Below are 138,169 nucleotides of genomic sequence, written 5' to 3'. Positions count from 1 at the left end.
TTACCGTCCTCCTAAATACAACAAACACTTTTTAAGCGACTTTTCAACCTTTCTAGCGGAAATCAGGCTGATATATGATCATATCCTCCTAATGGGGGATTTTAATATCCATGTGTGCTGTCCGGAAAAAACGCGAGCAAAAGACTTTTTAAGACTTATCGACTCTTTTAATTTTGTGCAGTATGTGACCAGCCCGACACATGAGCAAGGACATATTTTAGACCTTGTCCTTGCTCATGGTCTACCGGTGTCAAATCTGGAAGTCCTTGAAAATGGGATTTCTGATCACATGGCAGTTTTATTTGACGTAGTCTTATTGCATGCTGCTGTGAAATCTGGTGCTCCTAGTTGTAAAGGCCAAATTTTTAACCCTTGCACTCGTTTCTCTGATGCCTTTAATAGCCTTTGCGTACCCTCGTCTAACACGGAGGAACTCACCTCTTGGTTTGACTTGTCATGCCGTGCCATCCTGGATTTGGTGGCTCCTTAAAAAACTGTGCTCCCAAAACCTAAACTCGAGCCATGGTTTAACGACATTACCCGCTCAGCTAGGCAGGGGTGTCGCAAAGCTGAACGCAAGTGGAAAAAAGACAAATTGCATGTCTCTTATCAAATTTGGAAAGGATGCTGGCGTAACTACCAGCTCACAGTAAAAGAGGCCAAAAGAGAATATCTGTCGGACCTTATTCTAGCTAACCGTCACAACCCACGCGCACTATTTAAAACGATAGATTCTGTACTCAAACCCCCTCTGCCTACTTGCTCGGATTCTTCACCCAAGATGTGCAACAGATTCCTTCAGTTTTTCATTGATAAGGTCTCTACAGCTAGGACTCCGGTCTCATATACCGCATCTGACCCCTCTGTCCATGTTCCATGTTCAGCTGTACTAAATTCTTTTGAAACTGTGTCCTTGGCGCTTTTGGAGGATGTAGATCGCCAGACGAAGCCATCTGGCTCCCCTTGTGACTGTCTTCCCCCGCACTTCTTTCAGGAGGTTCTCCCGAGTGTTGGCGCATCGGTCTTGGATATCATCAACGGCAGCCTCTCTTCTGGTGTAGTTCCCCAACAGTTTAAACATGCTGTGGTCCAACCCTTGATCAAGAAACCTTGTCTTGATCCAGATGTGTTGTCAAGTTTCAGGCCCATTTCCAAACTGCCTTTTATTTCCAAAATTCTGGAAAAAGTGGAGCACATGCAGTTGAAAATTTTCTTGGATGAACATAACATCTTGGAGGTCTTCCAGTCAGGTTTCAAGATGATGCATAGCATGGAGTCAGCCCTGTTACGCGTTTCTAATGACATCCTCCTGGCAAATGACTCTGGAGACCACGTGTGTCTAGTTTTATTGGACTTAACTACAGCATTTGATATAGTCGATCACAGTATTCTGCTGACTCGTTTCAGCACTTGGTGGGCACCTGTCATGTGGTGTTCCACAGGGCTCAATTCTGGGGCCTCTGCTGTTCTCGCTGTATCTGCTCCCATTGGGTTACATCTTAAGGAAACATGGTATTCCCTTCCACTGCTATGCAGATGACTGCCAGATCTATGTCCCACTGAGCAAGTAAGACGCCTTCTCATTAAGGTCACTCCTATCCTGTCTGTAAGAAATCAAAACCTGGATGGCACAAAATGTATTGAAATTCAACGAAAAGAAGACAGAGGTGATATTGTTTGGTCCCAGTGGCCCTTGTACATTCCATCCCGTAGACTTGGGCCCCCTGTCTCCTTATCTTAAGTCAACAGTCTCAAACTTGGGCCTTAAACTGGACAGTGATTTCAAACTCGATCGGCAAATTGGTGCCGTTGTTAAATCCAGCTTCTTTCACCTTAGACAGCTGGCCAAAATAAAACCTCTCCTCTCACATGAACACTTTGAGACAGTAATTCATGCCTTTGTCACATCCCGGCTCGATTACTGCAATGCCCTTTACTTTGGAGTCAGCCAGTCCAGAATGCCTTCAGCTGGTCCAGAATGCCGCTGCTCGCATCTTGACTAGTACTCGTAAGAGGGAGCACATAACTCCTACTCTGGCATCCCTTCACTGGCTCCCCATTCATTTTAGAGTTATTTTCAAGATCCTCCTCTTTGTTTTCAAATCTCTGAATAATCTTGCGCCACCTTACCTCTCTGAGCTCATCCGCCCCTACACACCTGCCCGGCGCCTCAGGTCTGTGGACCAGACATTATTAGAAGTACCAAGAACTAAACTGAGGCTCAAAGTGGATCGAGCCTTTTCTGTTGCTGGTCCCTCTCTCTGGAATGACCTCCCACTGAACATTCGGCAAGCCTCCTCGCTGCCCATCTTCAAAGCCCTCCTCAAAACTCACTTGTATTCTTTGGCATTCGACTCAGCATGACTTAGATTTATTCTTGGTTTTACTGTTTGGTGCTTTCTACCACCTTTATTACCGATTTGTCTTACTGTTTATTGTGCATGTTAAATTACTCCATGTACAGCACTTTGTATTCAGCGATGGCTGTTTGAAAGTACTCTATAAATACTGTTGACTTGACTTGAGAAATCACATTTTGTCATATTTCAACTGAAGCCTTACACATAGTCGAAAGATCAGTGAAAATAAATCATCCGTTTCTGAACCCTATCTTGTACCTCTAATTTGATTTTTTTTAGAAACCAGTTGCCAGCGATTTCTATGGAGACTTTGTTAAGTTTCGTTTTTCTTTGAATACATATTTTTGGATTGCCATTTATCTGTCTGCATTTGTGGGATCGACTATTCACTTGGTTTTTGTTCAGACCTTGTCACTTCTATGTTGGAATATGGTTCTTTGAATGCAATGGTGTCACGTTCTGCCCGAAGCGATAACGGATCGCTCCGTGCAGAACAAGGAAGTAAAGGGTTGGATCCCCGGAAAGCAGACAACGAAAAAATCTTGTCAAACAAAAAGTGTCTTTAATGACAAAAAACAGAAAGAGCCCGACAGGGAAAAACGGTAACAAAAAACGCTGATCAAATAAGGACCAGGAGTAACAAAGAAGGAAAAAACAACTGAAAACGCTCGCGGAAAACAAAACACGAGGAGGGCCTGAATTGGCGAAAATACGATAAGTACAAATCTTAGAGTCTAAACGCGAAATCACAAGAGTATCGGCCGTAAGGCAAGAAGGCAACGAGTCAATAACGAATAGCGAAATAGAGCACGAGAGAATATGGCACGGCGTGGAATTCTCCGGCAGAGAATGAGCTGCCAGAGCCACTTGATAAAGGCCTGATAATCACCCTCGAATTAAGAACAGGTGTGCAGTAGGCAGAGGGAAAAACCCGCCACCTGCTGGCAGTCACGGAACGTGACAAATGGAAGATGATCATCAGATCCACGCTGAGCTGTTCTTTTGAAATTGAACCACAGAAGCTCACGTTCGTGAAACTATTAGACCATTCCAGTCGTCATCAACCTTGCTCTGATTTATTGAGTTATAATTATTCCAATAATCAGAGTCCAAATGAATTGGGTTAATTAATCACGAGCACATCTTCGACCTCACTAGTCCCTCAAATAAAATCACTTTATGTTCCCTCACCAAGGTCAGAGCAGTGTGTAATACACTGTCGTATCTCATTTGTACTTCATTGCTAAGGAAGAGCAAATGCATATGAGAGATGATATCTGGATTTTTGAAATCAGGCAACAAATGACTGATTTGCATGTATGCAGCTTGGACTGTGCAGCCAGGCAGAAGGCATCCTGGTTGAGCATGTTGCAGGCAAAATATGGAAAGCGTACAAGTGACTAAAACTATTTTTTGTTGTTGTAGTTGCACATTTTTGCAGCCAAGAGAAGCAGTGTCTGCCTCGACAAGACACGGCGCTCTATTGAATAAGAAAGCGCAATCTGCAAACAAACGTGTGTGTGTGTGTGTGTGTGCGCGTGTGTGGGGGCGGGGGGTGTTTTCTAGAACATGTCAGCTGAGGGTGAGATCAATTTCCACAGGATTAGGAGGCCCGTTGGAAATGATTGCTTTTTCCTCATACTTAGTAACCATTTTTCAATTTCCTGTGGTCTTTGTTACCTCAACATTTTTGCAAATGAGCAAAACAGAGGAAAGCAGTGTTGCTGTTCCAACAACTTCACCTTGGGACCGTGTGTCATTTGCATTTATATTGAGAGCATACGTTTTTGGTTTATAATAGTCACCACTCTGGGGTGGGGGCAGGGAACCGGGGGACGCTGGCAGGCATTCTGCCTCTTGTTATGTGTTATGAAGCTCGTCCGTGCCCCTGAGCATCCCGGGGAGAAAGCTGGTGAATAATTACCGTGCCATGCTGTGTTTTTAGACGTGAGCAGAAAGAGTCAAAAACAATGATGGCTGCGGCCCTCTGTTTGTTCCTGAGCTGGACGCGACTAAATTCACCGAAGAGGATTTGAATCAAAGTCCTGTGGTGATTACACTCAGAGCCCGACTCCACTAAATCAACACATTCCACTCTTTGCACTTGCTGAGTGTGTAAGGGCTAACTATATTCAGGCAGAATCCTTGCAGATGGTCACATGACGAATGGTTGCATTGCCCCGTTATGGAGATTTGAATCATAATTGAGTGTCTCTACAGTGATGTGTGCACTTGGTATGACTCATAGTGCGTTTCTTTCTAGAGGACAGATGAGCTATGTTGCTTCCACTTCAATCTGCTGCTTCCATTAGACTTAGACGCTCTCTTCATGTCACTTCAAACGAGCAAATCTGACACACGGCATATTTAGCTTCAATAACAGATATGTTCAAGCAACAGCAAATGCCATATCTGTACCAAAGCGATGATTTCCAGCTGTCTGACGTTGACTCACGTGAGCGAGAACATTTGCACACTGATGCATGTGCCGCATGCATGACTGCTTTTGTGTTGTGCTGGGCGATTTTCAAAGGGCGTGCTTTTGTGCCGGCGCAGATGATGCAGCTGGCATAAGCATGACAATTGCTGGAAGCATGTCCACATTGGCACACTTACAGAAAGCCTTGGCTGCCGGGTCACACTTTATATAGGGTAGATAAAGACTATGTGCCCGTCTGCCGTCTCGCCCATCTGCAACTCCTGCAATGTGTTGACTTCAAAATGCAGCTCGACAGAAGTACGGATGCTTGCGCCGCCAAGTCGTTTCCAATTGTTTATCTTTCCTTGAAGGAGTTTTATCAGATGGCCGGCTCAGTTCTGGCCTGCTATTTCTCCCCATGTGATCTGTACAAATCATGGATGGAAAATCTGCGGCAAATACATCTTTAAAATAAGAGAACCATCTCTTTTGGGAAGGTTTTAAAAACAATGCTGACCGCACCGGCCACACACGCATGCAATCTGAGTGGGCACTTGTGGGCAGTTGAGTTTAACGGCACGAAACGCACAACAATGCAGAGGAACGAGTCCAATGTTTTGTCTTCCTACTAAATGGTGTCCTAATGAAAGTTGTTGTTTTAACAAAAATAAACTGTGCATTATCGTTACACCGTACAAAACTCTGACCATTAAAAGCAAAGCTCTTAAATGTCTCCCTTGCATGCAGCATTGTTGCAAGAAGGTACTGATGGCATTCTTGCCACAGTCATTCCCAATTCTTTTCTCTTTCAGCATGCAGTCAATAGGCTGAGTGTCCCTTCTCACATGGTTTCACTTTGGATTTTTCTCTACATGTAAACAAACTTAACCACGCGGAAAATGAAAAATTCCCACCAGACAAAATGAAGTGGAGACACCACAGTCAGCAGGTCTATACTGTAAGCGCAACTAAAAAGGACACAGCTCACAAGGGTTCTTCTCCCAGTGATTTGAGAGCTTATGAATGAACCGATTAATATGTGCTTCTCATGCAAACCAACACTCAACAAGTCAGAAAATGCCATTGTTTTCCCCTGAATTGCATTTCTTTTATGATTACCTGACAAATTAAGTCGCAGTGACACCTGTCAAAACAGCGGATCACTTCTGTGAGTCCACTTCCCGGCAGGCTCATTTTGATGGGTTAAGTTGGTAATGACAACTCCCGAGTCTGTCCCCTCGGGCTGAAGGATAAGAGTGTCCTCGACATCTCTTTTCTCCATCCGTCCCTATTAGAATAATGCATCAAAAAGACATTTTAATTTGAAGTTCATTTCCTCCTCAAGGCTCCGTAAATGTCTGCGAGTGCTCACGCCGCAACAGATAACTTCTCTTTTTGCAGTGGTGGCTTGTGTGATTTTTATTTTATCCCAGTTTAGTTTTCTGCCCAAATGTTCTCACGTCATTTGAACTGCATGTTGCAAATTGCATGTGATGTGGCCACAAAAAAGAAGCCAATATAGACCCGCAATTGTTGCCTTTGTTTCGACAAAGATGACTCATTGATTTGCACACACAGTCCAAATGCTTGGAGGTGTCAGCGCTCCGTGTGAGTCAGAGTAAACCTAATCATTCAGCAGTTATACTGCCATGCACCCCGCGACCTCTTCTTCTGTCCCAGACACTGTGGCCATAATGTGCGTGAAATGAGCACTGGGACCTGCCAGAGGTGCCTGGAACATCGCCGGGCTCGGCACCTGCCTGCGCTCAGCTGTTCTTGCCACGCTTGGCCGCTTGTGGCTAATAAACAGACCTGTTCTTATCATGGAACTCCATTAAAGGAGTTTGCAGTCACCTGAATCCCTCGCTGGGGCGACAGCAAATTACAAGGCAAATGTAATGTGCTTTTGCTATGTTGCCACACACCGAGATATGGAATTACACCAAAGGTCCCATGTCATTACATGTCCGCGGGACGGTGGCAATGTTTTTATGATCACTACAGTGAAAACCAGGTCAATGCTCAGAGTGACACGCTCTTTGCCCCACTTCTATCTATCATGTTCACTTTCAGCGGGGAACAGCGGCGTGCGGCAGTTCACTCTCCTCGCATGGCAGCTAAATGTCTCATTGTGCATCTTCAGACAGCAAACAGCTCTTTGTGAGCGTCCCTAAAGTGACTGCAACTCACTTGACAGAACAATGAGCAAAACCATGAATTAAATGATGCTGAAAATCCACACAATCAAGGCCGGAGCCGGAATCGAACCCTTCACCTCTGCATTGTGAGGCGGACATGCTAACCAGTCGTCCACTGTGCCGCCTCTACAGTTTTGTTTATTTTTAAGTTTGCTCAAACTCCAATCCATCGATGCAATTGTCGAATCATGGGATTCTCTAAGTGCCAGGAGAAGCATGTTAAAATGCGAGCTACGGTAGTGATGATTCTGCACATAACCGTGGTTTCTATCTATCTAACATATATACTGTATGTGTGTGTGTGTGTATATATATATATATATATATATGTAATAAATATATATATAGCCCTGCGATTGGCTGGCAACTGATTCAGGGTGTCCCCCGCCTACTGCCCGAAGACGGCTGGGATAGGCTCCAGCACCCCCCGCTACCCTAGTGACGATTAAGCGGTTCAGAAAACGGACGGACAAATATATATATATATATATATATATACACATATATATATATACACACACACACACACAGCCTAGATTGATTACAATAAAGCCTATGACTTGATGCCACATACATGGATCACTGAATGCTTGGAGTTGTATAAGGTGAACAGGACCCTAAGAGCCTTCGTTGCGAACTCGATGAGGATGTGGAAAACCACACTTGAAACCAATGGCAAGCCACTTACCCAAGTGTCCATCAAATGTGGCATATACCAAGGTGATGCACTCTCCCCACTGCTGTTCTGCATAGGACTGAACCCCCTAAGCCAAGTAATCACCAAGACAGGCTATGGATACCGCCTCAGAAATGGAGCTACAATCAGTCACCTCCTCTACATGGATGACATAAAGCTGTATGCTAAGAGCGAAAGGGACATAGACTCCCTGATCCACACGACCAGGATCTACAGCAGCGACATCGGGATGTCATTCGGGCTTGAGAAATGTAGTCGGATGGTGACTAAGAGAGGAAAGAAGGAAAGGGCTCTCACTCCCTGAAGGAACAATAGCAGACATTGACGACAGTTACAAGTACCTCGGTACAATGGCAATGGCAACCTCGAACTGGCAACAAGGAGAAGTGGCTACGGCCAAATACCTCCAGCAAGTGAGGCAAGTCCTAAGAAGCCAGCTCAATGGCAAGAATAAGACCCGGGCAATAAACAGCTATGCCCTGCCAGTGATCAGATACCCTGCAGGAATAATAAGGTGGCCAAAGGAAGAGATTCAGACCACGGACGTTACGACCCGAAAGGTCCTAACCATGCATGGAGGGTTCCATCCCAAATCCAGCACCATGAGACTGTACCCAAGCCGAAAGGAAGGAGGCCGGGGACTAGTGAGTGTGAGAGCCACTGTCCAGGATGAAACATCCAAGCTCCATGAATACATCAAGGAGAATGCTCCAACGGATGACGTACTCAGAGAATGTCTCAGACAATGGGGAACAGTAGATGAGGTGCTGGAAGAGGGACCATCATGGGAGGACAAGCCCCAACACGGGATGTACCACCGGACCATAACTGAAGTGGCCGATCTCAAGAAGTCCTATCAGTGGCTAGAGAGGGATGGCCTGAAGGACAGCACAGAGGCACTCATCCTGGCTGCTCAGGAGCAGGCCCTGAGCACCAGAGCCATCGAGGCCCAGATATACCACACCAGACAAGACCCAAGGTGTAGGTTGTGCAAAGAGGCACCTGAGACGATCCAACACATAACTGCAGGGTGTAAGATGCTGGCAGGGAAAGCCTACATGGAACGCCATAACCAGGTGGCTGGCATAGTCTATCGAAACATCTGTGCGGAGTATGGACTGGAAACCCCAAGGTCAAAATGGGAAACACCTCCGAAGGTGGTGGAGAATGACAGAGCGAAGATCCTGTGGGACTTCCAGATCCAGACTGACAAGATGGTAATGGCGAACCAACCAGATATCGTGATCATAGATAAAGGGCAGAGGAAAGCCGTTGTAGTGGATGTAGCGGTCCCAAGTGATGGAAACATCAGAAAGAAGGAACACGAGAAACTTCAGAAATACCAAGGGCTCAGAGAGGAGCTGGAGAGAGCCTGGAAGGTAAAGGTCGTCCCTGTGGTCGTCGGAGCACTCGGGGCAGTGACCCCCAAACAAGATGAGTGGTTGCAACAGATCCCGGGAACATCAGACATCTCAGTCCAGAAATGTGCAGTGCTGGGAACAGCAAGGATACTGCGCAGAACCCTCAAGCTTCCTGGCCTCTGGTAGAGGACCCGAGCTGAATGAGGGACGGACACCACCCGAGGGGGGGTGAGACCAGAAATTATATATATATATATATAAAGCCGCTCCTCACTTAACTCGACGAAAATGAAGATGTGCCCATTTTACTTACTGTAACCAAATTGTCATGTGCACCGGAGTCTGTCAGCTGGAACACCAAGCGAGACGCAACGCAGTCCCAAACATGGTAAACTAGACTTGCCCCAGCACAAAAATAAATACAGATGTGACTGCTTTTCCGCTGCGCACACGGGCGCCTGTCGACCAAAACGGCGCCCTCACCATTTAATGACAAGTGACTTTTGATCTGTTGCAAGTGTAAAAAGAAGTTGACGACTATTCATGTGAAACTTCAACAAGCTTGCGTCATGCTTCATTCATATGCGTATTTATGAATACATCCTGTACATGTAATTACATTCGTAATCAACTGTAGGACAGGGGCCATGGAAACAACTACAGTGAATACAAAGTAGCTTGTCTTTTTGCGAGCCACACATCTTCCTTGCGGCTGTCTTTCCAGGCCTCCCGTGGGCCTGGAAGGGACAAGCAGCACCATGGGCCACAACTCTAGAGGAGGAGGGAGGGACAATGTTACCTTCAGGCTCATGAGATACCGCTGGGCTATCCTTGACAAATTGCTCTGTCGGGCTGTGTGAAAGAGCCAGGATTGCAGTAATTGCATATTTCCCTCTAATTGCTTTTGTCACCTGCGCTGCTACAAAGGCATGTCTGCATGTTTCCCAAACCAACAGCTGAACTCTCACCTGCACCGTGAGTGCACAGAGATGGTTCCAAAGAGAGGGCAACGTATTAGGCAGTGGCCCAAAGCATCCGCAGAGCAGAGCGGCCCCCTCGAGCACATCGTCCGCAGCTGGTCGGCGACATGCCGCATGTTGTGATGTGGTGGTGGTGGGGTGGGGTTACTCCCGGAAGTTGTTTTCTGACCAACCATTCAGGGCTTTTACTCAAAGGAGACTATGAGAGGAAGCCTTTAATGTAGCAGAGGGGCAGGTCTCCACACGGGTGTATTTGGGATTATTCCGTGTGTGCCAAACTCATAAGATGTGAAGGATGTGTCCGGAAGGGTTATTATAACGTGGATCTCTTGTATTAGCCTTGTTTATGGGTTGTGTGTGTGTGTGTGAGTGTGTGTGTGTGTGTGTGTGCATGTGTGTGTGTGTGTGTGTGTGTGTGTGTGTGTGTGTGTGTGTGTGTGTGTGTGTGTGTGTGTGTGTGTGTGTGTGTGTGTGTGTGTTTGTGTGTGTGTTGCAACAACAACACGAAGCTCTCTTCTTGGCTTCTGCTGCTTGGTGATATGCTGTCAGGCTGCTGCATTATACAGAGGGCTTGTACAACTACATTTTAATCCTCTCGTGTTTCTGGCCTGATAAAAGGATTCCCTCCATCTCTTTCTTTTTAATTCACACCATCATCAATCAAATGTGTCCCCCACCACCGCCACCTCCACTGCCCCCTGGGCTTTGGGGTCTGATGCATGGGGGCGGTGTGCCCTCCCCCCGGTGAGGGACACGACGGACTGGTCACAGATGCGATAGAAATTAAAATGCAGGCGAGTGTGCAAGATGTTACCTTTCTCAGACATGCTCATTTGCGGCAATATGTGAGCGCATAAGGAGGCTTATCTAGGATCCCGAATTCAACTCTCACAAGATTATGTGAATGTGATTAAAAATAAAAGACGCTCTCTGCATCGCGTGGCTGTAAAGTGTGCAAGATTCCTTGTGCTGCAGTTTTCTGTCTTCCTCTATTGTCTGCACATGACAGTCGCCACAGGCTACTTAGTAATGAATGTGTGCCTGTAGCATGTGTTGTGCGTGGAGTCTATGAATATAGTAAATAGGCACATCTCAGCACAACAGGTCAGCTTCTCAGCACAATGGAAAAGAATATGATCAGCCGCACAATGAGCAGCTGAAAGTATAAAGGAACTATGTATAAACAAGTGCTGGATCTGACTGAGGTGTCACGCAATAATGTCTGATAACCCAGCAAAGCTTTTTTTTCCCTTTCTAAATAAGGCTACAACTCTGTTCTTGGTTTTTGTTCTGCAGATCTCCATAAACTTCTGACTGCAGCTCTTTATGTGGCACATGAAAACACTCTCCTCCTGACAGGTCGTCCAAGTAAAAATAGCTAATTTGTCAAAGGCCTGTGCAGAAAGATTTAACCAAGTATTCTCAAAGGAACATGATCACTACTGAAATGTTGTCTATCTATCTATCTATCTATCTATCTATCTATCTATCTATCTATCTATCTATCTATCTATCTATCTATCTATCTATCTATCTATCTATCTATCTATCTATCTATCTATCTATCTATCTATCTATCTATCTATCTATCTATCTATCTATCTATCTATCTATCTATCTATCTATCTATCTATCTATCTATCTATCTATCTATCTATCTATCTATCTATCTATCTATCTATCTATCTATCTATCTATCTATCTATCTATCTCCATCCATCTATCTTGATATATAGATATAGATGTCATGTGATCATCAGTGATACTTTCCCCCTAAAATAGATATTTAACAAATGTTGCCAGAGTATGCAGTTATGAATGAAATTTTAATATTATATTACCGGTACTCTTTGGCATTACGTTGATAATCTGCAAAAGCAGCAAAGCAATGCAATGCCATTTGGTCAAATATTGCAAAGGCCACAGTAAGAGTGAAGAATAGCCTCATTGTCATCATAAGCAACTTGGACAGCCAAATTGCAACTTTCAACGAATAGCAGCAATATAACCATGCTGGGAGATACCTTACAATACAATACAATACAATACAATACAATACAATACATGCTGATTTATATAGCGCTTTCACAACAGCGGCAGCTGTAACAAAGCGCTTTACAAAACAGTTAACATAAAGTAAAATAATAAGCACAACACATAACATAAAACACGGACAGTCGTGCAGTCCTAACCACTTTTCTGTCACACGCTTTGTTGTTTGAAGCAGTTTGAGATGAAAGAGGAGAGAATCAAAGTGTCCTTTAACCAGTGGATCAGAGACGTCATGCTCAAAATGTGCACACGTCGGCTACAAGCTAAGTTTCAAAGTCAACAAGAAGCTGTAGCATCCATTGACGAAGAGAGATTGGTTCACTTCTCCTGTCCCATGGAAATCCATTTCAATTCCAAGCGGCGACTCACGGTTCCAAATACGCATCGGCGCTCTTCGCCAACGCTCCTCTCTCCTCATCCTCAACTTCAGCGGCCATCCATCCAGCCGCACCAACGCCAACTGTCCAACAGCGCTGACATAGCCACTGAACAAATCGGGGTTGTGAAAAATGCTGCCCATTACTGGCGCAAAAAATACAAGCGCCCCAGGTCTATCCAGCACCGACAGTCAATGGCGCCGACATTCCTCCCAATCAAAATCTGTGCTGGTACAGGCGTGCTGCCGAGAAGGCGCAACCACCAAGCACAGATACTGCTCCTTTGACGAATGTCGTGGCCAAACAGTCCATATCAGGTCCGCACAATGAAACAACAAACAACATGTGACAAAACAAAAGACAAAAACAGAAAAAAAGAACAAAAAGGCAAGGCTCTTGAAGAGCACTTGCCGAAGGCTGCCTACTCGGGCCACTCAGTAAAGTGCAAAGCTTCCCGAGCAGGCGGAATTCTCAATTTGTGCAGGCTGATTCTCAACATAGCAGTTTTGTAATAAGATAAATAAGATGGTATTTGGCAGGTGGAAGCAGAAAAGAGCGATCATCTTGTCCTCCCTTCTCTTTGAACAGGCCAATTTGAACAAAGGATTAAGTGTCCACCATTAATCATAGGCTAATCTTTATAGATTTAGGCAAGTGCTTCCCAAAAGTAAACTCAGCTGTAATTTAATCAGTGAGTGTCATCATGGTTGAAATGGAGAGTCTACAGATAACGCTTTGTAAAATTGCGCTGTGCAAAAATAGATTGGGGGTATTGTAAGCGGACCAAAAAAAGATTTGAGTGCTTACGTGCTTATTTCAAGCCTTTTATTCAGGCCCAAAATGGAGATGGTAAAAAAAATAAAAATTAACCGCTGTGAAGCAGCCATTTTAGGATCATTTGGCATTTATCAGCACTCAAATTTCATCATTGCATACGACTCTTCTTTCTTTCGGTGTTTTTAATTCTTCCATTTAAATTCATTATAATGAAAGTAAAGATGGTAATTTGATGTATTGTTAGTACAGTCCAGTTCACAGTACAGGTATTCACAAGCCACAAGCTCATGTTGACTTGGAATTCATTACTGTTTTAAGTCTCAAACAGCAGATTTACTCCTCTGTATGTTGTCTAGGAAGGTCATAATAACAATAATGAAACTTTAATCCACATGTGCAGTGTAAAGCAGTAGTCTTACTTCTCAAATGTATTTAGTAGTTTGTGGGACCGATGTATACATATTTTATTGAGATTAAATAATTTACCACTTGCCTCTGCAGCTGGCTAGCATCACTGATCCTGTCACGTTAAGACATCTTTTGTGGATGGAGAGCCCTTCAGCCTAAATGACACTTAGCCAAATAGCACTTAAGTACATACTCAATATTTTAACAGGTCCGTGCAAGGAAGCTGTGGTGGTTGTGCTGTTCTTGTAGAGCAGAATAGGTGGAATTTATTTGGGAGGCGGAATGGGGAGAAGCAGTCTACAGAGCTCTTACAATAGGTTACATCATGTCTTTGTTGAGGTTTAAAATACTGTAAATTGAATCAGATCTTTTGATTGTCCTCATACATAGAGCCTATTGCGATTGTAACTGTAGGTGTACTGATTAAGTTCCATAAATAGCGACCTTTGGCTGTAGTTTGCTATTGTGCCATTACAGCCCATTGGAAGAAAACCTGTTTCAAACACAGATCATTTGATAGTTTTTTGTTTGTTTGTTTGTTTTTAGATTGAAATACACAGTCTAATTTCTAATACTTACTTGGAAATGATCTCAGATCTCAAGCTCTTTGACTAACTAATTTTTCTGCAAACCTAATTTATCAATCTCTACTCTTAACTCTCACTTGGCAACGTGTTGAAATGCTGACTGTGGAAACACCAATTAATGCACTGTTGATGAGAAAATGAACTTACATACACTTCATTATAAAGCCGGCAGACCTCAAGGACCTAGACTTTTATGACGCTGGGACCAGATGTCATTCAGCCACAGCCCCAATTAATCTCCGAGCCTTGTAACACGCCCCCAGAAACAAAACCCCCCAAAAAAATGTTGATAGGGTGCACGGGCCGAGGCAGTGAGGGGAAAGCTAGGGTGAGAGATGCTATCTGGGAGCAGCCGGCCCTGGCGAGCCTGCAGAGGGTGAGATAAGAAGGGAGGGAGTCTCCGAGAGTAGGCTGAAGTCATTCATTGCTCTGCTATGAAAGCTCGAGAAGATTACCCAGAGCCTGCTGGCTGTGATACAAGGGGGGACAGGCAGAGCGGGGCCCCCTCTCACCCCTTTGTTCCCCCATCCATCTGCTTCGGTCTCACAATGGCTCATCAGGACCAAGTCTGGGTGGAGGGGCGCGGCTACTGAGTCTCGCAGAATGAGAGCAAGTGTGGACCATGCAACCTGTAAGACTGGGCGGGGCGGGAAGAGGAGAGCGCAAGTAAAAGTACAGAGTGATAGCGGCCGAGAGCTGGTTGACGAGTGCGGACGAGCCACTCCGGGAAAGGCTCGTGAGGCAGCTGTCTGCACCGTCATTATGTGGGAAAGCGCTCGCGAGGCGGCTGTTTACATTGTCATTTTGTGGGAGGCGCTGGGCTGGCGGAGCCTCTCATTTTGAATAAAACAGTACTTTTGTTGGACTCAGACGCTACTTGAAATTAACCGCTCCACTTCCTCGTAGGCAATAGGACAGCAGTTGTCTCTAAATGCCTTGGTCACCACACTTATCTTGTTGAGAAATGATCAAGTGATGACTGACTGCATTTATTTGGTGGTAGCACATCAGACAGCACAATAGAACTTCCCGTCCCTCGGTTGGGCATCACCGAGGGTAAAAACAAAATCAAGTTCAAGGGCTTATTTCTATTGTGGTCCTCAATACACAGCAACACAAAGAAGGGCAACCGGAAAATCGAATAGGTGATAGAAATGTATTCAAACCCTATTTCTCTGCACCGTGAAGCTAATACCCGAACCAGTTGCCCACTGGGCTGCCCAAGGGTTGCTATTTGCACCTTCACCTGGTGACTTTGCCAGCCTGATTTTACTTCCAAAAATAACAGCTTTTGTCTTGTCCAAATGGAGTGATAGCCTCGACGCGACGAGCCAATCATATACCTTCTGCAAGCCTGTGCTCAGAGTGACTTCAACTACCAATTTGTCTGAATGAGCAACCATCGAGACTGAGATACAAAAAGAGATAACCAGAAAGAGCTAAAATCAGCAACATATCAAAGAGCAAATAAAGGCCCAAGTATGCTTCCCAGGGGTTCTCCCCATCCCAGGGTTGTTGTCACTTGAAAGAGTGCCATTTACTTTGACGATTGGAGAATGATTTTCCCAGTCTGAGCAAACCCAGTTAAGTGACATCTCATTTTCATCGAGGCTTTTTTCTTCTATTCCACAGCTACTTCAGGCCCTCTTGAAGTGGCTTTGTGTTTTGCCTTATTATTTTCATCCTGCATAAACTGCTATTCACAAGACTTTACTTGCGCAACTCATCAAATGGCAGGTGTTATCATCCTGGTAAAAAGTTACATTTAGTATGGTAGACCCACCCCAAAAACAGAAATGAATAAAATGTTTTAGGAAACCATGCCCGGATAGACACAGGAAGCTGCCATTTTCTTTCAAAATGGGCCATTTTAGAGCAATTTGCAGGTATCCTGTAAAAAGCAACTTTATTTGGCAAATATTGTCAGATTGTTGCAAAATTTCAAACACTTATACTTCAGCTGTCTTTTCCAAACTTAAAGTGAGCCACAGACTTCATTTGACAGTAGAAAGATCTAATTGCACATCACCAAACTGCATACATTGAACTGAAATGATCATCTTCTCAGTTTCATTTTTTTATTACACATTCATACATTAAAACTCAATCCAAAGATAATATTCACCCCCCACCCCCTAAAAAAAAGGAGGCAAAAAAACCCTCAGAATTCTGACTATTGTCTATTGTCCTTGTACTCTCAAGTGCCCTGTCCAGCACATTTCCCAAACTTTATCTGCTCCTGGTAGGTGTCGGGACATGAGTCTCTGTTCTTCAGCTTTCATGATTAGGACATTTTTCTTGACACAGGAAACACATCTGGCATATTTTATTCATTCCAGGAGGGCTTTGTAGTATTCAGGTCATCATTGTAAATGAAAAATGGTTCTCAACTGACCTCCTGTGTAAATAAAGGTTCAATGATTCACACTTGGATGCGATAGTGAAACTATCTGGTTTATTTCCGTTTTAACTGTAAAAATGGATCATCTTTACATGATGCGTCTCGTCAGCATTGCACTCCCCACTTGTTGACACTTAAATGTATTTATTCGTTCCGGATGATGACTACTCAATGCTGCTCTATGTAACTGATGATTCACTGCATACGTTTGGGACTGCTGCAGGCCAGAAAAAGAAGACAGCTTATCTTATTCAGTATGAAGCAAGTTCTATTTGTGGCGCTTTCTCAGCCTGCTGACACACTCCATCGCAGATGTACGGCATCTTTGTGATACCTGGAGCAAGTATGAAGGGGTTTAGATATACTGTGTACACACACACACACAAACACACACACATACACACATTTATGCACACAAACAGAAAGCAGCTAGTGTGGTGTAGTCAATAGGCTTTTTCTACATTTACAACTTCTTTGTGCGCAAAAAAACTACATTTTATATCATTATATTTACACAAACATCGTCACAAAAAGATGGACTCATTACTTGGCAACCAAGAGTTCACTCATGTTGTTTTCTAATGGCATGCCTCGAGCCAGGTCAGGCCCACCACATCCTTTTTTGTAGCTCACTTAAGCAAATAAGGTGTAGCTATATCAGACCAGTGTAATCATGATGAAACACAGGGACGCGTAACAGTGGCCCTTTGTGTTATGAGCCGTGAGGCAAACAAAAAAGGCTGGGACCCAGGGATCAAAAGTAAAATGTATTTTGTAGCAACACAAAATTAATATACCTTCCTCAAAAAAATGCAACCGACAATCACTTTCAGGGGCATACGCAAGACAACAAGATAAACTAGATCACCAGGCTACTCTTGCAGCTGCAAGACGTGGCAGACGCGGAAGCAGCAACATGCAGGACAATCTGAACACTGAGGATCTTCCAGCACATACAATGGGAGAAGCTGGTTAAATAGGCTGCCATCTATTCAAGCTCATGTAGCAGGGGTGAGGAGGTGAATATCCGCCTCTGAGTTCGGCCTCGCCTCCCGCCACACTCCAACACTGCAGAGGGAGAGGAGAGCAGAGAAAGAGGTAGGGGGAAGAAAAACCCTGAAATAGCCATGAAGGTTCTTAAAGTATACAAGTGTTGATGAGAAGGGCATCAGGAATAATTGCATCCAAATGCATTTTTGGTTCCCGGTTGTATTAAAGCACGCTTATAATAGCTCACAGCACCTATTTGTTGAAATGCTATGACAGCTGATGACAGGCCTATGCTGCAGTGCATAATAAATAATCAACTGCCTCATGTGAAGGCTGAAGCATATCTCTGATGTGGGTCAGGTTACATCCTTTTAGTATGGATGGATGAATGGATGGAAGATAGATAGATAGATATCAGTGTTTGGATATCATTTTCATGGATTCTGAGAAGAAGGGAGAAAAAGCCGTTGCTGATGTGCTGCCTGCCTGGTAGAGGACTTTTGGTTTGGGCAGATCTGTTCTATAACAGCTTGTTAGGGTCAACTTGTGATTAAAAAATAAATAAAAAAGTAGAAAAGACAGATTTACATTGATAGTCAAGCAATCTGCCGTATCACTCATTACCAACTGGTGGATGCAAGGGATGGGGCCCAGGCAATAACTTGACTTCACATCCGTTCCGAACATCCATCCATTTACCGAACCACTTACCGGGTCGCGGGGGGTGCTGGAGCCTATCCGTTCCGAACATGGCGCCATGCATTCAACTCAACCACGGGGAAAATACAAGACTCGACATGGAAATGGGACTACATATCAAACTTTACTATATTGCTCAATTTCCTCATCAATACCTCAAAATGGGACTCTTTGGTACACTTTAAACTGCCGCTGAACTGCAGTCACTAAAGATGCTTGTTGTAGAATCATTCCATCACAAAAAACCTGCTCAAATAAATCACCAACATTGATTGACTACATTAATCACGTTTAAGTGCACATTTATCCATCCCTCCAGTTTCCGCTTATCTAGGGTCGGGGTTGCGAGGTAGAGGATTTAGCAGGAAGCCCAGGCTTCTCTCTCGCTTTTTCCAGTTCTTCTTCAGATATCCTAAGGCATCCGGGAGACACATCCAACAAGGAGACATCGTCTCGCCATCATGTCCTGGATTCTCCAGGAGGCATTTAAATCAGATGGTCGAGCCACCTCTTCTGGCTCCTCTCAATGCGAAGGACCAGTTCGTTCAAGTGATTTTTCTTATTTTCAATTGACTTGTGTGCATACCCTGTCAGTGAAGTGTTTCTTCCTAATGCTAGACTTTCGGTTGCAGAAGCGATGCAGCCCGCAGGATGCATTGTATAAGCTTTGTTGAGTGTCACCCATCAGCCAAAGAGTGCTGAGTAAGTTGCTGATGACAAGGTCTCCTCACACTGCTGAATTATTCATTAAAGCAGAAAAAAGCACAGAAGACCTTGTTAATTTCTCAATGGGATTTTTGGCTGTCCTCACGCTCGACCATTTGGTACAAAGACACAACTGAAAGTGACATGTGAATATTAGACACCGTACATGTATGAAACAGACATCAGCTGCTGTCTGCACAATTAAATATGCTCTGGACGACTCACTCGTGGCAGAACGGATAGAATTTGTGTTTCCTGCATTAGCCACACGTTCAAGGACATTGAGCGGTGTTGTGTGGGAGTCCAAGCACACCCTCACTGATTTATTGAGCACATTCGAATCATCTGATACATCCAGCAACTGTTCCAGTTCTTTTAAAGGTTGGAGACTTTGCCAACAGTCGTCATCATCAGGAGGGTGTCCGTGTCCTTTCATCATTGGCCAACAGCCAGTGATGCTGGCAGAGGTTAATTTAGCATATGACATTCTCGGCAGCACCGGATCTCCAAAGTGAAGTAAATTGTGCTAAAGTTGGAGTGAACAAGGAGAAAGAGCAGATTACTGTTTCATCTGCTGTTACTGCACCCTGAGAGGGCCAGTCAGTGATGAGATGGATCTACAGTCAGTGTGAGCTCATGCTATCAATCTCGTATCTGTAAATGTAAAAAAAATCTACAGTGGCACTACTTATCGAATGACTAGACATTCTCTGAACTTGTAAATGATTGCAGGTTTGCCACAAACAAACTGCAAATCTAAACTTTTTAAATGCAGAGAATAAAAGAGATGGAGAAAGGCACCAGAGGCTTTTACTCCTCGTCAATGAATTATTTAAGACTTATATATTATGTACAACAAATATGCCCAGTTGAACAAAACAAGCTCAGGTTAAGAAAGGTTCAATATTTACAAGGTCAAAAGTCCAGTGAGCTCCATCCAAAGTGAAACTACATCTCGGAAATATTCTTCCAAGGTGCACCATAGGCCACAACCCTCCGTTGCTTAGGTTGAAATCTTTAAACGATGTAAAGGAGATGGGATCAAGGGTGAGATAAAAAATGTTGACTTGTATTCAAATATTTTTAGTCGCATGGCTGATAAATGATTCATCTGTGTCCGGGTTACCCTCGAGTCTTCAGCTTTTACCTCCCATGGCCATTTGTCTAATTGAATGTATTTACAATGTGTTTATTGCATCATGTTAATTGTTGTAATTCAGCAACTACTAAACAAATTTGCTTCAGATACATTCAAATGAAGTATGGCTGGTGAGGATACATTTTTCATACTAAGTGAGGCTCTTTCGATGAGATTAAGTAACGTTTTCATCACGACTTTGTCGCCTTTCTCCAAGCATGTATTTTCAAATTGCATTTGGCAAAAAATGATGTGGTGCCATGCCATTTGGCATGCAAACATGGAGCCGTTCAACAACGCCATCAACAGCTCCCCAAGAAGAGAAGGCAGTGTGGTGCTGACTCAGCGTTGTTTTATCCCAAAATACTTGCAAGGCTGAAGCTTGTTGTCCTTTTTATCTACTATTTCTGCATATCTTTGCATCCACTTATCAATGGAGGAATAAGAATCTATAGTTCAAAGTCCCACCTACCAACAATGTTATCTGTGCTAATTATGCACTCGCAGACAAGAAAACCTTTGTCTCACAATGGAAAAATTCCCAATTTACAGCACCAAAACTACGAAAGGGAGCAGTAGAAGAACAAAAAGTATATAAATAAATATAAAATATTTAAATATAGGCATATTAAAAATGGGTGAGTGGAGGTGAGTCCAGGTTTTCAGGTCTATTCGATAGCTTGACAACAGTCGGCAGGAACGAGCGGCGGTACCTCTACTTCTTGCAGCGTGGGTGTATCAGTCTCTAGCTGAAAGAGCTGCCCAGTGCTGTCAGGGTGGCCTGGACGGGGTGGGAGGGTCTGTCCATCATAGCTTCTAGCTTGGCTAGCATTCTCCTGTTGACCACCTCCTCCGGAGTGTCCAGGGAGCAGCCCAAGTATTTTTATTTTTACATTTTATTTTTATATTGGTCTCTTCTTTGCAATAACTATATTGCAACTATAGTTATAACATATATATATATAACTAGCTGGTTCGCCGCCCTCCGGGCGGCTCATCAGCTAGTTCCTGCGGAAGGCTGGTAAGGTGGTGGTTCGCCGCCCTCCGGGCAGCTCATCAGCTAGTTCCTGCGGAAGGCTGGTAAGGTGGGCCTTCGGCCCACAAAAGTGTTGTTGCTTGGTTCAACTTTTTGTTCATCTTCATTGCTTATCGCGAAAATAAAGAGATGTTTAGCTCTACTAAATAACTAACAATTTCATTGCAATGCTTGTGGGTAGACAACATTTTTTCGCTAAGATGCCCGCGCGATCGTAGTGAGCCACTGCCTGAGCGGCGCAGTGGCGGCGCGCAGTGGCGGCGCGCAGTGGCGGCACGCAGCAGCGCGGTGAAGTAGGTAGGTTTTGAAAAGGGACAGACGGAAGGACAGACCGCGTGCGGGACGACGCGCAATATATATATAGTCTAACTATAATTCCATGATTGCACGGAAGGAATAGAGGTGTCAACAAGTTTCAAACCTCAAATTACATTTAAGTCTTCCCAAATTCAAATTCTTTCTTTTGAAACAGTAATCCGTGCCTATGTTACATCTTCGCTACATTACTGTAATGCACTTTATTTTGGAATCAGCCAGTCCTCCCTCAAGCATCTCCAGTAGGTCCACAATTCTGCTGCTCGCCTCTTAATTGTAGCTCGAAAGTGGGAGACACATAACTCCAAGTCTGTCTTCTCTTCACTTGCTCCCAGTACAAGTGGGAGGAAACCGGAAAACGCCCACACTGCCATGGGGAGAATGTGCAAACTCCACACAGGAAGGCCGGAGCCAGAATCAAACCCTACACCTTTGCAAGGTGAGGTCGACGTGCTAACCTGTCAACTACCAGGCTCCCCCGACAAATATCATGGTGTCCTATCAGAATCCGAATCAGAATCATCTTTATTGGTCAAGTATGTCGAACACACAACGAATTTGTCTCCGGTATAACACGCTTCATTAGTATCATCGTAAACAACAAAACCATTCAACCATTTTAGAGTAACCAGTAGTTTTGTAGTACCATTTTGTAGTACAAGAAGAGTGACTACGTCAGTGACTGTTTAAGGAGTTAATGGCTAGAGGGAAGAAGCTGTTTAAGTGTCTACTGGATTTGGTGCACATGGATCTGTAGCGTCTGCCTGAGGGGAGTAGCTGGAAAAGGTGGTGGGCAGGCTGCGGGGGATCCAGGAGGATTTTCCGTGCCCTTGCAAGTCCTCAAGAGTGGGTAGGGCGGTGCCAACGATTTTTTTCCGCCGTCCTAACTGTCCGTTGAAGTCGGATTTTGTCCTTTTTTGTGGCGGCCCCAAACCAAACTGTGATGGAAGAACACAGGATTGATTCGATGACTGCCGTGTAGAACTGTCGTAGCACCTCCTGTGGCAGACCATGTTTCCTCAGCAGCCTCAGGAAGTACATCCGCTGCCGGGCCCTTTTCAGGATGGAGATGGTGTTGACTTATGCCAATGTTGTCCTACTTGTGTGCCGATATGCCATATAGTAGTAGGAGAAGAACATCACTATCAAGACACTTCCTGCGATTGGCTGCAACCACTTTAGCCCGCCTCATGCCTGAAGACAGCTGGAATAGGCTCCAGCATGCCCCGTGACCCTTGTGACTATAAGTGGATCAGAAAATAGATGGATGGATATCAAGACACTCATCAAGGTATGGAATAAATGCTGGTATGGCTACATAACCAGTAGCATGTTCACGTCAAACTTGCTGGACACAATCTCAAATTACAGACGGACAAAAATGTAGGGAAACGATGCAGGGCAAAAATAACAACAGCAGTCAATGATTTCTGGTGTGATACAATTTGCATCGTCAAACCTGGAGAGGTTTTGGCAGCTGATCTTCAACTGAACAGCTCATGGATCGTCGATGCGCACGGACAATGTGACATCACTAGCCCTCCGCCACATGGTGACCATTTGATAAACACTGTCCATTTCTTTGGAATCGCATGTGACGGAAAGGTGTCATTTTCAGACAGACAGCAACACATCCAGGCTTACTGGTTGTTTTCTATCAGTGGTTACTGATGTTGATTTTTTTAGTGCCGATCACTTCAGCCCAGGAAGAGACATCGCAGAATATGCAAATGCTTCCTGCTTGCCATTGTTCTGAAAGGTTCAGCATGGGTCAGCATGAACCACCCCTCAGGGAACTCTTTGTTCGAGGGCCTGATCGTGCCACATGAGGGGACCAATTACAGAGCTTCACAGCAGGACGGGGTGCAAACATGTTACCCCGCTGCAGCGAGCTAATTATTACCCCCCTGCCCCCACCACCACCACCACCACCACCACGCTGCACCTAGCTGGTCTATCGCGGGCAGCTCCGCCAGCTCTCGCTTGATGCGCTAAATGAAATTGCTTGCATCCACGTTTCACTTCTTTTGCGTTCATATCCAGGGCACCATGCACAGTGTTTGGGAAAAAGGTCATTTTGCAGCCGTCAATAGACACTGATGAACTTCTTCAATGTCGGCGGGGTTGTTTTGTATTGTCAATACAGAGGCAATTTACAGACTGCCAACTTTTCTGATGTGGTGTCAAGTAATGATTTATGTCAATGCATCCTGAGGTAGACCTGAGTGTTGACACATTGGGGTTCATTGTTGCATGATCACGTACGTTGGGACACAACCAAAGGCTATTCTTGAGTCAATTATTCTAGTCTGGGAAGATTCAGGGATGACTGGGCCCAGCTGTGATGATGCCGTGTTTTGACTGTCAGGTTTTTGATGAAGTGGTCCCAATAATGAAATGCTGTGCTTACATTTCTGAACATCTGAGCATCATCAGACATCTTTTGAAGGGTATATCTCAGTACAAAGTGCCAGCACCTCTTGATCCAAATAGATGTCCTTTAATGGTTGCCATTAGTCCATTTCCGACACATCCAGTCCATTCATCTCCTTCTCCCCACACCCCGCGGCCGGTCGGGCCCAGCTGCTGGGGGATACCAGTTCCTCTTGTGTGTGGGACCAGTCAAGTGGAAAATGGCTGCTACCCAGATAGACCATTTTAGAGAGCCGCCATCCTTTGAAGGGCCATGATGGCCTTTGACAGCCATGACGTTAACATGGAGACCACATGAACACAGCATTACAATTGATGTGTTTACTAAAGCAGGCGCACAGGAGATGGGATCAAGGGTGAGAAAAGCCCTGTGATTGGAAGAATGGTGTTTCTGAGATTGTGTTTTAACATGCCACTGGGACTTTTAGCCAACAAATGCAATGTTGTGATTCGTGGTGGGACTCCAATGAAAAACAATGAATATTTTCACCCCTCCCACATGCTTTCAACCAGTGGTTATAAAACTAGACTACCACCTCAAAAATTACTTCGCTCTCCAAGCACCACCATAATACAGTATACAGTAACAGAGTAGGCCTACTTCTCCTTGTTGCAGATCATCAGCATGCTCTGTGGAAGCCTGGTATTGAACCCGTTCATTTGAATGCCAGTCGCTCACCGTGCCGCCCAGCGTCATTCTAATATTGATATGAAATTCACATTTTAAATGTCACGAATTGTATTTTATTCAGTGATTTTTTCACATACCAGTACAGGGAGTCCACATCCAAATAGTGGTGATCATGCCACACTTTGAGAGTCTCTGCTTTAAACAGATTTAAAATTATGAAAACATTGAAACACGTTGAAAATGTATGTTTTCAAAAACAAAAGAGCTATTGCAAGCACAAACAGCATAGAAAATACTATCTAGTGTCATTTAGTGGTGTGACTCGATTGGATTTCAGTGAACCCCCATTTTGTGCTCACGAGCAAGTTAGTGTCGCTCACGGCACGATACATTTGCCATCAAAAGCTCTCTCGGTTTTTTGTTTTGTTGTTTCATAGTCTGAGGTGTCACACATGCCCCACGCCAAAAAAGTGTCCAAATCATTATTTTACTTGTCATGCTTTTTATCCCCCCATCCGCCTCACACACATAAAAAGCATTTTTTGTGTGCTTTACCCTTCCATACATTGTTTTGATAGGTTTGATGCTAATATTGCTGCAGAACGCAATATTGTCTGAATAATGCTTTAAAATGAATGGCAATATGGAGGACTCTACCAGTGAATGAGCTAATTAATTAAAATTTGTTATCTTTCATTGATATTTATGTTGCAACCCGAGCTCACAGCTGACCTTCGGCACCATGCGGCCCAGTTGATGGCAACTAACTGGCTTGGCAGTAAATAAAAGCTGCAACTATGTCTCACCAACCCGGTTGACCGCTGATCCGCAGCTGTAGCTCCACCAAGTGCCGCACATGTTACTCAAGGACAAACTCCAATGAGCAACAGTGATTTTAACCGCAACAAATGGTCGAGGACCGTCATTAGACAGATTTTTGGAGAGGGGATCATTACCTGCCACAGATGCCACTGTTGTTTTGTGTATCCGATTATCCTGAGGCCACAATGACCCTGATACTTAAAAAGAGCAGCAGGGGCCTTTGTCGAGATGCACACCTGAATGCAGTGATCACACGACAACTCAACCGTCACAAAAGTCTCCCAGGCGCCGCCTCAAGGCCATCTGTTGCTCCTCTTATGTGGCAATGGGTCCATGTGTGTACCATGCCCTGCGTACAGGTCGGCAGTGCCTCAAATGGGAGGGTGCCAAAAACATGTACAGTGTAGCCTCAGTTGCGTGCTCTAATATTTGTTCATCTGTGAGTACATCCATCCATCCATTTTCTAATCTGTTTATCCTCACAAGTTTTGCGAGCGTGCAGGAACCTATCACAATTGTCATCAGCTTGTAGACGGGGTACGCCCTGAACTGTTTGCCAGCCAATCGCAGGGCACACATAGACAAACAACAACGATTCATACTCACACTCTTCATAAGAAAGGACAATTTTCAAGTAATCAATTGACCTACCATGCATGTTTTTGGAATGTGGAAGGAAATGGAAGAACCCAGAGAAAAAATGCATGCATGGACAGGGAGAAAATGCAAACTCCACACGAAAAGGCCTGAACCAGGAATTGAACCCCAGACATCAGACTCTCTGACCTAACCAGTCATACACCGTGCCCCCCTACATACTATATATTCCGCCTGTGTGTCACACAGTCTTGGGAACAACGTTACTTTTTAAAAATTAGTTATAGTTACGCACAACTTGCTCAAAAAAAGTAACCAGGTTAGTGCCTGAATTACTTGTTATGAAGGTAACTACTTACTTGGCTAATTGTTTTTACTACCGATACTCAGTTTTTCAAAGACATTTGAAATGAGTAGAATTGCCAGGTTATTGTAGATACATTTCAGTATTTGTTGCACTTAAACTGATAACGGGAGGTTTTTATTCATTCATTCATCTTCCGAACCGCTCAATCCTCACTAGGGTCGCGGGGGGTGCCCGAGCCTATCCCAGTTGTCTCCGGGCAGTAGGCGGGGGACACCCTGAATTGGTTGCCAGCCAATCGCAGGGCACACATAGACGAACAACCATCCACGCTCACACTCACACCTAGGGACAATTTAGAGTGTTCAATCAGCCTGCCATGCATGTTTTTGGAATGTGGGAGGGAACCGGAGCACCGGGAGAAAACCCACGCAGACCCGGGGAGAACATGCAAACTCCACACAGGGAGGCCGAAGCTGGAATCGAACCCGGTACCTCTGCACTGTGAAGCTGACGTGCTAACCACTGGACTACCGGGCCGCCCGGGGAGGTTTTTACTGCAATTCAAATATGAACTTTGAACAAAGCAAATATATCAACAACGGAAAAACATTGATTGTAAATAAATACTGTAATTTGTTTCTGACATCTCCGGTACATGTACATCTTTTGACATGATTTTTGATTTCTAAATCATGGATTTCACTTCTTGTGCGAGGTTTACTCCATTACTGCAGTAAACTGACGAGTAGATGCTCCTGTACCTTTCTGGAAAGCTGTAGAAACATTAATTAAATATCCTTGATATCCAGCCTAAGGTCCTTCTGGTGTTCCCAAAGTGGCACAAATGGGAAAACGTTAATAGTGAAACACATTGAATCTACTATGTGCATTAGTCATCCTACTAGCATGCCAAATGTTGTGATTAATAAAATTAAACAGCACACGAGTACATTGACCTTAATCTGGACATCAAGGATATGGCTCAAAAGGCTTTCCAAAGACGAGGCAAAGTGACACACATGTGATGCATCTGTCCATTCAACAATTTGAGATGCAGCAACGCTGGCAGCTTCAAGAATCATTGCTTTGAATTCACGCTTCTGTGAATTCGCTTATCCAGTTAAGGCTAAATACTCCTTTCTGTGCTATTCATTTAACTAAGAGGCGCACTGGGAGGAAGCCAGGGTGTGTGTACGCACGCTGCAGGGGTCTCAACTTTCAGGGAGGAGCCATCCTGACCAGATGGACCTCTCGGCGACGTAACATGCAGAGCGGTTGCACGACAGAGGAAAGCGCAGGATCTCGCGGGGCCGACACTCGGCATCCAGGTGGACCCCACCCCTCCTGACCAGCTGGAGGAGCGATGCGGCCATCTGACACTTGCAGGGAAGTGATACACTTTTATTAGCAGCCTTGTTTTGTCCCCACACAAAGGCCCTCGGCTAATCAAAGAATTTTACTCATGAAGCTTAAAGGTAAAAATCCTTTAAATTCAGTGCCAACCATTTTCAAACCCTTTGTTATCCCAACTCTTGAAAAATAAAGAGAGAAATACAAATAAGTACCTGGGATCGAATGTCTTTGGGAGTGAATGAGTTGAAACTGCATAAACAGCATAAACGTGTTCATGGTCATGTAATGAACAGGATAGCTGGTCTACTATTTATGTCTTTAATTACAGTACATACTGTTCATTTTCCATGCACACACAGGGTTTCATTTACAAAAGGTTTACACCTGCAAAAGCAGAATCAAACTTGACTGCGCACACAAACAAACGTGGAAGCAGAGCGGTGGAAGCTGCTCTATGCACCAGCTGCAACAAGTATTGTGTCTTCCATCTATGCCAACTTGCCATACACATATATATAGTAAGACACTAAGTCCAGCCTTGATAACCAACATTTATGAAACATAAAAACATAAGACAATGACTTACAAATCATGTTCAACCTATACTTAATTGAATGCACTACAAAGACAGATTTCATGTTCAAACTGGTCAACTTTATTGTTTTTCGCAAATAAGATAAGATAAGATATCCTTTATTCGTCCCACACTGGGGAAATTTACAGCCTCCAGCAGCAAGAATGTATGTAGAAAGAAGAAAGAAGAAAGAGAAAAAAAACAACAAACATCTTTCAATTAAATGCAATATGAACACAAAATGGATAAATCGCAGTACTATTTACAATTTTCCTTCACATCATTTATTCATTCATCTTCCGAGCCGCTTGATCCTCACTCGGGTCGCGGAGGGTGATGGAGCCTATCCCAGCAGTCTTCGGGCAGCAGGCGGGGGACACCCTGAATCGGTTGCCAGCCAATCGCAGGGCACACAGAAACGAACAACCATTCGCACTCTCACTCACACCTAGGGACAATTTAGAATGTTTAATCAGCCTGCCACGCATGTTTTTGGAATGTGGGAGGAAACCGGAGCACCCGGAGAAAACCCACGCAGACCTGGGGAGAACATGCAAACTCCACACAGGGAGGCCGGAGCCGGAATCGAACCCGGTACCTCTGCACTGTGAAGCTGACGTGCTAACCACTGGACTGCCGGGCTGCCCCTGTTTGGAACATGCCACGGTTAAACAGGCTAACTTGGACCAGGTGGATGCCATGATTCAACAGGAAACAAACTTTCTTGAAGTGCTGAGTCAAGGTTTACCTCTTTGTCAACAAGTGCGTGAGAAAATTGTTGAACGGTTTATGAGCAATATTCCTCAACATACAATTGCAAGGAATGTGGGGATTTCATCATCTACAGTACTTACTATAATCAATCGGGTCAGAAATTGAATATTTCTTCAAAGTTTGCTTTCATCCAATATATGTATAGTATGTAAGCAATCATTTCAGATTTTTTTGTCTTGTAATGTTTTGACATATTCAGAAAATTGAGGGTTGTTGCTGGGGGGAAAAAAGAATGAATTAAAAGATGTTAAGGACATATGTGATACTCATTCTGGCACATTATTTCCTTTTTGAATTAGGGTTAGAGTTGTGGTAGGGGTTAGGATTAGAGGTTAGGATTTAGGGTTACGGGTTAGGGTTTCAGGTTTGGCATTAGGCGCTAGGGTTCGGCTTGGGTTTACAGGCTAGGGTTAGGTTTATGGTTTTGGGTTCGGGTCAGAGGGTTAGGGGGATAGGGTTATAGGGGTTAGGGGTTAGGGGTTACTGTTAGGGTTTGGGCTAGGGCTTGGATTATGTTTTGGATTTGTTTGGATTTGGGCTAGATTCAGGGTTAGGGCTAGGGCAAAGGTTAGGTTTAATTTTTGGGTTAGGTTTAGAGGGTTAAGGGTTAGAGTTTAGGGTTAAAAATTAGGGTCAGGGGTTAAGTTTAGTGGTGCGGGGTTAGGGTTAGGGTCAGAGTTAGGTTGTAGGGCTAGGGGGTTAAGATTAGGGGTTAGGGGTCGGAGTTTGAGTCAGGGGTAGGGGTTGTTTAGTATTTGTGTTCAGGTTTGGGATAGGTTCGGGATTAGGACTAGGGCTAGGGATTGCACTAAGATTTGAGTTATGGGTTAGGGTTAGGGGTTAAGGTTAGGGCTAGGGGTTAGGGTTCAGGGTATGGTTAGGAGTTAGGGCTCCAGTTTAGGATTTGAGGTTTCAGAGTTAGGTTCTGGGTTAGGGTCAGAGTTAGGGGTTAGGATTCTGAGTTAGCGTGAGGGTAGGAGTTAGGTTTAGGGTTAGGGTTAGGTTTAGGGATTAGGGCTAGGGTTAGGGGTTAGGGTTAGGGTTAGGGTTAGGGTTAGGGCAGGGAAATTATCCGACATCTGGTGAAGTCTTGGCAGCTGACAAATAATGATATGACGAAGAACAGGCACTGGACAGGAGGGAGAGCCCTCCACTGCCACCTGCTGGAGACAAAAAAAAAACAACCATGACACTCCCTGGCAAGGAAAATAAACATAAGAGGAATAAATGGAAAGACTCGTTTCCTGCTGAATTTGAATTACATAAAGTAAATTGCATTTGTAATATTTAATTTGAATCATTGCATTAAAAAGATGAATTTGAAATGGTTAAAACGTTGTTTTTGTTTTGTCTTAACCTGTGTTTTAAAAGTATAGGCTATTTTTTAAAATGTGTTTGACTACATAAGGCAAATATAAACTTTGGTTGCTATAAACTACTATAAAAGGTTTATAGCAACCAAATATAAACTTTTTGCAATACAAAGTTGAAAATATCAGCCTAATGACTGCAACCATGAGGCTGGTTTGGTGTAACTATAAGGTAGACTAATCAAGTCATTCTGGTACAAAATACTGCCCCAAATCGAATAGCCACTCAGCAACATATGCATATTCAAACTAAAATAACCAAGGAAAGACAGAAACAGCATTTCGCTATGTGATGTGTCGAATTGAGCCCCTGCTTTCAAGACTGTATATGCTGTGCGCTGTTTCTACCGTTAGATGTCAGTAATGCCTAAGGCATGGAGTTCAATCGGGCATGACGTCAGGGTTCGGGGCGGGGGGACCTCATATACATACAATACAATACAATACAATACAATACAATACAATACAATACATGCTGATTTATGGAGATATACTCACTCTGGGCCTTCGTTGTGATATGTTGCTATCCATACACTGCCTTTTCCTATATTTGAAAAGAAGCGTCTTTTCATCCCTCCCTGACCCGATGACTTATTCCACTAGAGTTAAACAAAAGGAGTTATAAATTTTAAAAGCCGTTTGGGAGAAAAGGCACATTTCCCCGGCGAGCTTTGCCCCAATAACAAAGTTGCCGATTGGCCGAAAAGCAGATATGTGTTCCCCGATCGAACCCGGATGTTTGTTCCACAAATTGAATTTGTTTTTAGATATTTTGAATTTGTATTAGGAAGATTTGAACCAACAGCCCAGTGGTCGAGCGGTTAGTGTGTCGGCCTCACAGTGCAGAGGTGCAGGGGTTCGATTCCAGCTCTGGCCTCCCGGTGTGGAGTTTGCATGTTCTCCCCATGCCTCCCACATTCCAAAAACAAGGGTCGCGGGCATGCTGGAGCCTATCCCAGCTGTCTTCGGGCAGTAAGGGGGTACACCCTGAACCGGTTGCCAGCCAATCGCAGGTCACAGAGAGACAAACAACCATCCAGCGCTCACACTCACACCCAGGGACAATTTAGAGTGTTCAATCAGCCTGCCATGCATGTTTTTGGAATGTGGGGGGCACGGGGAGAACGTGCAAACTCCATACAGGAAGGCTGGAGCCGAAATCGAACCTTGCACCTCTGGACTGTGAGGCAGGTGTGCTAACCAGTTGACCATCGTGCCGCCTCAGATAATTTGAGTTTTTTTCAACCAGTTCAGGGTGTACGCCGCCTACTGCCCGACGATAGCTGGGATAGGCTCCAGCAGGCTTGCGACTTTCATGAGGATAAACAGATTAGAAAATGGATGGTTGAATGGATATTACCTGAAACCATGTTTGCATGTTTCAGCTACTGTGAGGCGTAACCACCTAAAGTCTGGGTCCACAGACCAGGAAATCAATGCCACTATCCAAAGATGGCTATACCTGGCTCCTGACAGGAATGGTGGCAGGATGAAGAGGATGAGAAAAAAAAGAGGGCATGGAGTGCCCAACAATTTGATGGATGAATGAATCCTGTTCAAGAGCATGCTGCGTCATGTTTGGACTCCATGCACAGTGTTTTTTAAAAAAAGTGTAGTTTTCCAGTTTATGTATTCTGAAAAGAAACATATGTATATTCTAACACTGTAGTTGTTGAGGCTTTTTCAAAAAATCTTGGTCAAATATGGATCACGAATTAAATGGCTTGTTTAAGGCTGAATTTGGGCTGATATCAAGAACCGGTTTTGGTCCATCATCGGGCCAGAGTAGGAGCAGTTATGGTTCTACAATTTGGCTCATATATACCGGTAGGCCTTATGTGGCCCATGTTGTGGATACCAAATGTGGCCCACTAAAGGACTGTAATTCATTGAGGTATGTGGACCAAATGCAAATGGATTCTGTGGCCCATCACTGGGCCAGACAAATTTTGCTATGTTGGTCACGACCCACGACGCTGGCACAAGCTCAACATGTTGCCCACAATACAGTAGACCCAGATGGGCAGGCCTGGTTGCTATGGTTGGATCTACGCACCATGATATACAAGATGACTAAGAAAGAAGAAAAAGGTCACGACCGAAGGTTGCTGATGGTGTAGTGCTACACTCGCCTGACTTGTGTGCAGGCAGCGTGGTATCGCTTCCCACTCATTGGCGGTGTGGATGTGGGTGTGAATGCTCATTTGTCCATTATATGCCCTGCAACTGGCTGACGACTAGTTCAGGGTGTAGTCTGCCTTCCGCCCGAAGTCAGCTGGGATAGGCTGCAGGAACTTCCTGCGGCCATCTTCAGCATAAGAGGCGTGAAAATTGATGAATGCAGAAAACGGGCGAGCCGCGACATTCGCAATGACATCAATTTCATTCGACAACAGAGGGCAGTATTGGCCAATTTGGCAGCCCGCTGAGCTTGATGAAAACGGATGGATTCATTTGCTTAATTCTTCTTCCACAAACACATTTTTAAACAGAACATCGTGTTTACCCTAGTAGGGGACACCGTATATTACTGCAAATAACATTTTTGTGTTGAGCTCCCTCTACTTTCAAAGTCTGAATGTTTACTTTCAGTTAAGGTTTTTAATTAGTACTGTGAACTATTAGCAGTCTTTTTAAGATAAGTATTTGTACTTCTATTTGAGTAGAGCGTGGTAGAGCATCTGCCAACTCTGAACAGCAGGCTCGGAAGCAAAAATACAATCAAAAACATGCTACAGTATGTGTCAGAATATTTTATTATTTTGAGAAGACAATTTTGGTGGGTTATTTATTTTTCTTTCGGCGCAAGCACGGGAACATAAACGATTCGAATATTGAATGAAAGTCGAACAAACGATTCTCGCCGAGCTTTTTGTCGCTCGTGTTACGTCACGAGGCCATGATAGTGTCTTTGAAGGCACACGCGCGTCCCACAGAGTGCCGGAAGTGATCGGCGGCGCTGACAAGAGCGCATAGTCACACACGAGCGAGCGACGCAGGTGAGCTCGCGCACGTTCGTCACCTGTCCGCAAAGAGAAAGCAACCCAAAAACACAAAACAAACAAAGCATGTACTCGACGAGCAGGATCTAGTCGCACAGCCACATAGGGGGGTTTCTTGTCCCCTGCTTACCGTGAGCGGCGACGCGAGAAGGAAGTAAGTGGACGCACTTTTCACGATGTTTCCGGACCCACATCTGGATGTGTCGCTGCCTTGTCGTGTGCTTGAGTGGTGTTTTTTGGTCCCATCAACGGTGTTTTGTGATCTAATTGTGAAATCGTTGTGGGGTGAGGTGAGGTTTACTCTCGTGTTCGCTCCAGTCCTCAAATGAATAGCTGGATGTTGAGTTGGAGTGTGTTAACTCGCATTTAATGACAATTAAAACTGGGGATATGGCCTCAAACTAGGGTGATGATTTGTTTTGTGTTCTGATGTTTTATTCTTATTTTATATTAAATGTTGTATAAAGCGCTTTGTAAAAAAGATATATTGTCTAAGAAGATGCCCGCGTTGATGTCTTTAATGGTTGCCTGTGAAGTATTTGTGTGAAACCCACAGCTTTTTTGTAGCCCAGTAGAACAAATACAAATTGAATATCTCCACTGAAATAGGGATTTGACTTTGTATAAATATTACAAACTTTCTCTCTCTTATCCTGCCCCTAAACACAATTTAAGAAGGCTCTCAAGTCAAAATAAAACCCCTCTTTGCTCAAGTAAAAAACAAAAAATACAATTTATTTTGTTTGTTTTAATCTACTTAAGTGAGTTGTTTGTGTAGTGTCACCACGAGAACAAAACGTTTATATCCATTGCGAGCCGCAAATATGACGCTCCTTTCAAACCACAAGCAACTGTGGATGTCTGTTGTCGTCAGATAACACAAAACGCTTCTTCAGTGGTCAACTTCACAATAATTTGCTGTTGGAGTTTGCGTGTTCCTAATGGCTCCAAATAAATATCCACTTTTCTTTTGCATTCCATTCAATGATGTTGCTTAATCAGTGGGGGCAACTGTGGTTAGTCCATTTGCTGCGCATTTCTACGTTTCTGGCTCGTGATCTTGGTGCTGGCCTTACCGCGTGGAGTTTGTTTGTTCTCCAGCTTCCTTTAAAGTTCTAAAATCATGCATGTTAGAGTCATTAGAGACTCTAAATCAGGGTTAATCAAACTTTTCTTGCAATTGGCTGCGACCAGTCCAGTGTGCATCCCACCTCTTGAATAAACAGTGTAGTCTCGCGCTGGTTTAAAAAGAAGAAAGGTAGCACAGGAGATTGAAGTGACATGTCTTTATGTCTCCCTTGTTAAGTCTCCTGCCAGGCTGTAGCCAGCAGACGGCATGACGAAGTGGGTCAAAGCCACAAGCTTTACGAATAACCACATGGCTTTTCTTCTCCAAAGTAGCACACAAGCAGTCAAATGCTCCGGCCATGACTGTCTTTTACATAGAAGTGTTTATTCATCATTCACAACTATATTTGGAAAGATCACATTGCGTGAGGATGTAATCTTTCTATTTTTAGCATTAATCTAAAAAGAGGATGTTTAGATATTCCTGAAGCCTTGGATTTAAGAAAAAGAAGCCTGTAGTGATCATTTAGAAGTATTTTTAGCTTTTGTCAGGTTTTTAAAAGACGGCCAACATCTTCAGTCAGCCATCCTTGGGGGTTGACCTTAATTACTGGAGGCAGGGCAAAGGTGGCTGGCACCTAGTTTAATGCTATGTCGAGGATGGGTACCGTCTCGGGCAGTAAAAAGTGCACACAATCAGGAAGCCACGTGCATGGTTATGGGCAATCGTATGTTGAATCACTGGTGGGGCGTGTTCGAATTGCGCCATCAAGGAAAACTGTGCCCTTGTGTGCATGATGCCAGGGTCGCAGACATTGTTTTCAAAGTCATGTATTAAAGGTACATGTGACACACATTTGGCAAACACATATTCAAATCGAGAATAAAAAACACTGAAATAAAATACAGATTCACAAAAGTCCTGTTCTCTGATCTTGTTTAATAAGGTGTGCCAGATCCAGTTTATGGATTTCATGTCAGTGTTATTATTATGTTTGAAAAAAAATCCACCCACAAGTTTTTTTTCTATAAGACTTGTCCTCTTTTTGTTACAAACCTATCTTGTTTGTTTGTTTGCTAGTTTTTTACTGAATTGAAGAAGAATTTAACTAACTTGGTTTCCTTGACCTCTGATTTGAGAACTTTGTTGTGCAGAAAAAAATTAATTGAAGTTGAATCTTCATAGTTAAAAGACATGTTGTTGGTCTCATTTCACATGTATTGTGGTGTTCCTTGGAGCCAAAAAAGATGACAATTGACATGTCTCAACATCTCTGGACCATCGGAAAGGACAATTGTACAGCTCTGCTTAAATGTATATACTGTATATAATGATTTTTTTTCATGTGGCTAAATGCGTTTGAGAAAATATTTGGACAAGAAGTGTTGTACATTGGTTGCCATCCAATAATTACAGGGTTCATTTCAAAACAAACTTGCACAATTCTGACTGAAATCCACAGTTAAAGCACACACAGCACCTGGCTGGATTATTTGACCGCTTGTTTTGTGGTAGTGATGTCACAAAACGTGGCAAAGGACTCTTGAATGCAGCAGCATAAACGTTCAGTCAGCCCTCACATCAACACGCACGTTTGTGTGCCGCGTAATTGTGACTCCGTGGTGCAGGTGGAGGACAGCAGAAGCAGCAGAGCGCAGGTTACGGTATCTCGCAGAGCCGTTGCCTTGATTACTTGGCGGAAATTTCATTTCCAAGAAATAACATGTACGGAAGGTTCAGCCTGGTGTTGATTAAGTCACACATACGTCTCATTGTTTGACTGTAATATTGACTCTAAAGATTAGTGTGTCTTGCAAAACAACCACCTTAAGTCAATAATGAGAGGACTTGTTCAGACTTTTTGCTTGTTAAATTTTGACTTGATTTTCAAGCCTTTTCTGGAAAATGCATGGGGGTTTTCTTTTCAGTACCACACTAATACCCATTTCGTAGCTTTTGTGTAAGACTTTGCTTCATTCTTGCATTTCCCGTTTGTCTTCCTGATTTGATGAGCTCTCTCAAACTTGATAAATGTAGTTCTTTTTTACGCATGTAGTATACATTTTTTAAATTCTACTTAGGAATTGGAAAGCTGGCCATCTGTCAATAACGATGTCTACACCAGGGCTGCAACTATACTTTTAATACTTTGTCATTTATTTATTTATTGTGTGGGATTCATCAATGAATTGGATAAATAACAAAAGTGAGTTCCATACGTTTAGTTAAAAACAGGACATTATTTCAAACTGACATTGCACAAAATGCGCAATCAAACTGAAAAGATTCAGTCACTGGTTTGGTCCGTAACATCTGCCAGAAAATTGGCAAAAATGTTGATTGCGGTTTTCCAAAGTAAAGGCAAATGTCTCATTTTGGTGGAGACACAGAAAATCAGTCTGCTTTCCTGGATGACTACAGAAATTCACGAATATTACTTGTTGAAAGGCTTTAATTCCAATGATTTGATCAATATCTCGGTCTCTAAATGATGAATGAAGTGGTTGTTGATGAGTTTGGAGTGATTAGTTGAATCAAGTGTCTCTCCACCACTGTAGAGGATTTCTACATCTACACTATCCTGCTGAGTTTCTGTCTTTGGAATGGTTTCCAATCTCGCTTTTGATTGTGCTATTAATTGGAGACAAAATGTAGAAAAGTCTGCGGTAGTGTTCAACGTGGAAAAAGTTGGTCACGTCAACACTGAAACCAACAGCGAGTTTGTCACCTCAGGCTGTACGCAAGCATGCCACAAAAACACGGACGTGAAGTTCCCTAAACAACAAGGAGGAGTTTGTTCATGAGTCAGCCAACGTGCGCACTGTTTAATCATCAGGCGTATCATAAGAAGCGATGAGTGAGTGGGGGACTTCCCATCACACAGGAGGTGCAAGACGAGATGGGGCCTATAAAAGTCCAGCAGCAACAGCAACAAAGTCTTTTGATCATGAAAGCCTGCAGGCAAGAAGTCCTCCAAACTAAACTGGAACCTCTCTTTGTGCAACGCAGCGCCGCAGCTCTCGCTCGCCATGGCGAGCCAGGACCCCGTCAACCCTTCGCACGCGGCCTTTGACCATTTCATCCAAGCGCAGGACTGCAACGACATCTGGCGACACTTCAATGAGCTCTGCCGGCAGTTAGACGTCAATCGGAAGGATTTCCGGAGCTTCTACAGCAAGCTGAAAGAGAGCCTCAACTACTGGCGAGCCAAAGCTTTGTGGACTAAGTTGGATAAGCGGGCATCTCACCCAGACTACCACCAAAGGAAAGCATGCACCAAAAACAAGGTATTGCTGAGCTGTAGCTCTTTGCCTTTCAAAAGCATGTGTTTTAAATTGTCAGACAGCACACTGAGGACTTTTACAGCAGGTACATTGATCCCCACCAATTCACCAATAGGGTTGGAAATTTCCAGTCGTGTTCAAAGTTGAAAACTTTGATTTATCCAGGTACGGCAATTAAGAACAGAATTAATTTTGCCATGCTGACCTGGCTGCGGGCAACAGTATAGAACGAGAAAATCCCCACGGAACTTTGGAATGGACCTGCTGACTCTGTTCAAAGGGTGGTATCACCATTTTTTTAAGACCAATACCAATACTCAAATCTTGAGTACTCAGTGACACAACACCACTATTTAATTATTTATGTATGTTGCGACAGCCATCACGAGTACTTGTTACCTCATTTCACTCATTTACTTATTTATGAAAGGAATAGAACCAGGAATTTACAAACTTTCATGTTGGCTCACAGATTATTTTACTGTTGATCATATTTTGGGGGTCTTGCAGAGGATGACACCGTTGTTGCCACCAGTTTTGGAAAGTTGAGGCTGCAGGTCAAGATCTGGTTGGTTTGTGAGCCTCCTGTGGTTGGCCTAACTGTCTGCGCGTGTACTGTATTTGTTCTTCCCTTGTAGTGTTTGGTTTTGGGTGCTGGGCCGTGTGGTCTGAGGACAGCCATCGAACTGTCGCTGCTGGGGGCTGAAGTGGTGGTGCTGGAGAAGCGAGAGACTTTCTCCAGAAACAACGTTCTTCATCTGTGGCCCTTCACCATTTACGACCTGCGCGGCCTCGGCGCCAAGAAGTTCTACGGAAAATTTTGCAGCGGCTCTTTGGATCATATCAGTGAGTGACTTTTGACATGTGATAGCAGGGTACACCGGTGGCACTTGTAACTTCGCAGTTTTAAAACTTGGCACTTGCTCCAATCAGGAAGGAATTAGAAATCACCATATTAACATTGCAAATGCTTAGTTTAGTCCTTCGTCCATATGTGAAAAGGGAGAGTCATAAAGCAGACATGGAAAAATTGTGAGGGAAAACATATTTGTGAGCTAAGAAAGTAATTGTTTTGCTCAAATTATGTTTGTGATGACATAAGATATCCTTTATTTGTCCCACACTGGGTAAATTTACAGCCTACACAGCAAGAATGTGGGTAGAACAAACACCGCTCAATTAAGTGCAATATAAATACAAAATGGATAAATCGCAGTGCTATTTACAATTGTTTTGCACATCATTTAATTCTTATTATTATTATTGTTGTTATTATTTTAGCCTGACAGCAGTCGGTAGGAACGAGCGTCGGTATCTCTCCTTCTTGCAGCGCGGGTGTAACAGTCTCTGGCTGAAGGAGCTACCTAGTGCCGTCAGGACGAGCTGGAGGAGGTGGGACGGGACTGTCCATCATAGCTTTTAGCTTAGTTAGCATCCTTCTGTTGCCCACCTCCTCCAGAGTGTCAAGGGAGCCTGCTTTGTAATCGTATATTGTTGATTATGAGTCTTTTTAGCTGTATTTCCTTGAAAATGCTTGCGGAAACGTTTTAACTGTTAGCTCTAACCCAAACTAGCTCGTTGCTAATGCACCAAGGGACAGTTGAAACAAACTTGCTAGCGTTCAGTGGTTGATTCATTTTCCAATCCGCTTAAACTCACAAGGGCCGCGGGGGTGTTGGAGCCTATCCCAGCCATCTTTGGGACAGTCTGAACCGGTTGCCAGCCAATCGCAGCGCACACAGAGACAAACAGACACACTCACACACACACCTCGGGACAATTTAGAGTGTTCAATCAGCCTGCCACGCATGTTTTTGGAATGTGGGAGGAGACCGGAGCACCCGGAGAAAACCCACACAGGCACGGGAGAACATGCAATGGAGCGGCAATCGAATCCTGCACCTCTGTACTGTGAGGTTGATGCGCTAAGCACTCGACCACCGGGCCGCCCACAGACACTCCCTTTATCAAAAAGGAAATGACACACATTTCAAGGTGTCACTGAAAGTAGAGCAGAAGATAAGTTCTGAGAAGGTGAAACAGAAAATAAGCATGACAACCTATGAGGGTGTGTTTTAAGTCATGTGCTCTGCAAAACCACAGCAACTTTGTTTAAATATATTTGCACAAGCGTTTAATGTCTTTAATCTTTATCATGGCCTTCATTTCATAATGTAACGTTTCACCCTGAGGTGAATGATGAAATGAACCCAGACTGTAAGGTCAATTGCAACATTTCACTACTTGTATTTGGGATTACGTCATGCATGTTGTGTTTGTTTTGCACAGGCATTTTACAAGCCAATTATTTGTGAACACTTGAATCTAGTTTGCATAGCAGCTTGAACACCCAAGGTCAAAAGAACTGAAAGTAAGACACACAAATGGCCACACATTTAAGGAACTGAATGACATTATAAGCAAGCATGAAGGAAGTGAACATCCAGCAAATGATTATCATCATTTGTGTCAAGGGTGTGCTGAAGCTCGCTTTGCACCTTGGACTGGTTGCCAGTCAATTGGAGGTAACAAACGAGCATTCCCAGGAAATTGGTGCGTCTCAAAATAATCTTACATTTTTCAGCTCTAAATCTTGTATTACATATATTGAACTACTCAAAATGTGTATCCACTCATTTCAGGTGATTTAATATTTTTGTGTCAGTGTTTGACGTACTGCAACTCCTCGTTTGAGGAATAGGAATGTTTATTATGGAATTAGTCAACACATAATATATAACCACATGTCATTGATACTAGCATGTTGGCAGTATAAAATAAATCAACAATAAAAAATATAATATCGGAACAGGACGGAGCCGAGATTTGAACATACAAAACAAATGTGTGAACTATGTCTTCCCATGGCACGCAGACGATCTGAATCATGCCGCTTCCAGCGGATTCAGGGACATGACTATAAATTTGAAGACTTGTCATTGTTAATAGACTTAAAGTATAGTTGGGATGAGGAGCTTTGCAAATACCGCATTTTTAAAAAAAGGATTATGACGTGTAAGATGAGAACAAATGATTTTTTTAGAATAGATCGTAAGTTGTATAACGCAGGCAAACACCTCAGACCGTGTCATTTTCAAATTTTATGACAGGCATATGCCAAAAAAATTGACAGTGAATCACTAATGTCCCCGGGGCCATTGTCTTGACGCGCCAAATCTAAGTTGAGATGTTAAGACCGTAATGATTGAATTGAATCTTTTGTGTTATAGGCATTCGTCAGCTGCAGTTAATTCTTCTAAAAGTGTCCCTTCTCCTTGGGGTAGAGGTTCACACCGGAGTGGAGTTCCAAGGTCTGCTTGAGCCCTCAGGCGAGAAAGGTACACACCCCCCCCCCCGCCCCACTCTTATTATTTTTGGGGATGCAATCAGTGCAGCATCTGCTGTGCTGAGGCACTGCTGTTTTATTGTATTTGACAGGCTGGACAGCCAAGGTACTGCCTGAGACTCACCCTGCTTCAACCTTCCAGTTCGATGTTTTCATTTCCGCCGGCGGAGGCAGGTTCGTCCCCGAGGGTGAGACAAACGACACACTGCTGTCTCAAGGGGGTCCGCGACCGGCTGCAATCTGACATTTTGGAAGGCCTTACGCCGTCACGCGAATACTTCCTCGTTGTCATCATCAGCACTGCCATTCTGCTTACTAGGCTTTAAGCACAAGGAGCTGAGAGGCAAATTGGCCATCGGCATCACGGCCAACTTCGTCAACAGGAACACGGCAGCAGAGGCCCAGGTGGCAGAGATTAGCGGCGTGGCCCGCATCTATAACCAGAAATTCTTCCAGGACCTGATGACTGAGACTGGTACGAGTCCACGTGTGAATAGATGACAATAAGGCTGGGCGATAACAATCACAATTATTTTGGATTATGCAATTGGTTGTTGTCAAGTTCAGGGTGTACCTTGCATACTGCTCTAAGACAGCTTCAGCACGCCCGCGACACTCATGAGACTAAACGGATCAGCTTATAAATGCAATTATTTTTGACTGAGGTTGAAATCACAATTTATAAATGCAATTATTCATTGATTTCAAAAGTTAGTATTTATTAAATTACCACAACTCAACTTTCATCCTTGAGGCACCTTAACATTTGATGAATGTTTAAGCTCTGAGGGACCCAAAATGATCCTTGGAATAAAAGTGCAAAAATAATTTGCATAATTATTACAATTCTTGTTTTCCTCACTCTCTCTGCCATCCTACCGTCCAGGTATTGATTTGGAGAACATCGTGTATTACAAAGATGACACCCACTACTTTGTCATGACTGCCAAAAAGATGAGTTTGCTGAAGAAAGGCGTCATCAAGCAGGTGCGAACAGCACGTCTGTCACCAAGAGTAACCGTGGTTGTTGTGGATATCAGCTGGCAGCACAAACGCAAGATCTGGCCAACATCCTCCAACTTGTCATCCTGTTGTCCAGGACTTCAACGAAGCGGAGGATTTGCTGGCACCCGCCAACATTGATCAGGAGGCGCTCCGTCGCTACGCCCACGACGCCGCTTACTTCTCCACGGGGGGGCGACTGCCTGAACTGCAATTTGCTCAGAACCACGCCTGCCAGCCTGACGTGGCCGTCTTTGACTTCACGTGCATGCAGCGGGCCGAGAACGCCTCGCTTGTCAGGGAGCGCAGAGGCAACAAACTGTTGATGGCTTTGGTTGGAGATTGCCTGGTTGAGGTTGGTGCACCTCAGCCCTTTCCCATTGTCACCGACAACCGTGTCCATGCTGACTCTTATTGTTCACACTTTACATAATACTCATTGAACGCACTCGCATAAGACCGCTGTTGTCCAAGACAGCATTTGTGGCATATACTAAAATTCTCAGTTGACACGGCCTGTATCATTTTGCTCGCAATGTACTATACCGGAGCATTGATTTACGAGGGACGCGACCTGCAGGTTCTTCAAGAGACAAGCCATCATGCAAACAAAATATTGAATTAATTTAATACTTATCTTTAAAGGGATTTTCTTTTACTTTAAAATGTCTTAAAATCTCACATTCCCCATGGAGTGTGGGCACCCCCATTTGAGAACCGCTGGCTTTCAAGATGATCATCAAAGTGCATTTGACTGCTGATTGGGACTGGCAAACAAGTTCGCCTTTCGATCATCAGAACCTCCTAAATTAAATCACGGAGTAGAGAATAAATATGTCACACACACTCTTCTTCGTTTTTGCATGTATTGTGCTAGCAAGCAAACCTTTCGTAAATCAGGCCCTTAATTGTCGCTCTTGTTCGTGCACATGAATGGCTGTCGGTGTCTGTCAGTCTTGTGATTGACAGGTAATCATTCCAAGGTTCATCTCGCCTCTCGGCCTCTATCAGATGCGATCAACTCACAAAAGCAGTATAAGCAGTGTCACAAGTAGTTACAGTTCATTGTCCTCGGCAGCCATTCTGGCCTCTCGGGACAGGCATCGCTCGGGGATTTCTGGCGGCCTTTGACACAGCATGGATGGTGAGGAGCTGGGGTATGGGAGTGCCTCTTCTCAAGGTCCTCGCCGAGCGGTGAGTGGAAACTAACACTGCGTGAACTAGTGGAGATGAAATTTGGGTGGAGTTGTGATTAAATAACATCCGGGACCTCCTTCGATCTTTCCAACGTGGCCTCGTTGCTGAACTTAGAATACCGGTAATTCATTCATTCATTCATTTATCTTCTGAGCCGCTTGATCCTCACTAGGCTCGCGGGGGGTGCTGGAGCCTATCCCAGCTGTCTTCGGGCAGTAGGCGGGGGACACCCTGAATTGGTTGCCAGCCAATCACAGGGCACACAGAGACGAACAACCATCCACGCTCACACTCACACCTAGGGACAATTTTTAGAGTGTTCAATCAGCCTGCCATGCATGTTTCTGGAATGTGGGAGGAAACGGGAGCACCCGGAGAAAACCCACGCAGGCCCGGGGAGAACATGCAAACTCCACACAGGGAGCTGGAATCGAACCCGATACCTCTGCACTGTGAAGCCGATGTGCTAACCACTGGACTACTGGGCCGCCTACTTAGAATAATCTAAATCAAAATTCTTTCATTTGGAACCATTTTTTAAAACCACATATAATTGATGTCTGCTATTGCATTGTAACTCAAGGCTTTATAGCAATGCTGATTGTTGACTACATATGCCTATTAGCATCAAATACAGGAACTGCATTTCATAATTTCAACTTTAATTTTTGTTTTTTTTATTTCACTGCAGGTTCAAAATATTTTGTTTTTCTAATGATTTAAAACTGATACTATTGACCTATTGTGACTTGTGATCTATTTGTAAGGTAAAATATTTTTGTGTACGTCATATATGTTTTCTTCTTTATATGAAATGTGGCGCAACATATCAACTAATCTGTATTTGTCACTCTGACATCTGCTTCCCTGAAATGTGTAGAGAAAGTATCTACCAGGCCCTGTCCCAGACCACCCCAGAAAACACCAGTAAAAACTACGCTGCCTACAGCATCGACCCCAAAACGCGTTACGTCAGAGTCAACCTCGCCTCCATCCAGACCAGCCAGGTGAGCCACATCATTCCATCTTTTTTTTTTTGGCCTCATTTCAAGAGTCATCACTTTCAATGTCGCCATTTACAAAAGACAGTCAAGCTTCTTGTGATTAATTTAATGTTTGAACAACTCTCTAGGAAAATGGAGACGCTAAAACTTTCAGTTGTACAGTGAAACTCCTCTACAACGAAATCATGTTTGCAGCAAGAAATTTTTCACAACAGGGGACTTTTCACTGTAGCAAATTTATCTCAGATGTGTGTCCTTGACACACAAAAAACGTATACGTGTACTTTTTATTTTTATTCCAATAGTGCATAAGTATGAGCATACACTTATTTGACACTTCATATAGCCAGCGTAGAAAGAAAAAAAGGGAAGGAAATTGTGAAATTTACGATCAGCATTTACTTTCACTTAAATCAATTTCTTGCATAATGTATTTTATTTTGCTTCCTCCATCTTTCATTTGTATTACCTTTATCCTGTCTTCAAGTGTTAAAGCTTTTCTTTTCTTCACTCCTTGGTATGCAAACGTCCATTTTGTTGCCATTTTAGCAATGTAATGTTCATGCTGCGTCTGAAACTAACAATAACAAATACTTCCTGTACTACGGCGCATGTGTAAGCCAGCGTGGTGGTTGCTGTTGCTGTTTCCGCACAAAGCAGTAGAGGTCGCTGTGGCATGCCGAGGTTGGATTAGACTTGCGGAAGGCTTGTTTTCGTTGTAGTGAATCTCGTTGCGAGGCAAGAGCAGAGAAAAAGATTATGTATAATGGAAGAGGGGGACTTTTCGCTGTAGGGGGGAGCAGACAAGTGGGAATGGCTTTCATACATGAAAACTTTTTTCACACTAGGGGGTATTTTCATCCATGTAGGTACTGTTGTCGAGGAGTTTCACCGTATTTAACCTTTTGATGTTTTTTCAAAAGCATTTATTTAGGGACACTTTTTATTGAACTTTTATATGAAATACACCTTAATTCATGGCGGTACTTGAAGAATTTTTTCATGTGATGCTTGATGGAAAAAGTTTGAGGACCACTGCCAAATCTGACAAGTCGAGTTCAGAATATGGCAGTGATATTGTCAGTACTATATACAATAAAATATGTACCTCAAACATGTACCTACCTCTAAATAGTAACATCAGAGAAACCTTTTCTAAAAAAAAAAAAAAAGTTGATCCTGTATAAATTGAAAAAACTGGAAACATTCTTTGGAGATTTTGGTTGGCTTAGCGACAGTGTATAACGAAATTGTTCCTTGATTAATTTTTTTAATTGAAATCATGACATGAATTAGCTTTCTTTGGTTATATGAAGCTTTGCTCGGTCTTGAAGGTTCTCTTCCAAAATGTTCTGTTTTCTTTTCCTAATATAAGGGTTATATCATATATTGGCGTGACGTTGGACGTGTTATGGATACATTTATATAACCGTATTATTCACGAATAACCTATTTTTGGATTTATACGGCATAAGTCAGAATTGATTGAGAATAAGGGGTAGAACGAAATGAGTTTTTGACTTCCTATGCCTTTTCAACATTTAATTAATGTTGAAAATTCAACATTAATTAAAAAATCAATTGATGTGTATACTTTTAATGGGCAGTTTGCACTAAAGCTGTATTTACTAATTACTTGTGTTTCTTTTTAGGTGCAGCACCTTTACATCGTTGATAAATCTAATACGTCAAGCAAGAAACAGAATAACAGACATTCTTACACACGTCAAGGTCGGCAAGCGTTGGCCGTGTTACTGCCTTGAAATTTAGTTGACGCATATAAAGGTGGCATCCCGATGGATTGTCTTTTGTGTCATTAAGATTCATTCAGTGGATTTGAGGAGTTGTTGAAATGGTGCCAGAAACACACCGCGGGTTACACCAATGTGGAGGTGAAAGATTTCACCAATTCATGGAAGTCTGGGCTGGCTCTGTGTGCTTTGATCCACCACTTCCGACCTCAGCTCATGTGAGTTGCTCACTGGAAGCGAGAATTCCCCAGGCAATGCTAATGGGGCGGCGTTGAAAGTGAGATTGACTATGCTTCTTCTTAACCACTTGCGCAGAGACATGAGCTCCTTGAAAGCGTCCACATGCTTGCACAACCACCAAGTGGCCTTCAACATCTTGGAGAAGGAGTTCGGCATCCCGCCAGTCATGTCGGCCGCTGACTTAGACAATGGCGGGCAGATGGATAGACTGTCATTGGTCCTCTACCTCACACAGATCAAAAACGCCTTCACTATGGTCCCACCAGGTAAATTATGGAGATGCATCTGCCCAAAAAGCCACAAAATGTCAAAATGGTTGTGAGCAACTTATTTTGTTGCCATGTGCGCAATTACACAGACAGACAACGTTATGACAGTGAAACCATAAAAAAATCTTTAATCATCTCTACTCATTATTTCTTGTACAGAACAAATTGTTTTCTAGTTTTGAAATTAGTCAACTATAATAGTTTAAGTTAATGTTCGAGTGTAAACAGGGTAACAAAATTATTGCAAAATCTCAACATTAACATGACGATTTGACATTTTGGAACAGATTTTAGCAAGGATCATGTAAGTTGACACACAATTTGCGTTTGCGGGCCCCAGATAATGACATGGAGGTTCCCAGGCCTCAAGTTTGACACTTGTGACATTGTTGCCAGTGCTGGACATTATGCTCACGCACAAATGAGTTATTTTTACAACAGTTCCACGGGCTACTTATGTGGTCCTCGGGGGCTACCTGGGACATGCAGAGTACTGCATTGGTGACCCTTGATGTAAGATTTGACAAATATTTATATAATGTAATTGTATCAGCTTTATTTGAGTCACCTACTATTATAGAAGTGCCTGTGTTTGACTGCTACCTAATGTGTAAAAAAAAAAAAAAAAAATTGGACTTTGGCTTATTAGGTGTATTTTGTATGGTGTTAGATCATTATTACATACACCAGCTTGGATGTTAATCAGAATTTCATTTGAAAAGAAACTGGATGTATAAAACATCACTTAGGCACATGTTTTTTTTATTGCGGTTGAGCCTCATTTTGTCTTGAACAAAAGAATCAAAAACGCAGAAAGCGAATGTTATCGTTGAATAAATCATGTGAACGCTGCTGTTTGTGCTCGCCAACATTTGTGACAGCAGCGTCTCTCTTACATAACTCGCTCGCTAACACACTCCAAAGGCTCGTTCGGGCGCGTCAGTCCTCCCACTGCAATGTGCACCGTCGGGACACTGTCTCTTTAAGAGCTGGTTACCCATAATTCATTGAGCTCACGTGGCGTGTTCAGCTGTTGGTGCTGCTGAGTCTGCTGCTCTCCTTAGCCCTTCTCTCGGGCTCTGATAGGATGAGAGTGTGCACTGAACCAGGATTTCGTTCCACACCCCCGAAGATGAATTCTCACAGGCAGAAGAGAGTGTGTGAATACTGTAGTTCCAGCTGTGACTGAGCCCAAATGGGTGCGCTGCGCGCCCTCCCTCTGTGATGCTCCGCTCGGGATCAATTGATCTGGCAGCGGACAGCTGTCATTTGCCGGTAAACTCGTCTGAGTGCGGCGGAAGAGTTTTGATGTGAAGTGGTCTCATCTATTTGGAGGCAGTACCGAGAGGCTGCTGTCAAGACGAGCCAGTTGTTTGTGACATTGCTAGAACATTCATTGCCAGCAGAACGATTCCTATTAGTGCTGTACTGATGACCTGATACACTGCAGTGCTTCAAGTAGGCGATCATCTGAATGTTAAGATTTACAAGAGGATTTGCTTTCCTCTGTAATTTGAATTTGCTATTAATGTAGACATTAACAAACATGTGCAATTTGTGGTGTTTATTTAAATAGAGTATTGGCTTGCTGTACTTTTTTACTAGTATTTCGAGCCATGATTTGGCCTTTTTCCCCCAAAGCTTAAGATGCAAGTGTAGCTCTGAACTGATTTTCCTTCCAAATTAGCAGCGATTTGTGAAACAGTGAACAATTCTTCAGAGACGAGGCTTCAAGCTTAATGCCCCTGCCAGTTGAAACTGAACATAAAGCAAATAATTAAGACTGTTGATTTCAAACAGCCAAATGACTGTCTAAAGAAAGGCCTTGCCCGCGTATCGCTAATTAGTATCTATGTTGTTTTGCTTTCACCCTTTAACTCATTCACTCCCAAAGACGTTTTTAAACGTCTTTTCAAACTTGGTCTATAATTGGCTGGTACTGAATGACTTAAGCAAAAGATTGAAAACTTATACAGCATTTAAAAAGAACAGTACTCAGTCATGTGTTCATTTTCCTCTGCATAGAACGACCGATCTTGTTGTCATATGGATGAGGTGCAAGAGTGCAGTGCTGCAAGATTTAAAGGTGTTGTGAAATCATGGTCAACGTTTGCCTAATGTGTTCCTCTTCTTCTTCCTGCCTTTCAGTTCCAGAACCCAAAGGCTTCCTGACTTCGTCCAAGCCTCTGACGCTCTCCCTGACGCACTCTGCCGTCTTTTTCCTCAGCCGACTGAAGCATAATTCTCTGCAAAGACGCAAGGTACACTCGCACACCCACTGCCATTATTAAGTTGAAAATGAACCGTGTCGGCATCTTGCCTCTCCGGAGTCCTGACCTCCAGACTGACTTCTTGAGCTGCATAGTGACTCATGTCTGCTCAGTAGCGAACGCTCGGACATTTCAGGAGAACGCATTTTTACGTAGTCATCAAAATAACAATGCTGAATGTGTGTGTGATCATGTGTAAAAGTCAATTTCATCCACAGGAGAAACTAGCAGCTGAGAAGGAGCAAACAAGAGAAAACAATAGAAGTATGGGAGAGGAGGACTGTGTAAGTTTTTATTCTATTCACTATGTTTTTGGGAACTTCCTTAACTAAAAGAGCAAATGCAAACAAAATTATATATTTACCTTTTACTGCCCAAATATTGGACATAACCTTACTTACAAAATGGCAGAGGTGGTGTTTTTTTTTTTTAAACATGCACAAGAATGTTTTAAAGCACATCCATGACTTTGACATACATAGTGATGCGAATGGGTCTGAAATTCAAAGCTTTCGGGCCACATCCGACACCTGATCATTTATTCTTGGCCCCTGCCGTCATTGTTCCTTGAGTTCTGTTCAAAGCTAGTCTTCCATCATAAAATTAAAATAATCAAAATGCAGGGGCAGTTATGTAAACCACTGGGCCGATTATTCGGGTTCCCAGATAGGAGGCAGGAAGTGTAACTGCCACGTGCTCTAGCCACACACCTCGTCCAAGAACAAACACAGTGCAACTCAGCCTCTGGCTAACAGACGTCAAAGTGATTTCTTTTATGTACCACTTATATTTTCATAGCATCTTCAATCTGACTGTTCAAACTCTTAAATCTTACTGTTGCACATGTCTGCATTGTCGTTATCCTGAAAGAAAAAAGACATGATGTTCCATTTTCATATGAGCTATTGGTCTCTATTGACATTTTCATTGAACTTTTTAAGACATGTTCTGAGCCTGGGGTCTCCCTGCACTTTTTGGTAGAATTTTAAAACAAAGACGTCTAACGTTTTAAAACCCAAAATGATTAAAGTGATGGAATTCTAAAAAAGTTGTTTAGTAAACACATGGTTTGCTAAACATATTGCTAAAGGCATTTAAATGAATCGTTGAAGAATTTGGGGTTCAAAATTATGACACCAATATTTTAATCAGTCTCTTTGTCTACTACCGGTAATCAGTATTGATAAAAAGCATCAGTCTGTCTGTCAGTCTGTGACCCAAATGTGATATTTTGGCATACCATTACTCCCCGAGAAATCTAAGTACAGTATTTACAGTACATTGTTTCACTGTGCAAACAGCACCCTTGAGATCAATCACAGTTTCACCCAAAAGTATTGGAATTGTAAAGTTAATTCCTTGTGTTTTTGTTGTGCACTGAAGAAATTCAGGTTTTGCATAAAAAATGAACATATGAGACATAAATGAATGGAGAATAAAGGGAGAAACCCCCCACAAACAAACATGAACTGAAAAAGGCTGCAGCAAAGGCCTGGAAAAGCATTTAAAATGAAGAAAGTAATAGTCTGGTGAAGTCAAAGGCTTGACGCGGTTACTGCAAGCAAGGATTGTGCCACCAAATATGAAATGTTATGGACTTTAAGTAAATTGAATCATGTCCATTGCAATATTTTTGCTCACTTGGAAACTGGGTGGCTTCAAACAAAGTTGCTCTCTCCTGAGTTGTTGAACACATCTAGAAGTAAATATTAAGAAATAAAAGATGGAATTATGGACATTTGTCTCATTCATCTTTTGATCTGAAACTTCTTCAGTATACAACAACAACAAAGCAACTGACCTAGCTGTTCCAATAGGAGTGTAACGATAATGATGATGATAATTTGTTTTATTTAAAGACATCTTTCAGGGCACTCAAGGTTACAAATGACACTATGTGCAACTTTGAAGTGAATAAGCAGTCTGAAAAAGGTGTGTTTTGAGTCTGGACTAACGGCATTAATGCGTCCTTATGTCTGAGTTTTTGCAATACTGGAATGATGCATTGATTAAATACACTCCTTGTGTGCTCAATTTTTGCCCAATCAAAATATCAATCCTAAGATTAATAGACTTCAATGTCAGTAAAATTCTTTTGCATGTTGATATATATACCGGTATGTAATTGTTTTAATTTTTTTTTTTTTTTTACCGTACATATGTCAGTGCATACAATTTAAAGTCTCTTGATAACAACTCCCATTTTGTCACTGCTTAGTTTCCATCTGCCTTCTGATCTCAACTTCTCAGGCACCACCACTGACCCCCCCTGATCTCAGTCCGCCTCCAGCAATCGTTGAGCCTGAGCCCGCTTGCGTGCCGCAGGCCAACAGTGAGGCATGCTACTTCTGCGGCGGCCGGGTCTACTTGCTGGAGCGCATCAGTGCCGAGGGCAAGTTTTTCCATCGCAGTTGCTTCACGTGCCACCGCTGCGGCGTCACACTGCGGCTCGGAGACTACACCTTCCATCAGGACACAGGTAACTTGTCAAAATACAGTACTTGATTGCAATTGGAGGAAACACTTTTGTGCCTGCTGGCAAAAGCCTGTTCTAAAATGAATGTGTTTGATTGCCCCAAAGACAAAAGATGCACATTTGCGAGGAGAAACAAAAATGGGCCGTGTAGTTGGAAGCTGGTGGAGGTGCATGTCACTGTCAGAAGGAAGAAAGATGTAACTGTTGTGAGATCAAGCATGGGCTGTGATGGTATTAAGCAGTCAGAGTAAATCCCCCATTTATTGCACAGGCACATTCCAGTCTCACCCATGATCGGTGGAAATTTGGTATCATCGGGACACTGTTGAAAAAAAACTGTTTTACTTCTCCATCACATTTTATACGCATTTTCATGAATTAAAACACATTTCAAACACATTATTAATATATTTAAGCACCCTAAAATTATATAATTATACATAATCTTAGGTTTGAGGCCTTCAGCGGTGATATCGTCCGACCAGTGGGTGACGGTGTACGGGAAGTTATACTAGCATCCTCTCCAATGATTGACCATGCTACAATATATGTGAAGTTCTTAGTTAAACAACATTAGCAAACAATTGTTCCAAAATTATATTGCATTATGTATTTCACTGTTGTTGATTGCTGGTGGACACTGGCAGTAAAGGATGCCTTCGAGCTGAAGGAGCCTTTATGGCCTGTGGGACTCTGATGGGTACCGGCCGGCCAAGCGAAAGACAGTTTGACTAGTCGCCGAGGCGAAAACTCGGCCATGGGAAAAGTTCAGTGAGGCTAAATTAGCCGACTTCCGTACAGGAAATTGTGGTTCACCATCCGACGTGTCAGGCACAGGAAGCAGTGCACCATTAACACTGTGTGCAGTCGAGAATGGGGCACTGCTGACCTCGACTCACCATGCGAGTCAGTGGGCAGAATACTTCGAGGACCTCCTCAACTCCTTCCTTTGAGGAAGCAGAGTCTGGGGACTCTGATGCGGGCCCTCCTATCTCTGGGGTTGGAAGTCACCGACGTGGTTAAAAAGCTCCTTGGTGGCAAAGCGGTGGATGAGATCCGCCCGGAGTTCCTCAATGCTCTGGATGTTGTGGGGCTGTGTAGTGTACACGCCTCTACAACATCGCAAGGTCATGGGGGAGAGTGCCTCTGGATTGACAGAGCAGGGTGGTGGTCACTCTTTTTCAGAAAGGGTACCGGAGGATGTCTTCAGTTCTTGTCAGTTGCTGCTTGTTATTTCTCGACTGCTCGAATGACTTAAAATGAAAATAAAAAATTTATGGAAACAGAATAACAGGACTGTCAACACTTGACCAAACCTTGTAGTGAGACATCAGTCAGTCCCCAGTCAGATTGCTTGAGTTACGCCGTGGAGCTCCTAAGGCGTTTGGGTGATGTTTAAAAAAAAAAAAAACATATCCTAATTCCCATTGAAACGAATAAGCCATTTGAGCAAATGACAAAGGGTGAGTGAGCACAGGAAAAAATAGTTTGTCAGCACTGTGGTGATAAATTAGTTTTAAAAAGGGGAAGTTATTTCAAGTCTGCTGCAGTATTTTTAGAGCAAAACTGCCAACTAAATCATGAATTTACAGATGTATAAAACTGTGTGCCAGATGCACAGTAGAAAGGAGACTTTCAATGTGTCTAATACAACAGAAAAGACACACTCAGCATCTGCATTACTGTGTGGAACTACGGAGGCCAGTCCAGGCTTGATTATTCAAAACGAGTAAAACGAGTGTTTGTACACTTCACTGGTATGTAGACTGCCACCTTCTAGCAGCTCATTGGAGGCAGGTCAGTCAATTCGCAATCATTGTGACAGTGGTGATTGCATGACAAAATCTTTCCCCCCCCCCCCCAGTGGTACTTTTTTCTTAGCATGAGAAATAAAATAAACCAAGAGTGTGGGATATGAGTGAGACTCAAGCTAAATGCATGAGTGGTGACAGCTCTGCAAGCTTTCTTCTTTTTTTTAGGCACAAGACTTGTGTGCCTCTTCCTACTTCATGTGTGCCATCTCTCTCAGGGAGATTTTATTGCGAGCTTCACGCCGAAGAGCTGGAAGACGTAGCTGGAATATCGTCTCATAAGGTGGGTCAAGCAACACAACAGATGCAAAGTGCTGCATTTTGCTTGCAATGCACACAATATGTGCATTGTCCTTCTCTTGTCTGCTAGTCCTCTGACCCAAACAGTCACTTGACAAGAGTCATTTTATTGTGCTCTTTCTTAAAGGGGAAACCCTCAAACTCCACAATAGGATCATTTTCACTCTTAATAGATAGACGACATTGGTCACCCCACTTAATTACTTGAGGAGGTCAAATGGCTGTAATGATGCACGCCACTTGTCCACCACGGCAAACGTATTATTTTTTTCTGTCTCTGACATGAGAATGGAGACTAGATACAAGCACTGCATGGTGCTGTAGTGATCTCAACACACCTCGCAGTAATCGGCAGTGCACAGTAATCGGCAGTTGGGCTGATACTGAGCAAACAAAAAGAGGCTTCAAGCTATTCAATGCCACTCACAGTTGAAGTCTGGTCAAAAACTCAACATAAAACCAAGTCAATTACACAATATGTATTTGAAACAGCCAAAAAATTAAGTAGCGTTGTGCAACTGAGACCAACACTGGCCCAAGGACAGAAGGGCCACGCCAGCTTCATGTTAATTAGCTTGTAGTGTATTTTGCAGTGCTCAAAATCGTTTTTTAAGCAAGTGATGGTTCAGCAACCTGTAAACAGACAATATAACGGCACTCAGTGTTGAGTTGCATCTCCTTTTCTTGTCTTCAGCGGTTTCCCACTAAACTGTCTTGATTGTAGTTTGTATTGTGTGCAGTGGAATAAATATTTTCAATGCCTTTTGTCCTTGTAGGACAGTAAAGGAAATGAAGAAAACGGTCTTTCCGGCGAGGGTTACACACCATCTCCGTCTGATGAAGAGGACGAGCACACAGTAGATTGCCTTCCTCCGGGATCGCGACCTCCGATAGCGGAGCCCAAAGACGAACCTCCCTCCAACACCGACCAGCATGAGCGCGTCGAGGAGACGTACAGACAGCCCCCTCTCCCCAAGCCCCGTATCTCTCAACAGAGCGTCCTCGACCCCCGCCCCTCTCCTCCAGCGGTGAAGCCTCGCACGGTGCATCTTGTAATCCCCTCAATTCCGAAAACCAATCAGCCGGCGGAAGCCGTGCAAGAGACACCTGAGGCCGCTCCCGACTCGCGGCCCAAGCAGTCCCTGCGCAAACTGAAGTTGACCGACGAGGAGAAGAATCAGTTGGTCAACCTCTTGACCTTCACCAACGATTCGGACTCAGAGACCCCGGGCGGCTCTTCATCCTGCTCCTCGTCGACGGCGCAAGGCGCGAGTCCACCCAAGATAGAGGAAAGACAAGAAGACGAGGACTACTGGAGCGGCAGTACGGCCGGACACATTCGCGAAAAGAGGAACAGACGCTGCTTCCGGAGGAAAGAGATGCCCGCTGGGCAGCCCAGAGTACGGTCCAAGTTCTCCCCCTGGAATCTTTCCTCACCTAGGATCGGCAGAGACGCGCGACTCAGCGTTCATCAGCCTGGGAAAGTGGGTGAGTACGGGTCCGGGGGTGATTCTCGTTTGGCTTGTAACCATGCAAAATCCGTGATCATCTTTCCATGTGGACCTTTGGTGCAGATTTTCATAGAAATAAGCTGATGCAATGGCGCCAAGCCAGGAGGAAAAGAGAGAATAAGACAGAATGTCCAAAGTTTGCGATCATTTCACACTTCCATAAATGATGAGCTAATTGGTTAGCATTAGATTTGATAGCCCTCACCCATCTTTAGGCTGTGTTTTGTTAACCTTTCGAGTCAGTTGTGATTCTTTAGTTTGCCATTTGTTTTTATTTGATAGATTTAAATGCTTTGATGTTGATTCAGTAAGAAGGCGAAAAACAATATTCCTTTTGTGGTTGGCTATTGCGGATTCACTCTTTGACCATTACTTCATTTAAAGCAGTTTTACTTGGCTGTTTTGCAGGTTTTTTTTCTTTTTTACGACGTTCTCACTTCCAAGTCTGATTTGTCAAAAATGTTATTTATTTGTGAGAAGGGGAAATTTCTGCAGATCATGCCCTGCTCACATTCATTTAGGAATGCGCACTGCAGCTTAGTACAAATTCTTCGTGTACCTTTTTAAAAGTTGCATTTATTAAGTCTAACAAGTTCCCCCACCAAAAAAAAAGTTTTTTTTAAAAAGTCAACCTCTACTTTGCAGAAATTCACCTATTGTGGGGCGCTTGCAAAGTGAGGGAACACTGTACATGAATAATTACAGTACATGTGGAAAATGTGATTTTTATGACCCTTTGAACATATGGCATGTGTCACCTCTCATCTTGAAGTAATAAAACATCAGAAAAATATTCATGCATTTGGCGTGCAAAAGTAAAACAGCATGATAATTCTGTACAACGCCGAAAAGTCGAGAAAAAAACGGGAAAGCCTAAAGCGCCCCCACTGGCCAGGAGCCAAATTGAAACGGAGGAGTTGCTGAATCAATATTGAATTGGGACTTGGAACATTGCGATGCATTGTTGAATCAATATTTTTAAACCCGAAATCTTACACTGACTTGGTGCCAATGTTGGTCCAACGCGTTACCGTTTGTGTACTTGAGCATTTTGTCAAACATTTCACTTTTACATCTGATGGGATGAGCGGTGGTTTGGCCCTCTTGCGGCATAAAGCCAAGCTGGAGTTGTTGGTTCAGGCCACCTTGTTTTTGCGTCTTACTCCCCGACAGAAACGGCCTTCGGACACGTTGACAGTGGCCCAGAAGAAGGCGGAGACGAGGACGATGAAGACGAAATGTTGGAGCAGGACGACATCGACTTAATGGATGAGAAGGCAAGGAGGACGTTTTGAATTGTCCCGATTGACGCAGCGACACGCGCTCAATGCGATGACGTTGCAGTTTCAGACGTTACCAGCCAGCCCGGTAGAGGCGGAGAAGTTGGAAGTGATGAAGATGAGGACGCTGGAGCGGCGAGCCAAGATGAGCGAGTTACAAAGACTCCGACAAGCACAGGTGAGTGTGACGCCCCTCCTGTCTGTCGTCATCTTGTTGATTCTCGCGCAGGAATTCTCAAATGTGAGCCACTGCTACACAGGTTACCTATAATGGAAGGTGACAGAATTACTGCCTAAATCCAGTTCAGTCGGACAAGTTCAGGCACTTCACATTTGAACGGAGTATGGATTGATTTTTGGGAGAATCCATAACGAAAAGAAAGGAACAAGTTAGAAAGGAAACTTTTTGTTTGAAAGAAGAGATTTGAGTTTTTTGGGTAGTTTAGATGCTTTTATGGTCCTGAACACAGTATTCTGTGCGTCGCACCAGTCAAAATGCCCTGAATTGCCCTGCAACAAGGGGCACTTTGCTTTGAAAAGAGCCACTAGTCATGACTTTAAACATTTGTTTCGATATCATTTTTATCGAACTTTGAATGTGCAGTACATTTGAATTGGATCAATATTAAAGCCCTTTATGTGTTCTTGTTCAGACTGTGCATAATGTTACAATAAAATTACATTTACTTGAAAACGTCAGTATGGTGGAGTATTGCTTAGCACGTCTGCCTGGGTTTGAATCGGGGCTCCGGCCTTTGTGTGTGTGGAGTTTGCGTGTTCTCCCCATGCTGGGGTTCAATCGCAATCCTCGTGCGGGATAAGCTGCTTGGATAAAGGACGGATGGATGAAATGAAAACATTGTCTTGTTTTTGATAAAGGCTTTGGCCTAATACACTACTTTGTTGGTTGGTCATGCTGGGAGTAAAAAGTTGGGCAACCATTACTTTCCCGGTGTATTGACACGGATTTGTTTTGTCCTTTTTGTTTGTGGCAGTCAATCCAGAGAAGGCTGGAAGAAATCGAGGTGACCTTCCGGGATTTGGAGCAGAAGGGCGTCGCGCTGGAGCGAAGTCTACGAGGGGACGCGCGTAAGAACCCAGCACCGCCATTTTTATTTTATCAATTATTGTCATATATGTTCAGGCAGGCCACTTTCTGCTCGCTTTTTTGGAGGAGGGGGGGGGGGGTTCAGAGGCATTTAAAGCTTGTGGGAGGCTGTAGCTATTTTTCCAAGATGTTTTGATCTAATGTTTTGTCTAACGATGCAGGTTTTCGCCTAATGCTGGTGAACGTTAACTCCACACATCAAATAGTTACAGCGGCTCTTCAGTTTACGATAGTTGCAGTAGTTAGTATATGTCACTAACCTACGCCGCTGCATAAATGAGGGCTTCTGGGCCATAAATATCAAACCATCCAATGAAGAAGTGTCATATGTTCTTGCGCTCTCCACAGCAGACTAGTCAATGGCATGTTGTTGAGAAGCTCAAAATAATAACCCCCTTGTAGCTACCTGTCCACGACCCTCAAGGTGTAATGAGCATCTCATCTTTATTCGCTTCGACCAAATCTTCTTTCCCTCTTCCAGAAATGGATAGTTCCCACGACATGATCGAGCAGTGGATCCAGCTCGTCCACGAGAAGAACGCCTTGGTCTCAGAGGAGTCTGACCTCATGGTGGCGTAAGTGGGCATCTTGGTTCTCTTGGGCGCCCTCCTCTCTGTCCCTATGTCTCTCTCGCTCTCTATCTCTTTCTTTATTTCTCTCCGTCTCTTTCTTTCTAACCCAACCGGCCGAGACAGGCGCTCACCCCACAGCGCGTAGGTTCTGTTAGCTGTTTCTTACTGAAGCCTGGAACACACAAAAGGATTTTTTTTTTCAAGACATTGTTTGTTGTTGACAATCCTCTCATCAGGCATTTACTCTGTCTGTTGTTCTCCCATAATCAGTAAAGTTCGACATAGAATCGAGTAGTCTTCCAACACAGAAATGCTGTGTGATCAAATGCGGTTAAACAAAAAGGAAGAAGAGGAAACGTAGAAGCAACCAGGAAACACAAGCTGCAACTTGGCCCGCTCCTCTTAGTGGTTCTATGTTATGCATCATGGTTAATTGTGTACCACACCTCATCAGGGAATGCAGACTTATACCACAAGATAATCGTGTGGATCTTTTAAAACATTGAATAATCGTTTGTCGGAAGAGTGCAGAATTGGGACAAAAACAGGCCGATTATCTGTCAGTTTTCTTTCATAAGTGCTTGCTGGTGTGGGTTGTCTTCACTTGTTCAATGCCCAAAACTTTTATTCATGTTTTTTAAGAACCTAGGCATTGAACCGCAGGTACAGCTTTTTGTATTTAAAAAAAAAATCAAGTGGTAGGTTAGAGAAGGGTCTGAAAATAGCGGCCGCTGCATGAGTGTCTGAGGAGTGATTTTTCTCAATGCGTCAAGTGTCATCACGCAATTTATGTCATCTTAATTGGCGCTTCAGACAGTGAATGACATTGATGTGACTTGATTGAGCTGCATTCTGCCGGGTTTGTGGACCATGCTTCATGCACATCTGCTTTGGTGTGCTCAACGTGTGCATATTTAGATGTTGCCTCTGATTTAATGTTGCCTCTTGTCCCAGGTCGCGACAACTGGAGCTTGAAGACAAACAGAGCATGTTGGAATTGGAGCTGAGGAAATACATGGACTTGAGTGGTGCGTACCTTCATTATTTACGTGCGTCTGCAAGCCGTCATTGAAGAACAAAGGTGTCAAACCAGAGGCTTGCGGACCTGATATTTCAAATTGCTGGTATCTGGGATTATTTGGAAACTCCGCAGCCCTAGACAGGATATTGGGGTTAAAACATGGCCACAAAATACTAAATTGTGACAATATTAAAATTTGTGGCCACAAAATGCATGGAACGTCTGGGTTTTCGCAAATAGAGCACACCTTGGCTAGAAACTGCAATACCGACCATGTGCTCCTAACCGGCCTTTCTTTATTTTAAAGTCTTTCTAGACTTCGCTTAGCAAACACTTTTTCCCCCCCATATATAAAGTATAAAGCACTGAGCTTGACACAACTTAGTGCGACTATATGAGGGTTTTAATGTTTGTAACTCCAATTGTTCAGATTTTAACTCATGTATAAAAATAGATAACTTTGTCGAGAGCACAGAGTGTGAAACTTAATAGTATCGTCTTTTGCCGGCACAAAGTCAGGATAATGGCTGTATTTCCAGATTAAAAGCAGCAGTCGGTGAGGGTGTAACTTTTGTTTTGGCTTCCATGTGTTAGACAAGACAGCCGAGCAGCAGACGGAAGAGGATCGCGTCCTGCAGCAGATGATCGAGGTGGTGGACATGCGCGACTCGCTGGTGTCCTTCCTGGAGGAGAAGAGGCTTAAGGAGATCCAAGAGGAGCGGGACGTGCTCTCCGTCATGGGGGCCAATCGCCATTCCAAGGCGGGAGGTCAGGTTCACTGGCAGTAAAATAAAAAAAATAAAAAACTTCAGGCACTTTCATACTTAAAACCCAACGCAGCAAAGCCAAAGAAGTTTTGACACTGAGGGGCTGAATGAAACGGCTTCCGTCCGTGGTGGTGGTGATGATAATGATGATGATGCACAAACAGCGGATAATGATCGCCCAGCAAGGGACTTGGCCTGGATTTGTCTGGTAAACATGCCGTCTCAACAAAGCAGCGTGAGATGACAGCCTTGCAGATGATGATGAGCCGCGTGGAGGCTTTGAAAATGTTCCCATTGCGTTTGCTTCTTTTATTGTTCACTCATTTGAGAGAGAAGGAAGCCACACACTTTGTTTGGTTTTTCTTTGTATAGTCAATAAAAATTGTGGGAGGGTGGAACTAAAAGGCTTTCCAGTTACTGGATTCGATTTATTCTCTCGGCATTTCATCACATCGCAATGTCCAAAATCCAGCTAGGGATGCTGTTGGGTGGTCGGATTCATATAATCCAAAATGATTTCCCTTTTTTTTCATTGACTAAAAAAGCCTTTTACATTTTGTTATCACAATTCATTGTAATAATTTTATTTTTTTTTTAATCGCTGTAACAAGTGCTGTACACAAGATCGAAAAGAAAACACAATTGAAGTGACCCATTGAAGTGAATAATACAATATTGAGAAGAATATTTTCTTTTGAAAATATAAATGCCACATTGGCAGTTCACATGGAGGTCCAGTTTGATTCCCTCTTGTTTTTGTACCTTTTTCCCCACGTACTTTCGTACAGCTCAGAGTCTAACTTTTAATGTAAAGGTTGAGTTTGCAACAAAAGAAACCAACAACCCCAGCCCCTTAAACTGCAAGAGTTGTAATATTTTTTTCTTGTTAGACAATTGTATTTATTAAACCACCAGTTTTGTTGGTTTGTTTTTTCATCAAAAGATTCGATAAAGGTCAGGACAGCCATACTGCTCGTTTCCACAACTTTTGCAAATTTTACACTTTGCAAAAAACTTTGAGAAGACTGTATAGCATTCAAGAAAAATGTGCTCATCTTTTTCATTTGAACTTCCAAATTTGCTGCTCATTCAAAACATTTGGGGGACTTGGTTTCCACATTCCAAGAATCCCCACGTTCCAAAAATTGTGAATTTATTGTCATTGAATTCCCAGATTTAAGAGAGACTTCATATTTAACCTTACCAACCTCTACATGTCTCGACTGATTCCAACTTCAAAACAGTCCACTCATTCGGGACGTCAAGGAGTTTGGTTCCCGTTCCCGGAATTCCTAAAATGACACTTGTTTACATAATCGCCTTCACACATTTGTCTGAGGATTCAAACTATTTCAACCAGCGAGAAGACAAAGATAACTAAAGTAAACATGGAAAGGGTAGTTACCCACAGTGTTAAATCATAAACTTCCTGTGGCTGCTTATAGTTTGTAATCATACACAAGCCTCCACACCTATTCAGGCAAGAATTCACCCAAATAGAACCTGTGTGACTAAAGGATGTCAGCCAAAAGATGCTAAAAAGCTGCAACAAAATGTCGTGATCCAGAGAAATTCAATAACAGATGACACCCATTGACACGAATCAGTATGGAAAGGGTCAATCCTAAACCTTTCGAACTCCATATTGATAAAGAAAAATGGTGTGTTGTATTCATGGATCCAAACATGTTTTGGCAGTAGTGGTCTACTGATAAAATTCATCTGAATTCCAGATGACCTTAGTTCACGCAAACACTCGCAAAATAAAATCGAGTAAATTTTGACACATCTTTTTTTTCTCCGCGTTGAGAGCCATGATCCACAAATTGAGTAAGCGCAGAGCAGTACAACTTCCCAGGAGTGAACAGTCTACAGAAATTACCCCAAAAGTACAGCAACAACTCCTCTAAAAGGTAACAAAGGAACCTGGGACTTCATCGAAAGAACTGATGGCCTCCCTCGGTCAAGCTCAGGAACAGACTGAGCAACAATGACAAATAAAAACCAAAGGCTCCTCTTACCTTTTGCAAAATATTTCCTGTGGACTGCGGAGATGAAACTTCTTGGAAGGTATGCGTCTCGTTAAATCTGGCTTTATGGTAATTCGATGGTCTGGGGCTGATTTGCTTTTTCAGGATCTGGATGAAACACCTGAGCAATTCGACTTCTGACAGGGAGGGGGGGGGGGGGGGGAGAGCAAAATTAAGGTGTTTGAAGTGGCAGTTATCAAAAATGCTTGATTCTGTTGTTGCTACTGACGGTGGCCCAACCAAATCTGCTTAAGGGGCATGCACTTTTTCCACACGGGGTAGGTCCAGATTTTCTCCCTCCCTAACAACAAAACCCTTCCTATAAAACCGTTTTTTTGTATTTGTATTTTTGTTGTATTTGTTCGATGATGGCAAATATATTAAAAGTGACGCAATTAAACCGTAAGGAAGTCAACACTTTTTCACACTAATTATCTTTGCTGTTTCCCCTGTGTCACATAAGCTGATGTAGTTTGTTCTAATCAAAATACACATTTGAACAATTTTAATTTGGTGAAATATCTCTCTGGAATGCCATTCACTTCATTGACATCCTTTCAAAAGAAGCTTTTTTTTTTTGGTATGCTTTTTGGCTTTTTCTTTGTGTGATTTGTTGATGTTCAAGTAGTGCTGTCCTGCACTCATCATTGGAAGCGCGTTAATCTCCCATTATGTCAGCAACCAGTGGATTTAGCACCGACAATCAACTTACGTAACTGTGTGAGCACCAAAATAACTTCCTTTGTGTACGACTTGTTTCACGGCCTGATTGTTGCTTGGACGCTGGTCAGGATGCGGCACAGTTGCGTCATTCGTCCTGAGCCAAATTATAGGCAAACGGCGCTTGATCCATAGCAGTGTCCAAGGACACCCTCTTTGATGCCTTTCTTTCTGTGACTCTTGACAGTCTCCCACAGAGAAGAAAAAAAAGTTGACACCCCCCTCTTAGAACGCCAGATTTATGTGATATAAATGTAGCCGGGTCTTTGGAAATACTGGACTGGACACAAAATAATTTTTTGGTGGGCTTTATTCCCGACTGAACAATGAAAAATTGTTCAGCATTAAGATGAAAGACTGAGATGTTAACTGAATGTTAAAAGAGGTCGAAAAGGGATCCAAGAGATCAAAGAAAATCATTTAACAGATTACAGACAATTACGCCACAATAGACAACAGCAGTGGCTTGCTTAATAGGAAAACAGAAATAAAAATACATCATTTACAAGCCATAATACTTCTTAGTGCAGAACAAATAATCATTACAACCCAATGTTTTGAGATGCAGCCACACTTACTCGATATGTTCCGGTGTGTTGGGTGTGTACAAAGCACGTGGACAAACACAAATGATCTCCCCTCTAAAGAACAGATAACACAGTTCATATAATTTCACAGTCAAAAAAACATATTTACATCTTATAACATTGCGAACACTTACGCTGTACAGCTGTTCACACGACTCACTAGTGGTAGATTTCAAACTCCAACCCAAACCACTCCAGATATTGTGCTCTACAAATACCATTCAACTAATTAATCATCTGTCCAAAATTAACACCTAACATGCGTCATGGTAAACTAGTTACCAATTACCTGAATATCGCCAGGGTTACGAGGACGATCATGGGTGTATCAAGTTGGGACAAGCAGTGGGCACAGTTCAGCTACTACCCTCCTTTACGTACGTGCATGTCACCCTTTCTGGTCTGATTCTCACACGCTGCATATGTTCCCGCGTGTTTTGATCTAGTGTGGCTCTTAAAGTGACAGTGCTACATTTGTTAAACAAGGAAGCCTTCACTACAAGCATCTAAGTAAGGTTCACCTGGTTACATAAAAAGATCAGATAAATCATTTCTAAATTGATTCCTGTAGTGTGATTTATAACCTGAACAGCTGGGAAGTAGTGATGGGTCCATGAGGCCTCATGAGGCGTGTCGACACACTGACACACTGTGTTGATACTGTGCTGATACTGTGTCACTGACCACTGCCACCTGCTGGACCTTCAAGATCCCTGCATCCAACCCACTCAACAGACTGAACTGACTGATAATTTTTTTGTATATTGAACATATAATATAATATACAATTCGGTAATAAATTGGCAAAAAGTGAATGTAAGATATAAAAAAAGGAAAAGAAAATAGTCATCATCACAAATATATGTTCAAAGGAGTAGAAAGAAGTAAAAAAAACCCTAGAGTCCTACCCCTTCTTATATATGAATTGATCATTTTTCAAAATAGAAAAGAAAGTCTACATATCAACAAATGCTTTTACCCTTATGTATGCTGTACTTATACATTTTTACAACTTTAGGTTTGTATATACAGTACATACTCATTGGAGCACAAGTATATGTCGATTTTCTCATATTCATAATGGATGCTACATCTCATTAATATATTAAATAATCTCATCAATGTATTGCTATATTTCATGGGTGTATCGAATTTATTAGCTTAATTCTGATTTGTGTAGTTGTCTTGTACTACTCTCAAATTCATTTTTAATCTCAGCAAGAGAGTTCCTCATTTTACTGGTCCGTTTCAGAATCATTCCACAGATTTACACCTATTACAGATACACTCCTTTGCGTGATGTTTGTTCGTGTTTTGGATTCTTCTGTATAGGTTAGTACCCCTTAAATTATGACAACTTTCTTGAATTTTAAAAAGCTTCTGGATGTTTTGGCAAAGGAGGTTATTGTGTGCTTTGTACATTGATTGGGCGATTTTGAAGTCAACCAGGTCATGAGATTGTTTAATTTGATAAACAGTGGATTTGTGGGTTCCGTCTATTTGGAGCCAGTGATTGTTTTAAAACTACAATACAAAGCAATCAGAACAGTGTTTTACTGGCATTTCCCCATATTTCCACACAATAGGTCAAATATGGAAGTAATAAAAGTGTGTACAAGGATTTCTTATTCAGCACATCCTTAGTTTTGGGAGGTTCCCTATGGTTTGGGATATTTTTCTTTTATTATCTGTTATGTAGCTGCCAGCACGGTTTTGCATCTACAACTGTTCCAAGACATTTTCATAAGGTCATTCATCGATTTGATGAAGTGTATACAATATCATTCACATCCATGCATTCATTCATTTTGCAACATTCAATGTGTTCAAATAATGTGAAGATCATTTGAATGAGGATGCTTGTGGGCTTTGATTTCACATGTTTATTGAGAAAAATAAGATGCTCCAATGTTTTAAACTTCAGCCTGTTGAGTCTTTTACAAGCAATTTCTCCTGCTGTGAAGAACACACGCTCACAAGGGATGGATGTGGCTGGCGTACAAAGGAACTCCTTTGCGAGGTGGGAGAGGTTTGGGAAAGAAGTGTGTTGGTCCTTCCAGTACAGCTGCTTCCTGGCACCTTGATTGTCAAACATGGAGTGGAGAGTCAACCAATAATTACTGATTGTCAATTAATCATCAACATAGCAACCGTGAAAAGATGAGTGAACGTTTGTATACCTGGCGTAATACCGGGTGTATCGCGAACTTCATTCTCATGCTTGGCCCGATAATGCCTCAGCATGGTGGAGGTGCTTCTGTTGGCGAATTGACTTGGCAAATTCGACATTTCACCTGTAATGAAATGTGAATAAGAAGTAACTAAGAGTTACCTTGAAGTGTATTCGGATTAGAATGGTACAACACGTCAATAATCTGAGAGGCACTCGGCGAGTGCCTCTCGCCGAGAGGCTCTCGGCGACAGAAGGCGATTTGAATAAATAAATAAATAATACCTTATTCTCCGGGACATCAAAATGGTCCCACACGGCGGATGATTTGTGTCTCTGCTCCATAATCGGCAAGGAAGGCAAGGCACGAACACGAAGTCTGCACTGACACGAGCTTCGACAAGCGAGCGTGAGTGAGGTCTGGCTTGTTTCGCGCAGGTGTTCCTTATGTTCCTCAGAGCCAATATCGGTACTCATGACTGTTCAAGGACGCCGATAATCAGCAGGCAGTATTCATTTGATGTAAAAGGGAAAATGTTGGTGACATTTTGAATGGAAACTCCAACACTTAATTATCCCTCCATCCATTTTCTGATCTGCTTACACTCACGAGGATCACGGGCAGGCTGGAACCCATCCCAGCTGTCTTCGGGCAGTTGGCGGGGGACACCCTGAACCGGTTGCCAGCCAATTGCAGTGCACACAGAGACGAACAACAATCCACGCTCACACTCGCACCATGCATGTTTTTGCAATGTGGGAGGAAACCCACGCAGGCACATAGAAAACATGTAAACTGCACACAGGAAGGCATGAGGAGAATGCCCAAGTCGACACAGGCGGACCCGGGCCCAGATTCGAACCTTCGTCCCCTGCACAGTTGGGAAAGACGTGCTCACCACTAATGAACCGTGCTGTCTTGTATTCTTTTGGTCTTGTTTACATTTGTCACACAGTGTTTAAAATTCTACATTTTTCAATGTCCGTTTGGTCTGATTTTAGTGTGACTGCTTATCTCTGTTGTGTTCAAGCAAGGCCCCGCCTCTTCCTCCTCCTTCGTCCCCCTCCTCCTCCAGGTACGTATATGCACCATCCCTGTCATGCTTGTGTGTGCACACGGCGGGAAAGTCACAGCAGACCTACAGCAGCAACGCTCTTGGTGAGTGCTGTTACACACACACACGGATAGATAGATAGATCATAATGGTTCTATTTTGCATTGAAATTTGAATAAATTACAGACATTAAAATAATTAATTAAAATGTGCTGATCATGTCAAATTTTGCAATTACGTTTTAACAACGGGTGAACATAGAGAGGTTGGAAAACGGATAATTGCGCCTTTTATGCTTTAATGAAGTGCTGTTCTTGTCCCGGATGTTGCTGTCATTTTATGTTCTTGTTTATTGATTGTTTCCTCTGCTCTTGGACAAAAAAAAATGCTGATTGTTGCATTGATGAGCTATTTTGAGATGACTTGCAAGTAAAAGCAATCCACGTAATGTTTCATTTCAGTCTAATGCAAAATCATGCACTGCTTTTCTTATGAGCTGCAGAGTTGAACATCCACGGAAAACATTTGTGCATACATACTGTACATATATATATTTTACGTATATACAGTATATATATACAGTATACACATGATATACACACTGTACATATATATACAGATATAGTTTAGAGGAAACAGCTTACATAAGTTTTGTGTGAAGGTTTTGAGCACATCAAGACTCTCTAATCCGTTATATAAGAGAATAAAGGCAGGAGAGCAAATTGGGTAACCTTCTCATTTCAAGCGCTCTTAATCCTCCTCTAATTTGTTTCCATGTCACATCCATGATGTTTGTCGAAAGATCCATTCATACATCAAGTACAGTAATCCTTCGTTTATCGCGGATAATGTGGACCAAAACCACCCGCGATAAACGAAAATCCGCAAAGTAGCGACCAAAAAACATATACAGGTAAAAAAAATAAAAATAAATTAAGTCCGCAAACAGTCCGCGAGAAGCTGCAAAACAGCAGTGAGTCACATTAAGCATCATATACAGTACTGTACTCCATGTACCTGTATATGATTTTTTATGACTGTTTGAAAAAAAATCACTTTATATTAAATGTGAACAGTTTTTTAAAATTCTAATTCTTTTTTTACTCAACATACACCGTCAGTGGTTTTTGTAAACGGGAAGCTTGAATTGAAATGGGTTTTTTTAAATGATTTATTTTGGCTTTTCTGTAATTCACACCGAATAAAATTCAACCCAATATTTTAGTGGTCCTCAGGGGGATGCAGAGGGTGAGGCCAAAGGGGTCTCTGTAAAGGGGTCCGTTTATTTCCAAAGTTTGAGAACCCCTCGACAAGAGCATCCAAATTACTGGATGTGGCGTCAAATGCTAGGAAATTTCCTGGCCAAGAAATGAATATGTGAAATGGTTATGTTTATTAAGAACGCTCTGCTTTCGTGGCGTAAATGAAATAGAAATATTGACAAAAATAAAAGGTAAACTGACTGTTTTAATAGTGATGTCGGGTAAGCCCAAATGTTAGAGAAGATCTGCGCTAACATGATGAACAAACTTGTGTGTTGATGCTTCCGCAGACCGTCTTAGAGGCGACCTTCACGTGGGTGCGCTTTCTCATACAATAATCCCAAAAGACTTTCCGTTTAGCGTCGTCTGCACATGAAGCTCGGAATTAACGCTGCAATCGCGCTCGCTTCAACAGCCATCCTCCATTGCCCTGCGGCGCTCTTGCTTTGGCGCAACTGTTGTCTCAAGTGAGTCGAGTGACATTGTCTCTCTCTTTTGTATCGCTAAAGACATCCCACCCGAGGCCCGCTGCAGACATGGGGCGTCAGGAAGCCGACAACTTGTGGAAAAAAGACACGCAAGACATTCAGGAGATTTTTGACTTCATGGAGGAGTTGGGATCGTAAGTGCATGTGTTCGTACTTACCAATGTTTGCTTTTTATTTCTTTTCATTTCAAATTTCTTGTGCCATGGCAAATATTTAACCACACTACCAAACAAAAATAGACACATTGACAAACAATCATCTGTGCTCACATTCACACCTCGGGACAATTTAGAGTGTTGAATCAGCCTGCCATGCATGTTTTTGGAATGTGGGAGGAAACTGGAGTACCAGGAGAAAACCCAGGCTGGCACAGGGAGAACATGCTAACTCCACACAGGAAGGCCGGAGCCGGTATCGAACCCTACACCTCTGCGGTGTGAGGCCGACATGCCGCCCCTATTTTTACTCAATCTTTAAAAAATTAAGTCATTGACATTTTGTCACATAAATTATTCATTTAAAATTTGAGGGTTTTTTTAATTAGCAAAAATTATACCATACTAATCCTCTTCACTCTACAGCGTACTGAATTGATTTTAGTATATTCGTTTCATTGACACAGAGTGAAGTGTTCTCATTTGTTTCCAATCTTTCTGTTTGAGGCCCTCAGCGGACAAAGTTTGTACATCTCTGCTACAGATGTAGAATTGTAAGCACTTGCATTCTGCTCCATAACTCTAAGACCCGAAAGTAGCAAAGCAACATAAAGCGCAATGGACTTTTCTTCGACAGCACAGCAGTGAATTATTGTCAGGCTCTTTTTCCTTGTTCTTTTTTTTTTTTTTTCAGTGGGGGAGAACTTCAGTTCTCCCCCACTGATCGCACGTCATGTCCCCATTTGAAGCCGTACGCCGTCTGTCTTAGTCTTCAATGTGATTGAGTGTTTGAATGTTTTGTCGGCTGGAGGCCATACAACTCATTTGATGGGATTACAGCGCCGAGGCCTACTTTACAGGCGATTTAGACAGTGGGTGTCGCAGGGCTTGTCTGACCTGGCTGGTGGCATTGGGTTCGTCTGGCAGCCGAGGTGTCCATTAACAAAGACAACATATGGATCAGCCGTACTCGAGGTGTGTGTGTGATCTGCAGACGCTTACCAGGACCCAAAGTTTTTTTTTTTTGGGGGGGGGGGATACAATACTACTCAAGCAAAATCATGCTGCTGGAAATTGATCCAATTTCACTTCTTTGGTTAAAAAAAAAAGAAGAATATAGTAATTACTGCAAATGGGACAAATGATTAATCATAAAACAAATTTTCACTTTTGCAGTCCTTTTCCCCTAGCTCCCTCTCCAAGCAGGAGACGGTGGGAGAAAGAAAAAATGGCAGTAAAACAGGCCAAAATCCAGACACTCGTGGGCAAGACAGGACAAGAGGAAACTTGCACACTTCTTGTAGGGGTAGTTTAATTAACTATTAGCATGTAAAAAGAAATCTCAAGCTTTAAACATTTCTACTAGGGTCATCGCTCTAATTTCCCTGTGCATGGCATTTCTGGATATTGGGACCTGATTAAAGAATGCTCTAAAACCTGCAGACCTCTTGTTAGCTCTGGGAGTTATGAAAAGACCTGCAGATGTCAACATAGGAAGGTGCAAGCTATGTAAGATTCTTTGAGAAAGGAGCGAAAACCTGCCATCTCGTGTGGTTCGTGATCCAGTGTAAACTGGCCACTGTTGGACGAATATGAAATTAGCATTTTCTTTGTCACATTGCCACACAATTTTTTCACCTTTAATTTCAAATTCGGGCCTCCACGATTGTTGTGTTGCTCATATTAAAACCATCCATTGCATGTTGTTCAAAAATGTAATGCATCCATGTGTTGGTAAGGCTCACGTTGTCATCGAGCCATAACCCAAAGCAACACGCGCTGTGCCGCATGCAAACGTGCTGAGGAGGCAACATGCTTGTTCACATGAGCTTTGCATCTCCCGTTACGGTGGCGGAAAGTCAATCCAAAAGGGAGCGGATGGACTTCTCCTTTCCCATCGGGCCTCATCACAGGCTTCACAAACATCCACGGCCGCATCCGTTTGCATCCTTGGATGCAGAATGTCTCCAAGCCCGTCAAAGGCATCCTTTTACACTCGAAGCATCGCGCCCTCGTTGCGGACGAGGCGATTTGCTTTGTGTACAACATTGTATTTAAGATTTCCTTGGGATTGATTTCTCCCGAGGCCCGTTGGAAACTTCCAACGTTGAAGGGAAATGAGCTGCGGTTACCGTGGAAACCGCATTTGACTGATGTGAATGTTGCTGTCGTGTGTTTGGCTCATAGCTCATTAAGCCGATCGGTGCAATACATTGAAATAATATCCGTTCACTAGTTGTGTGCTAGCTCTTACTCTAGCTTGAGTCGTTTGAATTTGGCATTCAGATGCAACTTTCAGCCCAAAGTGCAGTTCAACTGTACAGCCGTTGTTCTACCTTCTGTAATATAAGTGGAAACGAAATGCAAGAGTCATGATCAACTACACAGTGAAAATTACAAGTGGAGTGAACTACATGTCCTCCAGTTTTTCAATTGCAAAAATATGTATTTTTTAAATACATGACATTAATATTATCAATCTTTTTATTTTTGCAATATATTGTATTTTCGTAAGAAAGAGTAAATTGGTCAGGCAAAAAATACGGCAGGACAAAAGTTGGGTGTAAAAGTACCCGCAACATCGGCAGTTATAATGTACATTTGGGATTCTGATCTTTCTATTTAAATGTGCAATGCACTAAATGTTAACAGTAGTCTTGTCATATTGGTATTTACATTAGAATTTACCAGTGTTCTTTTGGAGAGTGTGTATCATTTCCAATGACTGATTTCGATATTGTTAATCAACTCCACTTTGAGTGCAAGCGTTGCTCGTTTTCTTTTGTACCTGATTTACTTGTCAAAATGTTATTCAGTTTCATATAAACCTCATCCCATGAATGGATCCTTTAGAGATTTTACATAATGCTGACATGAGCTGATTTTGAAGGACCTTTTCATTCGTTTGAAGCAGTATGCAAAACGAAAATACTGTCCGTAACATGACCAAATAAACATATGAACCAGTTCCACCCTTGCTAGTGCACTTCTCCGACACATAATCGAGTCGGTAATGATGCGACAAACGAAGCATAAACTGTTTAAACGAGAAAAAAAAAAGAATGAAAATGCCTTAAAATGTAACCTTATTTCAAAATATTACAGCAGCCCAGTCCGGTGTCAAAGAAAATGCAGTGCCATCCATCAATAAGGATTTTGAAAAGATGCTTTGTCATTCTTCTGATTGAAATCTTTTTTACTGCACTGCGCGCTCTTTTCGTAATTTTAGTAAGCTGTCTTTAAAAGTAGAGAGAATGACTCGGAGGAGTGCACACCTTCATGGAAGTGACTCAGTGTCATGGGGTGTTCCATCACGCCGGGTGTCAGCAAGTCAGCTAGTAGGCGAACCTCATGAAGGTGCAGAGGAGCTTGTCGCGTCTTAAGTGGTCCAGTGTGTGACCTGCGGGGGACGGACGTTTCCGTTACGTCAAGGACGGAGGCCCTAATCCGCCCGTTGGGACAGCTATTCCCAGACGCGGCTCAACATCGCCGGGACACGTCGCCACTCATGTCCCCGACATGTGAACACTTCACACTCAGTACAAACGCTATGCTCCTGCACTTACCTGTACTTGACTTGAGGATTTATTTTACTGACTGCTTTTTACTTTGACTGCCTGCATATGAAAACAGTTATCTCTGCGCCTCCTTTGTCACGCATTACTTTTTCAAATCTCCATGCTTGGAAAAAAGAATCAAACAGAGGGGAAGTCAGCTGTGGTTGAGATTTTGATTGGCTGGTGGGGGTTACAAAAACAGGCCTTTGTTTTTTGAGGGGGGGGTTGCCTGTGGCGCTGACTGATCCTCCTTTAATCCTGTCCTCAGATGTGTCTCAGCAGCCATGTTTTGTATTTAATCTTCTTTTTAAATCAGAACTGCTTTCACCTGTGTGTTGGGTGTCCCAGCGGTCCGCAGACTGCGGGAGGGATGTTTTTGTCTTTTATCATCTCTTTTGGGAAGCATTGTGTCCTACCTTTTCAGTGCAAAAGGTCCTACATCATCATCAAGTGTCAGTACTTAAGTTCAGAGTGTGAGTATTTATTTCACATCTGACATTCCAAGCTCTTGAATTGAGTGCGGTCTGGTCTATTTCAAAGAGGGAAATATCAATGTTGGTCACATGAGCCACGTTGGATGATAGGAAGAAAATGTCGAGCTCATCTTCTGTGTTTCTGTGGGTTCAATGAAACAGAGGGGCCTTCTCCGAGGTCTTCATGGTGAGGGAGAAGAAGACGGGAAGGACGTTCGCAATGAAGTGTGTCAAGAAGAAACAAACCAGGGACCTAACCTTGGAGAACGAGATCGCCGTGCTCAGGAGGTTCGTTGCGACCGCACGAGACTGAACGGTCAGGCAGTATGCCGCATTCTACAACATTGCTTGAGTGCTCGACCGTCAGGCACCGTTTTTGCTGTGAAATCTGAATTGCCGGTGTCCGCTGCTGCAACGTCGCAGATAAAACGTCCAGTCAAAAATGGCATAGTGTATCACATGATCTTTCACCGCAAAGATTTTATTTCCAGGTGAGATCCAGCCAGTTGCTACCAAGCCAAATTTGGACCACACATGTCTCCATATTGTCTTCATTGTTGGGTGGTCTATTTTCTGACCACTGTTTTAACATTGCACAAGAGCATTAAATTATTCATTAGCTTTTTGAATCCAAAATATTTGGATTGCACAGAGGGACCTCCTTATTTTCGAATGAAGTCAGCAGTTGGATGCATATAATTAGATAAGCACCTCTAAAAACGGGTTCCAACCACTATTTGGAGGTTCCCTTTTTCTCACGTTAGAGGCAGCGGCATGTTGAAACAGATAAGGAACAAATGAATCCAGAAATTGGGGCTAATTCTGCAGGAAAGAGTCCAGTGCTTTGTACAATGCAATTTTCTGGTTTGTTCTCATTCACTCCCAAAGACATATTTAGATGGCTTTTCACACTCCACACGCTCTCCCCCAGAGACTTTTTTTTTCAATTTTTCCAAGACTTAGAGTAAAAACAAAACATATTAATAAAAGAACCGGATAAACATTCATTCATTGCCCAAACCGCTTTATTCTCCGGATAAACATTTGAATTCATAATTTTATGTACCTGTGGCTGAAAAGCGAACTGTGGACACTCTCTTGCAAGTGGAGACAGTGACTGGTGCGACCTTCGCCAACAGCCTCTCGAATATCTGCACTCTCATCCTGTCACGTTGTGCCCGAAGCGATAGAATGATCGTTTCGTGCACAACAAAATAAGGAAGTGGATCCCCGAAATAGCAGACACAAAAAGAGATTTTGTCAGATAACAAAAGGAGTCTTTAATGACGAACACAAAATACCCGACAGGGAAGATAACAAAAAACGCTGGTCAAAATAAGGACCAGGAATAGAATAAAGAGAACAACAAAAAACGCTTGCGGAAAACAAATGGCAAGGAAGGTCTGATTAGTCAATTATTTAAATCTCATACGTAAGAGGAACAATGGCGCGTAATAACAGCCACAAGGCTAAGAGGCAACGAATAATCTGAATAGGAATTTGAGCGGGAGAGTATTGGCGCAGCGTGGAATTCTCCGGCAGTGAGTAGACTGCCAGAGCGTCCCAATAAAGGCATAGTAATCACTCACAAATGAGTAACAGGTGTGCAGGCGGTGGAGAAAGCCCGCCCCCTGCCGGCAAACACGGGACGTGACACATCCGTTTCCTCTCCTTGTATTCTTCAAATAGAATCTAGCTACAGCATTCAGGGCAATCCAATTCTTCTTGATATGTGTGCAAGGGTCCTTCGCCGGGATTGCGTGTGTGAGTCGCCGACTATAATTTGTTCTCGATTGTCCACTTCAGTTACGTTCTCTGCGCCGCTTGGTGTGCGGCGGCTCAATATTTTTGTGAAATACTCTCGTATTTCTACAGAACTGTAGAAATGTTGTAGTAAAACGAACCTTTGTATTGTATTCTATAACCGTTTTCCATATTTGTTGTGTCCTTGAACAGAATCCAACATGAGAATGTGGTGGGGATGGAAGATTTCTATGAAAGTCAGACACATTTCTACTTGGTCATGCAGCTGTGAGTAGAAATTGCTTGAGCGGCGCAGACAAGTGGCACAAGTAGCAGTTGAAATATTGATCGACACAGTTGTTGTGGGTTCATCAGCGTGTCCGGCGGCGAGCTCTTTGACCGCATCCTGGACCGAGGCGTGTACTCCGAGATGGACGCCAGTCGCGTGATCCAACAGGTGCTGCATGCCGTCAGCTACTTGCATCAAAATGGCATCGTGCATCGGGACCTCAAGGTACAACTTTGAAAACTAAATATGCACGAAATAAATCCCAGACGTGCAGTGGCGGTTCTGGGGTGGGGGGGTGTCAACGGGGCCTAGTGCCCCTGTAGCACTGATTCTGCCCCCCCCTCCGAGCGTAGATTATGCAGTCGCGCCGAGTCGCCGACGCGAAAGGTGGAACCAAAGTGCGTGATTTAACATTCTAGTCGGACCCTTTAGTGCGCTGCGCCACTTAAAAATGAGCGGGAAAATGAAAAGCATCCTGCAGAGAAGGAAATTACGACGACACGAGTGCTATTTTCGTGTGTGCGTGTGTGCGTGCGTAAACGCGCGCGCGTGTGTGTGTGTGTGTGTGCGTGTGTTTGTGTGTGTAACTTTTTTAGTCTCCCTTTTTATTTAAATTTTCATTTAACAGGATTAATATATAAGACCTTGCCTTTTAAAATTTAGATAATTATATGCATGTAAAACATCTAGCTTCAGTGTATTTGCAATTTTTGTCCCCGGCAGGCTGGTACCATATCATCCCCTGGCTTGAATATTCTCAACAGATGGACACGGCGTATTGTTACGCTTGCAGACATTTTAGCCCTCCTAATACTGTTTTTTTTTCTCATCACTGTAATGTTATGACTACAATTTCAAAGTTTGAAGAAATAAAAAGTCAAATAAGATTTCAAATCTGTCTTTTTAGCCCTGGGCCCAGCCCGGCCCCCTCAGTGAAATTGATCCAGAACCGCCACTGCAGACGTGGCCAACAACAGCACTTCACCTTTTATTAATTTTGTGACTGCCTTATTCCCCCCAAAAATGCCTTCCTTTGTTTTCCCTCAAAATTGTCCTCTCAAGTCGACAGTGTTTTGTTATAACCCTGGCAAAAAAACATTTGCGACATATAGAGATAAAGATACTGTAGTTTTGATATGAAGAGACCAGTCCGTTTATGAGCTTGAAAGTAGTTTTACTCCAGCAGCACCAAGAACGTATTACAGGCTTCCTCGTGTTGCAAATCAACCCCAGAGCTCCCGCGACACCTTGTGGACGGGTGGTATAACAGCGGGTTAGAATGGCTGTGTAATTGGGACATTACCAAAATAATAAACAGATCTACAGATATTGGATTTAGTTTGCTGCTTCCTCATGTTTAGTACTCCCAACTGCCTGCAGTCGCACACAAAAGCTCTTGAAATGAATAGTAAATAGTAATTATATGAATTTACCATACGCATACCCTACAAAATGAATTTGATTCATCTTGAATTGTGATTATAATAACTGCTGAGATTTTGCTGATGTTAGCATACTACCTAGTTAGCTGAGCAGTGGTGCACTGTCACTTAAAACGAAAGCCAAATGTCAATGTTTATCCTCTCAGCTGCTCCACATCATAATGATACTTTTAGCATCTTTTCATTGACATGACCTCAAGGTGCACATTTTGTCTTTGTGTAGCCGGAGAACATTCTGTACTACAGCCCAGAGGAGAACTCCAAGATCATGATCAGTGACTTTGGCTTGTCCAAGATGGCGGACAAGGGTGTTATGTCCACTGCTTGTGGCACTCCAGGATATGTTGGTGAGGAAATTATATTGCGATGATTTATTCTGATGCATCATTATTACAATTTTGCACCTGAGAGGAATTACCTGAAAGTGATACTCGAGCTAAAGGATCTGAACGGAAAATGATTTTAGTACAAGAAGTTAGTACATAAAGTGTGTCGCTTTTTTCTTGTTGCAACCACTACGGTGTTCACTGCTGTAGTTGTCATGGTGGCCATCTGCTGCTGGAGATGTTGTCAGCAGCACGTGCTTCCACCTGACACTCTTTTCTTTGTATTGTGTCAGTGCAGACACAACTATTGTTCCACTTTCTGCGCTATAGTTCAGGCATTAAGTCAGTGAGCACTTTCTTTGGAATTTGTGCTGTAGCAACCAGTAATGGTTTTTCGGAAATGTTTCGGAACAATAGCGGAGTGTGGAGTAAAAGTGAAAGGTGCCAGTGATATACTGTAATGAACAAAGTCAATCACAGACACGTGAAAATGTGACAAGCATTTATTTGTTATGATATGCTGCAAGATGATATTTGAATCCTAACTTGTTGAACATGTTTCACTCCTTGCAGCTCCTGAGGTCTTGGCACAGAAGCCTTACAGCAAGGCAGTGGACTGCTGGTCTATTGGGGTGATCACGTACATATTGTGAGTATCCAATCAAAGAGTCATCCCGCAGGGCCAGTGATAAGCGTACATGTCAACCAATTACTGCGCTGCGATCACACCTTTTCGACAGTTATTCATGATAAACACCACCGTTCTCAATCGAAACAAACCCACAGACCAGAAATAATCTCCCCAACACACTCGGTCGCACATGTCAAGTCAGTCATGTGATGGCTCCTCTCACTTGCACAATAGAAAACAGAATGAGTAGAAACGTATGGTGAGCAGATTCAACATTTAATAACTAGGTTTGACTATCCACAATGAACATTGTTGGAACTTTTATTCAACAACTCTGTGACACGGGCGCGGACCAGTCAACCACAGACCGCGCTTTTCAAATGTGCTTTACAAACATAAGTCTGATTGGATGGAATATCTAATGTCTTATATACAGTACATACACAATTGTGACTAGTCAGAATGAAGTTGTCAAATTAGAGATATTCTTCCGAAATGGTGCAATGGCTGCCATACATAGCCAGTTTTGCTGTTAAGAGGGGCTTGCCCATTTCTCAAATATTTTCTGCCGATTGATGCCTGCCTCCACGATGTGTTATTCCAGACTGTGCGGCTATCCTCCTTTCTACGAAGAGAGCGAGACGCGCCTCTTCTCCAAGATCATGAAGGCGCAGTACGAGTTCGACTCGCCCTTCTGGGATGACATTTCCGAATCGGGTAAGAGCGGCCAAGGCTCACGTGAGCGCCACTGTCTCTTGTCTCTCGTCTTTCCCCTCACGTCACCGCCGTTCTGATCAATGCAGCCAAAGACTTCATCCGAAACATGATGCAGAAGAATCCCCTCATGCGCTACACCACTGAGCAAGCGCTCAGGCACCCCTGGTGAGTGGAACCCTTCCAAGCCTGTCAATGTCTCTTTTCAAACCCTAACCGTGGATTTAAACCAAATTTGACTTCATTTGAAACCCGAACTATTTTGGAATGAATAAATAAATGTAAAATCATGACAATGTCTGTAACTTGAAAGCCTATTTTAAACACCCTAGGTCAAATATTCCTGTTAAATTGGCAGATCATTTTGCTTGAGCTAAATAATATTGTATATATATTTCATGGCATTACTTTTTTCTTTTTTCAAAGCCTAATTTTTGGCCATTTCGTCATAAAGATGCACAGTGAAGAGGAGCAGTCACGATGGGATGAAAGATGAATCGCTGCCTCGAAAATACATTTGTGTTGCGCCCTTTTCTAGGATAATCGGAAAGACGGCCCGCAGCCAGGACATCTACTCTTCAGTCAGCGTGCAGATCCAAAAGAACTTTGCCAAGTCCAAGTGGAAGGTCAGTGCAGGCTGATTTGCTTCCTTTGATTAGCTAAATCCATTGAGGACCAGCCGTTTGCACTCAATAAATTGGGTGACTGCCTAAATCCTCGATGATTAAGGGCAGTTGAATAGAGCTTGTTTTATAATCAAGGTTGCTGACGGAGGCCTTTCATTAGGACCTCTCTCTGGCCAGTTCCACTTTTTTTTTTCTCGACCGATATCAGTATGAGTCCTCAAACCTTCAGTAGTAACCCAATACCAAGTACGGAAACCACTACAGTAGTAGTTTTGATAGGTTAATTTTGTTTTTTTGAACTAATGACTGATCCTTTTGAATAATATATAGAAACTAATGGCAATTATCATTCTCGTTTTTGTTCGTGGAATCCAGACTTGTTTTAAATTTAAATGAATAAATATACAAAACGAATGACAGAAAAGGTCCCAATCAAAATATGCGTGTGCCAAAGGTACTATCCTGGTGGAGTAATGCACCTTGTGAATTGTTGTTGTACAAACCGAAGGTTAATTGCCATCACTACCTTTCTTCTTTCTGGCGGAATTGGCGTCTCATTGCATTCTTCTTCTTCGAAAGGAGACGAAGAACAAACAACTTTCGCCAAAATAAGAACACAAATAAAAACCCGCGGTGAAGTGAAGCCGCGTAAACGGAACCGCAAAGTAGCAAAGGAACACTGCGCTTTCATGACTACCGTTTAACCAGAAAAACAAGTTTGTCATCTTGGTCTGAAAGCACCGTTTAATTCAACTGCGGTATCTCAGTTTGAACACTTGGGTGGCACCCACATAATGACATACATGCTGAAGAAGAATAACAACTGCATTCATGTGGTGTATTAATGTAACATTTATAACGAGCTTATGAAAGCATTGACAAAAGCATTGGCCACTCTTGTGGCCGATACTGCTACGTTTGGAGGGATTTGATTGACAATTGAGCGCGGCATATTCTGCAGACATGGCCACAGCATTCGTGAGCGGAGAAAACGGCTTGGTTTTTAATGATTTTGAAACCTTTCCTTCAAGGTCCAACAATTAAACAACTAATCGACAGCTAATCAGATATAAAAAAATACTCACCATTTTTTAGATAATTGCTGTATCGTTAGAGCCATTGTTGAACTTAAAATTGTCCATATCCTCCAATTTCAGGTGCTCAACAACAAATTAAACAAACAACATTTCTGTAGTACCCCATCAATTGATTTTTATCAACAATCATTAATATTTTGATAAATTTTCCAACGGATGTTTCAGGCCACACGAGTGACAATTTCTGCAATGTGAATTTGAAATAGACCTGTTTTTTTAATAAAGGGATGGAAATTCATATTTTATATCTAATCCATCAATAAATTGAAAAGAATAATCACCTGATGAATCGCTGATTAAAGTAATCGTGAGTTTCGGCCACAAAGAATTGTTTTTAATCATTTCAATTTGACTAGCGTGTTCAGTCACATTGACAAGAATTGTAGATTTCCTTTCACTTTACTGAGACTTGAAGCGCTAAAAATGTGGACGTGTGGTATGGTGACAGCAAGCCTTCAACGCCACCGTGGCCATCCACCACATGAAGAAACTACAGCTGGCGCACGCCGCGGCCGAGCAGGTCCCCAAGGCCGTTCAGATCCCGGACATCCACCTGGTCAAGGCATCCTCCCCGGTCTTGCAGCGCAAGCGTCTCGATGTGCACGGCGACCTGGAGACCGAAGGAAAAATAGCCTCCCCGAACCGCATGAGGCTACCCGCCAGCCACGTGGACCTCAAGTGCCACTTCTACCCACTGAAGACCAGCCACAGCACACAGCACGCGCCCACCATCGCTGAGACGGGAAAGAACATCTACCACTCAGAGCCAGCCAACCTCAACGGGTACGTACCCGCTTCAGGCCGCCTTGCCAACGCTGTGAGTTAACCCGGCGCTATCTCTCTCTTTTTTTTTCCAGCTGTGGCAAAAACAGAAATGGAAAGATCCTTCAGACCAGCGTTTGCTCCGTCATGTGAAGCTTGGATCAAGTTTACTTTGAGAAAAAGTACTCTCTTCTTGCTAGGTGATGAATTAATTTCACTTTCATACTGACAAACAACATGCCCGACTGATTCTCAACCACTGTGAGGTGACGTGAGTGGCCATCAGGTGTGCTGCCGGAAATAAGCCAATTTCATTTGATTTTCACAAAAATATTTTCTTCTAAATTAAATGTTTTCGACGAGATAAGACTTCTCGTGTGTCCTATTTTTTTGACCTCTTGCGGAACGCAAAATAATTAGAATCAAATGTTCCGCTACGGGACATGTGTAACTCGTACAAAATCTGAAAAGAAGTGAACCTTTGCAAACTCTCTTGCTCTGAATGATGACACTGAGCGCCTTTGCTCCCTCTGCAGGTCATGTTGCTGCGCTGTGCAGCCCAGCATCAAATGGCTGTTTTATGTCTACAGCGCCATCTGGCGCTGACAATCGGAAGCGGTTGATTTTCTGCCTGACCTGAGACGTCTGCATCTGCAAGGTCTCCGCTGCAGCCAGTGGGCCACATTTGTCACATTGAAGTCGTCATTTAGTTACGAAAGTGCCAAGGAGGCTTCCCCCAAAGATCAATAGTAAGCAGCGGACATTTGCACGAAAATGCACCCAAATGTCTTGATTTGACACGGTGATCAAAGAGCAATATGATGGTTTGCTTTAAGTATGCTACTTTGCTCCCGGAGCTCTTGCCCGTCATATCAAGAGTTTGGTGAAAAATATTACGCAACCAAATGTGTTATTGGGGTCTAATTAGTGCGATCCGGGAATATACTAGAGGAGAAAAAGCAAGCACATCTGCTGTTCAGAGGTTGTGTGTGGAGCTGTTTTTGTCAGCATGCTTTTGGTCTCTGTTATTTTTGTTTTCTTTCTTGAAGCAGTAATATGTAAATCTTTCACTGTTCTATATGTGTGGAAGTGATTCCTCCATGAAGTGTTTATGAAATAGACCCCCTTGAAATGGTTTTGTTTGGCCAAATGAATCACCATTTGGAGTGATTTTTGCAGGTGCCACAATTAAATCACAATTATTTTGATAATTGATTGCTGGGAGACCTTGTTTAACCCAAAAATCACTTGATAGTTTGGGCCGGGGCGTCGCCGACGGTCCGCAATGCGCCGGTTGCGTGACGCGGTGTGTGACAGGCAGGCCTTGGTCTCCTTCCACACTCGATGGGCGATTCTCAGGTGGAGCTGCACAGAAGGGATCTCCACTTGCCCCTCCTGAGATGGGAATAGCGGAGTTTGGTAACCTTCGGGAGACATGAACAGAAGCCGACCAATAGCTGATCAAACAAGAGTGTTGTGCGCGTACTCCACCAGATGGACAGACCAAGACGAGGCACGATGGAGACACCATAGAGCCTCAATCCAACTGGCAGACTAAGCGGATGATTTCCTATATTCAAAAACTCATCAGATTTTGCAAACATTTTCATCCTGTTGAAAATGTAAGATCTGTTGCCTCAGTGGCACTCCCTGGATTTCTTTTGGAAAAATTGAGTCGACGAAACCACTTTGTAGCAGCATGAAATTCACAAGGCATGTCTACTTCAAGTAGATGCATAAAAAAAACAGAAGTCATGTTGGAAAAAGGCAAAGTGTTGTCTGCCATTTGGGAACCATTTTGGCCATTTCCTGTAAGAAAAAAAAATTTTTTTTTCAATTGCTCCCAAATTTGAACCATTGTAAAAGGTGGAAATATTCCTATAATTTTAAATGGGCAAATTTAGGAAATCTTCCATGTCGGAAACTTTCCATTTGAATTGAGTGTAATTTCAAGCAGAAATAAAAACATTTGGGGGGGCTTAGAAGCAGACATGCAAATTAGATAGTGCTCTCTGCCCACGTGTCGGGGCAATACATAACCTAATGGCTCCATTTTATTCTTCCACTTCATCGATGTTTCGTTTTTCATGTTTGCGAACCGCGGAACTGTTTTAGTTTTCATCATGGCAAGTTTGGCTCCCCATAAAACTGGAACCTCTCATGACTCAGCATCTCCAAATTGGAGCAGATGTCTCACACGCGATGAGCTGCCTGAAATCACTCGGCTTCTAACATTTGTACAGCCTTTAAACTCTATATATTCACATCTCTTGCTCTGTCCGGCGCACATCCCTACATTTAAACTTCTATTTGTGAGACTGCTCAGTGGATTGCTCACATCAAACTTTCTCACTCATCTTGGCTCGCAGCTTGAATTTCATTTGCTTTTTGGTCTGTGCTTCGTGGGTTAGAAAAAGACATCAATTACTTGTATGTGCTTGCAAATAAACGCTGCTATCATGTCGATGGCTTCCACACTTTTTGGACTAAAAGAAAAATAGCGGTAAATGCTTTTAAATGTTGTACTTTTGATTTTGTGTAGCACATTGAGTTACCTTGTATATGAAGTGCATGTCTTTTCTCTTGCACATACAGTATTTTATTTGTATCATCTGCTGTATGAGTGCCAGAAAAAAAAGAACAACCTGGTGCAGCCACACGCTGCCTATTCAAGCAGCAGGAGGCAAAAAAATAAAATGAAAAAAATGGAACAAAGGTCTTCAAACAAGGTCCCCCCCCCCCCCCCCCCCCGATGATTAACATCAATTTCTAAAACCGCCTTAAAGAGCAACTTCCCGGCTGGCACAGTTAAAACGCCATTTCAAGAAAGATGTGTTGCTTGCTGGCCTCGGGGGAAGGTCGGACGAGGCTTAGGCTGCATTTTGTCTTGTTTGGAGTGATAGGAAATGTCTTGTGTGATCTTGTTCTTTTCAAAGCATCTTTGTAACCTTATGGAAGGCCGTAAAGTTACTCATGTACAGTGGTCAGGGCCAGCACGTCCTTCTCTGTTGGCCTACTGTCAGCACTCACCTGCAGTACATTTACATCTTACGTGAAAGCGTATTCTCTTATCTTCATTTCATAGCATCTGTTTTGCCTTTTTTGGCCATATTTCAGCTTCTGTATTATTTTTTTTAGGGGGGGGGTTTCGTATTTGGTTTCATCCATCCATCTGACCATTTTCTAATCCTTTTCTTGTCCTCACAAGGGTCGCAGGCGTGCTGGAGTCTAGTTTGTTTTCCAGATTCACCAATTTCGTTGCGACTATTTATGACAAGGGACTTCCATCCTATTTCTTGAGGGAAGTTTTTTGAGCGGGGTGGCGCATATGCCCATTTGAGTCCGGAGTGTTGCAGCAGGGAGAGATTGAAAACATCCAGTAAGCTGGCCCTTTAGGAACAGGATTTTAGACTGCTGGACTCCAATCTTGAACGAACCCTGTATAGGCTCTATATAATCGCTAATCAGCATCTCCGGTAAGTGCGATGTATCTTATTTGAAGTTTAGGTTGATGTTTTGTTGATGTTGTACAACTGTCAACAAAGGCACTAGTACTGTATTGCATTCATGGGTGTTTGTAGCGGCCATTTCTGCTCCAAGTGGATTGGTGAGGGTCATGCAGATGCGGACAACGTGGACTCCAGTCACTGTCGTGATGACACGACAGACGAGATGTGGAAGGTGACCTCGTGAGGTCGAGTGGTGAGAAATGACATCAAACGTCTCTGTGACAAAGATCAGACACATTTCGCAAGTCAGTCTGAAGACACTCACCGCAGCCTGAACCAGGTCGAAGGTTTTGGCCGCGAGACGCTTCCTGCTCACGGAGTGGAGCTCCCTGCACATTGCTTGGTTTGATTAGTTTGTTTGAGATAATCAATAATTCGTGGAAAATGATGAAATGATCAAAATATTTCTTAATGAATGCAGTGCCATGATTGGAAAGCAACTGTTTCTGTAGTTACTGCATACATGAATCAGTCATTCATGTATGAACTTAGGTTAGCTTCTATTCATTTGGCATGCCTCGTGACACACAATTACACTGGTCGACAAATGTCTATATACAGTATATATATATATTTTTTTTAATCGGACAAGCAAAAAAATATTTTTATATGATTTTTTTTGGGTGCTGATTCCGAATATGCCCTTGTTTTTCTCTAACACAACTTCTAATAATAATAATAATAATAATGTAACAATAATAGAATATTTAATATAGAGATTGATTTTGTAATATTTGTTAGTTTCAGAAACAGGTGGATTTTTTTCCGAAACGACTGTTATAAATGCACGGTGAAATCCATATTGCTCTTACAGGTCAAACATTAAAAAAACAAAAATGTTATCACCAAAACCTGATGTGCTAGAAAAAAAAACATATAGAATTGAATCAGTGTCAAAATACTGTAAATGTAGGGACACATAAAGCTATCTGTGATTAAAATTTGACCAGTGTTATCTTTTTGAAAGCTGCAGGGTTTCTTTGTCTCTCAGAACACTTTGCCCTTTCACCCGAAATCTCCAACAACAGCTGCTCATGAATATGAATTTGGTAGCCCCTGTGGGAGTCGGCCGCTTTTCCTCTCGCATAAAAAGCGCACAATCTGCCATGGAGTGCGCCTGTGGTGCCTGATTGGGTCTAACCGGCAACAACACAACCCCAGGAAGGGCCTTTCGCTGTAAGTGCCTGCTCGCTGTTATGTGTCATGCTAGACTGGAACAAACCGACTTTGTTACCTTGGCTACCAAAAGACCACGTGTGCAGTTTTAGTTTGGGCCGATTCTCTGCATTTTGACACATTCTGCAATCGGTCTTTCAAAAAAAAAAAAAAAAAAAATTCAGACGGCTGATGGGGGATTAATATAAAACTGCATTATTTTGCCTCTGATGTGGAGTAGCAAAGTTAGAGTTCCATTGCTTAGTGCTACCATTGTTTTTTACTGTACATATGGCTGACATCAGGGTCCACCTGTCCAAATGTGGTCATATTTTTTTCACAAATCAATATTATTTGTCAGACCGCACGAATGTGTTATTTTGTCAAATTATTTACAGATCTAAAGTGTTAAAAATGGCTTGCTCTCTCTTCCGATGCTGACCTGCCTTCATGATTTCTACATGTAATAAGTATCACGGTATCAGCCCTGAAGAAAACATATCAGTCGATCTCAAATGCAGTTGTTGGAGGAGATGATCCCGTTTGTCAAGGAGATGCGGCATCAGAGTGTCGGACGGGGTCTGCTGAAGATCTACATGCAGGGCTCCGCTCTTGTGGCGCTAGGAGTGCTGGGAGGACTGCTGGAGATGGCCTTCCTGCCGTTCTCGGAGCAGCAGGGCACTGGAGAAGACGGCGCGGCGGAAGTGCTCGCAAAGGCCAAGAAACAGGTGTGCCCCCGGTCCCACTCTGCACTTTGCAGTCCAAACCTCTGGCAATGGTCACTCTGAGAAACTCGGCCAACTGCCTGCACGCCTCCTGGGAAATGGACCTCTGTCCGGCTCGTGGCCCTCAGTCTGCTTGATCACCAAATAAAGCCGTTTTTGTGTGTTTTGTCAAAAATTGTCCTTTATGGCAGTGCTACTTGGAAGTACAAATGTGTCATTGAGAGAATGATTCTTAGTTGTTGTACTTGTAGCGTTGTGTTCAGGGATGTGTACGTGACTTCAGTAGTGATTTTTCGAACGCTGTTTTACGGCCCAACGTCGGCAGGAGCGCGCCCAGTGAAGTGTCCAGTATTACAAAAATGACAATTACATTTTTAATGAACGCTGTCAAATCATGAATAGCCGAACTGTGCACAATTTACAGTAATATTTTGTACATGACATGACCATTCACAAATGAATATTTTTTAAATATGTCAAGTGACAGGCGGAGGATCTGTACTTCCAAAAGTAGACTTCAAAGGAGACAGAGTAAAAGTGGCATGGCCCAACCTGAAGGTACACTCCTCACAAAAAGCTTGGGATATTTGGCTTTTGGGTGAAATTTCAGGACCAGCCTAAAATGCATTCGAACCTTTACAGGTGAACTTCATGTGACTTTCTCTAAGCTTTTCAGTGCACATGTCCAACTGTTAAATGTTTCAACACTTTTTGCACAAGTTGCTGCTCTCTAACGGGGAGTTTAACGGAAACATTAACAGGTGTTTGATCCTTGAATCTACCAACAAATGTTCTGATTCAATTAGGGCTGGTGTTTAATCGGTCGTCCTCGTCATGCTGTTCACATTTTGACATCATGAGACTAAGACGACACCTAACAATGGATCATCAGTACCTTGATGCTTCAAACAGGACGTTCTCAAGTGGCCACTGAGCTTAAAGTGTCAGAGAGTGTCATCAGCAGGTTGCAACAGAGAAACTGAGGGGCTGGAAGAGTCACTGAAAGATGTAGACGTAGACGTCGTTTGGCCACATCCCATGCTGATGACCCCCTACATTGTGAACGATGTCCTGAGAAACCAGATGATGAATGCCACTCAATGAGAAGGGGGTTTCCTGAACCAGTCTATATGTGTTTTGTGGACTTGAAAAAGGCATTTGACCGTGTCCTTCGAGAAGTTCTGTACAACCACATTGCCGGCAGTAAGTCAATTTTGTTTCCAGTGAGGGTTGAACTCCGCCATGGTTACCTTTTGTCACCGATTCTGTTCCTCACCTTTATGACATCTAGGGGGAGCCGAGAGGCTGAGGCGGTCTTGCATCTCTGCTTTTGATGAGGTACTGTCGACTTCATCAAGCCGCAATTGCCAACTCTCAATATTGGTCCAGTGTGGCGAAGGAGCTGAGCTGAAAGGCAAAGCTCTTCATTTGTCAGCCAATTTACATTCCGACCCTCACCTATGGTCACAACCCACAGCTCTTTACTGAAAAGAACAAGATTACAAGCGGCCAAAATTAGTTTCCTCGTCACAGTATCTGGGCTCTCTCTTAGAGATAGAGTGAGAAGCTGCATCATCCGGAAGAGACTCTGAGTCAAGCCATTATTCCTCCATATTGAGAGGAACCAGAAGAGGTGGCTCAGGCGTCAGGTTACGACACCTTCTGAAGACCTCCCTGTTGAGGTGTTCGGGCATGGAGGCCCCAGGGACCACCCAGAGAAACTACTTCTCCCGGTTAGCCTGGGAGCACCACAGCATCCTCACGGAGTGCCTGGGGAGAGTGAAGTCTGCTTAAGCTGCTGCCCACGCAAACCAAACTTGGACAAGATCAAGTAAATGGAGGGACAAAGTTGGTCATGATAGTGGTACTTAATTTGGACAGTCACATACTGTCTTTTTTTTCTGGTGGTAACACATAACGTCACCGCAGCACCGAAGTGGATGTAATTCTAGTTGTGAACATTGGCTGCAGCAGTGATCTCAGTCGCTTGAAAATTTCAACTTCCGCCCAATCTGGCGGATGTGGCGTCACAGGTACGGAGCCACACTGTTTACAAATGCCGAGTCCTGAGGCGCAGCTGCAAGTTCACGTCGTAAAATCCATCAACTTACCCTGCGAGTGAATGAGTGTCTTGAAACGAGGGGAGCTTGTTGGAACGCGTGATGGCGGATCCCGCTGTGGCATCAGGAGCTTCGCTGGCTGCTGGCGGGGTGAGAAAGACTCCAATGCGGCCGACAGACGAGCGAACGAGCGAGCTTGCAGGCTAAGCTAACCTTCGACGTACATGCAACATATTTGGCTTCATGAAGCACTCGCGCTTAATCGCCATTTACTGTAAAGTTGTGCTCAATTAAATTGCCATTTTTGACATGACCCTTTGAAGAATTGTCCAAGTAAATTTGTCAAATGGGCACTTTTCCCCCCTCTGTGTGGTTTGTTATCACATAGGAAAATCAATTAGCGCGCTATGTCATGGAATTAGCCACGACGTTCGAATAATAAACCTTTGTATTCCTGAACCATCTTTAAAGTTCGACTCAAGTTACACTTACTCTGAACTGCTTATTTTCGAGTAACAGTGTATATGGATGCAATTTTAACCGGCGGTTCACTTTCTTTTGTTGTTTGGATTTTACATGTAATGCCGTTCAAAAATACGATGTTGTTGTCACGTATTTCCTTCTGCGTGGCATGTCACGTCATCGCTTTGAATACAACAAATCTTATGTGGGGGAACTGTCACACTTGGTTTGATGCAAGACATCTAAGTGATAAGAAGCACCAAAGACAGCCCTGAAAGTGTTCGGCGGCTATAATTTGTGGTATATTTACTGTATGAAAATACTCATTTTGGAGGAACATTTTCAGATGAAGACGTCAGTTGCTTGCAATTTTGAATGTATTTGCTTTGCCTTCCCAGCGTGCAGTTGGCAATAAAGCCGCTAGCAGCCCAGTGGAGAACTACCATCTGGCTCGACGGCGGACCCTGCAGGTGGTGGTGAGCGCCCTCCTGACAGAGTGTGGCTTCGACTGTGCAGAAAAAGCAGCAGTAGAAACGCTCACCGAGATGATGCAAAGTTGTACGTCCCCATCGGAAACCCCAAAAGTCATTTCACTACATCTTGTTCATTTGCTATTAGAAATGTTCCAACGAAGAACAGACCTTTTTGTTTGCAGGATAAATAGCATGAACACACACATTTTTATTTTTTTTGCTTTCCCCCAGATATAACAGAAATTGGTCGCTGTGCTAAGTCGTATTGTGAACACACAGCCAGAAGCGTCCCAACTCTCTCGGACACTGTGGTGACACTTATTGAAATGGGTGAGTCGCGTGACGCGTATTATTCCTTCACATGGGGAAAGGTAAACCTTAAATTCTGTGGGCTGTGCTTGTTTGCCTTCAGGATTCAATGTTGAGACACTGCCCGTTTATGCCAAACGCTCCCAGAGGATGGTCATCACTGCACGTGAGAAGCCTTGTTGTCATCTGTAGATTTGAACAGCTTGAATGAAAATGTGCCGCATGTGTTGACTTTCAGCTCCAGTTACCAACCATCCAATGACTCCCAAAGCGCTGTCGGCCGGACAAAAGCGCACTCACCCGCCTCACATCCCCAGCCACTATCCTGAGTTCCCCGACCCACACACCTACATCAAAACTCCCGTGAGTCAAAAGTCACATTCTCAGAAACAATGAAAAAACACTGTTGGATTTATTATTTTTTAGTAATCATACATTCACGTATTATTCGCGTCGTCAATTTATGCTCGCAAAGAAGAATGCTTCTGCCTGTCATGATAGTTTGATTTTGCTTGCAAAGAAGAACGCTTATGCTTGCAATCATTAGTTGGCTTTGCCTGCAATGAAGAACGCTTATGCTTTCAATAAAGATATATCCTTTATTATTTACTCACATCTATAATCATTACATGCGTTTCCTAGCATGTTTTATTGAAATTGTGCCACTGAAATAAATATGACAGGCAGTTATACTATTGCACAATGTTTTTTTCTGTTAAAAAGTGGTGAGGGGTGAAACAATGGACTACGATTGGAATTTGTGTTCTTCTGAAAAACAATTATTTGAAGGCCACATCACCTACCGTAAAGTCCAAAAAGTTGCAGTAACGGATGCAATGGCTGTGACCTTCAGCCGCCCTCCATTGATATGACCGGCCCGCGTTGTCCTCTGTGCAGACATTTCGGGAGCCTGTGTCGGACTACCAGGTGGTCCGCGAGAAAGCGGCGACTCAGAGGCGGGACGTAGAGCGAGCGCTCACGCGCTTCATGGCCAAGACCAGCAAAACCCAGAGCCTCTTCAAAGACGACATCACCTCCTTCCCCCGTAAGTCACCGCATGGCGTCGCGCCGGCTTAACTGCGGCTGAATATTGGTTCTTGATTTGCAATGCATGCTGGCTCCTCCCACTAGAGAGGGCGAAACATTTTATTGAATCTATGGTATAGCATGGTAATTTAAGATGTGGGGGGGGGTGTATTCCACATTAGAAGGAATGGTATTCACATGGAAGGGTATTCAAGAAAATATAAACATTTTGTTCAGTCATTAGCAGACGTCAATGAAAGTAAACCAATTAAAAATCAAGATTTTTCAACTGTTTTATGTGTTAGTAGAACGTGATCAAGTTTGGAATATTTGCCAATTAAGTTGTGAAAGATCATACAATGATTTGCAACTTCTATGTAATTGAATTTCCTACAAAGACAAGATCTGGAAATAATAATTCGTAACAGAATTTTATGCCTGCAACACGTTCCAAAAAAGCTCACACAGGTGGCAAAAAAGCCTGAGAGTGTTGAGGAATGCTCATCAAGCACAGGTTAGTGGCAAGGCCAGCTATTGATTGGAGCATCCTTCATTGTCATATTTGTTAAAATGCGGGTTCCCACGAATCCTGAAAGACTCTTAAAAGACATTGAATCAATTAAACTAAAAACAAGTCCTTCATTGACATTAAAATGTCTTAAGTCAAACTTTCAAAAGTCTTCAGAAATGTAAACGTGACAAGTCAGATTTTCTGGTTGTAAATTGACATTCATTGACATGCTAAAAAAAAAAACAACAAAAAAACCCAATACAAACAACCCCAATGACCATTTGTAGCATTGCGCAATCGAAACAACAAAACTGTGATTGACAAGGTACGCACACCTTGGATTAACTGATGGCGTAAAGAGCAACTTGTGGGTGGCGATGGCGCCATGAACGCATACGGCGCTCGGGATGTTTGCAGCGAAGAGACCCGTGATGCATTAGCCAAGTCTCGGTCTCTGACAGTGTCATATTTTGTGTCACGGCCAGTGATCGCGGCACAGCCGAGCGCCATCCCCTACCTCGGCGCCCTCCTGCCCTCCGAACTGGAGCTGCAGACGCTGGAGGAAACGGACTCGTCGGAGCAAGACGACCAGACGGACGGCGAGAACGCCGCCGGGAACATCATGAGCGTAAGATGCCTCCAGGAATGGAGAAATTGTTCAAATCAAGACACCCTTTTTGCAACTTAGCAATTACGAATCAAAGCCCGGGAGGCCAAATCTCTCCCAAAAGATAAAATAATAAAATCAGATATTTGCAAATGTCAAATTTTTAAAATGCATAAAAGACCATCAGTCTCAACTACAGAAATCTGACAATACTAACTGTTGAGAGGCCAAAATTCTGAGGAATTAGACGATTTAGACAAAGTTAATCTGGACCTCTAAGCGATTCCTCAATTATCAAAATAGTTGTCAATGTATTTAATAATGGATTAGTAGATAAATTGCTGCGCTTTACTGTAGGTCTGAAGCGAGTGATATTCTTGCTATGTGGATGTCCTACTGAAAATGCGATTGAAAAATTGGGTATTCGGATTAAATAAATAAATCTTTGCTTGGTCAAAAAAAAAACAGATTTCCACTTACAGAATGGCCAGATGGGTTTCATTTTTAGATAATTAACATTTTATTCTTAAAAATAAACCGTGCTTCATAGCACACGATAAGATGGACCTTTGTGCACTCAAACTTCCCTGGAAGTTAACTGGAAGGTCCGAGTTTGCAAGTCGGAAAAAAGGACCAACTTCAATGTGACATCACTCAATGAAATTAAGGAAATGATGAAAAACGTTTGCTCGAGGTTAAAATGTGTTGTGATGAACCAGAATGTGAATCAGCCATTTTTGTTGTTGACATTCATCTCGAACGTTTTGAAGTCCGACAGGGATAACTCAGATTTAACCACCTTCTTCGAATGCTGCAATATCAACACTTGTTGCTGCGGTTAGCTTGACCACTTTTTCCTGACAGTGTACACGTAAAGAAATAGGCAGGTAATCGGGGCAACCAAAAAAAAATGCAGAAAGCGTTTTCTTTTTTAAAAACTGAGGTACTCGAATTACTCGAGGACCCGATTTTTGTTGCAAAGTTGCACTTTGATTCCAGACACAGCGGAACCTTAATTTACGTGTGCGTCAACCAACAGGTTTTTGCGTCGCCCTTCCTTTTTCAGCCGTCTCATTCGAAATCTCCATAGCCTCACTTCAGCCTCTCCTGTGTTTTATTTGGTATTGTAAAATATATTTAGATATAATTTTATCAGCCCCTTTATGTACCGGTCAACCCCCCCCACGCCCCTCTCTTTAGGCCCGGAAGAGAAAACCTCCTGGTGCTGTGCCCGTTTCAGAGACGACCCAAAAAAAGAAAAATGCAAATAGGTGACTTTTTCAACAAAAACTAGGGATAAGTTCCACAGGCAAATAATTGTGGACTGTAAATATGCAAGAATTACTGTTGATCGCTTTGGGTTCGATGCAGATTAAAGTGCTCAAGTTGTTCTTTAGTCGGGGAAAGGGCAAAGTACGTACAAATAAACCTTTGAATTTTTTATGATCCACGCGCTTGTACTCGCATCCTCTTGAGGCCTTTCCTAAGCGCGAAACTTGCATGCTTGCGTGGACATGTATGAGCGTCCTTATTCTTCAAATTGGTCACAGATGAGCGGAAACCGCAACAGCTGAATGCCTTACTGTGTTCCTCTCGAATAAATGTCGAGATTTGACCGTGGCTCTGGTATTTTACAAACGTCTGCATACGGTCAAGAATTTCATATCATGATCATTTCGAGTGAGGTCCTGATGTCGCCCGTTGACCTGCAGTGCGAAAGGCTGCAGGAACTTGAAGCTATCAAGGGCGAGACATTCAAATTTAACGGGGAACTCGGCCCCCAAATTTTCTTGGCACCAATTTGTTCTCTGCACATCCACAAGCCTGAACACGGCATTCTGATCAATACTGTATTGTTTTTGGAATATGACTTGAGCAGGAAAATCCACTCTTTTTGTCTATTTCAGGCGGTGGCTCTTTTGCCACTTATTGGCGACTGAAAATGACATCATAGATGCTCATGGCTCAGGAAACGCCCACTCGTGGCTCAACGTCAGAAAACTGGTGAGCCGTGATTGGGCATTACCTGAGGCCTGAGCAACTGTGAGGTCAATTTCGGTTGTCAGAAAGTGGCAAAATGCCCCCACACAGATGGATAAAAATGGGTGGATTTTGTTGCTGAACTCATAATTCCACAAACACAATCTTAATCAGAATGCCGCGCTGAGACTAGACGACCCGCGTAGAACATAATGTAAAGAAACTTTTTGAGCAGTACTGTGCAATCTGAGACTAAAAATGAACTGTCCCAAAATTGTGCTGATTGGGCAGGATGATGCGGCGGTGGACAAAGAGAACGCCCTGCTTCCTCCAGGCGGCGTCATTCCGTCCACCAAAAGCAGTGAGGACAACGTGATCGACAACCCGTACCTGAGACCCGTCAAGAAGCCCAAAGTGAGGAGGAAGAAATGAGCCATCCTTTGGACTTTTTCTCCCCGTTGCCATGGAAACCTGGAATCTTCAACTCAACAGAACTTTGTGTTTGATTCCATCTTTTTTTTTTTTCTTCAGTTCTAGGAGCACTTGTTTCAAAGCATCGTTTTGTCATTTTGTGTTACACAGCAGGTATTTTGTGAATAAACGTTTGTTCTTTTTAATTACCGGTACTTGAATTTGAACTCAGGACTGGTGCCGCTGTGTTTTTTTTTTTTAACCTGTGTCCAATTCATATTATTGGTCGCAAACCAGTGTTCGCGCCGTCAATGACTTTGTCTTCTCAATTAAAAGCACAACTGACAGGAAACTTGAAGTTTGCGCAGCGAGTTGCCTGAAAAAAATGTCAACTGTCTTGGGGGTTTTGTAGTGACGAAAGAAGTTAGACTTCATCGTCGTCGCTGTTGCGTATTTTATCCTCGAATTGCAAAGCCAACATGTTGCAATTCTCTACTTGTCTATTTTATATAAAACATGTTCCTGGAATTCAAATGGATTTTTATTTGATGCACCTTCCATCACTTGTCCGGTGGGCATAGCACAGCTCAAATTAAGAAAAAATAAAGTAACGATACATAAGATGACTTGTGAAGTCATGAGCTCCGTGTCAAAGTGGAGTCTGTTAAATTTTTGCATACAAAACCTTGGAAGATTCGTCAGTGGTGGAAGATTAATTGTTGTCCTAGCAACCAGGCCCACTTTGAAAAGTCTTCTGGCAAACATCGTTGCTTTTCAGGCAATCATGACACACAAACTTGATTTAAAATGGACACATTTTATTTTGGATTGCATCAGTCTGCAAAAGCAACACGTTCCAAGTTGAACAGCACAGACACGTTGCAGTTTAAGGCACCTTTGAAGTTTTTGAAGGCTTCCTTTTTGGAAATAAATAATATAAGAGAGCAGTTGTGGCATTTGCATGATTTGAACGTAAAGGAACGATGCAGGATAAGTCGACTTCTGTACAACACTTCATATACACTTTGAAAAATCAAAACGGCATGTTAAATTAAGCTGGAAAAAAAAAATCACAGGTCTGAAATATTCTTCTAAGCATCAAACACGCATTCCGCTGCAAAAAGGTATTGCATCTCTGGCAACAGTCGCAAAACTGAACACACAAAATCAACTCAATCAACCAGATATAAAAGGGGGCTGAACCTGATGGTTTTGGCACTTTGGGAAGGACAGTGTCTTAAAAAGCAGCTCATCAAATCGTGTGCGGAGTGCCCTTATTCACTCCGACTGAGGCACGGAAATGGACGGCCCCTTGGGATCGTCAAATCGGTCCATCGTGTTGATCCGCATTATCATGTGCAGCCCGTACACGAAGATGGCCAGCAGAAGCAGCGATGTCAGCAACCCCATCCAAATTCCTGGCGTGAAGAAGCCGGCGCAGTCGCTGGCGTAGGAGAATTCTGTTCTGTTGGCCAAGCCAAAGCCCTGAATCTGCAAAGTCGAAGGAAATCTGTCAAGTGAGTCGAAGACGACTCAGCGGCTAAACTAAAACGCTGTGGAATGACTTGAATTGTTGACGTAGGAATTGGGTCAGGAAATGCGTCAAAAGATATTTCATGTGAAACATTTTATCGTGGGAATTGGGTGACTGATCAATATTTCTGTCGTGGTTCTGAATAAACAGATTTTGATTTGTTCCAGGAATGTGGAAAGGGGGGATCATTGTGTAAAGGAGGTTTTAATTTGGGAATTCATTTGTCAAAGTTTGGGGCGCGTGACAGATAGCTCCTCGGGCTACTGAATGAGCTCAAGTCGGAAGTTGGGACGTTTTGAACCGGTCAAGAACAGGCTATAAATTACAAAAATCTCAAGTCAGAAGAATTAATAACCAATCAATTAAAAAACAATTCTATTTGGAATATGAACAAAGTAACAAAACAATTTTAACAAAAGGTGAAGCTCTCGATTTACGTTCCTACCATCACCTTGTCACGAGCTATGACCAATAGAACGAGATCCCGGATACAAGCGGCAGAAATGAGTTTCCTCCGCAGGGTCTCTGGGCTCTCCCTTCAAGATAAAGTGACAAGCTTGGTCCCCCAGGACAAGCTGGAAGAAGTGGCTGGGGATAGTAAGGTCTGAGCTTCCCCGATAAAGCACTTGCCCCCGCGACCCAACCCCAGAAAGTGGTAGAAAATGGATGAAAATAGTACACTGAATGCCCTAAAATGTTAACCAAATAATGCTTTTGTTTGTAAATGTGGGCGCTGCTGAGCATGCGCGGAACTGACCTGGAAGTCGATGAAATTGAGCCTCCAGTCGGCCACACTTTGCTCGGTGGAGTTTGGCACAAGCAGAGCGTCGCGGAAGCTGCGGAGCGCGCCGCAGTGGAAGGAATACTCGGCGGGCGCAGAGATGGCGCGGCTCCCCACGAAGGACGCCATCGAACCATTGGACTGCAGCTGCACCCAGTCCAGGGTGAACCAGTTTCTGGCCGACACTGGATAGAAGCGCTGACTCATGGCAAAGCTGCAAAGGCAACATGACAAATGACGGCGAAATTGTCAACGTCATCATCAGTGAATCGAACCGCGTGCCCAAAGGCGGGCACAGAAATCCAATCATCTCATCATTTAGAATACAAGTACATTATTATACAGTATATTATTTTTATTTATTTGTGGTGCTTGCACATTTTTTTTCTGTGACGATGCTTAGAACTCAAAACACATTAAAGTTAAGGAACACATGCCTGTGAGTATTTTTATCTGTCTTCATGTGTTGCTACATCATTTGTGCTCAAATATATGTTGCTTCTAAAACTGCAAATGACAAGAACAAATCCATGTACCGGTAGCTGGAAACTAAGTAGTTTAGTTGCTTAGTGGTCCACAAAAAACATTATGGGGTGTGCTAACTACGGATAGACCAATTTACACTGGTCAACATCATTTTCCAATTAGCCCAGTGGTTAGCACGTCGGCTTCACAGTGCAGAGGTACCGGGTTCGATTCCAGCTCCGGCCTCCCTGTGTGGAGTTTGCATGTTCTCCCCGGGCCTGTGTGGGTTTTCTCCGGGTGCTCCGGTTTCCTCCCACATTCCAAAAACATGCATGGTAGGCTGATTGGACGCCCTAAATTGTCCCTAGGTGTGAATGTGAGCGTGGATGGTTGTTCGTCTCTGTGTGCCCTGCGATTGGCTGGCAACTGATCCAGGGTGTCCCCCGCCTACTGCCCGAAGACGGCTGGGATAGGCTCCAGCATCCCCCGCGACCCTAGTGAGGATTAAGAGGTCCAGAAAATGGATGGATGGATGGATTTTTTTAAATAAAAGATGCAAGTTTCTCGGTTAATTTTCTTTACAATAATATCAATCATTATACCAATATATAATTAATCATGATATATTATATTTATGAATCAAGGATTAGGTTTGGCAACAGGTGGATTAGGTGTCTTTTTTTCCCAGAAACTTCATTGCATTAATTACAACGCATAGCAAAATTATGTATGGTGTTATAAGTCACATTTTTAAAAAACCCAAATGAAAAGATCTCAAAAACCTGATGAGCTAGGGAAAAAAAGTAAAGACAAATTTAAAATCAGTGCCAAAAATACCGGTACATTTAAGGACATGTCTTTCAATGTATTTTTTAAATCCCTCTCTGATTAAAATTTGCTGTTGAGTGTTGCCAGCCGGGCCAAAAGCGAGCATTTTGACACATATCAGAAGCCGCCTTTTGTTCAAGATCAAACAGCTGGTAACAGATTTAAAATGCTGAGTAATCCTGGCACTTCACTTTTTGTTCGAAACTGACTACAACAAAAAACATTTTAACATGTTGTAAATCTGGGTGGCATAGTATTCGACTGCTTAGCACGTCCGCCTCACAGTGCAGAGGTCCGGGATTCGAATGCAGTGGCACAATCTGTTCACAAAGCCATCCCCAGCTGAAGCGGGCACAAAGTCATGTTTTTGGATGGAGATATGCCACTTTTAATATAATAACATGACAACAGTGTCGTGGGAAATAATAATATCGCAATACTGCCGTTACTGTAACATTCCTAATCGCCGGTGCCAGATTTTGAGTTTGACACTTCCTTACCTTAGGTTGAAGCCTGATGGGTAGCTGAGCACAAGCCTGAAAAAAAATTCAAAAGGTAGACATTTAAGGGACCCAACATCTGCAGTTCAACACTCGTAGTCCAAAAAGCGCCTCTCACAGCGAGTTGGTGGCGTTGCACATGGAGCCCTCCAAGGAGGGCGTCTCAGCAGCAAGGTCGGTCCACTCGGCGGTGGGCGAGAGGCTGACATTGAGGTTCTGCGCCCACATCATGATGCAAGGGCCGCCGGACACGTTGAGCATGATGGGGGGTTTGATGTCGGGGACGACGGCTTGAAGCAGCGACCTACCGATAGCGGGCTGCTTCGCCGCCAACGAGGGTGAGGAAATCCCCTGGAAGATGTCAAAGCCGGCTGAAATGAAGGTTGCTGGCGGCGTGTGTTCAACGTTGCGTTGTGTGTTAATCGTAGCTCACTTGCGATGGCTGGGCTCCCGTGTACATCGCAGTGTAAGGCAGCTTTTTGTCATCCATCGTCCTCACAACCTTGGCAATCATTGCATCTGAAAAGAGACCAGGGAGTCATTGTCCGGTGAACATGAGAAGGTATTTGTCCGTTTTTCATCGCGCTCGTCCTCATCTGGGTCACGGCTGAGCTTGCGCCGATGACAGTTGACTCCCCACCGTTCAAAAGACATTTCTGATTTTCCCTGGTTCGTTTTCAAGATGTATTATTACTATCCTTTCTTTTATTATTTTTATTTCATAAACAGAGAGATGCCAAGAATTTTGCCCACATGTGCATGCTTCGGGTGGGTCAGTGTCCATCTGCATTGTAAAGTGCGAACAATCCAATGAGCTCTGAAGCATTTGCCTGAATATGAGCAAATGATATATTCCAAATTCATTCTTCTGCTTTTGTCAGCATTCACATCATCAACAAATGAAAACTGGCAGCTAGTCCATGCCCACCTGGCCATGAAGCAGATGAGCAGCCAACTGTCTCATTACTTTTGCTCTCTTCAAAAGTGGGAGGCCTTTCTGTATAGGCCAAACGCTGTCATTTTTACGTGGGTATTGGGTGGATTTAGATGTGAAGACCCTCAAATTGAAACTAAAAGCCTACATTTATGTAGTAGCTTTCATTTATAATACTTTGTTGGGGTGTTTACAGCCAAAATAAAACCTAACATTTGGGGGGAAATAACGTTGCTAAAATAATTCTAGGGCAGTGGTCCTCAACTAGAAATGCTGTCGGTCCACTTTTTTTTTTTTAATAAGACCAAGGTCCGGTCCCATGCCAATTTAGTATGGTCAAGCCAAGCTTATACAAATCAACACTCCTCACAACCAACCAATAATGGGGTGCATGAAAATAACAATTATTCACTTTGCCAGTACACAGCAAATAATGAGAGGTATTGTGTTGAGGCAGAGGAACTCTTTTATTTTGTCAAGTTGTGCCTGCTTAATAATAGAAATAGCCCTTTTAGGGAAATAAGACATTTTTTACTTTAACTTTGTTAAACAGTAGTTGTCTTTTTTTCCCTTAATTTAACAAAAGCAAATCAAAATACTAATTTTACCAAAATAAATACTAAAAATGAAAACAAAAATATCTTTTTCATTTGTACAATTCCCCTTTTCACATCCCCTCTGAAATCATTGAAAAATATATCAGAAGAGGAGTTAAGAACCATTTTCAATACTGACACAAGGGAGCACGGGAATGTACAGTGCTGTTCTTCCACTAAAGGTGAATGCAATGTCTGAGGCATGCAAATATTATTTGAGGACGCCATTGGGATGTTCATTTAACATGTTGCGGTGTTCTGCTGTTAAACGGCTGCAAAGATCCCCGGGTAGACGGGAGCAAAACTGCACACAATCGAAACGTCCCGCGATTTGTCTCGTCTAATTGTCTGTGTGCGGCTCTCCTGGGCTGAAGCTGTGAACACACTGTGGCGTCGCGCATGCGTCTGTTTCCTGACACAATCATCCATTTTGAATGCGTGACGCTGATGTATGGGCACACCTTAAGTTCAGAGGAGCCAATCAGCGCATCGTTATCGCCGACATGCCCCCGTCTCCAGTTCGTCAAACATTATACACACACAGAGTCGCGCTGCTGCGTCCTCTGCAATACATCTGTTCGTGCACGCAAATAATACAACGGATAATTTTAACAAGCAATCGCGGTAATGCCCATATTATAGTCCAAAAATAGAAAATGTATAACGTAAAAATCACTCTATAATTTATTATTTTATACAATTTGCCGAGGGTCCGGACAGAGGAGGCCCGGACAGAGGAGGTCGGCGGTCCGGTCGTGGATCGTGGTCCGCCAGTTGAGGAAGAGGGTTCTAGGGTATAACCAATTGATATCAAACAGAAGATCAATCTTACCGTTGTCACGAAGCACTTCCTGGCAAGACTTCAACGGGCTACACAGCAAAAACAAATACATTCCGAATGTTAAGGTTCACATTGTTACAAATGAAAACTGCTTTTTATTGGATGCCGCTTGACCTTATGCAATAAGGCAGATTGATGATGAGCAGATTGCTGACAGATGCATCCACGTCCAAACGTGACAAGGTGTCCGCATCCACCAGCGCGGGCGACACACCCAGCAGCTCCTCCAGCAGAGCCGCCGTGGAGGCGGAGGGTGACCACGCCACAGCGGGAAATGTCACTGAAGACATCGACGACCGCAAAAGCGCCTGGACACAAAGCGCCGAGTCACGACCTGACGAGCGATGCCATCTCTGAAGACAAAGACGAGCGGAGAACTTACCTCCAGATTTGGAAAGATGCCATCCTGCTTGTTTCCAAACACGCCGGCAAACACCGTGAAGTCATCTTTGCTCAGCTGCACACAAACAAAAAAATATCACATACGGATAGATCAGATTTGACCGTGTGGATTATTTTCGGTCCATTCATGCAGGAAATGCCTTAACTAGTGTTGCTGAAACGTGCAATCAAGAGTGACAAAATATCTCCACAGAGGCTATGCTCACACTGCAGCTCAATTCCGTTTTTCCCCAGTATGTGACACAATTATTTTTTTTTTCAAGCAATACAATTTCAATGTTTTCAAATCCAAACCGGGCCTCTCTCAGGTGTGGATATAAATCGGATTATGTATGCAATACGTCTGCATTATGAGCGCTCATCCACAGTCATCCAATCTATGTGTGATCTTAAGCCAAACATTAACTCCGTGCGGGAGGGGTAGAACACTCGGATACTACTGACAATGGTCCCAGAGTAACAGTGTTAACTTTATATCTGACTTTAATTTAATCACACCTGGAACATGAAGCAAAAAGTGGACGGTTGTGGCGATTGTATTAGTTTATCCATACAGACAGTTCATTTTGTACACGCAGCAACGACGTGGCCTCATCTTTAGTAGACGTCTCCATGAAACAAGGAGCGTCACGCCCCATCCCCCAAATATTTCTGCCTCCCGTTGCCTTGCTACACTGTTGATATAAGATGAGAAAATGAGCCCCTACACACGGACTATGTTTACTTCCGTAAACGCTGTGTCACTTGATGTCGTTTTTTATTTTATTTTATTTTTTTACTGTGCATGTCGCTCGACGTCGCGCTTTGTGCGCCTGCGTGTCACCACAGATGCGTTCCCTTTACACGAAGAGGTGCATTTGGTTTTGTAATGTGAACAAGTAGATAAAAAGGTCATTTTGGCCTGCAGTGTGAATATAGCCAAATACTTTTTGGCATGGGCGGGGGTGTTAGAAAACGATGAACTTTACTTTCTGCTGCTGAGGGTGGCCCAACCACTTCTTAGGTTTACGGGAACAGTAAGTGCCAGGTAACTTTGAATAGCTTTTTTTCTTCATTAAAATAAATAAATAAATACAAATCTAAACTGCAGTTCATGTTTGTCTCGCCCTTTTTGTTTGATGTTGATTTACATTTGTTTGACGATTTTAAACATGAGTGGGGAAACTACACAAAATGGTAATTTGAGAAGAATGCAAATAGGTTTCATTACAGTGTGAATAATCTCCGGTCTCACTATGTCGAAGTCATTGTATATGAGCTGTTGGAAAGGATCAAAAGAAACGCTTTAAAAATAGTTGAATCATTTGGAAAGGCAGCGCCAAAGAGGAAACGAGGCGCCAGCTCAACGTCACACTACAGTGAGACCAGAACACCAGAAGAGCAGCAACAATGTACTGTGGTGTCACATGACTCCCCTGCTCACCATCTCTAATCATTCTAACATGTCGCGTCACTGACCTTTTCTTGCAGGAAGAGCAGCACGGTGTGGGCCCGGGCTTTGGCTCCGGAGCCAAAGGCCGAGACCAGGTAGGAAGCCAGCTGCTCGTTGGACGTGATGTGGCCCGCTGAAAGTGAAGCCGCAGGTGGCAAACTGACAGAGAGCAAAACAGAGACATCGTACAGTCATCAATATGCAGAAACGATGGAAGGGGGACAGCAAAGAAGCAGCCATGACGGGGGTTGAAACTTTCAGGGAATTGCAAAAGTGGCAACTTGCAGTGGGACTGGAAAGGAAGGACGCTGTTTTGAATGAGTTGCGATGGGGGTCCGAGTAATATTTAACTAAACACGCATGTTTTTGTTCTTTAATGAAAGAATACATTGCTCAAAAGAATAACTAAAACTCAAAAGTATCATCCTGCGTACGACTTAACTAAATGCTGATGAACTAAATCCAGACTCTATGCTTGAATATGACACCTTTCCATTCAAACTTCCAATTTGGAACAAATTCCCCATCTTTACTTCATATGGAAATCAAATAAAAACTGCGCCCCAGGACTGTCCAGCAACGACAGTCAAATGGCGCCGACATTCCTCACAGTCAAAAACAGTGCTGGAATACCCATGCTGCCGAGAAGGCGCCACCACCTTGCACAGAGTCTCCTCCTTGATGAATGTCGTGGCCAAAAAATACTGAAAAAAGTCAACATCAGGTCCACACGACGTAACAACAAACATAAAGTGACCAAACAAACACAAAAACAACAACAACAAAAAGCAAGCCTCATGAGAGCACTTGCCGACGGCTGCCTACTCGGGTGCCATCTTCAAACAATACAAGAAGCACAAGTGCTTACATAAGATTTATTTGCCATCTGACCATTTTTGATGAGCTAATGGCACAGTCATCCATCTGTTTTCTATGATGCTTATTTTCAGAGTCATAGATGAGTGTGAGCACATCCCAGATCACTTTGAGCAAAGTTATGATCAGGGTTGATCACCATCTCAATAAGCCAAATGTTGTTCAACTTTCCTTTCGTGTTTGGCAAGTATGTATATTCCAAATAGAAACTCCAAGCCTCACAAGTGTGAAGCAGATATGCCTCCTGATTCTTTTCAAAACCAGTGTTCCGATGGAATATTGCAACAGAAGGAAGAATGAGACCGAGTGGCACATCCATCATCCAATGAGGTTTGAATCCAAGCTCTGATTTTCCAGTGACGTGTTTGCATGTTCCTTCCATGCTTGCGAGCGCTTTCTGTGGATACTCCTCCCACATAATAATTAATTGAAGACTCTTGCTTGTTCGTTAAGTGTGTGAATATGAGAGGGAAGGGTTGTTTTGTCTGTTTCTGCCAGTCTTTTGACAATATCTTGTGATTGGCGGGCGACCAGTCCTTGGTGCGCCCTGTGTCTCACTCAAAGTCAGCAGGGATTGGTTCCAGCTCACGTGTGGCCATATTGAGGATACACACCAGAGAAAAAGAAAGGATAGATGAAGTTTAGGCCAAGTTGCCGAGCATGACCTCAACGAGTGTAATTGTTCCCAAAGATTTTTCTAGCTTAAAATAAAACGCAACAAAAATAAATAGAGTTAATTGGTAACGATGGTGTAAAGACGGCGTCTTGATGCTTTTCTTTTTAAAACGATGTTGAAGTTCCTTCACCTGAGGCTCGAGTGATTACACTTGTATTTGAATTTTCGCTTTTAGGCGTAATAAGTGGGCAGTTTTGCCCGAGTTATGTTCGTTTGCTCTTATTCGAAGTTCCAAGAGGAAACATGATTTAGCAACCTGTATTAGCGTTAGCATTAGCAAACTACAGGGTGACGTTAATCTTACGGCTAAAAGAGGGGAAAACGTTATATATTACCCGTGCGTGGACCACATCAGAAGCGGAACTTGCGCGGTGGAGCTCGCCGTCCCAAACGCGGCCATAAAAAAACTCAGAAAAACCATCGGCCACACTCGTCCGGAGCCTGCTGCCATCTTGACAAGTTGCACCAAAATTTGTCGGCACGTGACAACAAACAGCTGACTGTCATGTGACCAAGATGGCGCCCGTTCCTCCTCACGCGCTCTCTGCCGGTCTGTCCATTTGTCTGTCCCCATCTTTGTCACGTTCTTTCCATCTCTCTCTCTCGCTCTCAGAGGGTGAAGCTTACTGGTTGGTGGCCCGAGACATCCTGAAGGGGCATCCATCCAACGAAAAAATTTCAGGCCCCAGATGAGAATATATTGGATTGGCATCCTGCTGTTATTGGAAAGGTTCCATCTGCAGCCCTCCCAGTGTTTCAAACTTTTGTTAGGGTGTCAAATTAGGGTTTTAGAGTAAGGTTCAGGCTTCCGAGTAGGATTTTTAATACACGGTTAGGGTTTCAAAGTAGGATTTTAAACTAGGGTTGTGGTTTTAAATTTGGGTTAGAGTTTCAAAATAAAGTCACAATTTATAACAGTGTAGTGAAATGATTAACATTAGAATGCGTGACCTCAGGTTTGAAAGAAGGGGTTGGATTCCAAAGTAGGGTTTTGAACTAGGTTTGAGGTTTCAAATTAGCATTTCAAACTTGAGTTAGGGTTTCAAAGTAGCGTTTTAAACTAGAGTTAAGGTTTTACACTTGGGTTAGGGTTTCAAAGTATGATTTTTAAACTAGGGTTCGGGTTTCAAAGAAGGGTTTTAAAATACAGTTGGGGCTTCAAACTAGGGGTTTTAACTTGGATCAGGATTTCGAATCAGAGGCGAGCAGAGGGCGGGCCAACAGGGCATGGTTCCGGGCATCAACCTGTGGGTGCAATTTACATCGATGAAGGGTCATTTTGAAAAGGCATTGAAAGGGATCAATCCAATAAAAATGTTTATATAAATGTTAATAACATCACAATATTGCTTAAAAATATGTAGGAACATTTTTAATTTTCTGAAAATAAAGTCTCAATATCATGATGAAAAAAATCAAGAGGAGGAAAAAACGTGGTTAAAATGATTTTGAAAGTTGCTTTGCATTATTACATGAATAAATATGAAATATTAGGAAGGCAAAATACGATTAAATGGCTGTAAATAAGAAGATTGTTTTGTTTTACTGTACAAGAATTTTTTCCCCACAAAAAAGTTAAATGCCATGTTATATCATAAAACCTGTGTTATAACGTGATACCTTATCGTGTTAAAATTGATCAGGTTCAAACGTGAAAAGTGTCACGTTATAACGTGAAACTTCATCCCTCCACGTCATAATACATATATATATATATATATATATATATATATATATATATATATATATATATATATATATATATATACCTGATTTGTCCCACGTCCATTAAATTCAACTCCAACGTGTTTTGTTCTCAAAACCAAAAAGAACTGCACAGTACTCGCACTCTATAAACACACACACACATATATATATATATATACACATATATATATAAACACACACACACACATATAGATATATACACACACATATATATGTGTGTGTGTGTGTGTGTGTTTATTGAGTGCGAGTACTGTGCAGTTCTTTTTGGTTTTGAGAACAAAACACGTTGGAGTTGAATTTAATGGACGTGGGACAAATCAGGTACACCTGGCGACTGTCCTTGGTGCTACAGTATGTTTCTGTCAGCATATTGGCTTGGATTAAAAGGCGAAATAAATAACACCAACAACAACTGGCCGTGATACACAGACACACTACAATCCCTGAACAACTTGAACAATGATGACGAGTTTGTATGCTTTCTCGCTATTTTCTGCGCGGAAAGTGTGTGAAAGCAGCTCGCACAGCTGTGGTGGCGGAGGGATACCTAGCCTTCCTCCACATAACACTGCGTCTCCAACTGGAAAAGAGGGAAAGATAAATACAATACAGGACGATATTGTTTAAAAAGACGTTGTGGTATTTTCAAACTCCGAGACAAGCCCTGAACACGAGAGTGAACTGAACCGCAGGCGCAGGCGTCGTTGGCGTGCCCTTTCCTGTTCGGAGTCCATTGTGAGGAGGGAGGGAACGCACTATTTGCCGACGCGCAGGTAGCCACGCTGTTCCCGAGCGCTCCAGTGTCCAGGCCATCTTTGGTCGTCCTCGCCACTGACATCTAGTGTGGCCACCTTTACTCATCCAACCCTTCGCTGCTCCATCTCATGATTACAAAACATATTTAACGTGCCAACCAGGCGTCCGGAGCGACTGCACCGAGAGCAGGAGACCCTCTGGCATTTTCCCCTTCGCTGCGTTTCTCACAGAAAAAAAGAGGACGAGGCGGGAGAAGCTGCTAGACAACAACATGGATGAAGAATATGACGTGATCGTTTTGGGCACCGGACTCACAGTAAGACGTCAAGCTTCATTTTTGCATCCTCGTGCTGCTACTGAGCGTCATTTAGTTTTGATCAGCGCCATTGAGGCCCGAAGCGCAAAATGCCTCCCGACGGCGCATTGTGATATTAGGACATCGTGAGAGAAATGTGCATTTTAGACGCTTGGGTGGACGCTCACGTACGTGCCATTGGGAGCGGAATGATACGTGGACGGGCGGTGACCGGATTAGTGTACGTGGGGGTGTAGTGTTGCAGCCTGTAGCATCTTTTAGGCGTCACCCCGCCGCCGCCGCCGCTCCTCCTCGCCGCTGCAGGCCAGAGCTCCACTCCACCTATCGAGTCGGCTGACAATTGCTGCTTCACGCCACGTCACGACACGACACTAAAGTGCTCTTATGCACATTTTGAGGACATTTAATACGAATCGAAAAAGTGGTCATTCTCGACGCAGGACCGTTCTCGAGTCAGTTTGTCAATGCCCTGTTATTACTGGCGTGAACACGTGATCATGACACGCACAGTGCGGCTGACAATATTCCTGTTCTTTTTTTCGAGCAAAGAGTAAAAGTCGAGAATTGCTGAAGCCAGAGTTGGCGCATGCGCACATGAGCCTGTCTCTCCCTCTGCATCCGTCTGTTCAATTGGCATCACTTCCGCTATTTCGTCCAGGGGAGGGGGCTAAAAACACTTGGGTTAGGGCCACATTTCCCCAATTTAAAATGAAATTTGACCTAAGCTGCTATAAATTGGTGCAAATAATTACGAGTACATTACAGATCACAGCTCTCTTGCACAGCTTATCCTCCTGATAGGTCGCGGGTGTGCCGACTTTGGGGTATTGGCGAGAGGCGGGGATACATGTTGAACACCTGTACAATAAAGGACAGTTTTGAGTGTCCAGTTAACCAAAGATCATTTCTTTTTTCAATATACACTAGTGCTGCAACGAATGATCATTTAAAATGTTGGTTAATTTATATTTATGTTTTAATAAATTGATAAATTGGATCAAAACATTTTTTATGTTTCATGCTTTTATTGAAAAGCTGGGCATTATTTCTATTTGAGAGTACAGAAAATGCACAAATATAACATGATGACGAATCAGTTCCTAGTTTGGTTCGTAATATTAGTCAGAAAATCAGAGAAAAATATTGATTATTGTTTTCCAAAGTAAAGCAAATATTTGCTAATGTCTTTATTTTGAAAAAACACAAATTTTAAGCAATTCGCTTTCATGCAGGATGATAGGATTCTGTGAATATTTACTGTCATTTATAAGGTAACCCTTTCAGGGACAGCGGTTACTCCAGTAGACAGCTTATCATGTTATCAGGTTACAGGATGCATGAAAGGGTTAAATAAAGTCTTCATACAATTGATCAATTATCAAAATCATTGTCCATTAATTTTAGAATGGATTTGTTGTTGATAACAGTGATTGATTAATTGTTGGCCCTTCATTTATAAGATATTTATTTTTACTCTCCTGGGCCCATAATTCAATATTTCTTGAGGGCCAAAACAATATTAATAATGAAAGCCAAAAAAAAAAACTGTGATCATATTTGTTTGGTGAAAATCCTATTGATTGACATTCCTCATTTGTTTGTAATTGTTTTGTGCAGGAATGCATCCTCTCTGGGATCATGTCTGTGAATGGCAAGAAGGTTCTGCACATGGACAGGAACCCCTACTACGGTGGTGAGAGTTCCTCCATCACCCCTCTGGAAGAGGTAATGGGATCCTCAATGTGTTTGACATGCCACACAGTGGTTCCGTTTGCACTCGCTGCAGCGTCCATTCATGTCTGTCTTGGGTTTTCCCTCAGCTTTACAAGCGCTTCAGCCTCCCTAACAGTCCGCCCGATTCGATGGGTCGGGGGCGCGACTGGAACGTGGACCTCATCCCCAAGTTCCTCATGGCCAACGGTCAGTTCGGCTTCCTGCGCAGCGTATAATAAAACACTTGTATCTCAAAAAAGGCTGAACAATTTTGAAAAATATTCTTAATGTGATTTCTTTGCCTCAATATCACATTTGCCATTTTCATATATGATTATTTTTTTCAAGGTCCTTTCCCCTTGTATATATATTTTAACACACACCAGGTATATTAATCTGTAATACAATAACAGATATCAGATTTAATATACACACATATATTGGTGTTCTAGGTTTGGCTTACTCTAAAGCAGTGGTCCCCAACCTTTTTTGTGTCACGGACCAGTTGAGACAAGTACATGCTGCTCTCGGACCGCCAACCGTTTTTTCATTAGGTTTACCAGTTTTAAAGCACTGGTACTGACAACAAAGATAATTGTAGGGTAATTCAACATTTTATTTACCGGTACATCTATTTTGTTGTCATTAATTTCAAACAGTGTTATTCCACAGTACAACAAATGTAGAATAAAATAACACAGTGAACTATGAAGAAATGGACCAATCAGGAATAATAATTACGCCTCTTAATGTAAACGCTAATGTTAAAGTTATGATCCTACGCTCTGCGTTAGCACCATTGCTACTTGCAAATGTGACTGATCAAAAGATGACACGATTGATTGCCAGCTAGTTATTAGCGACTAAACTGCTCATGTTTACATGGGCAGGCTGTGCAAACTCTGCTCTCATTTTCACGCTTTCCACTTGATTGGGTGCTACTTGTTCAAATGATTCAACAGCTTTCTTGGACTGCCTTGGTTTTGTCAACATAGCATGCACACAGCGTTCTCCTCCACGTTTCTCCGGAGATACCGTTAGGGGAGGAACTTTGGTTGTCAAAATAGCTTCATCAAAAAGTTATGACTGCCCATCAATTGCGCGTTTAGCTGTACGTTTGGTCAACTTGTGACTATGACTTTCTGTTTGCTGATTTTTCTTTCATTTATTGGCCGATTCTGTTCATTTCATCTTGCAAACCAATGTTTGAAGGCAAACTCGTAGGTTTGGTTGTTTCTTCTTTTTCTTTTTGAAAATGCTTCATTTTTGTTTTAGTTCTCTCTCTCGTTCACTCTATCTATCGATCTATCTATACATAAAAACAAACCACAATTCCCAAACGACTGTTCAGCCTTCCTTCTTCAGCTGTCCTGAGTACCGATATAAATACATTTCAAATAAACCTTAAAGCTCATGTATGAAAATAATTGACAAAGATGAAAACAAAGTCAATTTTTACTATAATCATAGTTTCGTAAACATAAAATGTAGTTCCAGTAATTGTTTTTTGAATAGCGTTCTCATTTATACTTCACAATTTTTGTTAACAAAAATGCTTTTTCGAATCTAGTTTTAGTGATTTCGTTTCGGGCGTTGTTCTTCAGAGGATTGTTGTCACTAGAGCATCAGCTTGTGTGCATGAGCGCAGGTCAGCTGGTGAAGATGCTGCTGTACACAGAAGTGACTCGTTACCTGGACTTCAAAGTGGTGGAGGGAAGCTTCGTCTACAAGGGAGGAAAGATTTACAAGGTGCCGTCCACTGAGACTGAGGCGTTAGCTTCAAGTAAGCCAAACACCTTCCACAAGTCGAGCACCGCCGTCAAGCGCTGCCTCATAAGTTGCTCCAATGCTTAAATCTCCAGATTTGATGGGAATGTTTGAGAAGCGCCGCTTCCGCAAGTTTTTGGTCTTTGTGGCTAACTTTGACGAGAACGACCCCAAGACCTTTGAGGGCGTGGATCCCAAGACCACCACCATGAGGGATGTTTACAAGAAGTTTGACCTGGGCCAGGATGTCATTGATTTTACCGGCCACGCCCTCGCCCTCTACAGGACGGATGAGTAAGATCACCAACGTGCATGTCAATTCAAGTATCAAGTATCAAGTACAAATTTATTGTCAAATGTGCTGTCTGTGCAACATAGAGCACAGATGAAATTTCCTCCCTCTCAAGCAGACAACAGACAGCAAAGGTCCCATTCCATCAAAATCTATTTTTTTTTCATTGTTTTATGCATAACATAGGTCTCTAATTGTTTGATATAGTCGACAAAAGCCAAAAGGCTTGCAAAACAAGTGGATCAGATTTTGGTGTTGGGGATTCGAGAAAGCGCGCCTATGACGTGATTTCGACATGCCGAGCGCCTGAGGCTTGTGCTTAGAAGCTAAAAATTTGGATGAGCTGCCAACCTCCAAGGAGTTGAGAAATAAAGTGCTTCAATTTATTTTTGGTGAAACTCCAAAGCATTTTGGAACCAGAGATGTGCTCTGTTTGGGCAGATTTTGTGGGGGGTGGCTTCACCAACACATACTAGAAATAAATGTCTGCGTTTCACCCCACACTGCCACACAAACACATACATTAGTCAGTGCCCTCCGGCGGCTGTGATGTCGCACAGCGTCACCATGGAGGCAAGTTTATTGCCCCCCCCCCCCCAAAAAAAAAATCTGAGTACCAGCCAGGGATTGAGGCTTAAATGTCCAAGGCAGAAAAAGGTGTTCAAGATGAGATCGACTCTGTTTTCGTGTTTGTCATCAGGTACCTTGATTTCCCCTGCCTGGACACTATAAACCGAATCAAACTGTACAGCGAGTCGCTGGCGCGTTACGGGAGGAGCCCGTACCTCTACCCCTTGTACGGCCTTGGAGAGCTGCCACAGGGATTTGCCAGGTGCCATGACAATGTTCACTTATCTGCTGTTTCATACGGATGGGCATGCATGAACAGTCCCTTTTCACTGTCGTTAGATTGAGCGCCATCTACGGAGGCACCTACATGCTGAACAAACCCGTGGATGAAATTGTGATTGAAGGCGGCCACGTGATTGGCGTCAAGTCTGAAGGCGAGGTATGGTAGATTATAAACAGTTCCAAATATGACTCAGTGGTTGGACAAAAGCTTCAAAATAGAACAACAACAACAAATAGAGCAACCGAGGCACTTTGAATGGTGGCAGGCGTGCTCTGACTCACATTTTAAACACTGTCACATCCGATTTCTAAAAGGGTGGGCACACTTTGTGCAACCACGTCATCTCAGTTGATTCTGTTGACCTCCGCACTCAGAAAAAAAGTTCATTGGAAAACGCTTTGAAATGACTCATCCTTTTTTTGTATCTCAGAAACCTGTCATTCGAACAAAAGTCATAAGAATAATTTAAGTGAACTTTGCTCCAGGTGGCTCGCTGCAAGCAGCTGATCTGCGACCCCAGCTACATCCCCGACCGCGTGCGCAAGGCGGGCCAGGTGATCCGCGTCATCTGCATCCTCAGCCATCCCATCAAAAACACCAACGACGCCAACTCCTGCCAGATCATCATCCCTCAGAATCAGGTCAACCGCAACTCCGGTGAGCGTCACTCGAAATCAACATGGCATCGCATCATACCGCAAAGTTATGTTAAATGAACGCCATTGATGAAATTTGCATGAGATTCTGATCATCACTTCAATAAGGTGATAAAGACGTCATTCTTCCAGTGCAGAAACCTAGTTGAAGCACGAGAATTGAGAAAAATCTAAAGATGCTGAAAATTTAATGTGTGCCTTCATTTTGAGCAGCCTTGGAACGACTGTAATGCACTTTTTACTGGTCCCCCAAAAGTGCCAGAGAGAGAGACTGCAACTCTTTCAAAACTCTGCTGCTCGGTTGTTTACGAGTAGAACTCGGACGAGTGAGCACATCAGTGCGCTGTGGTGTCTTCCTGTAACATCTGGAATTGACTTGAAGGCCCTTCTCTTTGGATATACAACACGTCGTGGGCTCTGACCAATTCACATTGCCGACTGTCGTCAATCAACTATTAGCCTCCAAGATGCCATTGTATTGGATTCTTGGAATATATACAGTGTGTGTGTGTGTGTGTGTGTGTGTGTGTATATATATTTTTTTTATTTTACGACTGCTTCAATTTGCTTATCAGTAAATCGGCAACAGCTATCTAGCTGAGATCTCCGCTAGAACAGAGGTTCTAAAACTCTTTTAGTGTTGTTTTATGCTTTTTGTTATGTATTGAAATGCTAATTTGTTCCTTTTGAGGTTCTTGTTTTTTGTACTGTGAAGATCTGTGAGCTACAATGCTCTTGTGAAATGTGCTCTGTAAAATAGTGTGAATTGAGACAATCTGGTCCTTTGTGCAGACATCTACGTGTGCATGATCTCTTATGCACACAACGTGGCGGCCCAGGGGAAGTACATCGCCATTGTCAGCACCACGGTGGAGACCAATGAGCCGGAGTCCGAGATCCAGCCCGCCTTTGAGCTGCTGGAGCCCATTGACCAAAAGTAAGTCCTTCCTTTTCCATCGCTACCTGTAATCGACATTCGGCTGGAGAACCATCTCAGTGAGCGATTGGTTTCTTGCAGGTTTGTGGCTATCAGCGATCTCTACGAGCCCACGGATGACGGCACGGAGAGCCAGGTGAGATTATCTCGACGGATGTCGGGTATATGTTCTAGAATTGATTCTTCGATCAGTTATATTCATTGGATACAAATAATTTGCATTGCAGCTCATTTCCAAATATTTTTTCCTAATCTCTGTTTCTTAACTGATTATTACTGTTTATTTGGTGTATATAGTTTCTATGATGAAACAAAACCAAATAAAAAAACAATGGCACGATATAGCTCGAGTGGGAGAGATGTAGTGAACCATTTGGAAAGTGAGGGCGACTTCTTGGTTCTTGACTGATGCCAAGGAAGGCGACCCGTTTGTTCTCCGAGGGTGTTACAGGTTCAACTACATGTCGGTCACAGGTCATTCAATTCTCCAGCTGCAAATAACAATTATTTTCATAATAGATTGAACTTTTTTTCCATATATTCCTTATGAATCATCTAAATATCACTCACCGAACACTGTCATCCAAAAACGATCAATTGTCTCACCTTTAGATCGATTGGTCGTAACAACAGCAATAACCTCGCATGTCTTGACAGATCTTCGCCTCCAGCTCCTACGACGCGACCACTCACTTTGAAACCACCTGCAACGACATCAAGGACATCTACAAGCGCATGACGGGCAGCGACTTTGACTTTGAGAACATGAAGCGCAAACAGAACGACGTGTTCGGGGAGGACGAACAGTGAGCGGCCTGCTCGAGAGGGAGGCGTCGGCGTCGGAAGGAGGCAAAAGGGGGTCGATGGCAAGGTTGGAATGAAGGCGGCGTGAAAAAAGTGCCGCGGCCGCCTTTTGCCTCTCTCCTGACACGCGCACAAACATACACACTCCACAGTCGCCGAAAAGCAGGGCTGATACGGTCCTTCATTTCATTGTAGAATCTATAATCACGTCTTGTCAGTAGAGGTCCATTTAGGAGGCAGGTTTGAAGCATTTCATGATTTCTCTTCCATCTTTTCTCTCATCTCACTTAACAGCTTCGTGTAGAATTTTCTGGAAGGCTCACGTGCATGCATCATAGTCACACGCGGTTGTATTGTGCAATCAAAACGGACGGCGCCCCGAATGCCGGACCGTGCGTGGCACCTGTCAGCCCTGCTTTCATTCGTACCACACGCCAGTCCTACTTGGGGCGAAACGACACGCATTTTCTGTAACTGGCTCCTTCGACCGATGTGCTCATTTGCCACGCCGTCGTGTTCCCACGTGCGCTAGCAGGCCAGCTCACCGGTTGGCTCTTTTCTGTCACTCCCGTGCAAAGAAGCCCTTTGGTTTACATGTCACATCCCTTTTACCATGGCAGTAGTTCTAACATTTAAGACGATTCGAGAGTTGTTTTTTTAATTTTTTTTATTTTTAGCATTTGGTGCACGTTTTCACTGGCTGAAGTTATGACGTTTACAGAGGCGAGGTTCAAACTGTACTTGAGAGGAAAATAAGACTGAGGTGAGACTTTTTTGTGGCAGTCGGAAATGACAGATGTGATCAAGTTTTCAATAGATTTGTGGGAAGTTTCACTCTTACGTGAATGAAGACTGAAATTTTGGCAGAAGGTGAAAGTGCCCAATTGTGTCCCAGCTGTTTCAACCCTCCCCGTAGTTCAATGTGATGAGTCAGTCGCTTGGAGGCTAAATCAGAATCAGAATCATCTTTATTGGACAAGTATGTAGAACACACAAGGAATTTGTCTCCGTTGGCTCCACAATTGGCAACTGTTTAGGTCTAATCACCACCAATTTCAATGGAATTGAAATCAAAGCAATACAATGTGATTGAACGGCAGACGTTCAGCTTGAAATTGGTGGTCTTACATCCAAATCAGGTGGGCGCCACTGTACAACATTTTGTATCCGCGTGTGCCTCCCACTTTTGAAGGGAGCAAAAGTAACGGGACAAATGAAGAATCCCAAGTCAAACTTTGACTTTGGAATACTTTGGTTGCAAATCCTCGGCAGTCACATCAAAGCTGAAGTGTGGGAGGCGTCATCAGATTTCATCTCTGGTGGCTTCACTTCCTGCTTGTTGCTTGGGGCATTTCGCCTTCACTTTAGTCAACTCAGTCAGCGAAATGCATCCTCTATCGGATCCAGGTCAGGTGAATTGGCTTCCAAAACTCTTTCGGCGCTTTCGAAAAACGCTTCGGATCATTCCCCATCAGCAGTGTGACGCGCAGGCCTTTCAATACGTTCTGATGGATTTAGCGAAGCACTTCAGAATTGCTGCGTTTGTCAGCGGTGACATCATCAAGAAATTCAGATTGGCAGCCATACATGCCCACCGAGCCGTGGAGCAGCCGCGCAGCCAATTGGGCCTTTACGTTTGATGAGGAGGCAAAAAGACACACTGGTGTAGGCACCTGATTCAGATGTACAGTATATATCCTCAAATTCAAGCTGAAAGTCTGCACACCTTTTTGGTTTCATCCATTCTGGAGGCGTTTAGAGCCAAAAAGACAACAAGCGTGTCCCAATATTTATGAATGTGCCGGGTGAAAGTTTGAGTTTGGTGAAAGAGGGCCGTGAGATGCCTGCACAAAGACAACGCCGAAGAGAAGTGCCGCCCCACAACAAACCGACACGCCGGTATTTGCTTGAAGCCTTAATTTGGGGTTTGATTCAAATCTTGGGGCTATTACGTTCCTCTTCACGGCCCTCGCTCACTTGCGCTTCCGCCCTCTCGAATCATTTCCTTTGGCAATCGCTCACTTGGCAACCCTATAAAGAGTTCATGGGAGGGGTTGGGTATATGTCTTAATTCTATTCCCTATTTATTCAAGTTCATGATTCAATCCAGTACCGTCATTTGGCTTGTTCTGCAATGTACTCGCACACAAATACGGAGCAATGATATGTGTTTAACCTTCTCCAGCCATTCTTCTGTCTGATGTTTGACACGCTTGGATTGAAAGAAAAAAAAAAACGGTATTAGCGCCGGCCCAAGTCCGAATGTGAACAGTGTTTTTGCCAACTTCACACTGTTTATTCTTTGTTGAACTCAACACTGTTTGTGGGTGGACAAATGTGACCTGAAAATAACTGGAATACTCTTTCCTCATTAATATATTGCCCTGCCTTCCTTGGCATCAAGTGCTATAACATCTTTTATTATTTATTGAAAACAAAAAGGCCCGCCTGTGGTTGTACTGTTTTAATTCTCATTGTTTGGCCTTTGAGACCCACTTATTGACACTTTCCCATTCAATTGACTAAAGAAATAGGCCGAGTGGTAGAAAACTTACTGTCCTTGTTTGATCACTAGTATGTGAACAATGCCTAATGTCTTGTGTAACAAATACAATGAATTAAACTATGAATGAAATGATAGAAAAAAAAACACATGGCGAACTCTGTAAAAATGGACTGCCATTTTTTCCCCCCAAGATAAAACCAATGGATGGATGCAATAATTCTCCTTAGGCACGTTTACAAAAACAAGAAAACAGGAGCGCTTATACACGATGTTGATTCACTCGATTGCAAGTGATTTTGATTTGCTGCGATGGGACAAAAACAAACACATGACTATTGCTGCCGCACGTTATGGCTAACGTGTACGGCTTAAAATCAGGGGTGTCAAACATACAGCCTGCGTGCCAGAACCAGACAACAGGAGGTCCAATCTGGCCTGCTGGCTTAGAGAATGCAATAATTGCAATTTTTGGGAGTATTTTGTATCCCGAAGGGCGGCCTGATGACCTCTTCAATGACCACTTACCACTTAAATGAGATTCTGAAATGCCTGGTATTTGAGGCAATTGAGAAGACTAAAAGTGAGCCGCTGTCATTCCAGTTCTGTTCAAAGGAACAACGCCTTGAGAAATCCTTGAAGAAATGAATGCTGCAAAATTTCAATCAACACCACCATTTCATCACAGGGTGGCTTGGTGGATCCCTTTTATTTTCATGCGCCGCTCCAAATTGTTGATATATTTGTCTACATTTACAAGGTAAGGGGACAACTTTCCCAATTGAGGCCGTTATGTTGTGATGGATGCCGTCAAGATGGATGCGAAAATCTATGCAAATTTAAAATTGTTTCTGTATCTTTAATAGTTGTTTTATAAAAGGCACGTACAGTTCATAGATCCACTTTGATTTGTAAGTTGCACATGTGGAAATGGGGGGGGGGGGGATGATTGAGAATTCAGTTTTCTCTGTTGAAACGGCATAAATTCTTCTGAAGATATTTCAGGTCGCTTTTATGATTTGTAAAACGTGATCAACAAATGTCAATATTTTCAGGAGCGACTTTGCATCAAAACAATAGTTAAAAAATAGGAATGGTTGTTATTTCTAGTTTCTTAAGCCCACATAAGATCAAAATGGGGTGAATGTGGCCCCGGAGCGCAAAAGGAGTTTGACACCCCTGGCTCATATGATGCAGTTCATTGACGGTTAAGGCACTTTGTTTTGAATTTGCATATATAGTCTGTCGTCTTCGCTCCACGCTGCACAGAGAAACGCGGATTGTCACCCAAAAAAAAAGTGACAACGCCGTAGCCCTGTCAAGTGCTCATCATTTTTTTTGTAACAATGTCACGATCACCTCCACTGAGACAGGGTAGGACCCCTCTGGGCTACGACTACACGCCATCCACCACATAGCGAGCGTACGGCTGACCGAGCAGTCGCTGCACCTCCAACTTGGGCACCACCCAGCACTGCTCCACGTGTCGCCTGAGTAGCGTGTCTTTCAGAATCTTGTCCTGCAAGGTGACGCGCAGTAGCTGAGTGCCACGCCTCAGGACCCCCTGGATCAATTTTCCATCACTGTTTTCACTGTGATGATAATCGCTCACAGCTGCTACATTCATGGCAGCATGCTGGAACTGGCCTGCACACACAATGGAAACGTGTTAGACGAATCTATGAGCACAATTGTATCATGTTTAAAGTTTCATTTGATCTGGGCACATCTAAACGTTTGGGTGCGTGCGTATCCAGCACCCCCAAATGCCTGTGCACAAAGGCGTCGGCCACCTGGCCGGAGGGCTGTTGAAGTCCACAATTAGCACCTCAATGCAGGTGGGCAGTCACGGGGGAGAGGGCAAAACTCGGTCACAAAAGGGAAATGAATCATTCGGGAACAGCGGTTGAACAACAAAAGATGAGTTGAGAACACCCGTCGCGCCCAGGCGACATTGGCCATCCGCAAAGTCTGCAACATGTTAATTCGACGTAGACCAGACCGAAAAGGTGACGACGTACTGGTGGTTCAATGTTTAAAAACAGGTAACCAATCACTACCGAGGAGCCGGACCGGGGGTGCGGTATGCAAATATCGGGGGCAATCTTATCCTTGTATGTTACAATAAAAGTCTGAATTGGCTGGAAGGGAGCTCGAGAGTGTAATCGCGTAGCAACTAAACCGTTGTTCGCTCTCAGAGATCCGCTCCCGCTGATACTGAAGACAATTTTCCTGTGTGCCGAGTCATTTCTTTAACTTTGTCCGAGAAAATTTCTGACAAAACGCTATCTTAGAAATCACTGTTTCTGTCATGGCATTGCTCTCTCTGTCTGTTTTTCTTTTTTTTCCATTTGTTTTCAGCACTAGCTGGAGCTGAGGGCGTTCATTCTTCAAGGGCGCACCTGTGTCTTGTTTCCTTAAATTTATTATGTGTCCTCTTCAGTTATGCATTTCCGGAAATCATGTCGGGAGGTTTTTTGTCATGCCATCTCTCGCAGCTCCGATAGTGTTAGTTAGGGTTACCATGAATGAAGATATATAATCCAGATATTAATTGGAGTCTCCCGTCTTTACAGAATTGGAGTCTGTTTTGTCACGCCCACTGAGGTCTGCAGAGCCCTAACATGAACCATCCATCGCACTTCATTCATTCATTCATCTTCCTAACCGCTTGATCCTCACTAGGGTCGCGGGGGGTGCTAGAGCCTATCCCAGCTGTCTCCGGGCAGTAGGCGGGGGACACCCTGAATCGGTTGCCAGCCAATCGCAGGGCACACAGAGACGAACAACCATTCGCACTCACACTCACACCTAGGGACAATTTAGAGTGTTCAATCAGCCTGCCATGCATATTTTTGGAATGTGGGAGGAAACCGGAGCACCCGGAGAAAACCCACGCAGGCCCGGGGAGAACATGCAAACTCCACACAGGGAGGCCGGAGCTGGAATCGAACCCGGTACCTCTGCACTGTGAAGCCGACGTGCTAACCACTGGACTACCGGGTCGCCCATCCATCGCACTGTCCACTGAAATTATTCGTCCAAATCAAGTTCGGAAGAATATCATGACTAAATAATAGTCTTTAGTAGAGACCCTCACTCAGTCATCACTCAGTCATCCCATCATCGACCATGTGACTGTGTCATTTAGCTCCTTCCAAATTCAACCCTCCCAGGTTTGTGTTTGTACCACCAGGTGTCACAACCTGAACAAAAGGGCTGCGGGAGTAGATCTGTGCTTTGGCGGTTGAAGTCATTCATCAAAATACACCTTGCAGTTGCAAAGGTTCGTTGTTGTTTTGTTGGTGCTTAGGGTAACGTTAGCCCCGTTTCATGGTCAGAGACAACGGTCAAACAGGCATCTTTGGAGGTAAATACTGTACTGTAGCCTCTGAAAAAATTCATTCAGATTACAAAAAAAATGCATTTGACGCTCATAGTAGCCTACAAGGATTGGGTTAGTTCTCAACATGAAGCTGTTACTCGCGTGACATGCATAAAATATGCACAGATTGCAGAAAATAAATACCTGAACATCGTGCGTGTGTGTGTGCGTGTGCGTGTGTGTGTGTGTGTGTGTGTGTGTGTGTGTGTGTGTGTATGCGCGGGCGTGAACCTCCTGCCACCCCAGGTAAAATTTTCTAGAGCCGCCACGTGACACCGGAGAAAATGTTTGGCTTGCGTGTGCAGCTTACCCAGCAGGCCTCGAGTGGAGGCAGACAGCCCCAGTCCACTGGTGATGTAGAAGCCCAAGTGCGCCATCTGCAGGTAGCTGGGGTGCTTGTAGTGGTGAAAGAGAACCAGAAAGCGGACATCCTCAGCCAGCTCGATCCAGCAGCCCTGGTGGTTTTCCACGGCAACCGTCACCCCCTGCCTCGTCACTGATCCTGTTCGGTTGACGGTGAGAGTTTCGCGCCCTTCGCCTTCGACCACCACCTCCTCCAATGACACCGTGATCGCGATGATGCCCGCGTGCCCAGCGGCTGCTGAGATGCTCAGCCGATCAAAGTACGTTCTTGAGCGGTTTTCGTGGCCGCGCTTCGGGGGAGCTCCAGTCAGGTGGCCGTCCACTGTGATTCCTTGAAGGGGTGACAGACTCTGTTATACACCCACAAAAACCAAAAGCAAGCATATGGGCCATTTTCATACAATTTGATCAATAACGATAAAAACATACTGCAGCATCTTAACGTCTTAAGAGCTTCTTTTTTCCCCCTTGTACTCATGGTCCTTCTTTGTCACTCAAGCTGTTTTGACAGTTAATGCCACTGGAGGGCGCCTTATGATGTTGTTGCAATACATCAGAGGGACCTGTGTTCAGACGTGCCAGGATGTGGCAGCCATGAAGCATTCAAGCAATAGCAGACGGCAAAATGGATGCTGTTATTTGTGAGCTAATAATATGTAAGAATTGGTCAAAGTGTCACAACCATTGCATGTCTTTACTGCTATTATGAATATAGAAAGACAAGAATGCAATGGGTTCAATGTGTAGTTAGGATGCTTGAGGCAGCTGTTTCTGGAGAGTTTGAAGGGGAACGCATGGAAGTGTACAACTCACAGGAATTCTATGAAGTTGTCTTTACCGTTAACCAAGAAGCATTTTCAGTGGGTCACCACCATTAGCTCCGTCAGCGGGTTCTAGCAACATAGCTGTGGCCAAATTTCTGTCGCTCTCATTGTGTATGAGTTTTCCCACACGGGTTGAAGAAATCCTGTTGTTTGGATGACATTTGCATTGGACTGCCTATTTGTGTATTCATCTCAAATTACTTTGCTTATTATCGCCTCAAATTTTAAATCATCAATAACTATAATAGAAATGAAACAAATAATAAAAATAAGGCTTCAAGCATTACAGTTACAGCTAACAATGCTAAATTAGAAACATACGTTTGCTTTTTTTTTTTTTAGACATCTTGATTGTTATTATCAAATAATATGAAAATGTCTGACACACAGAGAACCCTGAATTAGCCGATTAACGATGAAGAATGAAATAACCTCTCTGCGGGTCCTCCACCAGCCTCAGCACATCGTTAGGTCGGCCATCGACGGTGAAACACAAGTTCTGCTGCTGCTTTGGCAACTGGAGCACAAAATGAGGATCTCCATCAGCTGGAACACATCAAGTTGGGCAAAATTAAAACTCAGGCATGCATTCGCTTTAGCTCTTGAATTACGTACCCCATCAATCAGTCGGGTTCGTCGAGAAAGCGAGGAACCCGTTTTAAGGACCACAGATCCCTATAGCATAGATACTCAGCACAACCATTTGAGCGAGAGTGTTTTTAAAGGAATGATGAACACATTAGTTATTGTAGACCTCAAACAGAGGTGCCCTATTGAACCATACAAAGATAATTAAATGAGTCACTATGGTGATATCTCATATTTTCTTCAATATTTCCATGGATTAAAATACATACAAAAAGAAGGAATCCAATGCACCCAAACTTTTCTGTGTTTTCACAAGACCCAGTTTGTGATGATTGTCTTGTGATTGCGAAATGTGTTTTTTTTTTGCATCCATATTTCTTGACTGAAAATTTGAATCAGCATATCGGTGGCCTCACCGCGTAAACCCTCTGTGTACAGTTACACGTATACTGTTAGATCAGGCTTAGTAATAAATACCGTATTGGCCCGAATATAAGACGGCCCTGATTATAAGACGACCCCCTCTTTTTCAAGACTCAAGTTGGAAAAAATACTTTTTGAACACTAAATTAATTTTTATACAGAAAATAATTACAGTAACATCTGAAACAAATGATTATAATAATATATTTGAGCGAAAAAGCATGTTTTTTTGGCTCATTCAAATCTTAATATCTGAACATTTAAATATGTAAACTAAAGTGCAATCACATTTGTAACGAAATGGCTTCTGGTTTTTGAAATGTAAATTACATCATAACTTCTCCTCAGCTGCCGGTTAACCTGGCCGATCTTCGACCCACTTTTCTCCAGATTGTCTCTACGTTTCTCCATTTTCTGTTATCTCTTCTATTATTTTCTTCTCTTTTCTTTCTTATCGCTATTTTTTATTTTTATTTTTCATGCTACCGCAATTTTTATTTTTATTCTTCGTGACAGGGGTTCACTTTGGCCTGGGTAGTCACTTTCAGCATTCGCTTCAATTATATCTGGCGCCATCTAGCGTCATGAATGGGTATACGGTCTCGACCCCCAATATAAGACGACCCCCACTTTTCAGTCTTATTTCAATGCAAAAAACACCGTCTTATATTCGGGCCAAATACAGTAGATAAATAAATACATACAAAAATACATGAAATAAATGATGCGTAATGAGGCTACGAGTAAACAAATCGGTCACCTGATGAGGAGAAGTGCTCAGCGCTCAGTCTAGATGGAGGTTCTAAAAGCACAAGACATTCAACTAAAGGACAATCTTCTTCACCCCCAAGCACTGAAATCAATCACAAGACTCCACAATGTATGGATGGCGTCGTCACAGTGTCTCTGCAATTCAACACTTTGAAAACTATACCTACCGAAAGATTCCGTGTCGGCAGCTTTGCCCCCTAAAAAGAGAGAATAGTAGGCAAAGATGTTTTTCAGAGAGTAGAGAATAGTCTCACGTTGACGTTTTCAACTTACAGGCATCATAGTTGAGATCGTAGTCGTAGTCATACGTCGCTTCATAGTCTGTACAAATATTATATTATTATTATCTTAATCATGATAAGAATGATTAATCATACTTACCTTTCACAAGGTCAATATCTGTTTAATAAAAGATGTGTGAATGTAAATGAGAATGAAGATTGTTTTGAACCAACGTGCAAAAAAAAACTTTTCACTCCACCTTTTCTGTGGATCTGAATGGAGGTAGAGACATCTGGTGGAAAGATAAAGAAACAACATTTACGGTACATCTAGTTCACAGTTTCAGGACACCATTGCACATCCACTAATTAGATCGCGATTCTCAAACTCGCCGCGTCCCAGTGAACTCATGCTGATGAGAATATTCAAAACATGGAAACATTGGAACACATGCGATCAATTGTCAAGTCAACAAATGACAGCTCTAATTATAATTACTCTTTTCTGCATTGGTAAAGCAATTTGGGCGGTTGTGAAAGTGCGACATAAACGAAGTTGGGTGGAGTTATTGGCCTGACTTGTCTCAAAACTCATTTGTATTCTTTGGCTTTTGACTTAGCATGACTCAGATTTGACCTGGGTTCTATTCTTTTGTGCTTTCTACCGTCTTCATTATTCATTTTTATTATTCATGATATTTGCTCCACGAGTTATTTAGTTGAGTTAAAATGGTAAATAAGGGGGCATTTACCCAGAAGGCCTGCCGCCTCCCACGGCCTGGGCCCGTCTGTCACACCGGGCATGGGCGCAAAGGTGGCGGCCACCAGATTGGCGACGCGGACGTCGCTCTCTGCTGAAGCCTTTATGACGTTTCCTTCTAAATCCGGAGCAGGAACCGGAGTGGTAGTGGGTGGCGTGAGCCCAGATGAGAGGTGAGGCTGTGTGCCGGTGATGTTTGGGTGTGGAGATGTGGTGCTGCTCTCTGGTTCAGTGCGCCTGGTAACGGGTGCGTAGGAGGAGGATCTCTTGGGGAGGGTGGGTGTTGCGCCGCTGTTTGCCACTGTTGGCACAATGAAGGGCGAAGAGGGCGTCGAGATCTTTCCAGGTGCGGGTGGTTGGGCTGTCTTGGCAAAATGGAGAAGAGAACTGGACATTTTCCCAGCAGGAGGCACCGAGGAGCTTTTGGATTCATTCTGGGGAGGCTTTTTACCAGACAACGGCACTGGGGTAGGCTGAATGGCAGCGAGGCGAGAGGTTGGCGTTGTTTTCACAGTTTTTGCGGCGGTGGGAGGTGCTGAAGTTTTTTTTGGTTGTCTGGGAGGGTTCGGCTTGTTGGTTCTCAGGTTAGAGGAGGACTGGGGCCTCTTTGCAGCGGACGTTTTGGTTGTCGCCGTTGTGGTTATCGACGCTGAGTCAGAAGGCTTCACAGTGGGAGGAGTGACTTTGTCCGCGTCGGGCTTCACGACAACTAAGGATGTGACGGGCGTGACAAAGTTGTACTCCAAGGAGAGGTTGATGGCCTTATCTGCCAGGAGTTTCTGGGAAACAGCATCCGTGGTGTTGAGTTTGGCCAGCAGCAACTCCTTGATTGTGAAATACGCCCAAAGACGACGCACAAAACTGGACATGCCTTCGGAAGATCCCGAACAGTCAGGTGAGCGCCAGGTGCTGTTGATGAGGACGTCGTTCTCCAGCTTCATACGCCGCTTGGAATCATTGGCAGAGAGCGAAACCTTGAAGTCTTTCAGTCCCGCTCGAAGACGTCCTGCCACCACCAACTCGGAGCCTCGGAAGTAGTTTGGGAAGAGAGAGCGGGTGACATCGAACGCCTGATGGTCCAGATAGTCGAGTTGGACGTCGGACAGCAAGGGGCTGGCAACCTCGTCGTAGAAACCTTTGAGTTGCAGGGCAGCGTCCGCGTCCTCGTAAACCATTCGTGCCACGCCGCGGTTGTCCAGTGCCAGACGTTTGAGGAGCGGGAAGTCTGCGTCGTCCCCGAAGGCCAGTCCGAAGAGAGAGGCCGAGCCCAACGCCTTCTTAGCGTTACTTAGGATGACATCACCTGCCGTCACTCCAATCGTGGCCTCGCCGTCGGTGAGGAAAACCACCAGGGGGACGCGGCGAGAGCCGGAGGACGGGGGGTTTACCAGCTGGGCGGCTGAGAGCAAAGCCGCGTTGATGTTCGTCCCTGAGGAGAGAGCAACATTGCAGAAGAAGAAAAACAAAGACGAGGCAGACCTCTGCCAAGGCAAAACACAATCCTGACCAATAGTGTTACACTTGGGAATAGTTAAACAGAATGAAAACCATAGCCTTGGTTTCAAACCTCGATTTGGAATCTTAACCCTTGTTTGAAACCCAAATTAAAATCCCTAACCGTGACATGAAACCCCAGTTTGAAGCCGTTAGCCTTGTTTGAAAACCTAATTGCAAACCCTAAATTTGGCTTTGTAGTCCAATTTGAAACGATAACTCTTGTCTAATGGCCAAAATTAAAAACCCAAATCCAGGGATGGGCAATTTAAATACTGGAGGAGGCCATGATTTTTCATCTGCGTGACAAACAGCAAATCTTCAAGGAACTCCACAGTGTGAAACACAAAAACAATATACAGCAAAATGAATTCCCCGAGAGGGATTATCATTAATTAAATCATGATCATTCGTTCATTGATTTTCCGAATCCGCTTGATCCTCACTAGGGTCGCGGGGGGTGTTGGAGCCTATCCTAGCTGTCTTCGGGCAGTAGGCGGGTGACACCCTAGCCAGCCAATGGCAGGGCACACAGAGACGAACAACCATCCGCGCCCACACTCACACCGAGGGACAATTTAGAGTGTCCAATCAGCCTGCCACGCATGTTTTCGGAATGTGGGAGGAAACCGGAGCACCCGGAGAAAACCCACGCAGACCCGGGGAGAACATGCAAACTCCACACAGGGAGGCCGGAGCTGGAATCGAACCCGGTACCTCTGCACTGGGAAGTCGACGTGCTAACCACTGGACTACGTGGCCGCTAAATCATGATCATATCTTTTTTAAAAATCACCTCATTTTAGTGCCTAATCTAACTTTCACACTCTAAAGTGTTGTGGCAATCAGATGTTGACTGGATGTTTTTGCAATGACACCGCTAAGACAAATCCAAAAGTAATGATACAGACTCACATCCTTCCGCAATAATCCTTTTGACGAACTCTTTGGCGTCCCGTACGTTCTGCCGCGTGGCGCGCACTGTGCAACCTTTCTTCCAAGTGTGAACCTTATCGGAGAAGGTGACGATGTTAAAGTGGTCTCCTTCCCGAAGGTCCCCGAGGATAGTGTTCATTGCCTGCTTGGTCTGCTGACACAAATAACAAATGATGAGGCTTATTCCACAAATGGATGACACTTAATAATTCATCCATAAAATTCAGAATCATACGCTTGTTGGGTGAATGAGACAAAATGGAACAGCACTAATTCCTAAATATTCCATTCCTCCATTTTCTACCGCTTATCCGGGGTCAGGTCACGGGGGCAACAGGTTTAGCAGGGAAGCCCAGAGTCCCCTTCCCCAGCTAATTCTTCCAGCTATTCCCGGGAGATCCCGAGACGTTCCCAGGCCAGCTGGGAGACTGTCATGTTCCGTATTTGGCAGCAGGTGTGCAGGCGGCCGAAATGGAACCTATTTGTCGGTGATTGCACCTGCTTATCGAGGCGCTCCGGCGGTTGACTCATTTGCCGGAGCATTGCATGCCGTGCCACTGCTATTGCCCATGTATTTTAGAAAACGCTACTCGTATACTATTGCTGTTCTTTACATTCTCTGACGTTCCATTATTAAGATGATCGTAAATTACCTCATTGATTCCCTTGCCGTTTTTTGGCAAGCGTTTTTCGTTCTTTCGTTATATTAATTTCTGGTTTTTCGTTAGTAACCAGCGCTTTCTGTTTGGTCAATTAGACGGCGTATTTTTGGTTTGTAATAAATATTATTTCGTGAGAAAGTCCTTTTTCAGTGTCTGCTATTTCGGAGATCCACTCATTCTCATTTGCTCTGTTACGTACGAAGCAGTTCTTTTTCCTGCTTCGTGCATAACGTGACAGAGACATAGTCTCTCCAGCGTGTCCTGGGTCGTCCCCGGGGCCTCCTGGGGCAAATCAAATACAAAGGATACATTCAGAAATCTTTTTCAGGTGCACAGCAACATATTATATGACAAATACAATGCGTCATTAAGTGTGCCGTTGGTTGAGATGGAGGAATCAAATTATGATCTGTTTTTCTTCAAACTATAAGAAAAGATATATGTTATAAATAGTCTGTTTCAGAATGTGGGTTCCCTAATTCTCCTCGAATTCTGGAATGGTTCAAGAATTAAGAGGAAAGCAAACCAAAATGATTATATTTGGTCTTATGTTGTGACTCGACCTGTTTGATTTTCGTGCCGATCATGGAGCCGCTGACGTCGATGACAAATATGACATCCTTGGGAACCACGGGAAGTCCTCTGGGTGCAAAGTAATGCACAAAGTAGCCATCAAACACCTGAGAGGCAGCGAGAAGACAAATGTCAGACATGTATTTATGGCTTCGTTTAACAGCATCGGGTTTCAGCGAGGTAGCTTACCTGGATGTCACCCATCAGATCTGTTAAGTTCACGTCGTACTGAATCACAAAGTCCGCGTTCAGACCCTTGGGGGAAATGCTGACCTGCTGCTGAGGAGTGGGAGTGTAACGAATCCGAGTGCGCTCCACGCTCTCTTCAACCTGAGTCGATGCAGGAGGGCTCGCATCACCTGCAGGAACACGATACGGCAATATGTACATTTGAACAGTTTACATACAAGGTCCAAGGAACAAGGCCCAAAGTGCAATAGGCTTCACTTAGGGGTCTCAGACTGGACGTATGACAATTTAGTCAACTTGACTCAACTTCATAGAACACTTTAAAACAACCACCGGTGGATACAAAGTGCTGTACAGTGGCACATCTACTTACGAGGCAAAAAAAAAGAACATGAAGTAAAGAGGGCAAAAAATGATGAGAACGCAGTGAAAAGTTAAATGACCCTCATTTTTAGTCTTTATTCTTTGTTGTTTACATTCTGTAAAGTATGTAAAGCAGTAATCGAGCCGGGATGTGATGAATTACTGTCTCAAAGTGTTCATGTGAGAGGAGAGGTTTTATTTTGGGCAGCTAGCAAAGATGAAAGAAGGTGGATTTAACAACGGCACCGATTTACCGGTCCCATTTAAAATCACTGTCCACTTTAAAACACAAGTTTAATGTTTCAATTTAAAAGCACCCAGGTGCTCATCCGAAACTTTGTGGAATTTTGGATCACCACGTGCAGGGCTATTCTCCTTAATATGCTTATGCATAACCAATCATGGTGACCTTTTCCAAACATACCAAAGAGGGCAGGCAGTATGCCAGGAGATAGAGCAACTACTTTGTACATAAGATAAGATAAGATATCCTTTATTCGTCCCACACTGGGGAAATTTACAGCCTCCAGCAGCAAGAATGTATGTAGAAAGTAGAAAGGAGAAAGAGAAAAAAAAAACAACAAACATCTTTCAATTAAATACAATATGAACACAAATGGATAAATCGCAGTACTATTTACAATTTTCCTTCACATCATTTAATTATTATTATTATTATGATTGTTATTTTTTATTCAGCAGCCTGACAGCAGTCGGTAGGAACGAGCGTCGGTATCTCTCCTTCTTGTAGCGCGGGTGTAACAGTCTCTGGCTGAAGGAGCTACCAAGTGCTGTCAGGGCGGGCTGGAGGGGGTGGGAGGGACTGTCCATCATAGCTTTTAGCTTAGTTAGCATCCTTCTGTTGCCCACTTCCTCCAGAGTGTCAAGGGAGCAACCCAGGACAGAACTGGCCTTCCTGACCAGTCGCTCCAGTCTCTTTCTGTCCCGGGCTGAGATGCTGCCTGACCAGCAGACAATGCCATAATGGCCGAGGCCACCACCGAGTTATAGAACGTCTTAAGGAGTGAGCCCTGAACCCCAAAAGACCTCAGTTTCCTGAGTAGGAAAAGTCGGCTCTGTCCTTTCCTAATCATGCATACTGTACATAGTAGACTGACCTTTGTAAATGTTGCCAAGATGATTGCAAAGGTTTGAAGGAGGCTATTTTCATTGGAAGATAACCCAGAATTACCTTGAGCGTTGTTATTGGACAGCAGTCTGCTTGTCCGAAGTGGAAGGACCTTGATGAAAGCGACACCCGTTTGCTCCACTAGACTGACGTCTAACGTGAGATTGGAAACGAGCTGGCCGGGCCGCAGACCCACGCTGAGCTCGTAGCGGCCCAAGCGGCGAGGGAGCAGCTCCTCATAAGTCAGGCAAAAGGACATCCGGGCTCCCGGTGGCACGCTCACCGCCACGCGAAACTTCTCAATCTCCCGCTCTCTAGTAGAAAGAAACTAGTTACGGTATTAGAAAGAACCACATGAAATTGCACCTGGACAGTACTGTGCTAGATCGAGTCATGGGCTCCGAATCACTACGGCACTAATATTTTCCTCCAAATAGCACCACCCTTGTGAATCGCTGGGCTTGCCCATCCTAATAACCTCACCCATATGTTTATTATCCTCCATGAACCAGCAAGTAGTTTGCTGACCAACAAAACAGGTCAGGGGTCACTACTTTTTGCGTTTTCCATCTGGGCTCCAGTGCTCTCGGATGCCCAATCCGCGGAAATTAAAGCAGCCACTTCAGTTGAAATGTTTCACACTCAATTTAATACTCATGTGTATACTCTTGCATTTTGTTGGCCTGTTTGACTGCCACTTCCTCCGTTTCTCCTTCCCCCTCCTCCCTGATCTGGAGAGGGGCGAGTTGATGATGGCCCAATTGGACGTCGCTGTACGTCGCTGCTCCGATTGATCTGGACATGATTTGCACTGACTCAGCTAAACAAGAGCCGGGTCAACCATCCGGACGCGTTGCTGTAAAGATTTCTTCATGGGCCAACTGCATCAAAGAGGGGCCGACCTCTCCGAAGGCGTCTCACTGCAGCGTTGTCATCTTGTTCAATGGACTTTTATCTGACATTGTATAGTACTGTAATATTGTGTCAAATGTTGTCCATTCGGCATCCATTGCAGCCTGGTCATCCTAGAAGGGGGATCCACCCACCTGTAGCCCCTTCTCAAGCTTTCTCATTTTCCCCAGATGGGTTTTTTTTTTTTTTTTTTAGTTTTTCCCTTGCCCACCTGGTGGTTAAGGTCAGGGGACGTCGTAAATATTTGTCAAGTGTGGACATGTGTAACCCTTTGAGGCTGCTTGTGATTGAGGGCCACAAAAATAAATGTGACTTGACTTGACGAGTAAAATACCCATTCTGAAATGACAAATTTGCAGAAATGACCTTTAATTATGTGTTACTAATAAGGAATGATTATATTAATCTATTTGAAGACATTGGTCATGTCAGTGAGTTCTCACATTACCGACAATGATTTAACAATCTTGGAAACAAATGCAAGATGCAAGACATTACTTCCATTAATCTCTGTCAGTGTTTACATTTTCAAATGATAACTTTTGAAACATTTTGCAGAAATCACAATCTCCCGTCACCTTTGATTGGTTTTTAGAACACACCTATTGGTGCACAATGGGGAAAATAAAATAAATACGATCAATACAGCAATGTGGAAACAACTAACCAAATGGTGGCCCAATATTTTTGCATGGTCCAGTAAATTCATGTGTCTTGAACTAACTTGGTTGCAATCAGTCCTGCAGTTTTTCCTTGCTTCTTTGCAGCGTCGTATATTTTCCTGGCAGTGGCTCGTTCCTTCACCTGGGCCGCGTACACCTTGCCACCGGATTCGCTGATGGAAAGGACGAAAGAGATCCAGGAGACGTGGCGCACCCTCACAGTGGCCCCATTACAACAATCGCCACAAACAGACGCCACCAACAAAAAAAAAAGCTTTCTTGCCTATATTAATAGTTGAAACCATAACGATACCCCAAACCATGATCCCAAAACACTAGTCTAAAACATGACACTGAAAATCAAATTACAAATGGTTTGATTTTGAAAAAAAAAAAATGCACCAGGCGGGCACATGTACGTCCACAGTTCTCTATGACATCCGCTCGCAACGCAGGCTAAAATGAGCTCTTCTCGTCAAACAAAGATGTTAGTCACTCAGTTGAGATGTTGTACTTCTGGGGTTACAAATTCCAACAATCTACGCACTTGGAAATTTTTGATGGGAATGAATGACAATTTAGGATTTATTTCTCTTCATTAGGAAACTGAAGCCTGCCTCGTCATAGGGAGCTAAAATATACTGGTAGTTGGGGAAACTGTATTGCAGCCTATAAACCTGATGCATTTTGTTGGCCCCTCCTCGCCCCAACTGGAAGGAGGCGCATTTTTGCCATTTCTCTCTCCAAAAAGTTTTCATTTTAGTTGAAACTGTTCACTTTTGGATGGCATGGCAGCCGCCTGGTAAGCACATCAGCCTCAGAGTTGCGAGGTCGTGGGTTCAAATCCAGGCTGCGGAACTCCCTGTGTGGAGTTTACATGTTCCCCAGGTACTCCGATTTCCATCTTCCAAAAAATAAAAATAAATGCTTGGTTAACCGAAGACTCTAAATTGTCCTTTGGCATGAATGTGAGTGTGGCTCATTGTTTGTCTATATGTGCCCTGCGGTTGGCAGGCGACACAGCCGCAGCGTAACTGTCTGTTGCCCAAAATCAGCTGGGACAGACTCCTGCGCAAACGTGCCCAGCCAGGAGGTTAAGTGCTGTGCCTTTTGGAAGGGTGGATAATTGTGCTCGACGGGAATTCTTTTTTCCGAGCAATTTGAAGTCGGACCGGCGTCACGGCAGGGTACCACAGTGTTTCAGAATGCTTGAGCGATTGACCTTCATAGATCGAGTGCCACACACATGTTGCTTGTTAGAAGCGGATGGCGTGTGAAAAGTGGTTGTGCTCGAAAACAGGCAGAGTGGAAAAATAATAATTTCCCCGACGCGGGCAGCACCCAACAAAATCCCCGAGCCAAGCCGACTCTCCGAGTGTGTTCCAATTCACACAGCCGCTTTGCTCATTTCTGCTGACCGCTGGAGTCACATGACAAGGTGTTAAATTAAGGTCAAATCCTTCGAATAAATATATCCCAGGAGAAAAAAAAACTTCAAACACCATCAAAAATAGACCCTCAGGCATGAAACGCGTATTGTCCGGCCCACGTGCATGAGAGGGTCTGAGTTGAAAATGGAAGGCGCTTGTACTTCCGCGCTGGAGAGGTGAAGGTGCGGCTGTATGTCCACCGACAAAGCTTTGTAAGTCTCACGCATACAACTAATGCCTTGCACAACATTTGTGTTCCCTTTGGGTATTTGCTGGCGGCACAGGATCTGAGTGTGTGAAAATATGAATAGGTGCAAAAAAAAAGAAAAAAAAGATCTTAAATAGCTGCAGACTGGCACATAGTTAAAAAGTCTAAAGGCGGCATCTCCCACTTGGCAGCGGGCCTCAGTCAACTGTGCCGCCGCCAAAGGGGTGGAGGGGGGGGGGACGCTGGGCAAACTGCTGTCGTTTCCTCCATGAACTTTCTGCCCAGCGCGCACAAAAGGCGGCATTCATGCTCTCTCGGGTTCCCGCTTCCGAGCGCCGCGATGGCTACCGGTGTGCGCTGTTGACTTATTTGTTTTGTTTATATTTAGCACTTTGAAATGAGCGTGCTTCCCAACACCCTTAGTAATCAAATGATGCCCCACCCAGTGACGCCTTGCGTAATTTCTCACAACTTCTATTTGGATCATATATTTGCTCTTGAAATGAATGCTCTTTGGTCCCAATCTGTCGCCTAACGTGGAGGAAAACATCAAGACTTCACTAGGCCTTTCATAAAGTTCAGTTGTGGATATTCTCGTACAGTGGTGCTTTGAGACACGAGTGACCCGACTTGTGGGGTTGCCCATATTTTTTCTCTTCCTTTTGAGACACGAGTGAGTGGTGAATGGTGAGTCACCATTCACCACTGGTGACTTACTTCACAAAGTGCTGCCGTTGGCAGACAGTAAGTGATTCTTCGAAAACATCCATCCATGCATTTTCTGATCGCTAATCTTCTCATGGGTCGCAGGGCGTGATGGATTCCATCCCTGCTGTCTTCGGGCAGTAGGCGCGGGACACCCTGAACCGGTTAGCAGCCAATCGCAGGGCACACAAAGTCGAACGTCCATCCGCGCCCACACTCACACCACGGGAGAATTTAGAGTGCTCAATCAGCCTGCCATGCATGTTTTTGGAATGCGGGAGGAAACCGGAGTACCCGGAGAAAACCCACACAGGCACGGGGAGAACATGCAAATTCCACACAGGAAGGCCGGAGCTGGAATCGAAACCCGAGCTTCTGCACTGTGAGGTCGATGCGCTAACCAGTCGACCACTGGGCGGACCTTCTTTAAAACAATGCTCCAATTTTTGGGTGGACGCCCTCACTTGTACTTTACACATTGTCTCTTTAAAACAACTACACATCTTCCGCTATCTTAATGCTCGCATACAATGGGAAACCAAAGGGGCACGAGGTACCCATTAGCATGTGTTAATGCTTGAGAGCAAAATATGTCTTGTAAATCTGAAACGCCGCGTAAAAGACTAAACAACCCTGCCAAGTTAGGACATCTAATTTTTTAAATATATAAAATGAGAATATCTCAAAATCAAACCCTTGGGCTCTATTTTTATTCTTTATATTTATAAATCTAGTGCGGCGTGTGGCGTAAAATCTATCCAGAGGTGTGTCAGGTTGGGGATAGCTAATTTTGAGGAGACGCTTAAGCCGATGCATTTAAAAGAAGCACGCTTGGGGCTGATGCGGCTGTGAACAAGGCCGAGGTCATTCGTCGTCAGTCCATATTCCCGGCCAATATCTGGGCTTTGCTGTCCAACTCCTCAGGTCCCTTTGTGTAAATAGGAGTGAAAATATGGACTTACATAGAGAAGTTGGAAATGAAGGCGGAAGAAGGCAGGTCCACCTCGAAGGCGGCCTCCTTGGTGATGGCCATCTGGTTCCAGATGGAACTCTGCACGCTGGTGACGGCGTAGCGGGACACCACACAACACTTGACGTGGTAATCCGTCACCTTCAGCTGTAGGCAGTGTACAGACGAACATGTGAAAAGGAAAAGCTCATGCATGGTGCTCACAACTGTCGCCTTCTTCCAGAGGTGTCAACGTCACGCGGCAGCTACTTCAGTGGACGCAAGTGTGACATGTCACCACCAGGAGCACGGCCACTGAACTGCATTTAAAACCTTCATTTGAATTTCTTCGATGAAAAATGTGTTCACTCATTGCCAACAGTCTATTTTCTCTTATCTTAAGCGCCGCATTGCTTCCAAGAAGTGTGCGGGGCATAGAGGTGCAACACTTAATCGTTTCACCGAGAATTCATCGATGATCAATGGCGATCGATGATCTATTTTGGTGATCAATTTTTTTAGAGACCTAATTTCAAATTGTCCAAGTCCTCCCATTTCAGCCTGTCAACTGTAGATATTTTATTTGTGTAGTCCTCCATGAAAGCAGACTGATTATCTTTGTGTCACATCAAAGCAATACATTTGCAAACGTCTGCTTTACTTTTGATAGCAATCACCAGTTTCCCATATTTTCTGACATGGTTACAATTGAATTAAAATCAATCCACATTTGAATGAGGATTTTTTTACAGCACTGGCAAGAATGACCTGTAACTGAAGTATCGTTGACCCTCCTGAAGCAGCCACAGAAGTGTCGTAGTCCAAACTCGTAGCCCTCCGTTGGCATTAATCGGTTGCCAACAAGAAGCTCTCGGTTCTAAAAAGGTTGGCCACCATCGATTCACGTTGGTTTCCTTGTGGTGGAAAGACAATTGCAGGCGGTCCTGCTAATGCGCCATTTTGGCCGTTTTCCCACTCGCCAGCAACACCAGAAGAAAATGTTAGGACCATACATTGGGTGCAGTCATGTTTTCCGTGTTTGTAAGTTGCAGGAGGGCCAGTGTTATGACTGGGTGTTTTCATAAAGTACAGTCATGCCCCTTCTCCCTGAGGGTTACATTCCTGACCCCACCGCAATAAATGAAATCCGCAATATACAAATACCCGATTTAAAGCTCCCCTTGGTATGTTTTTATAGCATTTAGAGCACGTAAAATAATACAAACGCGTACATTGAGTGAGAGCGAAAGTGCAATGGATGGAACAAAAACATTCTACAAACTGTATGAAAAAAATTGAGTACAAACTGCAAGAACACTGAGCAAAAAAGTCGATGATATAAGCCAACTGTACTGTAAAGCACAATGTGTTGTGATCTAGTGCAGCGAGGGCTGCAAGTGACAATTGCTTTAATACCTGATTCATCTGTTCATTTTTTTCCTGATTAGCAAGCCAAATACTTTTATTTCCATCCCTCTATTCAAAAACAAGGCACAGAGTTCAAACTGACAGCTCAGAAAATACAAAAAACATAAATTGATGATGATTCATTTACTCAACTGCTTTGTTCTGTAACATGCCAGAAAACCAACCAATATGTTGATCCGTGTTTTCCAAAATGAAAGCAGATGTTTACAAATGTCTTATTATGATGAAACACGAATACGCTTTCATGGAGGTTGACTATTTGACCAAAGTCAGAGGATTTGAGCAGTTTTTGGCTCAACAACGTTTCTAAATGATGACTATTTTCAAAACAGGTGTCATTTAATGTGATCACAGATTAGATCAGTTCTTCAACTTCTATTCCCTTCTGAACATACAGTTTGCGTGAGAAAAAAATGTCAGAGCACACCAACTGAAAAAAGATTCTCGGTTGCATCAATGAGGCACTTTGTGTGTAATGTGGGCCTGTTTAGAACGCAAAGCTCTCAACTCTTTGATGAAACGCAACAGGCTAATCGTACAAAGGTACTGTCTGCCATCTAGTGGAAAAGCATGTCACTGCTCTGCCTGTCACTATACGTGGATGGCATAGATGAGCAAAGAAACACCAGACAAATGTAACAGCAGAGGGAATCATCAATGTGTAATAAGACACAAAAAAACACACAGGTAGGTCAGTGTTGTCATGCTGCCAGCTGTGGCGTGAGGCCCATGTTTGTCCTTTTTCGATGGCAGGGAACGTTCACATTCCCTCCACTGACTCAACAACACAAAGCGGATCCCCGCATGCAGTCTCTGGTCCTTTGCTTGTTTACACGAGCCACGCCGGCGCCTGCTGAGCGCGGTGCGGTCAACCAACACTGAGTGCGATCCCACAGCCAATGCTCCTACTTTGGGAAGACTGGCCAGGTTTACGTGCAGACTTTTGGTCATTTCAATTGAAATTTTTCCCGTTGAAGATCGCACGTCAACCGTTTACTGCACGTGTGATCTCTTCAAGTCTGATGTTTACATGTGCCACTCCATTAGAGTAGAAAAGCCGTTTTAGAGACTTGACATGAGCAGATTGATGTGATTCTCAAGATGGAGGTCAGCTGCCTCTTTGGCACAGCAGTAGTTGCCATTATTTTGCCATCTGATAATTGTATAAAAAGGAAGCCATTGCGGACCATAAATTGTGCTCTGTTTGGAAGGTGCCATATTTTCATATTTTGTTAAACAATGTCAACACTAGAGCACGCTCAGCCTGAAAACATTCCGACTCACCGTTTACATGATAAGTTTATTTGAATCGGTTTGGCAAAAGGAATACCCCACTTCTGGTAAACCGACTGTAATTGGTTTCGGCCTGTTTATTCTGGTTGAAGTGTTTACATAACACGTTTTAATTTAGTTTGGACTCCTAATCCGACTGGAATCGGAATACAAGGTGCCATGGAAATCAGGCTGCTAACTACCTGAAGTGACAATAGCAATGCGGTTTCAATATTTGGGAATCCATGACAATGCATTTGTTCAATCCAGTTCAGTTGTCTTTAACTTACATTTCATCCATCCGTTTTCTAATGAGCTCATCATCAAGAGGGTTGCGGGCATGCTGGAGCCTATCCCAGCTGTTTTCGGGCAGTAGGCGTGGTAGACCCTGAACAGGTTGCTAGCCAATCACAGGGCACAAGACGAACAACCATTCGCACTCACAATCACACCTAGCGAGAATACTACACAAGTAGCGATAGATATTGTGACTCTCCAGGAATATTGTAGAAGCGATCCTTTCAAAATGTGAACAGTGGCAGATATTTACAATAAAGTCTGGCCAATTGATATTCGTTTCATAATTATTGTGAGAAATCGCGAATGTGATCAGTGTCTTCTGAGAAATCAATATCATTAATCATGAATTAAAACATATGGAGGTAGTTCGAGCAATTTTATTTCAGTGGTGCATACTATCAAACTGGTAGACCTCCGCATTAATCAGTAGCCAAGAAGGAGATCTTAGTTTCAAAAAGGTTGGTGGCCTTGATATAGGGTGTCCTACAATGCATATTTTTGGAATGTGGGAGGAAAACAGGAGTACCTGGAGAAAACCCACGCAGGCATTGGGACAACATGCAAACTACAGACAAAAAGGCCAGGCCCTAGAATCTTACCCCGCACCTCTTCACTGTGAGGTGGGCATACTAACCAGTCAAGCACCTGCTGCCGCAGTACATTTTAATTGTATCATTATTTGAAAACTTTTTTTATTTCCTTGATATCTGTGCAGTGCTAATGTCCAAACACCCTGTCCATGCATAATGTTACAGTGATTAACAGCAATGGTGAGTTTAAAAACGGCCCGGTTTGATGAATATGATTTTGACTGTGGAACAGGTACTCGATTTTTAGGGTGGCACTTGGTGTTGAAGTTTTGAGAATCACTGACCTAACGTGTGCACTGAAACCCCCATGCTATGAATTCTGCTTCTGCAAAGATGACAACATCTGTTGATGGCAGCAGCTAGCAGAGAGCCGAGTAGAAACTCACCACTGGTCTGGTCGCTTTGCTTTGGCGTTTGGCTCTCTGTAAGAGATGCGAGAGCCGCAGTGAGGATAATAGGAAGAGAACATCAAGCTGCAGCCATTTAATTATGAAGACAACTAATGTTGGGTCTCGTAGGTTTGAAGTTGAGGCTGGCCACACTCCGGCCTGTGCGCGATGAATCTCAACCATTCACGAATGGAGGGGAAAATAAATAAATGCTCTCACTGTACGCGGTGGGCAACGCAGGAAGGCGCACGCGTCGGTTTCAAATGTTCTTTTGGCACACAAGTCATTGCTGTGTCAATAGATTACCACACATCCGGGTACTTCGGGCAAAAACAAATTTGGAGTGTGGAAATTGTGTGGGAAGCATTTAACTTCTGTCTCATAATTGATTGTGCACAAAAAATAGAGACGATTAAATTGATAATTTTCAAAGTGTGTAAGAGCCTCAACATGAATTTAGCGCACCTTTTACAAAAATGAAATTATTCACCGTTACATAGCATCAAGGGAAAAATATCCTCACCCTTGGAAGATTTTGTCCAGGATGAGTCGAATAATCCCGAGATAATCCCTCTTGCGCGTAAAACAGGAAGAAAAGCAAAATGCACTGGATACTCAAAAGCATCATTCCCATGATCGAGCGGCTTTTTGGGCGCTAAAACAAATGTTAAATGATGTCCGGAGGAATGACGCACCTCATATTTTAACCACTAACCATTAGGCACACGCACGCTGCCTGCCTGCTTGTTTGAGGCTCCTACTCTTCCCTCCTCCCCCAAATCCGTGGGGAAAAAAAAACTCAGAGCAAAATGATGACTCGAAAATGGACAAAAAAAGTCAAAGTAGGGTTGTGAGCAGCTCTTATGTGCGTACTGCAAATTTCACGGGCTGCTGCCACTCCGATTCAGCAATGGAATGACGGATTGATGTCATGCACGCTCAGCTATTGGAGGAAAAAAAATACCAGCCCGCAGTTTTGGCGTTCTCTCTGCCCGTCACACTGAAATCCTTTCACTGTTTGAGCTCGTACGCACACGTGGACTTCGCCTGAGGTGGCAAAAAGTACTCTCACTCTGTAACTACAACTTTTACTACGAATGCTTGTGTAAAACGAGATTCAACTCGTGTGCTATAAATTAAAAAAAAGAGGACACGAAAAAAAAGGTCAAAAGGTACGTAAATAGTCATCGAGCAGCGACGCATTTGATATCCGAGTTGAAAATGTTCTTGTGCCATGCTCGTAATTCAAAAAACTAATTTCCCCAATCATCTTGGCCCACTGAAAGAAAAGCACACGTGTAAATATTTTAAACGTAAATAATTACGTCATTAACTCGAACGCAAAGAATGAAATGGTTGTAGCGACACTAATGGCTTCCATTTCACGGACACTGTAGTGCACTTTCTGGTGTGCTCGACTTGACCACTTGAGAGCAGTAAAACACAACACGTAAAAT

At 43.4% G+C, this 138,169-nt stretch overlaps 7 protein-coding genes and 1 long non-coding RNA gene across 16 annotated transcripts; 5 read left to right on the top strand and 3 right to left on the bottom strand.

Annotated features, from left to right (window-relative positions):
• Window positions 1-33,276: 33,276 nt before the first annotated feature.
• mical1 (microtubule associated monooxygenase, calponin and LIM domain containing 1) lies at window positions 33,277-60,058 on the top strand. 5 transcript variants are annotated; one of them, XM_052057961.1, is made up of 24 exons: window positions 33,277-33,360; window positions 37,442-37,719; window positions 38,355-38,562; window positions 40,947-41,054; window positions 41,155-41,250; window positions 41,382-41,537; window positions 41,949-42,049; window positions 42,162-42,419; window positions 43,143-43,258; window positions 44,142-44,268; window positions 45,918-45,996; window positions 46,087-46,234; window positions 46,332-46,522; window positions 48,674-48,786; window positions 49,014-49,079; window positions 51,046-51,274; window positions 53,301-53,365; window positions 54,159-54,870; window positions 56,067-56,170; window positions 56,238-56,351; window positions 57,169-57,262; window positions 57,763-57,856; window positions 58,808-58,881; window positions 59,469-60,058. In XM_052057961.1, exons 2-24 carry the CDS (start codon window positions 37,462-37,464, stop codon window positions 59,660-59,662), a joined length of 3,705 nt encoding a protein of 1,234 aa, XP_051913921.1. In that variant the 5' UTR covers window positions 33,277-33,360; window positions 37,442-37,461; the 3' UTR covers window positions 59,663-60,058. The 5 variants fall into 5 exon arrangements, with proteins under 5 accessions (XP_051913921.1, XP_051913918.1, XP_051913923.1 ...); XM_052057958.1 differs by having other exon boundaries at window positions 33,311-33,517; XM_052057959.1 differs by lacking the exon at window positions 33,277-33,360 and having other exon boundaries at window positions 36,933-37,719.
• Window positions 56,313-59,153, bottom strand: LOC127596104 (uncharacterized). The gene is made up of 3 exons (XR_007961391.1): window positions 58,890-59,153; window positions 57,985-58,025; window positions 56,313-56,438 (listed from the first exon to the last, which is right to left on the bottom strand). It is a non-coding gene; the product is annotated as an uncharacterized LOC127596104 (long non-coding RNA).
• A 6,086-nt stretch (window positions 60,059-66,144) lies between the features above and the next one.
• On the top strand, window positions 66,145-82,232 carry camk1gb (calcium/calmodulin-dependent protein kinase IGb). Of its 2 annotated transcripts, XM_052058078.1 has the most exons (13): window positions 66,145-66,307; window positions 67,975-68,087; window positions 72,301-72,426; window positions 74,095-74,169; window positions 74,257-74,395; window positions 75,836-75,959; window positions 76,512-76,587; window positions 77,174-77,286; window positions 77,373-77,451; window positions 77,822-77,909; window positions 79,455-79,789; window positions 79,864-79,968; window positions 80,305-82,232. In XM_052058078.1, exons 1-12 carry the CDS (start codon window positions 66,233-66,235, stop codon window positions 79,919-79,921), a joined length of 1,401 nt encoding a protein of 466 aa, XP_051914038.1. In that variant the 5' UTR covers window positions 66,145-66,232; the 3' UTR covers window positions 79,922-79,968; window positions 80,305-82,232. The 2 variants fall into 2 exon arrangements, with proteins under 2 accessions (XP_051914038.1, XP_051914039.1); XM_052058079.1 differs by lacking the exons at window positions 66,145-66,307; window positions 67,975-68,087 and adding an exon at window positions 71,894-72,138.
• Window positions 82,233-84,947: 2,715 nt separating this feature from the next.
• Window positions 84,948-85,335, top strand: g0s2 (G0/G1 switch 2). Its single transcript, XM_052058244.1, has one exon. The coding sequence runs from the start codon at window positions 84,948-84,950 to the stop codon at window positions 85,218-85,220; it is 273 nt and encodes a 90-aa protein (XP_051914204.1). The 3' UTR covers window positions 85,221-85,335.
• Window positions 85,336-87,169: 1,834 nt separating this feature from the next.
• taf8 (TAF8 RNA polymerase II, TATA box binding protein (TBP)-associated factor) lies at window positions 87,170-93,205 on the top strand. The gene is made up of 8 exons (XM_052058178.1): window positions 87,170-87,367; window positions 88,078-88,237; window positions 88,384-88,482; window positions 88,565-88,627; window positions 88,700-88,824; window positions 89,359-89,506; window positions 90,484-90,626; window positions 92,877-93,205. Exons 1-8 carry the CDS (start codon window positions 87,320-87,322, stop codon window positions 93,015-93,017), a joined length of 927 nt encoding a protein of 308 aa, XP_051914138.1. The 5' UTR covers window positions 87,170-87,319; the 3' UTR covers window positions 93,018-93,205.
• Window positions 93,206-93,793: 588 nt separating this feature from the next.
• On the bottom strand, window positions 93,794-103,450 carry LOC127595972 (V-type proton ATPase subunit S1-like). The gene is made up of 10 exons (XM_052058073.1): window positions 103,197-103,450; window positions 101,336-101,468; window positions 99,858-99,932; window positions 99,590-99,783; window positions 99,467-99,504; window positions 97,538-97,623; window positions 97,223-97,455; window positions 97,105-97,140; window positions 95,288-95,525; window positions 93,794-94,487 (listed from the first exon to the last, which is right to left on the bottom strand). Exons 1-10 carry the CDS (start codon window positions 103,433-103,435, stop codon window positions 94,275-94,277), a joined length of 1,485 nt encoding a protein of 494 aa, XP_051914033.1. The 5' UTR covers window positions 103,436-103,450; the 3' UTR covers window positions 93,794-94,274.
• A 1,940-nt stretch (window positions 103,451-105,390) lies between these two features.
• gdi1 (GDP dissociation inhibitor 1) lies at window positions 105,391-115,355 on the top strand. The gene is made up of 11 exons (XM_052058135.1): window positions 105,391-105,661; window positions 107,279-107,386; window positions 107,482-107,581; window positions 109,023-109,157; window positions 109,237-109,435; window positions 110,134-110,265; window positions 110,343-110,442; window positions 110,772-110,943; window positions 111,735-111,879; window positions 111,961-112,015; window positions 112,537-115,355. The coding sequence occupies exons 1-11, from the start codon at window positions 105,617-105,619 to the stop codon at window positions 112,687-112,689; spliced, it is 1,344 nt and encodes a 447-aa protein (XP_051914095.1). The 5' UTR covers window positions 105,391-105,616; the 3' UTR covers window positions 112,690-115,355.
• A 525-nt stretch (window positions 115,356-115,880) lies between these two features.
• itih6 (inter-alpha-trypsin inhibitor heavy chain family member 6) lies at window positions 115,881-137,894 on the bottom strand. Of its 4 annotated transcripts, none has more exons than XM_052057970.1 (17): window positions 137,236-137,894; window positions 136,710-136,745; window positions 132,747-132,901; window positions 129,504-129,614; window positions 127,931-128,181; window positions 126,376-126,545; window positions 126,177-126,293; window positions 124,931-125,102; window positions 122,514-123,950; window positions 122,022-122,054; window positions 121,922-121,939; window positions 121,814-121,861; window positions 121,708-121,737; window positions 121,530-121,622; window positions 120,191-120,304; window positions 118,882-119,265; window positions 115,881-116,833 (listed from the first exon to the last, which is right to left on the bottom strand). In XM_052057970.1, the coding sequence occupies exons 1-17, from the start codon at window positions 137,344-137,346 to the stop codon at window positions 116,583-116,585; spliced, it is 3,531 nt and encodes a 1,176-aa protein (XP_051913930.1). In that variant the 5' UTR covers window positions 137,347-137,894; the 3' UTR covers window positions 115,881-116,582. The 4 variants fall into 4 exon arrangements, with proteins under 4 accessions (XP_051913930.1, XP_051913931.1, XP_051913932.1 ...); XM_052057971.1 differs by having other exon boundaries at window positions 121,530-121,571; window positions 137,236-137,893; XM_052057972.1 differs by lacking the exon at window positions 121,530-121,622 and having other exon boundaries at window positions 137,236-137,893.
• Between the last annotated feature and the right edge of the window lie 275 nt (window positions 137,895-138,169).

Source organism: Hippocampus zosterae, chromosome 2 (genome assembly GCF_025434085.1).
Source record: "Hippocampus zosterae strain Florida chromosome 2, ASM2543408v3, whole genome shotgun sequence".
Classification (NCBI taxonomy): domain Eukaryota; kingdom Metazoa; phylum Chordata; class Actinopteri; order Syngnathiformes; family Syngnathidae; genus Hippocampus; species Hippocampus zosterae.
This window is presented reverse-complemented; position numbering and strand designations above follow the sequence as displayed.

Bases quoted from the DNA above. Each gene is read 5' to 3' on its own strand.
- camk1gb (XM_052058078.1), top strand. From the start codon at position 66,233: ATGCACCATCCCTGTCATGCTTGTGTGTGCACACGGCGGGAAAGTCAC. The intron at 76,588-77,173 runs GTGAGTATCCAA...GTGTTATTCCAG, and splicing joins GGGGTGATCACGTACATATT to ACTGTGCGGCTATCCTCCTT. The intron at 79,790-79,863 runs GTACGTACCCGC...TTTTTTTTCCAG, and splicing joins GAGCCAGCCAACCTCAACGG to CTGTGGCAAAAACAGAAATG.
- taf8 (XM_052058178.1), top strand. From the start codon at position 87,320: ATGGCGGATCCCGCTGTGGCATCAGGAGCTTCGCTGGCTGCTGGCGGG. The intron at 88,238-88,383 runs GTACGTCCCCAT...GCTTTCCCCCAG, and splicing joins CACCGAGATGATGCAAAGTT to ATATAACAGAAATTGGTCGC. The intron at 88,483-88,564 runs GTGAGTCGCGTG...GTTTGCCTTCAG, and splicing joins GGTGACACTTATTGAAATGG to GATTCAATGTTGAGACACTG.
- LOC127595972 (XM_052058073.1), bottom strand. From the start codon at position 103,435: ATGGGGACAGACAAATGGACAGACCGGCAGAGAGCGCGTGAGGAGGAA. The intron at 97,141-97,222 runs GTGAGAGGCGCT...ATTTTTTTTCAG, and splicing joins TGCAACGCCACCAACTCGCT to GCTTGTGCTCAGCTACCCAT. The intron at 95,526-97,104 runs GTAAGGAAGTGT...TTGCCTTTGCAG, and splicing joins CCATCAGGCTTCAACCTAAG to CTTTGCCATGAGTCAGCGCT.
- itih6 (XM_052057969.1), bottom strand. From the start codon at position 136,895: ATGGTTGAGATTCATCGCGCACAGGCCGGAGTGTGGCCAGCCTCAACT. The intron at 126,546-127,930 runs GTAATTCTGGGT...GTGTTCCTGCAG, and splicing joins GTCCAATAACAACGCTCAAG to GTGATGCGAGCCCTCCTGCA. The intron at 126,294-126,375 runs GTAAGCTACCTC...GCTGCCTCTCAG, and splicing joins ATCTGATGGGTGACATCCAG to GTGTTTGATGGCTACTTTGT.
- gdi1 (XM_052058135.1), top strand. From the start codon at position 105,617: ATGGATGAAGAATATGACGTGATCGTTTTGGGCACCGGACTCACA. The intron at 109,436-110,133 runs GTAAGATCACCA...GTTTGTCATCAG, and splicing joins GCCCTCTACAGGACGGATGA to GTACCTTGATTTCCCCTGCC. The intron at 110,944-111,734 runs GTGAGCGTCACT...TCCTTTGTGCAG, and splicing joins TCAGGTCAACCGCAACTCCG to ACATCTACGTGTGCATGATC.
- mical1 (XM_052057961.1), top strand. From the start codon at position 37,462: ATGGCGAGCCAGGACCCCGTCAACCCTTCGCACGCGGCCTTTGACCAT. The intron at 48,787-49,013 runs GTACACTCGCAC...TTTCATCCACAG, and splicing joins ATTCTCTGCAAAGACGCAAG to GAGAAACTAGCAGCTGAGAA. The intron at 49,080-51,045 runs GTAAGTTTTTAT...TCAACTTCTCAG, and splicing joins GTATGGGAGAGGAGGACTGT to GCACCACCACTGACCCCCCC.
- g0s2 (XM_052058244.1), top strand. From the start codon at position 84,948: ATGCAGTTGTTGGAGGAGATGATCCCGTTTGTCAAGGAGATGCGGCAT.